Source organism: Polyodon spathula, chromosome 4, assembly GCF_017654505.1.
Source record: "Polyodon spathula isolate WHYD16114869_AA chromosome 4, ASM1765450v1, whole genome shotgun sequence".
NCBI classification, from domain to species: Eukaryota; Metazoa; Chordata; class Actinopteri; order Acipenseriformes; family Polyodontidae; genus Polyodon; species Polyodon spathula.
Window position 1 is genome coordinate 28419529 of NC_054537.1, and position 144179 is coordinate 28563707.

General features: G+C 36.0%; 1 protein-coding gene across 1 annotated transcript; it reads right to left on the reverse strand.

Annotated features, from left to right (window-relative positions):
- Positions 1–5458: 5458 nt before the first annotated feature.
- rb1cc1 (RB1-inducible coiled-coil 1) lies at positions 5459–83918 on the reverse strand. Its single transcript, XM_041247559.1, has 23 exons — positions 83691–83918; positions 75274–75403; positions 72459–72585; positions 71197–71367; positions 70475–70677; positions 59432–59849; positions 56791–56961; positions 54615–54799; positions 46559–46745; positions 46394–46475; positions 45548–45612; positions 45010–45113; positions 44462–44588; positions 42350–44280; positions 32206–32386; positions 30471–30579; positions 27156–27417; positions 25147–25201; positions 24778–24825; positions 21794–21852; positions 15166–15293; positions 14285–14355; positions 5459–5734 (listed from the first exon to the last, which is right to left on the reverse strand). Exons 2-23 carry the CDS (start codon positions 75342–75344, stop codon positions 5657–5659), a joined length of 4833 nt encoding a protein of 1610 aa, XP_041103493.1. The 5' UTR covers positions 75345–75403; positions 83691–83918; the 3' UTR covers positions 5459–5656.
- Positions 83919–144179: the final 60261 nt, after the last annotated feature.

The window sequence follows — 144179 nt, forward strand, 5'->3', positions numbered from 1 at the left end:
TAGGATATTTGAATAATTGCCTCATTAGATCACTTCCTTGTATGATATACAATTCACAGATAAACTTATCTGGGCATTGCTGTCACAATCCAGTTGCAATCCTAAAACTGCGCTCCTGATTTCAAAATGTCAGAATTAGACTTGGAGCTAGACTACGAAGATAACTTGCTATCACAGGAAACAAACAACGGCCCAGGATCTGTCCAGAAATTAGATTCTCCTCCCAAAAGAAAAAAGGACGAACATCTAGCTTTAAGCAGACCTGCCCAGCAAGTACACGATTCTCCTGTCGTTCTCCAGCCGACCACAAGTGAAGAGACTCCAACTTCATTAGAAAACATCATGGCTCCACGAAGAAGTGAAAGCATTAAAAAAATGCCACATCTTAAAGGAAAGAAACCCCTTCTTTATAAAGATTGGTCGACTCCGAAATTACTAAAATTCCTTTGTGAAAATAAGGCCCCAATTCCCAGTAGTTCAAGAAGAAAAGTATTGTTTGATTCACTTTGTAAATTCCTAACTGCTCAGCCTTCAGTCACCAACAGGAACAACAATCAGCCTCAACTGAGTCCTGCACAATCGATCAATGAAAGCAATCAAACAAGCATCATCCAACAGCAGTTTCTTTATCAGTTTTAATTGAAGGAATCACCATTCAATCAGAAGTACTTAACCACACCACACCTGCCACAACTGACCTTAGTAACCTTGGAGTTCCTACTCCTGCCAACACAGATGCTATCCTTGTTCAAATGAATTCTTCTTTTTTCAGCATTTTAACAATCAATTTCAACTTTAACAAATAGAATTTCTGCCGTTGAATCCTCATAGTTAACATACTACTGGTGAAAAAATTTCCAAGGGCTTCATGATTGGTTCTATTAAAAATCCTCCTTTTCCAGTGTACCGTATAAGTCGCATCGGTGTGGCCATACGTAATTAAATGTGAAAGAATCTAATCATCTGCTCCTCAGACATTCTGCACAGCCAAGTATAAATAGCCTTATCCCTTCTGAACAATATTCTTTACAGTACGCAACTATCGATCATGCAACAAAGTTCATTAAAGAAGCTGGCAGGAGGGCCTAGCTTTCAAACGGCAATATAAGGGATGCCTTTAAAGTGATGCTAATCCACCCCTTGTTCGGAGTTTCACAGAAATCTAATTTCTATTTTTATGTTCAGCTTACTTTCGGGTGTAAAAGTAGCCCCTTCCTGTTCAACACACTTTCAGAAGCCCTTTGCTGGATTCTGTTAAACAGCTCCCTTTTTAGTATATCTATCTGATCGTTTTTCCATCTTCACCTACAGCGCAACAATTAACAACTCTGATTCGGTTTTTAGAAAACTTGGCGTTCCCCTATCAGAAGAGAAAACTCTACGTTTCTTCTACTTCCATAGAATTTTTTGGCATCATCTTGCATACCTTACCTTTCGAAGCATGGCTTCCAGATGAGCAACTAACTAGGATACAGGAATACATCAAGCAGTTTCTAAAACTAAAATCATGTACAAAACTGCAGCTACTCAGTCTACTTGGGAATTTTAATTATGCTATGAGGATTATACCACAATGCCAATCCTTCATTTAATTTATTCTTGATCTAGCCTAATCTGTTAAAGATCTACTTCACCACATCACCATAACAGCCATTTGTCGATTCCACCTTGCCTACTGGTCCAACCTCCGAGACAATTGAATGAATTGTCTTTCTTCTATGAAGATCATCTTACTGATCCTAATGCTATCCAGCTTTTTAGTGACATTTCCCCTTCCTTTGATTTCGGAGGATACTTGGCTGTCCAGTGGTTCTACAGAGCTTGGTATTCTGAATTTGACCACATGCCCATGCCAGAATGCTCTAGAGCCCTATATGAAATATACCCCATCAGTATAACAATAAGACTATGGGGTCCATCTTGGAAATCCAAATCATTCTTGTTCAACTGTGATAAGAAGCCACCGTTTCAATCACAAATAAAGGCCGCTCAATGTCTCTTGAAATTATGAAATTCATGAGGCGAATAACTTGGAATTGCATTCTCAACAATATCACAATCCGTGCCTCACACATACAGTGGCTCTCAAAAGTATTCTCCCCCCTTGGACTTTTCCACATTTTATTGTGTTACAACATGGAATCTAAATGGATTTAATTAGGAATTTTTGCACCTGATCAACACAAAAAAGTCCATAATGTCAAAGTGAAAAATAAAATCTACAAATTGTTCTAAATTAATTACAAATACAAAACAGAAAATAATTGATTGCATAAGTATTCACCCCCTTGAGTCAATACTTGGTAGAGGCACCTTTGGCAGCAATTACAGCGATGAGTCTATTTGGATAAGTCTCTACCAGCTTTGCACTGCAATATTTGCCCATTCTTTGCAAAATTGCTCAAGCTCCGTCAAGTTGGATGGGGACCTTTGGTGAACAGCAGTTTTCAACTCTTTCCATATATTCTCAATTGGATTGAGGTCTGGGCTTTGACTGGGCCACTCCAGGATATTCACCTTTTTGTTTTTAAGCCACTCCATTGTGGCTTTGGCTGTATGTTTGGGGTCATTGTCCTGCTGGAAGATGAATCTTTTCCCAAGTCCCAGGTCTGTTGCAGATTTTAGCAGGTTTTCCTCCAGAATTTCTCTGTAATTTGCTGCATCCATTTAGCCCTCTATCTTCATGAACTTTCCAGGCTCTGACGCAGAGAAGCATCCCCATAGCATGATGCCGCCACCACCATGCTTCATGGTAGAGATGGTGTTCTCAGGATGATGTGCGGTGTTAGGCTTGCGCCAAACATAGTGCTTAGCGTTGAGGCCATAAAGCTCTATTTTGGTCTCATCAGACCATAGAATCTTCTTCCACTTGGTCTCAGTCTCCCACATGGAATTTATATTTTAGAGGCATACTTGTGATTGTTCAACTGCTTTCCTTGGAAGCCAATTTCATTGACTGACAGTAACTTAAATTTAAGCAATTTGTTGCCACTGTGAGAAGCTCATTTTAACAGAATAATGCCAATTGCAATTTTGATTAATAATGTGTTGGAGTAGAATGGTGCAATTTGGTAGAATAAAGCACATTAAAAGAAAACAGTGATGAGAATTGCAACTCTGATTAACTCAAGTTGATTTAGCTGGCAGAACATACAATGTTTGTGTTGATTGTGGTGTTGCTTATCTCATATGATTTGCTTTGCGAATGTCTATTGTAAACAATCAATATGCCAGCCACTCCTAAGGCTATAAAACTGGCAGTTATGGACCTCTTTTTGGCCCCACACTAGAACTATCAACTTGCAATACAAGCTCTAGCACTGTAATTCATGTATACCACAGCATTCAACCTGAAGGGGCACATGAGCAAGTTCCTTCTCAATGTTGGATCAGTTTGATTTCCCAGCAAGCTCACATCATATGCGATGAAGACAGCAACTGAGCTCTGTGATACCCTACAGCCCCTTGAAGAAACCACTGACTCTGTCCAGGGGGAGGAAGTTGTCACCTCCATTATGGTAATCATTAGTATTAGGTGGCTGTGTCGACAACAGTCTTTGGGATACCTACAACTATAAGCTTGTTGCCACGCTGCAGGTTGCTGTGGAAATGAAGTTTGCACCTTGAGTCCCTGAAGAACTTCAGACTTACCGCTACCCTACATCCTCTCTTCATGTTAGACTGAGGTGCACTGAGGAAGAGATTCTTGGTGTAAGGGACCTTCTGAGCAGCAAAGCATCAGCTCTTCTATGCCCTCCAGTGAGTCGTCACCTCCATCTCCACCTGCAAAGTGACTGAAGCTGACCGAATTCACGAGTAGCAGGAAGTTAGCCCCAGTTTCAACACTGACTCCTACCACTCTCCACCCAGACGTTCACGACTACCTCACACAGGCAACTGACTCTTGAGGATGACTCTAAACCACACACTTTCTAGAAGGATAAGATGCAGGTACAGTACTGTTGCTAAGTTTGCCTGCAAGTACCTGGCAATACCTGCTTCATCAGCACCTGTTGAGAGGCTTTTAAGAAAACAGTAAGTTGTAACATGTTGAATTCATAAGATACATTTCTCTTTTATTGACCATGTAATCAAAGAAACATGGTATCACAAAGTCTACCGGAAGCCATAATAGTAGTACTAGTATTTGTTAGATTTTTCAATTTGTCAGTTTTTCGTTAAGTACATGGGGAAACTACAAAACGGTATTCAGCAGGTTTCATTCAACTTTATGAAGTTAAATGAGTTAATTCTATAAAGTCTTCCAAAACTTTTAGCCACATCTGTACATGTGTTTGACAAGGTGTATATATGTTTGATCAGTAAAGCATGCCGTAAAAGGAACTGGAACAGGAATCGATTAAAAAGGGACCGGGAATTGGAAAGGAAAAACCCAACCACTGTCCAATATACACAAATTACATTGGCTGAATGTATTCCCTAAGGGTAAAACACTCAAGACATATCTGAGTCCAATCCTACTATACTCTTACCAATGGCCTAATCTCACCCCATTTCATAGTAAAAACCACTAGATAAGTCTGTCCTATATACACTCTTTTTTACTTGGCATTCACAAATCTAGATCTGATCTAGAACATTACAATCAATGTCGTAAGTTTTCCCTGAAAGCCAACAATATTTTCTTGCAGGTATCAAACCGTGTTTTACTCTGTTGTCTTAAAGACTGAACACTTCTATACTTTTTAGTAAAAAAATAAACAAGTGGAATAAGTGTAACAATGACACAACAAAAACAAAGTATCACAATCTGGGTTCAAACCTTTATTGTTTCAAAATTCTAAATGTATTTTACAGTATAGTAATTTGTTGTTATTTATGACTTTTTATGGTTAATGTAGAATCACATTTTAACCTAATAATGAGACACAAGATCACCAATATGAAAGTCTTTTATACATATGCATGTTTAAATGATATCGGGAAGCTTCTGTACTGAATTATATTGTAAACAGTGCCTTTTCTTCAGTTTCTGAATCAACGAGAACATTTTTATTTGCTAAAAGTGCATTTAAAAGATTGCAATGATGACTGATTCGTCAGTCTGTCAAAATATACATTTCTGTAACAACAGAGGGCCATTATACTGGGTTGTTGTGAACAACAAACTGTATTTATCTAGAATATCAACTAGAACTTTCATCTAGAGTAGCAAACTAAAGAAAATATATTAATATGCATGCCATGAACATTCCTCCATAAAACTTTATATTTTCTGAATATTACACAGAAAGTATGCTGACAATTATATTTTTCACAAAAGGACAAATGCTGGTAAATATAAGAACTAATATGTAACATTCAAATATTTATTTAATTTTACAGACAAATAGTCTGGCTATTAGCCACTATATACAGGGCATGCCCTTAAAAAAAATATTTGGTCCACATTTCTAAGTCTTTTGGGTAAAAAAAAACAAACAGACAACAATGCAAATTAGTAAATCACATTTATTTTTTATTTTCAAATTTTCAAATCAAGAACTTACTGCAAAAGGGCGCCCAAGAATTGATCATGTTTATACTGCCTGCCACTGTGAACTATGATAAAGAGGGTACATATGAGTAAAATGAGATAAGTAAGAAAAATGACAAAACAATCAATGATCTGATGATAGTTCTTTTTGTCTTGAAGTTATACTTTCTTGTTCCAGGGTACAGCTTTCACTCTGTAGAACTTTGTGCCCAATGGAACTTTAAATCGGTTTTGAGCCTAGAAGACATAAAATATAAAATATTTAGTGGGTTAGTTATGTAAAGTGTTATGCTACCAATAATGACACGTAATGCACTATTATAGGGTTTAAACAGAATGTATTTTTAAAGTAAATGTAAAGCAACACATTTTAACTTCCAAAGCTGAGACCCTAAAAAAACAAACAAAAAAAAAAAAAAAAACACACAGGTTCTAAACTTCGTTGAACACACATCTGACTAAAATACAAAATTAAATAACTCCCTCTCTATATAGTGAAGCAAAAATGAAACTTTCCGTGAATTAACTATGTTTAAAGCACCATGTAATCAACACTATATTTTTAACAACAACAACAAAAAAAAAAAAAAGTAACCCCACTCGTGGATCATTTAAATTAACAGTTTTAAACTATGAATAGCCTGTCTAAACGGTGGTCGGGAGTTCAGTTCGAAGTGACAGACAAACAAACTAAGTGCGAGAAGGAGAGCGGGTCGGGAGAGGAGAAGAGGGAATCGGCTCGCCCCAGGATCGGCTGCCGGGGCGGGGCTGAACTGAAGCTGAAGCATCTTGTCTGCCGGAGAAAGCCGCAGCTCCTCTCGCAGCAAAAAAAAGTCAACACATTAGGAAAGATAATCACGTAATAGGCCTAATATTTATTTAGTTATAAAACAAATACTGAATAAGATGTCTGTGTTATAAAGCGCCAGCACAGCTTTTCTTCAGTTCAGATACAGAAGTTAGACTGAGAAGTTACTTACAGTTTGAACACCGCCAGTACTGTATTTACTGTCGAAATATTGCATGAATCACTAGTATAGGAAATTGGAGGACATGCTGTAGGAGCGTTACATACCAGGCCCATTATAACCGAGAGCCTTATAGTGAGGGAGCACTGTATATAAATAAAAGGGAGTGCAGCAGTCATAAAATTATTGCATAGACTGGATGTGTTGTGAAAGCCAAGTGCTTCCAACCACTCAAAGTGAAGCAATTTTATAACTACTGCAGATTCTGAAGTGTGTTAACGCACTTATAAAATAAAGACAACAAAACACTAGCTTTTAAAATTTAAATAATTGTTTAATTGAATGTATCCTTCCACAAGTGTAAAGTAATCCCTATAGTTTGCTGTAAAGACTACAAATCGTCTTGAAGAATCTATCATAGCTGAATTAACTGTTCATTTATTTTTGTAGATATCCACATTTTCTATTTATTTATTTACTTTTATACTGAAGCTTGAACATTTTGTTTTTGTTGTGTAAAGTAAAACTACTTCAAAAGAAACTGCTGATGTTTTGTCATGGCTGACCAGTTTGAGATTGAGACATCCAATGAAACCAATTAACAAAATCTAAATTCTAAAACAAAATTCTAAAATCTAGGTGTATTGTCCACGAGAAAAACTGAATAAAACATGACATTTTGTCTTGAATGATGCAGAGAACACCAACACGCAGTGACTGTAAAACATTTTACAGTCAGACAAATCGGCTTCCACAGGAATCCCTTGTTAACTGGCTTCTGCCAACTTTCCAAGCCATTCGTGGGTGTATACTGATTTGGGCATGCTTTTGATGGCACAAATGCACAGTCACAGCATTACATTTGTCAGTGCCTTAGGTTTAAATGGCAATCAATTGTAAATCCACAGGAAACATGTTGAATCTATGCCTTGCCCTTTTGCAGTAGTATTTTATTCAAAAGGGGGGTCTAAAGAGACAATTGCTGTCTTTATTCTTCACTGTAGTACAGTATACAATTTAACCAAAGGTCTCACTAAATAGTTTCTACAATTACACTACTGATCCTTGTAACTGAAGCAGCCATAATGGATAGTGACCCATTGTCATTGTTTAAAATCTTAGAATTAACTTTCAAAATTGTTGAGTTGACTCACATTATACAGTAATTATTAATATCCACTAAACATACTAGATCCTTGACAATTATAATATTAATAAAATCACTGGCCCTCCACTGTACCACAGAGATCAATTGCATCCATGACTAAGCACAGATTATACCAGTGAAAATGTTGCCCCATTTTTCTGACAGGAAAAAAACAACAACACTGATGTTAACTTAGAAAGAATCAACTTAGCTTTAGGTTGGAACATTTCTTTCTTTTTTTTTTTTAATTATTTGCAGCTTTGCAACACTTATTATCTTAATAAATTCCAAAAAAAGGTGCAAAGTAAACATTCTTTTCCAAAACTGTTAAAGAGTTTACAATATTATCATCTGTAGATCATGAAATAATTGTAAATGCTGGTTATAAGAAGTAATGACTTTTAGATTTGATGTCTTCTTCGACTGATCTCATCACACTTTACTGTGCACTATAAACAAGCTCCTCTGCATCACAATAAACACATGGAATCCCCATATTACTAGTAAATAAATAATAATAAATTGTGCACAATAGCAACTAGTGACACACGGACTTTAAAGCAATCAAAATCCATGGTAAATAAATGGTTAAAAACGGGTCATTTTCTCAGTTAAAATCTGAGTACAAGGAATGAGTTGTCTACAGCACGGGTTCCCAAACTGTGGTCTGTGGGTCGCGACAAGAGTCCCGGGTGGGTAGCAGGAGCAATGATATTCTATGTATTTTTTTTTTTTATTAATAGCAAAAAGCAGGCGCCAGTGACAGCTGTAACTAGAAAAATAAAGTGTAGCAAGAAAGTACTGGCAGACTGTCAATCAAAGCAGAAATTAACAAATCAGAGCTAACAGAAAATAGTGCAGTGTTAAGGTATGTGATCGCTCTGCTGGCATATGTAAAAAGTGTGTTCAGTATTAATAAAGTTACAATATGTCAAATTCGCTACCAAAGTATAAGTTTTGCCAAAGTATAAAGAACAAAAAAGGCAGTTGCAGGAGTTTGAATGCATTTGTACCGCAGGCTGAGTTTTGAGGTGCTTGAATGGGTTTTCTTTTGTAATGTTTTCATACTAACTTGATAACTCTCATGTAAAAATTAAATTGATGGCTATGATAGATACATGTTTGTGACTAATTAGCTATTAATATTTAAAATATTGAGTACTTTGATATATTTTTCAATATTAGCTAAATCAAGTTATCAATCAAACTGATAAATCTTGTTAGACCGGTAACACTAAATAACACAATTTTTGTTTCTGGGTAGTAAGTGTTATTTCCTAATTGCTTATGCCTCAAAAGTATAGAAAATGATTATTATTCCTTACAAACTTTGCTTTTGTGACCAGGACAGTGATATTTTGAAATTTACCTATTTCCATTGAGAAAACGGGCAAATTTGTCCAAATTAACATGTATTTATACTAAAGTAATACAAAAATGACTACAAAGATTTAGAAAGGAGTAGTTTTTTGGAGATTTACGATTATACTGTAAATCACTTTCACGAATCAGCCCTCAAATGTAGTCTCCCATCATGTTCTTGTTATACTGTCCTTGGTAGCGGCATTCAAAGTCCAGTATATCCTGGTGGAAGCGCTCGCCTTGCTCCTCCGAGTACGCTCCCATGTTCTCCTTGAATTTATCAAGATGAGCATCAAAGATATGGACTTTGAGGGACATCCTACAGCCCATTGTGCCGTAGTTCTTCACCAGAGTCTCAACCAGCTCCACATAGTTTTCGGCCTTGTGATTGCCCAGGAAGCCCCAAACCACTGCGACAAAGCTGTTCCAAGCCGCTAGAATGCTTCTTGGGGAATTCATTGCACTCCAGGATCTTCTTTATCTGTGGTCCGACAAAGACGCAGGCTTTGATCTTTGCCTCAGATAGCTTAGGGAAGAAGTCTTGAAGGTACTTGAAGGCTGCCGACTCCTTATCTAGAGCTCTGACAAATTGTTTCATAAGACCCAATTTGATGTGCAGTGGTGGCATCAGCACCTTCCGGGGGTCCACCAGTGGCTCCTACTTGACGTTGTTCCTCCACACAGAGAACTCGGTCCGCTTTGGCCAGTCACGCCTGTGGTAGTGCGCCTTGGTGTCCCTGTTGTCCCAAACGCAAAGATAGAAGGGAAACTTGGTAAAACCGCCTTGGAGACCCATCAGGAATGCCACCATTTTGAAGTCTCCTATGACCTCCCAGCCATACTCATCATACTTCAAGGCGTCCAGGTGGTCTTGATGCTGTTGTAATCCTCTTTGAGGTGCACCGAGTGAGCCAGGGGAAGAGACAGGTACTTGTTACCATTATGGAGCAACATGGCTTTGAGGCTCCTGCATGAGCTGTCAATGAAGAGGCGCCACTCGTTCTGGTTACAGGCGATTCCGATTGCCTTCAACAGACTGGTCACATTGTGGCAGAAGCAGAGCCCATCTTGACGGGTGAAGAAGCTGGAAAAAGGTTGGTGACGCATCCTCTGATCTGTGACTTGCACACTTTCATCCAACAAGTTCCACTGCTTAAGCCTAGACGTCAAAAGCTCGGCATTGGACTTGGTGAGACCAAGATCTCTAATCAAGCCGTTGAGGTCTTTTTGGTTGGGGTAGTATGGGTTTCTTCTCAGCTACAACGTTTCCTCGCTCTCTGACTTACTGCTCTCTTCTAAAGACGGCTGCTCTCTCTCCGGAGGAGTGGGTATGGGGAGTTCATGGCAGTGTGGCACCGGGGCGATGGATGAAGCAAGGTCCGGATACGTGATAGCAGGTGCATTCTTGCCAGTTCGACGTTTGGAAGGGTCCACCATGCAGAAGTAGCAGTTGCTTGAGTGGTCAGTGGGCTCCCGCCAAATTCTTGGAATAGCGAACTTCATGGCTCTCTTTTCCCCTCTGTACCATCCTACAAAAATACATTTATTTCACCCATGACTAATGTGTAAGAGATTCTTGCAACATTTTTCATATATGATATATTTTTTCAATAACATTGAAAATTGTAAAATATTTTAAAATTAAAAACTTTTACAATTTTAAAAATTTTAACAAATTTTATAACATAAAATTCCGAGCAACAATTGTCCATCTTACCTTCCAGAGTTTTTTTGCAGTGCTCGCAGGTGAAATGAGGTGCCTAGGGTTTGTCTTGATCCCAGACAGGCATGCCGAAATATGCCTTGTAGGCCTCACACATCTTAGCAGATGCTTCCACTGAGTACTTTTTTGCTCTTGTCTTGATAAATTGGCCGCAGACATAGCAAAATGTGTCTGCTGGATGCTTGCAGCCTCTTGATGCCATCTCAGAAAAATGCAGATATGTATCCATTTAGGCAGCTGGAACTAAACTGAACTGGTGAGCTTAAGGCCCCTGTATTAATACTACTATTTATATTACTGGAAAGTTCTAGAAGTTACTCCAAGTTTACTCAGCACTGAATCTATCTGGAATGTTCTGGAAAATAGGTAAATTTCAAAATATCACTGTCCTGGTCACAAAAACAAAGTTTGTGGGGAATAATAGCCATTTTCTATACTTTTGAGGCATAAGCAATTAGCAAATAACACTTACTACCTAGGAACCAAAAAAAAAAAAAAAAAAAAAATTGTTACACGGTGTAATCGATTTATTAAAATGTTTGGATATACTGCCATTTTATTGACTACTGGCTCATTCAAAGTTGTCTTAAAATAACACTAGAATGTTTTGTTGGAAAATAATAATTAAAAAAAAAAAGTTTTTTGAGCGATTCAAATTTTGCTGCAGACAGATTTATTTTCATAAGTTTTCTTTTGGTTAAATGGTGGGGGGGGGGGGATATTGCAAGCTAACTAAATGTGATTTAGCAAGTTGTTTTTGGTTGTACAAAGTAGTGGCGAAAAAAGTAACTTCTGCAAGGCTCTCGTTTCCCTCTGTATTGTGTGCATTCGTCTTTTTTGTGCAGGACAGTTCAGTGTGAGAGGTAACGGCTGGACGTTTTGGTCACAGTGTTCAGAAATTAGGATTTAAGACATGTTTTTGTGCATGTTGTACTGGTTTTACTCAAAAGTGATTCCTGTTCAGGTATTTGTAAATGGGAATAATAACAGACATGCACTTATTTTACCAAGAAAAATGTAACTGCATTTGTTAAATGTTCAATTATACAAAAGTGCCTAATTTAAAGGTTTGATAAAAGTTTTTTTAGTTTTTGCAATTTATTTTAATTACTAAAATTAAAGTGTTTCAATGTTTTTAATTTCACTCAGTGAATACTGTATGTGACCTCCACCTTTCACAATATTTATTCAAATGAAAAGGACCGTTCAGATTAGGTTTATTTATAATGTTACAGGTTTAAACATATAAAAAGTTTTCAATTTAACATTTTCCCAAGGAGTGCTAATAGTGGGCCCTAGTGGCTAATGCAGCTGAACAGGTGGGCCTCAGGTAAAAGAAAGTTTGGGAACTCTTGCTCTACAGTACACACCCCTCAATGAAGCTATCAATGGCTATGTTTATAACAGCTTTTGGCAGAATCTAGAATTTAGACTTCATCATAGTCACGTACTACATTTGTGTACATTTTGGAAATGTGTGTTCCAAGCTGTAGGCGGTAGGCCAGTGTCAGTTTTGTATGACTGACTTTGTTCCATGGGTCAAAATGCATCAAAAACTAAAGAATCATTATCATACTGAGAATGAAATGCTACTATATCTACTATAATCCAGTTGCAAGTTTTGTGTTAGCAATGCTAAATCGCAAAACTTCAGAACAAATAACTCTTAGCCAATAAAACTCAGTACAAAAAATAAAATTAAAAAAATAAGCAAACCAAGGAAATGGCATAAAGTTGCTTCACCACAATTGTCAAAAGTACAAACCTCCAGACTGTTGCTGATAAAAACACTTAAATGTCAGTCCAAGCACAACTCTCAGTGTCACTTAGTAAAAATGTGCTTACGGTCCCCAAGATCATAGCACCAATTCCTATTGTTGCAAAAAATTTTAATACAAAGGTACTTCTCTGACTATAATTATAGTGGTTACAACCTCTCTTTGAATGGATTTGAAATCTTTTACCAGACATATTTTTTTTTTTATTTTAAGCTGTAAAAAATTTGACCAAGGTGTTATTCAAATTACAGTAAAGTTGTTGATATTGATGATTGCATTGCTGACAAGGGATAAAGGCATGGGTCACATATAACACAGTACATAGTTTAATAAAAAAAAAAAAAAGAAAAAACCTTCAATACAATTGGTAGTAATTCAAACATTCAGAAAATAAGTACATTAAACTATCCTAGGCTAAAAGTACAATCCTGGATGGACCTGGATGGCCACAATTAGGTTAGTAAAATTAGGGTGCAAAATGTTAGAATTATATTACAGAAACAAAGTTGTTATAAACCCCTTTATTAATATAATGCACAATTAATTTACAGGATGGTTCTTTTTATGATTGACACCCCAAATATTAGCATAGCCCCTCCTTAATTACCATAAAATGACACCAATTGGCACAGTATTTAGAAGTTTGTTGGAAACACATAAAAAGGACAGGGTCAAGTAAAAAAAAAAAAAAAAAAAAAAAAAAATTATAATAATAGCGCTACTATCACAGCATGCTATTTTTATTGTAAATGTAGCCAATAATATTCACATCATAATAGATATAGTCGTCACTCACATATCCAACCCTATAATATTGTGACTTCAGTGATGGTTAAACGCGTGACGCATATCTCATTATTTCATTTGGCCTGTTCCAGCCCTTGTCCGTTTTTTCAGGGCACTCAAAAAAGATGGAATATCAAAAATAAATAGCTAAAAGAATGTTGTTTTAAAATAAGTAGGCTTCCATTTAAATGTACTGTAGTTGGTTTTGTTGGTACAGTACTATATTTTCAACAGTAGTAGTATTTTAATTCAGAATGATATGATTCTGAAAATATCACTTGCCAAAAGAGACGACACGTGGACTGTAACACAGTGCATACTTTTAAATCTGTTACGTATTATAGCAGTATGTAAAGTTCCCCATTAACGACTCAATAGCAACATTTTATTAAAATGTTACCCATGCACAGAACTGCATAAAATGTAAAAGGCAATGTAATTTAGCAAAAGAGTAAAAAAAAAAAAAAAAAAACAGGTTTCCAGAATTAAAACAGTATCCAAAGTCAGTACTCAAAGTTGTAGAATATAGTGCTCGATAAGGCCACAGTTCACTTGTCACCTGGTACAGTTCACAGTTGCAAATGAAAATGCACAAAAGCAACTAAAGATCACAGATTTAAAAACAATGCATCACAGTATCTAAAACTGTTTAATGATGAACTGTTTTACACTACCACATCGCTTTGTTTTTTGCTGCATTTTGTCATGTGAAACTGTAGGAAGCGCTGTGTAACTGCACAATAAAGACAGACTGATTTGGCATGTGAGAAAAGAAAAAAAATGCAGGCTATGACAGATAAACAAATAAACTGTAACACTGAAGAGATGGGTTTTCTATCAGAAAACTGGTGACGGAGTCGGAAATTGCGTGTGATAGGTAAGTGCATTCATTTGTTACGTATATATATAATGGGAATTGATTTGTTTCTTAGTATAAGGGCAGTAAAACGTGACTGATGTGTACCTGAGTGTCGTATATCCGAGTGCTAGCTGTATATAAATATTGTTTCAAGACGTTCTTACCTTCTTTGCTTGACAATATTCCTTTTCCATAACTTTTCCAAGAACCCAAGGCCTTCGTGGCGTACCTGATGCTTAACAGACAATAGTAATAGGTTATAATTCAATATACAATATTATGATATAGAATAAAGTCTGTCAAAAGACGTAACCAAGAAATATATATCTATATCGATAATATATATATATATATATATATATATATATTATATATATATAATATATTATATAGATATAATATATATCTATATATATATATATATTATATATATATTAATATACTAACTAACCAACTCGTTCCAAGTTCGACAGACATATAACTTACCTATCCCTGTCAAACCTTCTAAGCCTGTATAAGCCACCTTTCGTGACACGGAGGCCTCACAGAATTTAAACCAAGTATTTTTTTCAGAATTTAACAGTTTTACTATCCTGCATTTAGAATCATGCCTTTTTCAATATTTCCAGAACTCCTGACTGCCAACTTAAGATGTTTGTATCCTGGAAAAATGTTCTGAAATTATGTCATCATCTCAAATCAAAGCAGTAATTAACTTCAAAAGGACATTCGTCAAAGCAAGATCAGTTCACAAATACAGTGAAACCAGCTCTCCAAAAAATGAAGTGTATTTATATAATGTATTCAACAAGGTGGCTTTGTAAAGCAATGCCAATAAATATGAACATAAATTCAATTATCAGGACGTAACTACTTTACATGAATGGCAGAACTACATTTAAAGTATCAGTGTATTCATCAAAACATAGTTATGTTCTTTATTTTCTAATTGGTTCTTATTTACTCATATTTGTTACAGACAACAAAAACAATGCAAATATGACAATACAAAATAACAATATGACCAATAATGTACCGCACTCACCTGGTTTGAGATCCAATGCTGCAAGAGACTCGGAGTGCAGAAAGTATAAGGTTGGGCCAACAGTAAACAGGACATAATTATCATGCCGTTCATCCAGGATAATAAGAACCAAATCTCCAACCTGAAAACTGAAACAAAATGTCAATCAATATCCATGACCAATTCTGAGAACAAAGAAAACAAAACGTTTATAAAAAGGCTAGCTTGATATGAATGTAATCATTAAGTAATAGCTGGCACTCAAGTCTATAACTGGCAGACCCAAAGTTCAGTAAAGATTTTTGTTTGGATACTGACACAGGAAACTTCTATTTTGTGACGATGTCAATTGAAACTGCAGTCATGCTACATTTAAGACTCCCATGATGGGGAACCTGTAGATGAGACCCAGAGCAGGCATTCCCTCAGTGCATAACTCAGGAGTCGTAGAAGTTTAATTCTGTGAGGGAGGTGTCAAAGCTGTTACCCCACATACATTTGGAGACATTTCATGGATCACTAACCAAAAGGACTTCAACCTAAGAAGTCCTCAACGCAAAGTTGTGTCATTTTGAACAAATCCACCAAATATTTGTCCTAAAGCAGAAAAAGTGTTGTCCTGGCCTGTTTAGTTCTATTGTGTTGTAAGCAATATCGAAAGGATGGCATTATTGGCTATGTACAAGTACATTAAGGACAAAGAAAAGGAAGAAACAATCCTATAAAGGAAGTCCCAAGATCTGCAACCCTCCAACATGTAGACACCCCTGCAGGAACCAGACAACTCAAACATGTGAGGGAAATAGCAGCTGATACACCATGATTGAACCAGCTCCATGTTTAACTGTAGGTACAAGGTTTTCTTCATGCAGGCTTTGTCTTTTTTAATCCAAACATCCTATGGTCCATTTTTGGGAGATAGTTATACAGTATCTACCTCTTACACCATACAGGCTTATTTCGGCCCGCTGTTTATATATGACAGATAGCGTTTGCCGTTCCCATTGATTTCAATAACAAAGGCATTGTTTACACAGTGCTAAGCACGCGTATATTTCGGGGAAACTCAAGTGTCACAAACTAGGTAGCTACATATAAACTGCTGTTTTTTAAAACAATCATTACACCAGTTTGGGAGTAAAACTGATGAAGCGGTCAAACTTAAGAACATACAAAAGAAACAAAACAAAAAAAAAAGAAAAACACACGTCTCTAATACCACTTTAACACACACAAATGCCACTACTGAGCCGTTTAAAAAATTCTTTAAAATACCCATTCACACAGCACAAAATTGTGCAATCTATGCCGGTATAATACTGTCATAACCCTTTCACACAGCCAAAGTGATCACGCGAGTACAACTTTCAAACCTGTCAGTCAACAGATCGTTTTCATGGCAACGGAAACAAAATAAATAAATAAACTCTTAATTAATCGTCTTATTAAACTCAATACTGTAATAATATATATATATATATATATATATATATATATATATATATATATATATATATATATATATATATATATATATATATATATATATATATATATATATATATATATATATTTTGTTTGTTTAATGAATGGCACTGGAGAACTGTAGTGTACTGTAAACTTCCTTGTGCTCGCTTTGTCCTCTCTGTTAATAATATACACGTATAATATGAAAAACTAAAATAAAAAGAAACGAAAAGACCCAACACATCCGGTATACAAGTCATGTGGGATGTTAACTACAGCGCTTCAGTGCTGGCATAGCCTTTCACAAGGGGGTGGTTCAGAGACGGCACAAAATATGACAGCTCTGCGACGGTACTGGCAATTCACACAGACCAAAATGCCACATCAGTGCCGGTTTTGTCTGTGTGAAAGGGGTATATGGTGTTGGGAAACTGATGCAGACCTAACCTAATATTGCTGCCTTAAATTGTATGTAAAAGTTCAACTACACAACAGAATATGACCATTGTATCAATCAAATGCAGGAGTATTAACAAAGTAAAGTTACAGTACCTATACAAATGTACACTCTTGTTCAGAATCAAAATGGAAAGCAAAGCCATTCAGCTGCAAATCTCCATTATCTGACATGACTTTCTATGCAGTGTCATTCAAAGAGCGGGACACATTAGATTTTATTGTGCATCCTTCTTACTCAGCATTATCTTCAACAATGACCACACCGTGACAGGAAATAACATTAGCTTCTCAACAATTGCATGGCGCTGTTTTGCTTTTGCAACACGGAATGATGCTAAAGAATGTAGTTTGGGTTTTTTTTTTTTTTTTTTGGTTATTGGGAAATTGAGCAAAATAGTCTTTTAACATTACCACCACAATGACTACTAAACAAATGGCCTACAGTTAAATTAGCAAGACCTTTTTGGAAGATATTTCTGCTAGGTTGAGTCCACTGCATAGGGAGAAAGTTACAAGGCATTCAGAATGTATGTGAAAGTGATTGGCTTGTGACCTTGGATGTTTCATCTGTATATAATATTCTCTATTCCCAATTTTGAAGGAATGGAAGCTGTGTCTTCCTATTTAGATAAATGACAAGTATGTCAACCTCCCACTGAAAACTTATTTCCTTTTTGATAAAAAAATATTATTTACAGATACATGGAACAGAAATGGGGGCTCCATTAGCACCAAATTATGAAAATTTATTTATGGGAAAATTTGAGGATGATTATATTTATAAAAACAATCCCTACAAAGGTTTTGTAAAATATTGGGTACTTGGTACATTGATGATATCATTATGATTTGGTCCGATACTGAAGTTAATTTAAATGGTTTTGTTAACTACATCAACACAAGAGTCGAATCAATCACTTTCACTGTAGAAAAAAGTTTAAATCAGATACGTTGTTTGGATGTTTACTTATATAAGAGCATAAATCGTTTGAGTACCACTGTATATAGAAAACCAACTGATAAAAATACTTTGTTATCAGCTAACAGTTATCATCCTATCTCCTTAAAGAGAAGACTTCCAATTAGCCAATTATATAGATTGTGCAGGATTTGTGATACCGAGGAGGATTTTGAGAGACAGTCTAAACACCTGTTGGACTGTTTTTGGTCACGGGGATATAAAGAAAAATTAAGGATGCATTTTAAAAAGTCAAAAGTGTCAAGCGTGACTGTTTATTTGTTAAAAGATCAATCAAAACAACAAAAACAATTTTCAGTTAATTACGCATTAACATTCAACTCTCTTGGTAAGATCAAAATCAATAGTGACTAAACATTGGCATATTTTGTCCTGGGTTCTGGTTTTCAAATTACGCATTAACATTCCTCCTCAAAATCAATAGTGACTAAACATTGGCATATTTTGTCCTGGGTTCTGGTTTTCAAACTCCCCCTCTTTTTACTTACAAAAAAGCACCTAATCTTAAAACTATGTTGGTGAAAGCAGATGCACATAAATCAAAAAGTAAAAGAGCGTTTATAATGGGATGTTTTCTGTGTCGCAACTGTGTCTCTTATAAGAATCTTATAAAGTCTAGTTTTTTTTTTTAATTGTCTTACAACTGGTAAAAAAAAAAAAAAAAAAAATGTGGGTAAAAAACTAAATCTTGTATAACATGTAGTGTATCTACTGACTTGTCCATGTGGAAAGGGGTATGTGGGTAAAACCACTTGTCAATTAAAAACTAGACTTGGCAAACATAGAAGCTCCATTCAGAGACAGATATAACTTCACCAGCTGCGAAACATTTTTTGGAAGAAAACCATGACATCGATACTTTAAGGTATATTGGAATAGAGAAAGTAAGTCAAAATAGGAGGGGTGGCAATCTTAATAATAAACAAATTCTTTCTAAAGAAAGATCGATTGATCTTTTTAGTCTTTTGTGAACTAGCAAAGAAAAAAAAAAAATTTAAATTGTTGTATTTACTATACCCTTTTTGAATTCAGTATTATTTTTTTCTTCAACACGCATTAACAACATAAATATGTCTGATTGATATGGGACAAGTTTCTGGGTGGAATTACCTTTAAGTTCAAAAGAATAAGTCGTCAGTGTTTTGTGCGTGACGTTCACTCACGTTTGTATGAAATTTGAAAAACAAAAATTAAACTTTCGGGTCTGAATAACCTTAAGACGGTTAAAGGGTCCATCCGATGTTCGACAGGGGTGGTAAAGAGGGTCGATGGTAAACGTCATATCATCCTCCCTGGGCATTAACTGGTGACTCTTCCATGCCCTTGGTTGCTTCATGTTATCCCCCTAACTATTATACGTATGAGTTCTAAAATTGTTTTAACGATACGAATAAGAAAATGTGTAATGTAAATTTATCGTACGCGTAATTCAATTTTCTTTCAAAAAACACCAAGTATGCAGCTTATCTGGAGTAGCTGACTAACAGGACTGGAGACTTAAACTAGCAAATCCCCTGGCACAGACATACCCAAGAATACTTAAAGAAACAAATGAGGTCATCGTCAAGCTGCTGGCAAAGATTTACCACAAATCTATCAAGACAGGGGATGTCCCAGTTGACTGGCGCGTTAACAATGTAATCAATGTATTTTAAATGGGAGATAAGGCAAGACCAGGAAACTACTGATCCATCAGTCTCACCTCCACATGTAAAATCATGGAATCAATTTTAAGAGGTAAACTAGAGGAGTATAAAGGAGTTCCAATAACTAATCAAGTCAGTGCCAAAAATGAAAGTTATTTAATGACAGAGATTTTACATATAATTGCAAACATTTAAAGATTATTGTGAAGTCTATTTCACCAATTCTCTATTTAAGATGGATTGGGAATGCTTTATGTAACTGCATAAACATTGGAATATGTGAATCTAATGTAATGTACATGTTTCAAATGAGCCTGGAAAAGGATTAATTTGGTCTTAGCTTTCAGACTTAAAAAAAAAAAAAAAAAAAAAAAAAACAAAAACCCATAATTAAGAATGATATTACAAAGAAAGTTAATATTTTAACTACAACATTGTGGCCACCTGGGTTTACAAAACATGTCATTTAATCATTGAACTTGTAATCCTTGTTTTTATTTATTTATCTCTGAAAACGGTTATAGAGTTGAATGAATTATCAGTTACTTTAACAAATGTATTGTTGAGATTCACGGTTTCATTGTTTGCTTCAATTATCACATCCTGAGGACTTTTAAAACACCACCATGACCAACCTCTAACTGCAACTGGCACATGGTTACACAATTTTTATTTTTGTTGTGACTTGTTTGTGTTCATTTAAAAACTGCCTGCACTTAAGTTTTGTTTTAGCCCTATGTATTTTGAAATGTTTTGAACTGAGATGATGAGCATAGCTCAACACAGGAAATATTACTACTTCATTTCAAAACAATAAACAAACTGGTTTAAGTGAAAACCTGCTCACATTATATTTCTATTTATTGATTTATTTTTTGGTATATAGCTAAACAACACTGGGTAGTGGCATTAACCTATATATAAAACACCTGTATTTGAAAAGTGGCTGTAGTTTGTGTGTAAAAGTTCCTTCCACTTATTTCGCTCTACTGTATGCAAGGGTGTTTATTGTATACACAGTTTTAAATCAGTGATAAGAATTTCATTGATATGCTTAGAATATAAGACACTATTGGTCAGTTGCTGAATACCCATTAATAAATCATGTTAAAACACACTGAACAAGTATGTTGCCTTTTATTTGTATTTTACCAACAAATTGTACCAAAGCATTCACATTGCTGAGAATCATAAATACTGTGATTTATTTCTTAAACATCAGTGGCCTGATTTTTACCAACCGATTTTCTCCTGGTTTCTGATTGTAAAAATAAAACACAGAAAAATTCCCCGGAAATTCTGAAAAAAATAAAAGCCAAAAACAAAAAAAAAAAAAAACAAACACTAGAAATACCATACAGAAGGAATCAAATACACACATCCACTAGGGGCAGTGTTACAGGGGGACAGTTTAATAGTTCATCTAGGACCAAGGCCATGAACACAGTGTAGGGCTCAGGATTTTTTTGACAACTTTCACAAGCATGTGCTGTTTACTGCCAACAGCCTTGAAAATAAAATGAAAGAAGAAATGTGACATAAAAGGGTATATTGTATCAGGCTGAATGATTTGGAAGCTTAAAGTAATAAGGAAATGTGAAAAAAGATCTGCCCAGATGTTAAAAACAATTTAGCAGTGAAAAGGTTATTTCCTACTGGACACCACCTGAAATATAACTTGATTGAGAACATCACAGAATTAAGCTGGTGAAGTCTCTGTCTGAAGGCAAGTGGCCTACATCAATAATATGGGTAAAGCTGACTGTTAGATTTTGCCCAAGGAGTTTCCATAACACTGGAAATTTGAAGTTGCCAGCATTAAGCATGAGTTTTGAGATATTATCAGAAGCAGGTTCACTAACGTCAAGAATGTTATTGTCTCTTACCAGTGTGGTAAGAATGGTCATACCTATATATATATATTATAATATATATATAGATATATATATATCTATATATATATATATATATATATATATATATGTATAGATATCCTATAGATAAGATTTTCTAAAATGCCATTTTGTATGAAACTTTTTGAGACTTCTGATCACAGTGTCAGTATAAATTTAGATCTTAAAGAACATACACCACTTACTCTCTAATGGCAATTTTTTCAGAATGTCTTGATGATACTGAAGACATGCTCTGAGACATCTGTAAAACAAATGTAGACTGGGTAAAAATGAAGTCATGGTAAAAAACCAACCCACCATGCGCCCATGATTTCAGATTTGAAACTAATAAATCAGATTCACAGATAGAAAAAAAAAATTTTAACACAAAATTAAAGCAATTAGTATCTTCACCATGACCTACATCTACCATGATATATACAGCTATTGCCAAAAGTTTTGCGTCATCTAAAATTTTTGGATTGAGACATAATAAAAAATAAATATAGTATATTAACATAATTTAGATCCTCTATTTAACATTGTGTAATCAAAGAAACTACCAGAAGCCATAACAGCAGTATAGTAAGCCATGTTAGATTTTGAAATATCGCATTTTTCAATTTGTCAGTTTTTCATATATGGAATGCTACAAAGCGGTATGTAATTCAATATGTTAACGTAACATTATTCAGCAGGTTTCATTTTATGAAGTAAAATTTGTTAATTCTATAGGATGATGCAAAACTTTTGTCCATAGCTCTCGTAGGACAAATCACTCAAATATAGTATTGCTGTTACAAAAACTAAAATGGAAATCAAACTACCGTGATATCTTGGATGTCAAACATAAGAACATGCACATTCGTTCCATTATATAGTCATCGACTCTAATACTCACAATAACTTGTGCTAAAGAACGTCTTAAACAAGTTTGATCACAATAAGGAGTTAAACTCTAAAATGTGACATCTGTACAGCCTTCGCTACAGTGTATAAATATATAAATCAAATAATCAGAATTCAAGTAACTTATTAAATAAGAGTGCTGATGTGCCTTGTGATAAAGGCATTTGTTTTCAAACACCACAAGATTTTATAACATTAGGGGGCATTTCATGTTGTGCAATAATCTTAAATTCTGGTAATATTCAATATCTTACAAGTATTTTAAGCAAGGTTTATTAATGTTTTGTACTTTTCAAGAATCAGTAAGGCAGAAACTGGATTATACAAGCGATATTATACCAAGAACAAAAGGCGTGTTATTCTTCCTATACACTATTGCGAAGGGGCATTACCAACAAAACCAAAAAAAGGAGAAAAATGAAACAATAATGTACAATTCTGGCCTCCCGAGTGGCACATCTAGTAAAGATGCGCCTTACAGTTTGGAGATCGCCAGTTTGAATCCAAGCGATGCTACTTCCGACCGTGGACAGGAGTTCTCAGGTGGCATCGCACAATTGGCCAAGCGCTGCCCAGGCGGAGCAGGGTTTCGATCAGCTGGGAAGTCCCTGGCTCACCGTGCACCAGCGACCCCTGTTGCTGGCCAGGCGCTTGCAGTATGAAATTCAGAACTGCGTGGGCCCCCGACGCCGTAAGTTCTGGATATGGCTGCACAACGGGCTTGCAGAGTGAAAAAAAGCAGACGGCTGACTGCAGTAGTTTGAGGACGTGAATGCTTGTCTTCGTCTTTCCCGAGTTAGTTCGGGGGTGGCAGTGGTGAATAATAATTGGACATTCCAAAATCGGGGAGGAAAATTAATAAAAAATAATTGTAAAAAAATAATGTAAGTTTTTTATTAAAATGCCATCTATTTCAATGGAGATTAACCATGTGCCACTTTTCACTCCTTATGAATGAAATCTACCCTTGCATTGGACTAATAATATTAATAATATGGGAACTGCCATATCAGATGAAGCAGAATGTGGCAGTAAAATGGCAGTGGCAGTGAAAGGGATATTTTTTGCTGGACAATCCCAGTAACGGAATTTAACTAATAAAATCAAACAACAGTTATTTACCACACATTAAGTCAATGGGCCATATAAACAAAACTTTAAGGACTATTTTCTGGTAAGGTTTGAAACAGCTTACTTAGGTCAAAAAGTTATTTTGTGTAACACAGAAAGGCACATTTTTGATAAACTCTGTTAGCTTAAAAAAAAACCTAATCAGCACTCACGTGTCCAACATTGTGATTTCAATGACAGTTAAACGAGTGTCACGCATATCTGATTACACTATGTAACACAATTTTTGTTCCTGGGTAATAAGTGTTATTTCCTAATTGAGCTGAAGCGAGTAGTTTTTCGAGATTTACGATTATACTGTAAATACAGTATAATCGTAAATCTCGAAAAACTACTCACTTCTAAATCTTTTGTAGTCATTTTTGTATGACTTTAGTATAAATACATGTTAATTTGGATTCATATGTTGTTTTTTTCTGACTTTATGTGAACGAAAAGACACACATTTGCCTGTTTTCCCATTGGAAATAGTGATATTTTGAAATATCACTGTCCTGGTCACAAAAGCAAAGTTTGTGGGGAATAATAGCCATTTTCTATACTTTTGAGGCATCAGCAATTAGGAAATAACACTTACTACCCAGGAACAAAAAAAAAAAAAAAAAATTGTTACACGGTGTTATTTCATCTGATTTGACGTGTATGTGGGTGAGCACGTTGTAAACTGCCAACTACCACCCAAACAACCCCCTGCCCTGCACACACACACACACACTTCATACGGAAAGAAAAAATATGACTTGGGTTTGAGGAACTACACAGGGAGAAGTGTATTGTAGCGTGTATTTGTCTTTTCTTTGACAATGCTGCCTTTTTCTTTCTTATTTTTTTCTTCTATCTGACATATCACAAGGTGTTCATGGAAGATTTGGTTCAGCAGAGTCAAATCAGGATATTTACAGCAATCTGCCTCGAATGTTTAACTATTTGAAGACGGCCCTTCAGTTAGTTCAGTTTTTCATCCAGAGGGGATACATACATCCACTGTGTTATAAAACAATTAGTGATAACAAAAAAAAAAAAAAAAAAAAAAGAACAATGTAATAATGAATAATGCAATAAAATACTGGTATGCTAAGATTTGTTTGCAAGTTTGGCTGTATGCGATACAACATTTTATTACAATATAAAACAATACAAAACTCACCAGCCGTTGATTTAGACGCTTGTTCTCTTCTTCCTTTATGTGTAAAGTCTGTAAAACATAACAAAAATGCATAATAGTTAGACAGTTACAAATAAACACTGTAATAGATAGTTACAAATAAATACTGCACTGTATCCAGAAAATATTCATATTTGATTCTATATTGGTGTCATATGTTGATGACATCATCTTACCGCATGAGAAATAATTAAAAGACATCACTCAGCAGAACCATGCACCTATTGTTTTTTTTTTTTTTTTTTTTTTTTTTAAACACTACTTAACTGTAATATATATTACTATGGATACTGAAACTTAATGTAACAAAGTAATTATTACAATTATTAAAAACAAAAGAACAATACCCACCCTTTCTAATAAAATGATCCTTTGTTTTTCCTCAGATATGACAGGTATATTTTCACTGAATGGGGAGAATAATGAAAATGATCACATAATAGTAATTTTAAGGGAATTAATCTTGAATATATATAACACAATATTTACACACACACACACACACACACACACACACACACACACAGTATATATAGAAATTACTAAAAACACTGTATAACTATGTATGCTTAATGCTGCAAATATAAATAGTATATAAATATACAAATAAGTTAAACTTACTTTTCCTCTTGTCTGTCTTCCTTTCTGTCCAGCAGACATCTCAGTATCCTGCCTTAATTTTTATAGTCTAGTTAAACACTTTCCTCCTGTCTTCTTCTTTGTTCAAATTGTATCTGCCTACTACTTACACTCTTTTTAACACTATTATATTATTATTTCAATTTACATTAAATGTAAAAAATGAACACATATATATATATATATATATATATATATATATATATATATATATATATATATATATATATGCATGTCTAGACATGTTGCATTTTTTACTAGTCTGTACAGACATGTTGCCATTTTGAGACTACGGAAATGAAAAAATTTACTACACTAAGTTCAAAAAAGGTACTGCTTCAATGCAGCAGCACCAGTGCATCTGAAACCAGAGTAGCTTCCTCTATAATCACTGTTTCTATGTCATTACTGAGTCTCTAATCTCTAGCTGCCTTTTGAACTGACCCAATGAACTACAGCAGCCATACTATACAATAACCATGTCCATATCCCCCAATATTCTGATACTCAACTTTCTAAACAGCTGAATAAGCTACTCTTTGGATATACTGTTCCAGCTGCCAGGAATATACATTTCAAGCAGGGGATACTATTGTGATACTCACAAATCTGTTCTACAAAGTTAGTTTCATAAATATCAGATTGTATTTAATCCACTGAAACAGAATTCTTCAAACTTCTAACTCACAAGCTTTATGAATGAGGTCGTTAGACTGTACCTCCTTTATTGAGCCTCTCAGTCCAGAATCATTTTTAAGGAACAGACTGACAGCTCATTAAAAATCTCAACAAGGCATTTATACTCCTGACAGAGATCTTTACTAAACTTAAATTACCCTTGCGACCTCAGAAAATAGTGCGCAAAAATTTTATTACCTAGCCCAATCATCAGGGATCAATTACTTCTGCCAAATACATTTGGCCAGCAAAGTATAACATCCAATCTTTTTTCCCCATCAAGCACTGGACATCTGACAGTTCCCTGTCCTTCTGCTATTGCAAGTTTTAGGCTACATACTGTATTACACAATACAGGGCATTGAGGCCTACATTTTCAGAGGAAACTTTTTTCACTGTTTTAAATTATTATTTATAATTTATAACTATTATTTATAATATTAATAATAACAAATAAAAAACACACACATACATTTAAATATCTTGATCTGTTGCTAAAACATCATTTGATTTTATTTGTATTTCTAAAATATTAGTTTTCTTTTTATAATGGCTGAACAAAACATTTGTTGGGAGTTTTACTTTTACTGAAAACTCCAGGATTAGCCAAGACAGTCATAATAAGTAGTTTTTATTGCCAGGATTAGCTTAAAATGTCACATTATTTAGGATATTCAGACTCACACTTTAATAGAATTTCATATTTTTTTTAAACTTCTTCAGCTCCAGACTGTATTCACAAAATATTACTACCTAACTATATTTTTACGCAATTTACATTATTTCGAAAGGCCTCCTAAATCAGTATTTAAAAAAAAAAAAAATTATATATAAGAACAACCTGGGTGACAAGTAAGTTAATCTATTTGAATTGCCTGCTGGGAGTACATGGGTAGTTTTTGCCTCTATAAAGTAGCTGGTGCCCATGAGTACTAGTTATTGTAGGAAGAGATACACAAAGAAAAGTGATAAAGAAAATAAGATTAAATGAGCTTTTTACTATGGTGCTGTTTTACTTCATTGTTTTTATAACGTATGCTTACTGTACAGCCATCATGCTGGCTTCCACTGCAGAATCTATTCTCCCATCTTCCCCAATGGCAGCAACTGAGGTCAGCCTCTCAGACTCAACAGGGGGTTCTACTGCGCACGCTCCCGCCAAATCAGCCCCAGCCGGATGATTAGCAGAAGAAAAGAATGCTGAGGAAACCAATGAACTGCTGCGGACCTTGTTAAGTTCTTCTTCTAGCTGCTTCTTTTCTTGGAGCAAATTTGCTCTGTCCTCTGAGAGAGTTTCAATCAAATCTAAAATTAAGCAGAGCAATACCATTAACTCATTCAAATTCGTGTTATAGTATGGGTTCAGAGTGTGCAAATGTTAAAGTAAGTTGGCTACTATTAATTGATATTTAAATCGAGATTGTGTGTATTAAAGTAAGAAGGACCACCACACCAACAGTCTGAACAGGTATCTGCAACAAATTAAATGTTTGGAAGCACACTCGTAAATGCAGCGTGGTATAAAATATAGCTGCTTCTTGGCTAGAATATTCAGAAAAAAACATCATGATGTTTTGTTGGGCATGCTGTTTTAGTGTAATTTACACAGCAAAAATTAAAGAGCACTCAAAACTGAAGCTGAATGTGCATCATCCAAATGTGAAATATTACACGTGAATTTGAAAAGTAGATCGGTCAAATATAATTTTAGATTTATATAAAAAGGATAACGTTTGTAAACAGTTTTTATTTTACTTAAGTGACAGCGTACGCAGTATGGCTTGCCTACTTGAAATAGCCTACCGTTTTATTGATATAATGTGTGGGGGCGTTTTTTTTAATTGGGATTATTTATTTATTTTTTTCAGGGGGTTGGGGGGGGTGGGGGTGGGGGGGGGGGGGGGCCCACAGGGGGTGGGGGGGGTGTGGGGGTATCCTACAGCCCCCATAGTAGCCCTACAGCCCCCATCTAGGGCCTTTAGTGTTTCCTGTTGTATCCAGCACAACCAGCCAGTTGTTTCACAAATTAATTGAATTGCAGGAATAAATTAAATATTTTTTCGAGTAATCAATACTTATCACTTATTTTGAATAATGATTTTATTTTGAGTACTTAACTATTCAAGTACTCTAACTCACCCTTGCAACCAATGCTTGGCACTGTAAGGTCATTGAATAGATTGTAAACTTGATGTAAAACTGTTATGTGAAAAAAAACAGTGTTCTTAACAGTTTCTAAAATATATTGAGAGGTTGAAACCAACGCAGCCACAAAATTATACCAATATTCAAATGTGACGGATAGAATCGGAAAAATAGACCAGAAGAATCTGAGAACGATCTAAAAAACACAAAACACAAAGCACTGCTTTTTGCCGCCCTCTTAAATAATAAATAATCATGTCAGATGGCTTTCATCCGTCTGCACATAAACACAAATATATATATATATATATATATATATATATATATATATATATATATATATATATATATATATATATATATATATATATATATATACTATTTACTACTACTACTACTAATAATAATACTAATAATAATAATAATAATAATAATAATAATAATAATAATAATAATAACAACAACAACAACAACAACAAATGAATACCTACATAAATAATAAAATGCACACAAGGTGCGGGCACCCCATCACACACTTTCACTGAAAATGGAGGTAAAGATCATACTTGCAGTACCTAACTTCCCTGATCTATAATAATAATAAGCCATTTTCTATTGCGTTTGTTAGTAATCATACTTTCTGAAAGATCTGGATCTGGATTTCCAGCTGTCGTCGTTTCTGTGATCACTTCTGGTGTGCACTGTGTTTTCGCAGCTAATCTGTCACATCGCCCCAGTAAAAATCGTGTCACGTCTGGTGTGTAAGGGCCTTAACATTGTAGCAGCTGTTTCCACCACAGTGCTATCAATGAATATACATATTAGGATTTCTAATCTTGACATTTTCATATATCATGCGATCTACAATCGACTAATCACATCTGTTTGCTAGTGGTATGAAATTGTATTGAAAGACAAATAAAGGTTAGCTGAAGAGAAATGTAATTTATTGAGTGCTTTTTTATTTTAGTTATTTTTTAAGTTACATTTCTGATACCGTTTGAAAGAAATAGGTTGAATAAAAAGAAAAAAACAGCTTACTGCCGTGAAAGGAAAGCACCGATGAGCAAATGTTGCAAGTTGCAGTCTTTTTTGAGGGGATTGTGGAGAGGGATTAAATATATATGACAACTTTTTCAGCATTTAGACACATTTACACATTGAGATAATAATTCAAAAGACATTTTTAAAAAGGTTTTGCTTTAAAAGGGTTATCACTCTACTTTCACTCTCCCACCCCAGTCAAGTCTTTATGCTTAAATTATTATTTTGAACAACACGAAGTATATATATGTAAGTTCGAGCAGTTACAGCAGTAATAAGGAGACCATTTATATAAAAAGGAGCCTCCAGGCTCCATAAATAAACTGCTTACTTTGAGCACTGCGCATGAATACTATTTGTATGCAACAGCTTTACAAAACGTCATGAATGTCTAACAGAGTAACCCTCAATTTGCTGTATCTGCTGACAGTAATTCATATGGAAAAGCTAACATTTCAGGTATAATACTGTTTTAATGGGTTTTTTTTTTTTGTGTGTGTGTTTAGTTATAATTTTTCTATGGCCAAGGCTTGTTAATTCCAAATACTGGTTTGTTGAACTTTTCACAGTATCACTGATGTACAAATTGCCTCACCAATACAGCTTTTAGAAAGTGTCCAAAGTGACACTGTACAGACACAGCTTTTTAAAGAAAGTTTCTGTTTTATACAAATCTAAATCATATTTTTCAGCAGCACTACAGTATATTGTTTATTTTAATTAGCTTGAAATACAACCCCTCGCCCCCATTTGCACCATCGTCAAAATAACTCAAAGTTAACATGTAAATAAGGCCATACCCCAAAAGTCATCTCCACCACTAGTGTTAATGGAAAAAGATGGGGGAAAGTATGTTACCTAAATCACATTACAGGGCAAAGAATGTTTTCTTTTTTTTCCAATCAAAATCTGGGGACACACACTGTCATAAAAATTGGGCCTTATGTGACAGGGGCTTGAAAATTCACACGACCATAATATGACTGCCTGAACTGGTCACAGGTCGAATGAGCTTTCTTAATATTATCTGCCATTACTGAAATGAGCAATAACAAATTATTATTTCTAGACATACCCAAATAATCAATAAGACGAATGCATAGATTTAAAAAAATACAAACAGCAGGTAACAAATAAAAAGCATACAAAGATCATACTTAAAAACCTACCTTTGTCCCTTTCCTGCTGCTGTGCTGTCTTCTTCAGCTTATCATTTAACTCGTTTATTATTTGTTCCTTCTTCAGTTTTTCTCTTGTAACAACAGTATTGAAATTCATCTGCCATAACAAAACAAAACAAAAAAGTTTTCAACACATATCAACACAGGAACTAGTATTTCCTGTTCTCATGTGATGGAGAACATGGTTCATAGGTAGATGTTGTGTGCACACAACAGAAGAGCAATGCAACACATACCTGACATGGGGACAATGTTTGAGCCTGCACAAGTCACATTCTGGTGGCTTATGGTCTCATTTCTCTCCATGTGAAGTTAGTCAAATACTGATAATAAAATTGTAAAGCTTGTTTCAAGGGATTTCCACAAAACAGAATTAACTGACGTTAGTCAACGATCAACCCCCGCAATGGTCTACTTGAGCTAGAATGACCCTTTTGACACATAGGCCTGCATTTTTGAGGCTTTAAAGCTGATCAAAAGATAATCTTTTAGATACACATCTTTTTAGGAATATGTAACTAGGAAGAAGAGGCTTTCACACAGTGAAACTTTTCCTGTAGTGAAATAATGGGAACATTCAACATTTTTCAAATATGTATCAACTGCTTTGAAAGTCATAGTAAAGCATAACAATATTCTGCTTTGATTGTAGCTAGACTGCTGAAGTGTGTCTGAACTACAACACATGAGGTAATTAGGTACCATGAATCAGCAGCATCTTTTCATCTGCAATGTGGTCTTTAAAATACATGCATCCAAAGTAAAATTTTAAATGAAGTCTGCCAACTTTAAAACATGTAAATGCCTCAAGTTTAGTTTACTACTAATAACATATTTATAAACATCCATAAACTATAAACAAATGGCTGACAAGTCTGTATTACTTGTTCCAGATATATTTTTTGTAAATTGCAGTAGCATTCTGGTTCATTATTAAACAATTCATGTCTTTGTCTCGCAAAGACTCGCTGTAGATGTATTTTTTTTTATACTCGCATGCCTGCACCAGCATACAATAGCCTGTTAAGAAACTACAGGCTCTACAATGCACTTGACCAGACATCTTCCTGCCAAATAAATACTGAGTGTAGAGTCTAAATTACCTGTATAGTATTATCATTTAAATTATATTTTTCCCCCCTCTCTAGTTAAGCTAGGTTCAAATGACAATATATAACCAACTTCTGATGTGATTGCTAATAATATTATATTTCAGTAACACATAAACACTCCCACATGAATCATTATGAAACATCTGTATGACCTCCTACTAAGGTAACAAACCTCACAAGGGACAGACTGGAAGACAAGCAGCCAATTTCCACAGAACCTTTGCTAACCATCTAGCTGATTTATTTTCATTCCAGTTCTTGCTGGATTTGTTAAAAAAGAAAGTAAAAAACACTCATATCCTCTGCCATAGCTATAAATAAAAAAAGAGCTATCAGAATCATGAAAAAAAACATTATGACCTACATTTACAGTATGTACATATGCAAAAAAATAAATAAAAATACAAATAAATGTGGGAAGCATGTCACCAAGATCTGTATTCACAGTATCCAGACAGAGAATCATAAAACACAGCTAGTACCAAAGTGTTACCTCAAAGTATTTGGTTGCCGTCTATTACCAAAAAATAAAATAGTGGAGAGACTAGGATTATAGGATTTAGATTAGAGGTAGATTGGTGAAGAAGGTTAAACAGCACTGTTAACTTTACCTGCTGCTCTGCTATCAATGATGTTTTAAGGGTCTGCATTTCTTCGTTCTTTGTTTTTTCAAGCCGTTCAAGTTGCCCCAGTAAAGAGGCCCTTTCTTCGTGGAACTTTTCCTGAAGATCTGCATTACTAGTTAGCGGTTTCCCAGCAAGTGCCTCAGTATGACTAGACGACAAAACCTCTCTGCATAACAAAAATAAAAACACAACAGCACATACATAAATAAGCAAAATAATATTCTTACTGTTGAGTAATCTTGATGAGGTATAAAGCTGGAAAAAAGACTAGTATGAAAAATGTTATACAAACCCACAGGTGATTTGCCCAAACCAAGCATAAAGAGTACATATTTTTGTTTCAATTTTATACCTGTTATACGTTCATGTATCGTCTTTTTGTCACTCCATGAGAAAATACCCAAAATATGTTGGATACAAAAATTCTGATAATTATAATATTGGGGGCTCCCAAGTGGCACACCCAGCAAAAGTGCTCTACGTGGATATGCCCTATAGCCTGGGGATTGCAGGCTCGAGTCCAGGCTATTTCATAGCCGACCATGACCGGGAGCTCCTAGGGGACGCAGCATAATTAGCCGAGCGCTGCCCAGGTAGGGAGGGCTTAGGTCGGCAGGGAAATTCACGGCTCACTGCTCCTCAGCGACCCCTGTGGCAGACAGGGCACCTGTGGTTCTGCAGTGGAGCTTAAAGATCTGTGTTGTCCTCCGGCACTATATGTCTGGTGGCCTCGCTGTGGATCCGCAGTGCGAAAAATTACAGATTGGTAGGAGCACATTTTGGAGGACGAGTGCTCCAGCCTCCGTTCCCCGAGTCAGCGGGGGGTGTTGTGAGTGGTGAGCCGAGGATACAGATAATAATTGGACACACTAAATTGGAGAGAAAACCTGGGTAAAAAATTGGAGACGACTAAATTAAAAAAATAATAATAATAATTATTATTTAAGACTGGAGTGTTCGACTGCCCCTACTCCCCATCCAAAAAGCAAAACAAGACCTCTTAGTTAATGCAGACTGCTGGGTCATTACATTATTAAGCTTCCAAGCTGGCTTGGGAAGCCTATTGCCAGTGAAAATATTTTTTTAAGTTTCTAAGCTGGCTTGGGAAGATTATTGCTATTGTAAAGCGTTTTTATTTCTTTATTTTTTTATTATTGTCATTTTTCCTCCCAAAACTTTAAACTGCTACTGTTCGCACACGGTGTAACCAATCAACATGAAACTTGGCAGGTATCATTTCGTGTAGATTATAGTTCAGATGCAAAAAAGACTGCACTCCTGTGTCAGCCAAGATGGCAGCCTGATGCATTTTTTGGAACAAACTTTCAAAATCTTCTTCCTGAGAAACCGGTGAAGTAATTGACCTGAAACTTCGCACATGTCATTTAACCAACTTAACTTAACTTGGCAGGCATCATCCTGCGGACATTGGAATTTAAATATGGCAAAATGGTGTTCTTTTGTAAAACAAGATTGTCACCAGACCCAAGTTTCATTCTTACATTTAAAACCGCTTCAGTTTATCATGGTTTAACACGATTAACTCCAAAGATGACAAGCATCATCCCTGTGTCAATACAGCCGACTTTTTCAAAAATGGTGTTTGTGTGTAAACCAAGACGGCCGCCTGACACATTTCTTTAAAAATGTTTTCAAAATCTTATTGGGAACTGGTGAACTGATTGTTCTGAAACATTGCCTATGTTATCAACAAACAAACCTGCTTCAAGTTGCAAAGCATAAGTTGCAGCAATACATTTTAATATCAAAATGGCTGCCAGAAAATTCACTGAAACGTGCCCCAAACATCAAACTGCTTCTGTTTGAAAACTGTTTAACCAACTAACTCTGAACTTGCTAGGCATCATCCTGGAGACAATGGAATTCAAATACGGAAAAATTGTGTTTGTGAGTAAACAAATATGGCCTCATGACACATTTCTTTAAAAACATTTCAAAATCTTCGGTCAAATGTAAAAATAACCCCTTACAAAGTGGAGATAGGTTAATGGTTACCATGGAACACAGATAGGAACCAATATATACTCGATCTAAAAAAATCACCTTGCCTGTGACCTTTGACCTCTCTAAGGTCAAATGTAAAACTAGCTTATAACTCCTTTCAGTGTACGTAGGGTTATGGTTACTATACAACACATTTAGGAACCCATATATGCTCTGTTAAAAAAAAACTATCATGACCTTTGACCTCTCCTTGAGGTTAAATGTAAAATTAGACAAATATTAAATCAGGAAAGCTTGTTAAAACGTCAAATTCCCCCAAAATATGAGTTAAACAAATAAATGTATATAAGATAAATGTTGGTAAAACCACTAGCTGTTTTTATTTTCTTACCAAAAATATTTAGAAATACTCTCTAGCAGAGGCGGATTAAGACTTCTTGGGGACCCTGGGGCACAAAGAACATTGGGGAATTCCTTCCCCCCATTAAAACAGCAGTAAAATGCATGAATAGGCCAGTAGAACGTTTACCTGCTGCATTAATATAAAGCAAATCATATAACAATATACTACACAAAAATAAATCTGCTTGGTTTTGTCACATACAAAAAACTAAATAAAATACCTGTATCTGCTTTCCGAAAAACATAAATGATTACATATCAATATGTTAGCCCACTGCCCTACACAAAAAACACTCTACACCGGCCTCCTGACCAAAACTTAAATAACAATCACTGCGCTAAACAATCATTCATTCTATTTACAGAACCATAATAGCTCCAAACAATGTGTATCATTACTAAAGGAGGCAACCTCAGCAACCTTCCTTAATGGAATATTTTACCAGAAAACATTCGACCCGCTGCAGAATAAAGTTGTTCAGAAGGAAAAAAAAAAAAGTGATAAAATAAGATACATGTATATAACACGATATAATACATGACGTGTGAAACGATTAAAAAAATTTAACGGAATGTGTAGTTTATTAAAAAATGAAATACAGTTACATACATTTCAAGTTTTACATTAGGATGTGTTTCGTGTGTGAACTAGTGAATAACACAATGTTCTTTAAATACTGGGACAGCAGCGCTACTGCTTCAAATATTTAATAAATTCCAACAGTTTATAATCTCAGTAAATACTTACATCTATGACTCAAGTCAATTATATTTTAAAGAAACTTAGCAAGTATATGTATTTTTTAGCGAGTTCACACAGGTAGCCATTTACAACAAGAACACGCGCACTCTTATCATCTGACCAATCACACATGACTTATTTGCATATTAGAGGCCCTAGGGGTGGGTGTGTAGTTTGTACTAAACAGACATAGTACTGTATTTGATCTGATAGTGGAGAGATCTTTCAGTGACAAAATTATGGTATACTTACAAACACCTGGACATTGTATTCATCCATTATTTCATTATATTAAAGAATATTTTTTACTATATTTATTTGCTGTTATATTTTGATCCACTGGTTACAGTGGGGGGCCCTTAAGTGGCTGGGGCCCCACTTGCCTGTGTGATAATCCACCCCTGCTCTCTAGTTTGCATAGTTTTTATACTTGCTGCCTGTCCCGTCTCCATTTCGCTCTGAATGGCTGGGGGTCTGTCAGTCATCACAGTGGTCCGCTAGTACTGTAGTTTCACCCTGTTCTGACAGATTTCGTTGATTGAAGCAGTGCTATAATGCTCTAATTTATTAAAATGACTGTCAATCATCAAGACCTGCACTTTCACTTGCCAGCTACAGCGCCTGTCATTCAAAGCGCCTACTTTGAAATTAGCGGGTTAAGGTGTACGTATGCTTTTGCTTTAGGTATACGGTGACAGATACTAGTTTGATTTGAAAATGGGCCGTAAGAGAAAAATACTTAATGTATATTGTGCACAATGCCCGGGCCCGTCTGCCTTACCTTCCAGTGACTCTGAGTCCAGCTGTGCTGAAGCAGGAGAGGGGGAGCTCACTCTGAATAGTAAGTGCAAGTTAGTTCTGTTCAACTATCTGATATTTTGTTCTGTGTATATTATTTTTACTTGTAAATGTATGCTATAAAAGTCTGTGTAATACACTTTTACATGCTGCATTTTCCTCAGTTTATTTGAGACAATTTTTAAATTTGTGTAGGATATTTATATTTACAAGGTATAGCTCTGCTGTGACCAAATGTTATTTCAATTATAATGTTGGTAACCATGGTTTTGTTGCATGCTGAATATGATAAAGGGATTTTGCTAAGTGAGATGTTTTTCAATGGCATAAAGAAGTCTGTTGTTTTTAAAGCATGAAGGTCGATTTTAACCATCCGCTGCTTGAGTTGAAAAATAAGTATGAAAAAAATGCAAATTCTTTCTAAAATAAACGTCAATATTAACGTTGATTTGGCAAAAAAGAAAAAAAAATCGAATAGTAGCAAATCTACTTATAACTCCTTAGAGTGTGTAGATAGTAGTGATGAGCGATTAATCTAAAATACGATTAATTTCCGATTATTAAACACCTAAAACGACTTTGAACGATGAATAAACTGCACAATTTCAAACAATTATTATACTATAAAACTTCACGCCTTTATGGTTACTCATCATAAAAGTTACTTCCGCATCTCACCCACTGAGATTTCAGCAGTTCGCATCAGGCAACCACTGAAGCTACTCTCACTCTGGGATCTGTAGTCAAGGGAACCTCAAGACCCACCCTCCTGTAAAGCTTCAGTAATGCATATAAAACAACATCAAAAACAAAAACATACAAGGAGCGTAATAAATACTTGTCAGTGAAAGAAGGTGAGCGAGTGTTTAAAAACTGTAAGTTCATAAATATAAACTATTTTTTATATTCTTTACACACTTATCAATCACCTTACTAATTACATTTCGCTCCACAAGGGAAAAGTGGCAGATGTTAAATTATTAATAACTAAATTATTATGAAATTATTAATTATATAATTATATAACTACAGGGTCAGTCCATGTGAGATCAATCACTGTCAAAACCAAAGTGAAAGTTCATGGATGTTGACATAATATATACTGTATTACTTCAATTTGGCGACGCGACGTTTATTTTAAATTGATCAAAATGACATCGGCCCTTAAACGAGGGTGGCCTTTATTAATAATACTATGCTTTACAAATGCTGTAATATTTTATTACATGATTTAAGGCATTTTAGAAGTGGCACGTGAGAGGCTCTGATCTGCAGCACTATACTCCTGTGTGTTTTTGGGGCTTGAATGTAGTACATTTACTGACAGTTACCGAGAGCCTATTAGGTGGAAATTGGGAGGTCAGGGGAGTACTGTACCAGCGAATCAGGAGTGTGTATTGGTTGTAAAGGGGCGGGACAATGCTGGTGTCGCATTTCAGTCCAAGAATGTGAAATGTATGTTTTTCTGTACCAAAAATTACCTCATCAGCTTGATATATCCTCAATATATCCTACTCGGTTATTTTTTTTTCTTACTGTAACTTGCTTGTTTGTAATTTCTCTGAAAGAGAAATTGAAACTTAATCTTATCATAGATAGTAAACACATTGTTTATATTTGTAGGGGATTGAGTATGGGAATTAAAATTTAACTGAAAACAAAACAACAAAACCTCCCATAACTTCAGAAGGACCGCTGTTCTGTACGTAGTTTATCTTGGATTTTCTTTTAGAACTGTACCATAAAATAAAATGTGCTTACTATGGGTGTGTACATTAGTTTGTAATTGACTTACTATATTGAGGCTCCTGTCTCTTCGGGGACGTTACATGTACATAGTCAGTGTTGCGCGTCTATTTGTTTACTGTGTGTGTGTTTTTAGTAGGGTGGAGAAAAAAAATACTTTAATGTTTTTTTTATTGATAGCAGCATTTATTCGAGGGCAGCCTCTATTATAAAGCTGATATATGACTGCGGCATCAATATGAGGGCGGCGCCAAATTGAAGTAATACGGTATTTATAATTTAGCTAATTTAGCTAAGTTATTTTATTGTTTTACTGGGACTTTCACTTGTATGTATCTTATTGTTGACTCGGTTTCTCATTTTACTTTAGTCAGTGAAGGCAGGTTAAGAAATTACTGTTTTTTTTTTTTTTTTTTTAATAATAAACAAAAATGTTTCAAATTACTATTTCCTGTATTACGTTTAATTTAATATTATTACATGAAACGTAATACAAAAACAAAAAAAAAAAACAGCAACCAGAAACAAAAGATTACAAAAATAATTGTAATTATTAATTATTAACAATTATTTTTATAACACTTCAGATTGCCATTTTTTATTGTATAACGTTATATATAATGAGTTAATAAACTTCCAGCCATGTATTATTATTATTAAAATTATGTTCTGTTATGCAGCATTATCAACCCTAGAGAGTTAGGGATTCAAAAGCGCTTAGGGGAAGATTTCAAGCAGATAAGAACAAGAGAGTGCTTTGTCAGATTGTGTGTGCTTTTCTTCCTTATTTAAAAATGATTTCTGTAGTGGTATTGTTTATCTATGGGTTATGCTGCTTTAGTAGTGACTTCAATATAATGCATACTGTATGTTTTGCAAGTTTGAAACTGCTGTTGAAAAAACGTTATTGAAGTTTTATTGTAGTTTTTAAATTAGAAATAAAATGTCTAATTAAAAATTATTAGAATAATCGATAATCGTAAATCAGGATTATTTTCAAATATTGAATCGATAATCGAATCGACTTGTAAAAGTGATAATCACTCATCACTAGTAGATAGGGTCATGGTTATTATGGTGTTTAAAGTTATAAAGCATCATGAGATCATTAACTAAAGCAGTATTTTGAATTGAAACTGCTCCACAAAACTAATCTGTTGCTGACACTTGTGCTGCAATGCTACAGCTTGCCAAAATATCCAACAGGTACTGAGTTTGGAAGCCGTAAAAGTGCCTTGCAGTTCTAATTATTATTATTAGTATTATTATTATTATTAAAATGTACTTCAAAACGGCCTTTTGTAATTTCTGTTTATCTTGCTTAATCTGCATCGGTTTCTGGTTTTGAAGCAGAAATTGATTATTGTGCATCTTTTGTTAAGTAACAAATTCAAGTTTTCAAGTTTGACTTAATTTTGTAAACAGAAATGTAATATTTTTATGACATCAGCCTATTTTCTAGGTATTTTTAGGGGTTTCTAAAAAGGGGAGAGCAACTTATACACCGGTGACCTATAGGCTTTTACCTTAAATTGTCTCAAGTGAAGAATTTAAGTTGTGCTGCATTTAACAGAATTTAACAAACATTGTTGTAGTTGTGTAGGCAAAATTTTTCTTTTCTACTGTACAGTATAGGTAGAAGTTATAATAAGCAATGTTTGACAGCAAGTGGCTATAAAAGTTAATGTCACATTACACTATTTTTTTTTTCTACAGAAGTGTTTTTACTAGTACAAATGCAAAATGTTTTTTTGTGTGACTGTTTTAAAACAAATTTATAAAATGCTGTCAAGCACACAATATAATACTATGTTATTCTTTATATTCATTTTCGGAAATAAATGCAACAAGTAAACAATACCTGTTCATTTCTGTCATAAATACAGCAAGTAAACAATACCCGTTCATGTTTTGCCATTTATAATTACACAACAGTTTAAATATAGGCCTTATGCCTTTTTCTAGTAGTTTACAATCGGTGCACCCCTAATTAGAGTGAGAGAGAGAGAGCGAGAGAGAGTTAGAAATTTTGCGAAAACAAATAATTATAGGAAAAATCTTTTTAGCAAAAGTTTTGCTTTTGTGAATGTGGAAAAAAGTTACAAGAAATAGATGTCTACAATTAATTATTTCAGCAATTTCTTTTTTCAAAACTCCAAAAATTTTAATTCAAAAGTATTCATACCAACAAGATAAATGAAATTAATAGCTAGTTGAGGCACTTTTGGCAATAATAACCTTTTTTTTAAACAATTATGATATTTGTCAATGAGCAACACTGTTCCAGTTCATTAAAATTCCGAGGACTTTTGTGCACAACCTTCCTCAACTCATACCAAAGATTATCAATTGAATTTAGATGGGACTTTGATTAGGTCATTCCAGAACCTTGACTTTGTTCTTCTTTAACCATTCTGAAGTAGATTTTGATGTGTGCTTTGGATTGTTGTTGTGTTGGAGCGTCCAGTTGCGCTTTAAACCAAGTTCTGTAGCAGAGGGTTTCAGCTGACTGGCCAATATCTTTTGGTATGCTATGGAATCCATTTTATCAAGTATTGGAACTAGATTTCCTGTGCCATTAGAGGAAAAACAGCACCATAGAAGAATATTACCACATCCATGCTTGACAGTAGGTATGGTGTTCTTTTCTTTGCATGCCTCACAAGGCTTTCTCCAAACGTAAGCAATGGTGCCGGAGCCTTTCTTAAAGTGAGTGGGCCAAGGTCGGGGGTGGGGGGGTGGGGGGTGAAGATAAATTAATCCAATTTAACAATTATGTAAAATATTGAAGCAGGTTATATACTGGTTACTTAAAGTTTGCAACAACAATACTACTACACTATCACAATGACTGCAACTACAAATAATAAAGAGCTTGTTATCTGAATGTTGGGTAGTGAGTGGTATCCAACAAACATTGTTTAATTTACTTAAAAATAAATTAAATGTTTGTTTTGTAAAACAACAAAAAACAAAAAGTTTATTTTTATTTTGTTTTTTTTAAGTTCTGGTTATTTACCGATTCGGACAAAAAATTACATGAAATCATTTTCTGCCTAAGTTCTTCAGATAGCGCTTTACTTTTTCCCATATTGACTTATTGGTAATGACAGTAATCACCCTATGCCTAATCCTTTTATACTCTCTAAGAATGTTTACTTACAATCCAGCATTTTCCAGACTTTTCTAGAATTAGGTTCTGCATTATCATATTGAAATTTCTAGCACCTTGTAGACAATACTATTACAGCATCAATGGGTATGAATACTTTTGAGAATTAGCACTTTTGGAGTTTTGTTAAAAAATTGCTGAAATAATGTATTACTTGTAAAAATCTTCAACAAAAAAGCAAAACTTTTGCTACAAAAGATTTTTCCTAAAATTCTTTGTTTTTTATCAATTTCCATTGGGTTGTGTATACCTGACTACAATACTGGTGTGTGTGTGTGTGTGTGTGTGTGTGTGTGTGTGTGTGGTGTGTGTATCTATCTATCTACTATATATATAACACAGTATATATATATATATATATAGACACACACACACACACACACACACACACAACATTTAATCCCTCTCCACAATCCCCTCACGGTGTCATTTTGTTTATTTTTGTATCTTTGTTTTTTCACTTACAACACAGCCTTGGCTGTCTCTTGTTGTCTACATGCCCCACTGTAGCACAACATAGCTCCTAATTCATGTTGAAATTGGGTTCAATTTCAGATGGAGAATGTCCATATCCCTAGCAATAGACTAAATTACGTCCCAACCTGAGTTCCTGTATCCACAAATCCTTGAAGTTCTTAGTTTACATTTAGCAGCACGACTTAAAGAGCAAGTAGCAGGGTTCTGAAAAATATAGCGTTCTATGTCCCCACGTGTTGCTACAACTGTTAAATACCTGGTAATAACATACCTGTAATTTCTCTTTTCAAGTGCTCTGGCTTTTCTGTTCAGTACCACATCATTGATTGTTATTGGTGTGTTACCTGTTTGACAATGTGGGCTATCAGTGTACTAAAGAACCCTGCTACTTATTCTTTAAGGTTAGGTGGGATTTTGTAAATATTTATGAAAATCACGTTTCAGTAAGAAAAGTGTTCAAAATTTCTTTAGATTGACTGAACTGTTTTAAAACTATTTATATATCTCTTATGTTTCCTTCTTATCTTACTGTTAGTCATTACCTTTATTATCAATTTACCTGCTCAACAGTTACTGCACAAAAAACTCCATTAATAATTAAAGTTCTTAAAGATTTATAACAGCAAGAACACACTTGAAAGGGGGTGTTGTTCAGCACTCCAAATCCTGTAATATCCTATTCAAACCAAATTAGGTAGCATAGTATGGAAACTGTAACTCCTGCTGACCCGAATTTCAAATGGAAAGCATGAAAACGATGACTAGGTTGTCAACAATATGGTTTCTTGCTAATTTATGGTACATTCCTGAGTTCTTAACTCTGTTACCTTTCTGTACAGCTTTTTTCTTTCAACTGATTCTCAAGCTGTTTGATCTTTTCTAACAGTTTTTCTTCAGTAGCCTTCTTCTGGTGTTCAAAGTCTTTAAAGGCATCTGCCAGGGCAGCTTTGACGGCCTCCTCCTTTTCCTTGTTCAAAATCTGCATATTAGTCTGCTTCTCCTGCTGCAGATTGCTTGACAGAAGTTTGTTTTCTTCCTGAAGACCACATATAACATTATTACAATGTTGTTGCTGCTCCTGAAAAACCCTTTCCTTTTCTTCTTTTTCTTTCTCTTGAGCATTAATCTGATTATCACAGTCATTCTGAAGCTGCCTAATTTGTTCTTTAAGGTCCCTTTCAACATCCATGGCTTTTTTCTGTAAAGACGTTAGCTCAGAGCGGAGAAGATTGGTCTCTTTTTCATGACTGTCAACTAACTCAGAGATACAATGGTCTTTTTCAATTCTCATTAGAGCTCTCAGCTCTGCAAGTCCAACTTCATTCTCGTCATTCATAGCCTGAAGTTGATGTTTTAGATCATTAATCTCTCTTCTCAAAGCCTCAGTTTCCTTTTCAACCTCAACCCTCACAGTCTCTTGCTGCTGAGATCTGGTTTCCTCCAAAAGCAGTCTTATTTCTTCTGTCTCTGCTTCCTTCAGGGCTATTTCGACCTCCAACTTACACCTCATATCAGATAGCTCAGAAACTTTGACTTCAAGTTCCTTCAGTTGATTTTCACATGCTTGAAGTTCTGATGCATGGAGTTCCTGCATTTGATGCAGCTTTTCTTGGTTTTCTTTTACTATGTTTTCTTGGTTTTCAAGGTTTTCCCTTTCCAGTTCATGCAGTTCTTTGGCATGCCTGATCTGTAGCCTTTCCTCCAGTTCCTTTAGGTGACTCTTTTCAAGGTTCTCAAATTCAAGCTTTAGTTTTTGCTTGTTATTGTCAATCTCAAGATATAATTTAGCTAAATCGCCTTTCAGTGACTCTCTAGATTGCAATAGCTCTTGCATTTCACTATTTTGGTCTCGCATTTTTTGCTCCAAGTCAAGCAGTTTTTGATCTTTGCTATTTTCTGACTCTAGAAACATGTCTTTCTCATTTTTTAACAAAGAAATTTCATTTTCTTTATTTTCGATGCCCTCTTCAAGCTCTAACAACACCTTCTTTAATTCCTCCAGGTTTCTCTGGTTCAAATTGGATTCTTCCCTTAACCTCTGTGTTTCATCTTCATAATCCCTTTGAATGATTTGTTGTTCATGTTGATGTATTTCCTTTAAGTTCTCATTGTGGGAATACTTAATATTATCAATTATGTTTCTTACTTCTCCCGATACAGATTTTAAAGCAAAGCTAAAATCTCTCTGCTCCTTTTGAACCAGTCCTCTAAAATGACAAAGATCCTCCTTGATGCTCTTTAAACTGCCCTGTGATTCCTCAGCAGCTGACCTGTATTTTTCTATGCATACTTTCAACATTGCAACTTTGGTGTTCTCCTTTTCCAAAGTGGTTGTATCTTGGATGCGCTTGTTGTCGATTGCATTAATGACAGAGGAATAAAGAGATTCTACCATCATCTCAGGGCTTTGTGGATCACTGATTGCATTAGGGGAAGTCAAGTTTTCCTCAATGACAAACTCATTAACAGCAGACATGAAGTCTGACTCAGGGCTTTCTGCTAAGGAGTCCAAGTCTAGAGATCCTTGTTTTAAAAGTGTATCCATGTTTGGATGGCCAATGGTCTCAAAGTCAAATGTATGGGCATCAATGCTATCTGGAGATAAATCTTCTAACAGGCCCTGGAGACTCAGAGGTTGACATATGCCACCCTGAAGGTCGAGTGAGGGTGGAGTTTTGGAAGAGGTAGATGCGGCTCCTGTTGTGCTTTCCGATATTGGTACCATAGTGGACTTTGGAGTTGGCTGACTACTGGATGCCTATAGGGAACATAAAACAAATATTATCGAACAATAGTCTAACAAATATTCTAACAAATAACATTCCCATTTATCAATCAGATAGAAATGTATCTATTCATGTATTCAAATCTTTTCATTCAATAAAAGCTAAAAACAACGAAAATGTGTAGCATTCAGTGACAATAATTATGCCAGGTACCTTTTGCTCACTCAGAAGGTCTGTTATGGTTTGTGACATTTCATCCACGCTCTGAGCAGCTTTAACCAGTTGGTGAAGGACCTGTACATGCTGGTGTAAAGGCTCAAAGTCACACAGTGTTGGAACCCTGAAAAGTTAAATCACGATTAAAATAAAGAACAAGTAAAATACATAAATATATTTGAATTCATTTAATTTTAACTGCTGTATTTTCAAAAAAAAAAAGATAATTTTGATCAAACCTTATACACTTAAAATAGCTAGAGATATTCGGCTAAAAAAATGTGTTTGTATAATTGTTCATGCTGCATTTGACTTTAAAGTAGAATATATAATTTAAGGCACACAATGTTAAAGAACAAAAATAAAATATTATGATTTTTAGTTTCTTATTAATTAAAGAGTGATAAGGTGTATATTTAGTAATTCCATAATTTATAGGGGAATCAAATATGAATTGTCCTAAATGTTTTATGTTTTATTTTTATTATTTATATAAATCAGTCAGATTGACCAAAGTAAGCAAATCTAATGAAATGTCTTTATACCTGAGAAAAGACTGAACCTCTGGAGGACAGCAAGACTGCAAAAACTGCAGATCACATAAATATATTTCAGGAAGCTCAAAGTCAAACTTGCGAGGCTTATGTGTCTGCATAAAAGTAAAATACATACGTTAGTAATAAATAAAACCCCCAAAAAACACAGGCATATACTAAATGTAACCTATGCACTATTTAACCATTGCCAGAGATAATGCATCATCTGCCAGGAAAATAAAACATTTTATAAAATGACAAATAAGCAATGAAATATTTATATTATATGGTTATCCTCTGTTACCCACAGTTCTGACTTGTAATTCATGGTTGTAATCAAAAGTGTGAATTACGACGCCAGTGGAACGTGCAGCCAATATGTCTGTTTTATTATACGAAACTATAAAACAAAGCAAGATGACCAGACCACTCAGAAATCCCTTTTATAGTCCATCAAGTCAGAAGCTACCTTGATGTGACTAATAATTCCAACTTGTGTTATTTATTCTCTCCCCATATATATTTGCTTAAAAACATATTTACTTACGCAAAATGAAGTGGGAGGCCAAGAATCAAGTCCTCTAAACAAGCGATTTCTGAGAAAAGATTTTCCTGGGAAAAAAATAAAGAACAATAAGAGAGTCTCTATCTCTCTCTGTAAATAAAGTGTTGGGGTTATGTGTTTTGGGTGGTGGTTGGCAGGGATGGGGTTAATTCCTGTAAAACATGTGTTTAGTCTAGGTCTCCAAATAGAGATAGGCTTTTGTTTAACCTAAACTAATCCTGTTTTAAATACCATTATACACAGCTGTAACAATTACTATATTCACACAATTATTGTTTTGAAATTCAGCTTTTATTAGGGAGCTCCACTAAATCCCTTGTTTAGAAAGATACAGGGTATTAATGCTTGTGAAGAGTAGCCGTCTGTCATTAGGGTGGGTGCGTGCATTCACTGCTGAATGACAGGCAGGAGATCAAGATGGAAGTTGACATCCCACAGGCAACCTGGATTTATTTACATAGCAAGACACTGAACAACTCATGTGACACTACCAGCAATGGCAGTACGGAGCACATACAAAACGGTGTACGAAAACTGGTAGGATAGCTACAATATCTGAACTAATCTTCTCTGTTCAATAAACGTTGCTAAAGAGGTTGATCATGGCAGATAAACGGTTAGGGTGGATATGTGATGGGCGGACATGCAATGGATTACTGTATGTATATATATTTTACACACTACTGGCTGTAGTTTTGTGCAGAATACTGCTGCTTGTGGTTTTGTGAAGGAGAAAAATAGAAAGATTATATAAAGTGATTAATATTTATAACAAAGTACACTGGCATAGAAATATGCTTGTTTCAGGAATGGAAATACTGTACTTACTGAACAACTTCCCAAATGAATCTCTTTTAGCTTTTTCTGCTTCATAGAGCTGTTTTCCATCCTTTACTAAAGCATTGGCCCACTGCAAAGAAAACAAAGTAAATATACAAACACATAACACAGAAGTTTTATTAGAGACTTATTGTAAAGCATCAAACTGCATACTTCTCTGTAGTGTTTTATAAAAATCTTCCGCCTCACAACCTCCACAACAGCCAAGCAATACATCTGAGGAACAGTGCCAAGAGCCTCAACCACCCGGACTCTCTCAAACAGCTCAGTTAAAAGACGAAGCAAGGCCTGCAGTTTCTCCCCATCCTGATCTGCATGAAGCATCACATAACAACACCACCTGTAAAAATGCACATTAAAATCTGGTTACATTTCTTTCTTTCATAGCATTAAATGGGGGAAAAAAAATGGAAATGGCTTTTTCACAGCACTGAATTAGGTGGAATGATGTGCAAGCTCTGCCAAAAACAAAACAAAATCAAAAATCTTCAGGGGGAAATGGCATAGCTTGTGTAAGAATAAGAGTGGACAATATTGAGGATCATGCAAAATCGGAGGTACACAAATTATATATATAGGCTACACGTGCTGATAGTTAGGGATGATAATTAAGGTCATTAGAATAGTCAGTGCCTCAGTTGGCCAACACCTGTAGCCAGTGCAATTAAAAAGTCTCTCAGCCCAGCCATACAAAATGCTGAGCATTCACTAGATGGGGGACTGTGACAGTTTTGGAAAACTACTCCTGTGCAAGGTCTTTGTGTTTTTTTTTGTTTGGTGTCCTCATATCAGAAAAGACCCAAATTAAAACTCACAGTTCGACCAAAGCTATGTTCGCCTCTGTGACTGATTTCACCACTAAAAAGTGGTGCCTGCATCCAGTCCTACATTTACGGTATTTGTCTTTTAAAAAACAAAATTCAGGTTAAATCGATAAAATAACTTGAGTTTTAATTGAAATTGCTGGCACAAAATCAAATTCCACTAGCAATACATACTTTATATATTGCAACAGGTCGCCAACGTTTTATGGGTGCAATTCAGGAAAAAAATTGGTCGCAAATAATTACAGCTTCACAGTATTTTGTCACAGCACTGTAAAAGACACTCCAAGTACTGTCGCTGCTTTCATAATCCACCGAACATGGCTCAAACTCTTCACCGCTCCAGTTCTCATAATACGCTTGCATATTTTGTTTACAATCAAATACCAATATAAAATAAAGGTAAACAAGCAAAACTGCAAAAATAATAAAACGAAACACTATGTATGTGTGTGTGTATGTGTGATATATATATATATATATATATATATATATATATATATATATATATATATATATATATATATATATATATATATATATTGATTGCTTGTTACGGTATCCCTAACTCTTCTCAATGTCTTCACAGACAGATAGGGATTTCTGGACGGCGTGCAATTGGATAATAGTCATCTGATTATTTCGATCTCTCCTTCCCGACAAAACACATATCACATTACTAACGCTGCCTTAGGGCATGTATACAAAGAGATCCGATTGAAGAAAAAAAAACACCACATTTGGAGAATAGACGGCAAACCTTGACGTACGCAGGTATGGCACGGTACTGCAAATGCTCTTTCATTTGACGTACATGCGTACGTCTTAGAGCTAAAAGGTACTGTTGTCTTGCCTGGTTTGCAAGACAACAGTACCTTTTAGTTCAGGAAACGAAAACCTGTTTTGAATGTATTCCTAGAGCGCTTGTGAGTACTTTCCAAAACATCTGCATCTATAGTTACCACGGTTATCGTGCCGTGCAGCTTCAAGTCTAAAAGCAATACTTTTCTTCCAGTGCCAGAGACACCTTGAAAATTTAATGGGCTGTTTTAACATCTTTCCTTAAGATGATTTCTCCTTAGCATTTGTTTAATACTCCCCTTCCTCTGTTGGGTACTGTAATAACAGAGGTAGGCTACTGTATTTTTAAAATAGATGTGTTGATCGACAATGAGACTAAATTTAAAGCTGTTACTTTTTTCGAAAATATATATATATATATATATATATATATAAAAAAAAATAAAAACATGTCTGCTGCCTGTATTAAATGCTATTTTAATTTAAATGTTGTTCACATGTTTGTTTCTATTTTAACATCTATTTATGTTTTTACAGTATTGTGTTTGACGATTTACTGGCAGTGAAAATAGAATGTGTTTTTAAAAGGCGGACATAAAAAACAAAAACATTCTACAATTCAGCATATGTTTTTCATGTAAACATTTAAATATTTAGGGTCATATCTTAAACTGAGTGCGGTAGCGTTAACTTCGACTGTAAAAATGGCCCTTATTTACTCCTACAACATGTAATGAATCCCTTGCAGCTTCCGATTGTTGTAGTCAATGTATACAAAATGGCGCTAACATGTAGAAGCGATTTTTCGAAATGTAAAAACAGTAGTGGTTCTGTTTAACACAAAGCATCTTAAGCACACACCAAATACCGGTTAAATTTCACTTTTAATCAGACATTCTCCAAATCTACAGGTAACTTCCACATGCAAAGGAATACAAATAAACTCAAATATTATTTTGCCAATAAAACTGTTTTAGATTTACAAAAAATTTGCTTTTTTTTGTTATTGGTGAGCGTATCGGACATTGGTTATCTTCATTTGATACAAAAACTATGAATTTAACTTTGCCTAACTTTTTCCCATACAGTCTCTTGTTCCACATTGAGAGGAAAACATTTTAAAATGTTGACACTGCATCATAAGAAACTAGTAAGGCAATTTAGACACATGCCAGCTTCTAAAATTCGCTTGGCAGGAAGTTGAGTCTGGTCAGATTCGTTGTGGACTCTGTAGTTACTTGCAAGTGCTTGTATACCAGTACTGACACACAAGTGTGTGTGCATATGAAACAATACTTACCTGCTGCTTAACGCTAGTTTATAGTTTAGCGATTTTATAAACGTTTATTCCTTGCAGATTGTACAGAGCTGTCTGCACATTTAAAGGTGTCAGCCTCACTAAGGTTTACTTTTTAACTTGAAAAAAACTTCTTTGCTTCAGCCCCGCTCCGGCAGCTGAACCTGTCCAGACTCGCTCTCCTTCTTGCTCTTGGTTTGCTTGTCTGGCACTTCGAACTGAACTCCCAACAGCCATTTAGCTAGACTATTCATAGTTTAAAAACTGCTAATTAAAAACGATCCACAAGTGGGAATGTTACCTTTTTTTTTTCTGCAAAAATATAGCGTTGATTACATGCTTTATGCATGGTTAACTCAAGGAAAGTTACATTTTTGCTTCACTATACGTGCATTATAGATATGGAGTTATTTTTTGTATTTTAGTAGGATGTGTGTTGTTATGTGTCCCATGGCGTCCCCCACCTCTCCCCCGTTTATAACGCTCTTCAGATATAACACTCACACTGTGTGTCCCCAGAGTACTGGATTATAGCGAGGGAGAACTGGAATTGGGTTTTAGTGTAATTGATCATATTGTTCAACCTGTCTTTCCAAGCCAAAGAGGCTGGTTTTTAAAGTAAAGTACTCTCATTTTGAAAAAAAGTAAAAATTACAAAACTATAAACAAACACAGCAGGCATTTCAATTTATACCTAGATGGCTTGTTTTTTTTTTTTTTTTTTTTTTTTTTTTTTTAACTTTAGGGGCCCCATATTTGCCCCATTAGTTTGATGAAAGAACTCAGTGCAAACTGCCTTTGCCCTGTCATGCAATTTTGCCCTGTTGTTTTCTGTTCTGCGTTAGTGCTCATGGTCGGCATAACTTTTGCACTGTGGCCTCATTTGCATTTTAGCTTTGAGCAATTTCGATGATGGTGCAGGTGGGGGTGACTGCATCTCAAACTAACCAGGTAAGGGGAGATTTAGTTGAAATGCAGGCTCTGTTGTTCTTATTACAAAAAGGGAACATTAACAATGTATGCAGTGCACAAAGTTATGTATTTATTGTCCCCAGTGTTGTCTTACAGACAACATTGTATGCAGTTGGCAAATGGGGGAACCCTGGTTAGATGCTGCTGCCATTTTGTAAAAATATCCTAAATAAATAACAGCCGCAATTTTTAAATAAAGACTCCAACCTTTCAAATGATGTATTGGATTTGTAAATAACTGAATTTATGATGTATGAAGTATACAAAGTTATGGTTGATTTTACTCTGTGTAGGATATGCAGTAGATATGGTCCTGCTGAATGACACAAGCTAACAGGGGTGTAGTGGGGCCGGAGGAGATTGGGACATTTTTGGGGGGTGAGGCGCTGCCACTTATTTAATACCTAAATTCCACATTTTATTTTGGTATTTGTATTTTACTTTCATGGATTTCAGTAGCAACTCACATTCATCAAGGATTAATTACCTGTACTACTGTCACTCACTATCACACAAGTCACTGTGCCAATGCCTCACTAACACAGCACTGGCTAGCAGGCAAGTTTTATTTATTTATTTATTTATTTTCTATATATCACACATAGAAATCGCCAGGCTGTGAAACGACTTAAATCATCTTTGTCATTTGTTTTTTGTTTTCCAGCGGTAAGAAATATTTACCCTTTCAATTTTCACCTTATTTATACTGTAGCTTATCACTGCTTGTGACCCATTATGCTGATATGTATTGTTAATACAGACTTTCTACAAATATAGGTGTACATAAAGCACTTTATTTAATATATATTTAAAAAATTTTTTAAAAAAACACTGCATTTTTCAGGTTATGCTATATTGAGAGCATTTGTATTTTACACCAGGAAGAAGTCTACTAGTAGTAGTAGTAGTAGTAACTGATTTAACTGTCCCACTTCAGTTAGTGTACATTTTTGTATACATCAGTTAGTACGTGTATTTTTACAATGTACCATTATTAACTTTTAGGAAAGCTCCAGTACTTTGTTTTAGCAATGCACTCTGGCTTCATAAACTTTAGTGCTGATCTAAAATATTAAAGGTTTAAAACAAATTTAAACAGTTTTCTTAAAATAATATAAAGCCTGGTCAGTGCAAACGGAATTCCGCCTGCGCCCACCTCAAACTCACAAGGGGACAGCGCAATCTAGCGCAAGCGTAAAGCACTTTGCCTTTACATTTATGTTTTACCGTGTTTCCTTAAAATCAGGCCCTAGATCTTTACCATGGCAGACATTCTAGTTCATAGGTTAAAGTGAACAGTGTCTTTAGATTATGCCAGAGGAGTTTTCATTTTTTCATTTTGTGATTTACAAAATGTGTTTCCAGTTGCTAGCAAATTGCTTGTTGAGATATTAGTAGTACATGAGCCATCGGGTTTGCTTAAAAATCTACTGACAAAATAATAACCTTATTTTCCTAAAGACATCTATCTTGGATATGATGTCAGCATATACTAATAATAATGATTGTGAGAACTGTACTGTGTGTACCATGCTATGTACACAGTTCTAGACTGTTCATCTTGACAGGTTACACCCACAGTTTCTACAACCCTGCAAATATGAAGCCTGTTTCTAAGACATTAAGTGCTAAGTGCGGTGGTTAAAAATGTGGAGCTGCCATGACAAACATAAAAGCACCCCTTACTTGGGCACCTTTTTCAGGAGTGTTGAGAATAACAATGGCTAATAAAACAGGGCGATTACATTTAAGAACATAAGAACATAAGAAAGTTTACAAACGAGAGGAGGCCATTCGGCCCATCTTGCTCGTTTGGTTGTTAGTAGCTTATTGATCCCAAAATCTCATCAAGCAGCTTCTTGAAGGATCCCAGGGTGTCAGCTTCAACAACATTACTGGGGAGTTGATTCCAGACCCTCCCAATTCTCTGTGTAAAAAAGTGTCTCCTATTTTCTGTTCTGAATGCCCCTTTTTCTAAACTCCATTTGTGACCCCTGGTCCTTGTTTCTTTTTTCAGGCTGAAAAAGTCCCTTGCGTCGACACTGTCAATACCTTTTAGAATTTTGAATGCTTGAATTAGGTCGCCACGTAGTCTTCTTTGTTCAAGACTGAACAGATTCAATTCTTTTAGCCTGTCTGCATATGACATGCCTTTTAAGCCCGGAATAATTCTGGTCGCTCTTCTTTGCACTCTTTCTAGAGCAGCAATATCTTTTTTATAGCGAGGTGACCAGAACTGCACACAATATTCAAGATGAGGTCTTACAAGTGCATTGTACAGTTTTAACATTACTTCCCTTGATTTAAATTCAACACTTTTCACAATGTATCCGAGTATCTTGTTAGCCTTTTTTATAGCTTCCCCACATTGCCTAGATGAAGACATTTCTGAGTCAACAAAAACTCCTAGGTCTTTTTCATAGATTCCTTCTCCAATTTCAATATCTCCCATATGATATTTATAATGTACATTTTTATTTCCTGTGTGCAGTACCTTACACTTTTCTCTATTAAATGTCATTTGCCATGTGTCTGCCCAGTTCTGAATCTTGTCTAGATCATTTTGAATGACCTTTGCTGCTGCAACAGTGTTTGCCACTCCTCCTACTTTTGTGTCGTCTGCAAATTTAACAAGTTTGCTTACTATACCAGAATCTAAATCATTAATGTAGATTAGGAATAGCAGAGGACCTAATACTGATCCCTGTGGTACACCGCTGGTTACCACACTCCATTCTGAGGTTTTTCCTCTAATCAGTACTTTCTGTTTTCTACATGTTAACCACTCCCTAATCCATGTACATGTGTTTCCTTGAATCCCAACTGCGTTCAGTTTGAGAATTAATCTTTTGTGCGGGACTTTGTCAAAAGCTTTCTGGAAATCTAAATAAACCATGTCATATGCTTTGCAATTATCCATTATCGATGTTGCATCCTCAAAAAAATCAAGCAAGTTAGTTAGGCACGATCTCCCTTTCCTAAAACCATGTTGACTGTCTCCCAGTACCCTGTTACCATATAGGTAATTTTCCATTTTGGCTCTTATTATAGTTTCCATAAGTTTGCATATAATAGAAGTCAGGCTTACTGGTCTGTAGTTACCTGGTTCAGTTTTGTTTCCCTTTTTGTGGATCGGTATTACGTTTGCAATTTTCCAGTCTGTCGGTACCACCCCTGTGTCAAGAGACTGCTGCATGATCTTGGTTAGCGCTTTGTAAATAACTTCTTTCATTTCTTTGAGTACTATTGGGAGGATCTCATCCGGCCCAGGGGATTTGTTTATTTTAAGAGCTCCTAGTCCCTTTAACACTTCTGCCTCAGTTATGCTAAAGTTATTTAAAACTGGATAGGAACTGGATGACATGTGGGGCATGTTGTCCGTATCTTCCTTTGTAAAAACTTGTGAAAAGTAATCATTTAACATATTTGCTATTTTTTTTTCTTCCTCTACGATTTTGCCATTTGTATCTCTTAAACATTTAATCTCCTCTTTGAATGTTCTCTTGCTGTTGTAATATTGGAAAAACATTTTGGAATTGGTTTTAGCTCCCTTAGCAATGTTCATTTCTATTTCTCTCTTGGCCTTTCTAACTTCCTTTTTGACTTGCATTTGCAGTTCTGTGTACTCTTTCTGTGTACTTTCTTTTTGGTCCTTTTTTAATGCTCTGTAAAGTGCCTTTTTTCGCTGAATATTTTTTTTAATTGATCTATTAAACCATTTTGGCAATTTAGTTTTACATTTAGATTTGTCTACTTTAGGGATATAATTGTTTTGCGCCTCTAGTACTACGTTTTTGAAGAACAACCATCCTTCTTCTGTGGGTGTTTTCTCTATTTTACTCCAATCTACTTCTGTTAGTCTCTGTTTCATGCCTTCATAGTTTGCTTTTCTAAAATTGTAAACCTTAGCTTTAGTCTTTACTTTTGGGGATTTAAAAAACACTTCAAATGTTTGCCAGTGGTTCTCTGACCTCTGTTTTAGTTATTCTATCTTCGTTATTTGAAAAGATTAAATCAAGGCATGCCTCCCCTCTAGTTTACTTGAGAACATATGAATAAAACAGGATGACCTTTTCAGATTGTTCTTTGTTATAATTTTTTTGTTTTGTTTTAGCCAAATACCTGGTGCTCTGCCTTTTTGTTGGGTCAAGCATCTCTGCATCTGAACTTTATTATTGTCACTATGCAGCTTTTCCCCCCAAGCAATAACTGTTTCATGACTATTGTGATCTACTGTTCGTAACTGACTGACTGTTATAGGACTGCCCTAAAAATAAGTTTTACATTATACAGTGTAAACATACTTATGACTTACTTTAGTCTGACTTGTAGATTGTTTGCAAGCTCCTGTTTGGCAGTGGTGCACTTCTGTTTAATATCCAATAGTTTCCGGTGATTGGTTAACATGATCATCAGCTGGTTTGCATGGCTCAGACACAAGTCAGGTAGAACAGAAGTGTCTTTCAGATTTTCAGCTCTTTTTTGATTGGCTAAAAATCCCTTTGAACAGAAAAGGTGGAGATTATTAGTTAACATAAATTCAAAGACAGTAATATGAAATACACTGATAAAAGCTTGTATAATAATATGGTATGTTCCAAGGGGCAATTGTTGTTTTAGCAACAATAAAAATAAGCATACAACCAAAAAGAGCCACAGAGAAATGTAATACCTGTAAAGCAAAGCAGAGATTCACAAGAGATTCGGGTATTTATGAAGCGAGCTACACTACACTCTTAGTGATCTAAATTGGAGCAGATCTATAGCTATGGCTAAACATTTTTCATCACCCAAACACATTTTGCTTCATAAAGTCGAATGAAACCTGCTGAATAATTTGAATAGGTTAGAAAACACTGATAGTGATGTTTCAATCACCATTTCAGTGTTTGGAGTGTTTGCTTTCTTTTGTAGTATGTTTGTAATTCCTTTTCTCTTAAGTCACAAAATCTGTGTTCAGCCATTTTCTCTTGTGAAGAGTGCAGGGGAGAAAGGCTTTCCTTTGAAAAGGGTCGGGACTGACAGTGATGTGAACCAATCACACAACAGACAGAAACTATTGACCAGTGATGTAAGGATGTTAGAGCAATAGTTCAATCTATCCCTGTGATGAGGTTTTAACCAATCACAGGCAAGGATTTCCAATCACTGACAAATTCTAGGTAATGCTTAACTTTTGGCCATATCTGTGTATATGTTAACCTGAAAAACTTAAGAACAATGTGTCCATGTAATTTGGTTTCATTCAATCAATATGTAACTAAAGTCTAATTCCCTGGATATGATAGACCATCAGATATGACCAGGCTGATTAATGCCTATCAATGTATAAGTGAACACAGCTGGACATCTGAGAAATCTACAAATAGGCTTGTTTGAGCTTAATTAAATCAATATTTATGAACATGAATGACATTCCCAAAGATACAAATTTTAGCCATAACCAGATGTTCCAATGTACATGGCTCTTTAAGCCTTAAGCCTAAAATTATCATAATATTATGTAGTAGAACAAAAAAGCAATTTTGGCAGTTTTTAATATGTATTTATTGTGTACCCCAAGTATCTTAAGGCTTTTTTTTTTTTTTTTTTTTTTTTTTTTTTACAGTACAATATTACACATGCTAAAAATGTTAATCCACTCTCTTAAATAATGCAATTGCATTAATGTAATTTATATTCATAACTCAGAAATTGTAACGTGATGAAATACAAACATGATTAGGACTTTGTGCTGTTGAAAACACTTCCTCTTGAACACACAGAAACGGTTCACTCCAAAATGGTATTCTATCAAGCAGTGCCACCTGCTGGTATCAATTATACACTTTTTTTTTCCCCTTCTTAATATAAAATACATTTTAGACCCACATACAAACCTAGAGAGGTTTTTACCTCCCTACTGTGCGTCACGGTTAATTATTTGCGTATATTCATATATCTTCAAAATGCTGGTGTACAAGTACAGTTACTGTACAGAATTTTGTACTAAAACAAATTAAAAAACCACCCACTGACTTACACTAGATCTGAGTATTCTCATTTGCCAGCACAAACACCCTTTTAGTTTAAATTGAATTTATCACTTAAACATTCACATACATGCTACATTAGTACTGCCCACTTTTTCAGGTGCTGCATTCCACAGTAATTTTCTACAGTAAATCTGACTTGCTACTACTCCTTTGCCTTTGATAATCCCAACTGTCAGCAGAGGAAGGTGTTGAATACAGGAAATTATGTTGAAACAAGCTTGATGTCTTTTACTACAAGAGTAAGCTTTGTCATTGTTTATTGCTTCTCCCTAAAAAGAACAGTTGTATGAGTTTAGGCATCATCTAGTAAGTTCCTCTTCAATGTCTAGCGAATTTATTTATATTTTTTTACAATATGCAGAATAACTTTTTTGACAATGCATCTACTGTAAATAAGGCCAATCTGTTGTAAAATATTGCATTATTGGTTAATGGTTATTTTCCAGTTAAACTTACCTGAGCTAGTTCCTTCTGTTCATTTACCAGCTTTTTACAGCTGGCTATCATCTGGTCTAGTGCATATAGCCTGTCTTCAAGTCCTTTAATAGCCTTCATGTTCTGATTATCAAGTTTGGCAATAGTATCCCGACATTCTGCCAAAAAGGGTTGAATGATTCTTGGATCAAGCTGAAACGTAAAATATGGCAATATAAATATGAGCTTCCAACATTTTATAACTTAAATGTACGACGATAAAAAAATACACTAACAATGTTTTATTAACTACATCCAGATGCCTCTTTCCCCAAGACATGTGCAATTATTTCCTTTGTTACTAGTTGTCCTACCCTCTATACTGATCAATTTATATAAGCAGTAAGGACAGTAAAGTAAGCAGAATAAATGTCAACTAAAACACTTCCAGGAAACTATTTCACTTAAAAAATGGATAGGCAGGTAGGTATATATATATATATATATATATATATATATATATATATATATATATATATATATATATATATATATATATATATATAATATGGAATATAACAATAATTTTACTAAACTCTTAAGAGCTTTAACCTGGTCAGGTTATGTTTATTTTTTAAACCTCATTCTTCAAAATCATATAAAATACAAATGCAGTAAAAAAAAAAAAAATAGAAAAAGTAAGATTTAAAATATATCTTTATATATAAACAAAAAATGTAGCCTACCAGTTTGAAATTAAATGAGTCAAGACTGTGACTCTTTCAGTCTTAACTAGATCTAACATTTGCTTCAGCAAACACTGTTTCTCGGTAAAACATACTACGCTCCTCCAGTTTTGCCTACATTCAACTCAATCGCCACCAGTCAGGAATGAGTGCATTTTGCTACTGTGTAAATTACCCGACACTAATATAAGTGTATACAGCACTATAGCAGTGCAGGAGCCCTGCTCATGAAGAGGGGGGTTTGTGTAAATGTATATAGTAAATAGTGTGTATTCATTGTAATTAATTAATGAAGCACCTGACGCTCCTGGGAGAGCCTGCCTGCTGTGAGTGATTACCAGGTGTGGAACCTAATCAGCATGTAGGTGTGTTACAGCAGGGCATCATGTATAAAAAAGATTCAATTTATTTACCTCAGGGCTGTTGCAAAACCAAAGCCAACTGGGCTAAAGAAGCTGAAATTCGCTGAAGTGTGTGTGTGTGTGTGAGAGAACCAAGGTTGGGTACTGAAGAGTGAGCAATCAAGTCAGAACTGCCGACAGCTGGAGTTCATTTATTATTGAACAGAAAAGATTTAAAGTTTCCTTATATTATGTTGTATGTACTCCGTGTGCTACCATTGCTGGTAGTGTCACGTGAGCTGTTCAGTGTGTTGATATGTAAATAAATCCTGTTCGCCTGCGGGGTGTATCAACTTCAACCTCCGTCTCGATCTCCTGCCTGTCACTCAGCAGCGAGTGCATGCACCCACATGACAGACGGCTACCCTGTCACAAACATTAATACCATGTATCTTTCTAAACAAGGGATTTAGGGAAGCTCCCTAATAAAAGTTGAATTTCAAAACAGTAATTGTGTGAATATAGTAATATAGTAAGTATTTAAAACAAGATGACTTTTTTACGATTTGCAAAACAGAGAATATGAAACCAGCAAAGAACGAAGCTCAAAAGAGACAAGCAGAAGAGCTTTTTGCTCTTTGCTGGTTTGATATTTTCCATTTCTCAATTTGATCAAAATAATTTACTCAGACCAAAATAACCTTTCATTTTGTCCTTTGATAATTTGTAAATGATCAAATCGCAAAAAGGTAATTATTTTCAGTGACTGCCCGAATCCTGACTATGAGTGTAACATCTAGACCTTTATCGATATCAATAGATAGATACATACATACAATTTGAGAATACAGGTGTGTACTTATTTTGAAGTTTTGAATATCTCAAAGCAAGTCTCCTTCAATCATAAACCAAAGTGAGCAACACTGGGTCAGAGTTCAAGGATAAATCTTGTAATCCTGAATATATCGAGATGTCAGAAAGACATCGAAGGTCATATAATTGACATCAACCCATTATTTTTTTGGTTATTTAATTAATACCAATTATACAATTAGACAGAAATAATTCTATATGTACCAAAAAGCAAAAAGTTCTGAAAGTGTGGTCATAGCCTCCAAATTTAAGGTCTGTATCTCATATGGTTTTTGAGATATTTGTTGTTGGAAGTGAGATCGCAATTACCTGAAATGTGCCGTTTGTAAATGTGCACATATAGTATTCAATAACAACTTGGGAAACAAGGGTATTCCAGACAAAAATAAGGAGTGTCTGACTGGAGTCAGACAAACAAAAGAACGTTACCACAATTGGATGAGCAGTTCAAACATTACAGTTTAGGATTTACTGTTTTTCAGGTAAGTATTTCAATATTTAGGAACATTTGTTGTATAATGAATCTGGAGAAAATTGTCAATTTTAAATGTGACAACGCTATTTCTTCTGCTTTGATACATATGTTTAAATTGTGAAATATCTTGAAATACCTAATACAGCCCTAATAATAATAATAATAATAATAATAATAATAATAATAATAATAATAATAATAATAATAATAAAAAAAAACTGACAGAAAAAAAAAAAAAAAAAACTTACTCTGTTTATGGAGTCAAAGCACTTTCTGACAACAGATTCAACGTCATTTGGTCTATCTTGTACATTTATCCAGTCTAATAACGAGACATTAAATAACGGCAAGTCACTCTTCTCTTGCGGATCACAGTCTTGCAGCACAGCATCTTGACTTTTACTGTTTGTCTCTTTGTCTTCTTGTGTTGCACAGTCCTGAGTTGGATGTTCCACCGATATGGAAAATGAAGCTGATGATTTATGACTAGCTCTAGGTTCTCCAGAGTGTAGCACGGATTTAGTAGATTTTTCCTCATCAGTTTCTTCCTCTGCTCCTTCCTTCTCAGCAGGTGAGCTCAGTCTTTCCAAACTTTCTTTATAGCTGTGCCTGGTTAGACACTCCAGGAGTGGAATCTTAGCCATAACAGATACAGCATTCCCTAGACTTTAAAAAGGCAACAGACATCATTAATGTGCTAATATTTACTTTTACAGAGTATTAAATGAAACTAACAGCATATAGAAATGTAATATAAACAGCAACAGCATATTGTAGATTTACTAGCAGTATTTTGAAAATATACTGTGTACTAAACATTTAGATTAGATCATTTATATATCATTAACCAAAAGTGATGGTATTTTATCTCCGTTCGTAGTCTATTAGGATCAGAATCACTGAAGCTAGGTTTCTGTAGGAAAACTTGTATATATTACATTTGTACGTGTAGAATATGTTTATAATAAATATATGCAGTCAAAAAATGGTTTAGCAAATAATACACAAATAGTGCACATGACTTTCTAATGTAATGTTGGTATTTTTTTTATTTATTTTTTTTGTATTAGTGTAACACTATTTTTGTTTTGTTTCCCTTGCTTTTTTATTATATTTTTTGGTAGCCAAATGAGACAGGCTGCACTTGCGGTTCTTCAACACAAGTTAAAAACTTTGTGAAAACCCAGTTTAAGAAAACTGCACGACTGTCAATAGTCAAGTAAGGCCAAATTGAAACTCGGACAGAAATATTTAAATATACACTCCCGTATTTTAATATTAAATTAGGTTATTTGTATTTAGGAGTTTCTCTCCATAAAAGAAAACTACAGACCAACAAATTACTACCAAACCCAAAGGTACTACCAAAATAGAATTTTTTTTTTTTGTTGTTATTTTTCCATGGAGAGCCCACAACTGACTGCACTAGTCCAATAGTACCATAAATGAGCAATGATTAAAAAAAAAAAAAAAAAAAAAAAAAAAAAAAAAAAAAAAAATTTATAATAAGCTATTTCTGTAATTTCAAAATAACCCCCTTTTTCACCCCCACCCAAGGGGTGTTTAAATCATCAGTATATATTGGCTATTTTAAGGAAAATTACAAAAAAAGTAAATTAAGCCATAGACTGAACAGCAAAAATTAGGTTGCCTTGGCTTCACAAAGACGTTTTCTTTCAGGCTTTTTTAATAGCACTCAAAAACACAGTTTAAATATAACACTTACTGATACAGCAATAAGTAGTTATGTTTGAACCCTTTGCGGTCCTATGTCGGACCAGGTCCGACACTACAATTTTCTCTTTCCAGTCCACATCAAAAGACGTAAAGCACAAGTCTTTTCTCTGGAAAAAGCTGAGAAAACCTCCAATGGCCGAGTGAGACCGACAGGAGCCGAATGAAGCCGAAAAAAAAAGGGGGGGGGCGTATCCAATAGCCCCATGCACCACAGAGATAACACGGACACAGACAAAGGAGATAGCTGCTTCCGCATCCAGCGCTCAAAGACTATCACAGACATTTGCAGAGCTTTTTGAGATGTTATAGTAATAAAATAATGACCTGGATCGCATTATTGAGGAATTTGGTGATAAAACAAGTGATCAGGAGAGGATTTATCAGTATGCACGTCTATAAAGAGGTATGTGAAAAATACAGCGAACAAGGGGTGGGGCTTGGCTGGAGATGCAGTACTGATGTCCTTTTGCCATACACTGCCTTTTAAGCCTGTTTTACTCTGAAAATAAAATATCTGGCACGCCTGACAAGCACTGAATAAATGGACCACTAAAGGTTAAAAAGCAGTTCATAATGACCCAGCACAGCAAGGTCCAAGATATCTTATAGGTACTGTTACAACTTACACGGACATGATACTGGCTCTTTAATTCACAAATGGACAAAAAAAATAAAGGATCACATTTATCTTAAGGAAAGCCATCATTCACTGGATAACAATGTAAAAACAGCAGAACTCCCACAGAGATACTTAACACCTACTGGTTACTGCTGTCCTTTCATTAAGATTCAGGGTTGCAGACACATTCCTGACATGTATTACTGGAATAATGTAAACAATCGCTGTTTCTATGCCCCCATCATCTGCTTTCTGTGACGTATTCCCTGCTATATGCCAGAGAGCAGCATCCAATGGTCTTTATACATAAAAAGGTTTGGAACTTCCTAAAACAAAGATTTAGGAATGGAGCCATGCATTAAACAGATCTCCCAAAAGAATACACTTTGTCTTACGTATAGTTTTAAATTGTACTTTTTAGCACAAAAAGTTGAGAAAACATCTTAATGTGCAAATACAAATAAAACAGATTAAAATAAAACACATTCAATCCCTTTCCTGCAAGTACTTGTTGGGCCTTATTTCTTTTTACACCTTAATGTATTTGATCTTTTGTTACTGGATTTAATGATGTGTGCACAATTATATAATAATAATAGATGGGCTTCAGTGAGTTACAGGAAAATAATTACACCTAGGGTTTAACTAAACCGTTTAAACACTTTTTATTCCTTCACCATCCTATGTGCATTGCACTTAAGCAAAAACAAACAAACAAATACCGCCCACAAATAAGATTTACAAAAAAAATTCTCCAAAGTGGTTATCTACGTCTTGTTTACTATTCAAATGACAACAAAGTTTTAATCAGCCTATCAGTGCGTCTGTACTGCTTTTCTGGCACCTATACTGTGCAGTAGATGGTGGGACAAAGTTAATGCTGCATTGTTTTGATTTTGGTTGCAAAAATCTAGTTTTCAGCACTGGAGGTAAAATAGTAGAAATGGACGACAAAGCAAAAAAAGATAAGTATATTTCGGTGATTGATCATATCATGACATTTCCCAAAGAAACTGTACATGCGGATGGAGGTAATTGTTTTGAATATCTTAATGTGTCTTTGGAGAAAATACGATTGATTGCTATTTAGCTTCAGAATCACACGTTAAACAAAAGGCTACTACAGAGGCTGCTGAACAGAACGTAAAATAAGTCAGCGCAGACATAAAGTATTCCTGTCGGCAAGTTAAATCATTACTACAACGATCTAGCACAGCCACCTCGCCTCAACCTGCTGCTTACTTTTTCGTAGTTGGAATTTTAGACATGTTTTCTTTGTTTTGACCCGGTACTAATAAAATAAATTGTCAGATGGGACAAATAACATGACAACGAACCTGCAGCATATATTGCCTTTATTAAAGTATGCCAGATGCCCTTGGGTAAACAAGTCTTTGGGCTGTTTCTAATCGCTTTCCACATTTGTATAACTTGGCAAAGCTTTGCCTTAACTTTGAACCAATTTAGTTGATGCAGAACTTGCAGTCTCAATGTTTGGGCAAGCCAACTGCAGGGGGATGCTGCATGCTTGCCTTTAACAAATGACAGCACTCTGTTTTAGTAAGGAAGCAAGTACCCCTATTTTTAGGCTTTATAGTGTTCTAAAATACTGTCTACTTAGGTTTATTTAATGTTTAAACAGATCCGCGAAATCCTAATTTTATTCCGCAACCTACCCGTGAAAAATACGTACACTTACCGCAATTTAAGTAGACCCCTACTCATAAGGACATGTCAGAAAACTAACTTTCCTGGTAACCTGGGGTCCATCCAGACCCCAGCAATAAAACAACACATACAGTACAGTAACTAACAACTGGAGTAAATGAATGAATGAAAATGTGTACATGAACACTTTATATTGCTTTTCCTTTACTTCTACCCATCATTTATGTGTTGTTCATGCTATGCAACATGGATAAGATGTCCAATGTGCACAGCTGTCTCCTAGCAAGTGAAGGCACCAATGTATTCTGGATGCTGTAGTTCATACTGGGAACACATCTCCTCTTTCATTTGGTATATTGTGTTCCTAGATCTTTGTTTTTGAGTTGCAGGCACTTGAACATACCTACCAAGGGAGTTGTAAAAAGTATGCATACGGGCATGCCTGACATCAATTGAAAGCGCAATGCCTGTGCTTTTAAATGAAGCTGAAGCCTGAAAGCTATCTGTTGAAGCAACCAAGTAATAGACAACAAATGAAACTTAGGAGCCGACTTATGTCACATGACTCAAGCCTTAGTTTTGGTTTGCTGTAGTTTCGCTTAGGACCGTCTGTTCAGGATATACGATAGCTCTCATTCTGTACTTTCAAACAAGCTAAGAAGCTAGCTATTATGGTGCCTGAGATATTCACGCGAGAAGATCAGGCCCACCGATCACAACACCTGGGGTCCATATAGCCTCCAAACCTAAAACAATTTGGGAACTTCAACCAGGCTACCTGGACTAGAATTATAATTTGCATAGTGTAACATGGTGGTTGCCTGACATCTACTAAAAAGAAACAAAATCAAGTCACTAGATCCACATAAAAACTGATACTAAAGCAACGGTTACCTTATGAGGGTTAATGCTCTCTCAGCAGGGTCACATTAAACACATTGTCACGCACAACAACTGGTTTTCTTCTAACTCTTACAACTGCATCAGCTTCTGTATCCAAGTCACAAGCCTGAGGCATTATTTTGGAGTCATGCCGTTAAGGTCCCTGAGAAAATATTGCCAGATTAAGGAGGAGTTCCATTGTTGATGAGACTGAATAATTGCACTGACACATAGCTTGGAACGCTTGTAAGGTAAGCAAATGTTTAACTGGCTCATGTTAAATGTGGCTTTACTTAAAATAATTATTGTTGTTATTTATGGCGTCTCGTTATCCTCATGCAGACCTCCTTGTGAAAACTGACATTAATGATTGCTGTATTTTGAAGGGACAATTATATTATTTTTTCTGTTTGCATAAAGTCCAAGAAACAACCAAACATGTCAGAAACTAAAGTATACTTTATGCAGTACAACATATTACTTGTGCTAACCTCCTTCAATATTCATATATTCATTATTGTGCTATATATATTATATGGATATATCCCTATATATATATATATATATATATATATATATATATATATATATATATATATATATATATATATATATATATATATATATATAGATATATATATAGAGAGAGAGAGAGAGAGAGAGAGAGAGAGAGAGAGAGAGAGAGAGAGAGAGAGAGAGAGAGAGAGAGAGAGAGAGACACACACTTCAAAAGTTTACAAATGTATGGGGATGCCTGTAAATATTAGAAGATCTTTAATGTTAAATTAATTTTAAAAATTTCTTTTAGAAAACATCGTTTGCTTTTGTGGGTGACCCCCAAAAAAGTTTTTTTCAAGAGATTTCTCTACAGATGTTGGTAGACTTTGGGAGATGATGTTGATGTCTACCACTACTACAAAACTTGGTTTAAAGCGCAACTGGACATTCCAACACAATAACTGTCCAAAGCACACTTCAAAATCTACTTCAGCATGTTTAAAGAAGACTAAAATCAAGGTTCTGGAATGGCCTAGTCAAAGTCCCGATCTAAATCTGATTGAGAATCTTTGGTATGAGTTGAAGAAGGCTGTGCACAAGAGAAGTCCTTGGAATTTGAATGAACTGGAACAATTCTGCGTTGAAGAATGGTCACTAAAGAATCATGCCAAAAGCTCACTGACAAATGTCCTAATAGTTTAAAATAGGTTATTATTGCTAAAGATGACTCAACTAGCTATTTATTTCAATTTCTTTGTCAGGATATAAATACTTTTGAATAAGCATTTTTTGAATTTTGCAAAGTAATTGCTGAAATAAAATACTGTGGCCATCTATTTCTTGTAACTTTTGTTCCTCATTCACGAAAGCAAAATTTTTACTACAAAACATTGTTCCTATGGTTATTTGTTTTCAAGAAATTTCTAGAAATTATAAATTTCCACTGGTGTATGTAAACTTTTGACTGCAGCTACACACACACACACACACACACTGTCATATATATATATATATATATATATATATATATATATATATATATATATATATATATATATATATATATATATATATATAGACCACTGCAAAATTATCAGTTTCTATGGTTTTACTATTTATAGGTATGTGTTCTGGAAGACAGCTTGCTTCCTTCGGCTCTGACAATGTTCCCCAACTCTGAAGATTGGTTTTTCCAGCAGGACAATGCTCCATGCCACACAGCCAGGCCAATCAAGGTGTGGATGGAGGACCACCAGATCAAGACCCTGTCATGGCCAGCCCAATCTCCAGACCTGAACCCCACTGAATACCTCTGGAATGTGATCAAGAGGAAGATGGATGGTCACAAGCCATCAAACAAAGCCAAGCTGCTTGAATTTTTGCGCCAGGAGTGGCATAAAGTCACCCAACATCAATGTGAAAGACTGGTGGAGAGCATGCCAAGACGCATGAAAGCTGTGCTTGAAAATCAGGGTTATTCCACCAAATATCGATTTCTGAACTCTTCCTAAGTTAAAACATTAGTATTGTGTTGTTTAAAAATGAATCTGAACTTATTTTCTTTGCATTATTCGAGGTCTGACAACACTGAATCTTTTTTGTTATTTTGACCAGTTGTAATTTTTTGCAAATAAATGCTCTAAATGACAATATTTTTATTTGGAATTTGGGAGAAATGTTGTCAGTAGTTTATAGAATAAAACAAAAATGTTCATTTTACCCAAACACATACCTATAAATAGTAAAACCATAGAGACTGATAATTTTGCAGTGGTCTCAATTTTTTCCAGAGCTGTCTGTGTGTGTGTGTGTATGTGTGTGTGTATGTGTGTGTGTGTGTATATATATATATATATATATATATATATATATATATATATATATATATATATATATATACACACACACACACACACACACACACACACACACACACACACACACACACAGTACTGTGCAAAAGTTTTAGGCAGGTGTGAAAAAATGCTGTAAAGTAAGAATGCTTTCAAAAATAGACATGTTAATAGTTTATATTTATCAATTAACAAAATGCAAAGTGAGTGAACAGAAGAAAAATCTACATCAAATCAATATTTGGTGTGACCACCCTTTGCCTTCAAAACAGCATCAATTCTTCTAGGTACACTTGCACACAGTTTTTGAAGGAACTCGGCAGGTAGGTTGGCCCAAACATCTTGGAGAACTAACCACAGCTCTTCTGTGGATTTAGGCAGCCTCAGTTGCTTCTCTCTCTTCATGTAATCCCAGACAGACTCGATGTTGAGATCAGGGCTCTGTGGGGGCCATACCATCACTTCCAGGACTCCTTGTTCTTCTTTACGCTGAAGATAGTTCTTAATGACTTTCGCTGTATGTTTGGGGTTGTTGTCATGCTGCAGAATAAATTTGGGGCCAATCAGATGCCTCCCTGATGGTATTGCATGATGGATAAGTATCTGCCTGTACTTCTCAGCATTGAGGAGACCATTAATTCTGACCAAATCCCCAACTCCATTTGCAGAAATGCAGCCCCAAACTTGCAAGGAACCTCCACCATGCTTCACTGTTGCCTGCAGACACTCATTCGTGTACCACTCTCCAGCCCTTCGGCGAACAAACTGCCTTCTGCTACAGCCAAATATTTCAAATTTTGACTCATCAGTCCAGAGCACCTGCTGCCATTTTTCTGCACCCCAGTTCCTGTGTTTTTGTGCATAGTTGAGTCGCTTGGCCTTGTTTCCACGTCGGAGGTATGGCTTTTTGGCCGCAAGTCTTCCATGAAGGCCACTTCTGACCAGACTTCTCCAGACAGTAGATGGGTGTACCAGGGTCCCACTGTTTTCTGCCAATTCTGAGCTGATGGCATTGCTGGACATCTTCCGATTGCGAAGGGAAGTAAGCATGATGTGTCTTTCATCTGCTGCAGTAAGTTTCCTTGGCTGACCACTGCGTCTACGGTCCTCAACGTTGCCCGTTTCTTTGTGCTTCTTCAAAAGAGCTTGGACAGCACATCTGGAAACCCCTGTCTGCCTTGAAATTTCTGCCTGGGAGAGACCTTGCTGATGCAGTATAACTACCTTGTGTCTTGTTGCTGTGCTCAGTCTTGCCATGGTGTATGACTTTTGACAGTAAACTGTCTTCAGCAACCTCACCTTGTTAGCTGAGTTTGGCTGTTCCTCACTCAGTTTTATTCCTCCTACACAGCTGTTTCTGTTGCAGTTAATGATTGTGTTTCAACCTACATATTGAATTGATGATCATTAGCACCTGTTTGGTATAATTGTTTAATCATACACCCGACTATATGCCTACAAAATCCCTGACTTTGTGCAAGTGTACCCAGAAGCTGTTTTGAAGGCAAGGGGTGGTCACACCAAATATTGATTTGATGTAGATTTTTCTTCTGTTCACTCACTTTGCATTTTATTAATTGATAAATATAAACTATTAACATGTCTATTTTTGAAAGCATTCTTACTTGATCAATATAAACTATTAACATGTCTATTTTTGAAAGCATTCTTACTTTACAGCATTTTTTCACACCTGCCTAAAACTTTTGCACAGTACTGTGTGTGTGTGTGTGTGTGTGTGTGTGTGTGTGTGTGTGTGTATATATATCTATACACACACACACACACACACACACACACACACACACACAGTGGTTTGCACAACAGTTCACCCCCAATTTTGGTGGCACCTGAGCATACTACACGATGCTTTCAAATTAGACTTTACATGTAGAATCTGCACAAACTACTCCACATTGATAAAGTTTAAAAATGCATATAGACTGTAAATAAGTAAGATTTACAAGAAAAACTGACTAATCTCAGTTGCATAAGTATTCAACCCCTTTGCTTCTGCAGCACTACATCAGCTCAGGTGCAAATTATTTATTTGAAAGGTCACAAAATTAGTGAAATGGTTTCAGCCTGTGTGTATTCAAAGTGGTTTAACTTATAGATAATTTCCCTCAGGTATATAAAGACTTTCAAGCTGCAACTCACATAGTGATCTAACAAAGCAACCGTGAAGATCAAGGAGCTTTCGAAACAAGTCAGGGATAAAGTAGCAGAGATTGCACTTTATTGCCAAAGGCGTCGATCCCTCTCAGTACAGTGAAGTCAATCTTTAAGAAGTGGAAGATGCATCATACACCCAGACACTAACAAGATCAAGTCACCCTCCCAAACTGAGCAGCCGGGCAAGCAGGAAACTGGTTCGGGATGTCACTCTGAAGCCAACAATGACCTTGAGAGGTTTGTGTCTGAGATGTGAGTCAGTGTTCACACATCAACAATAAGCCGGTCCCTACACAAAACTGGCCTGTATGGACAAGTGTCAAGATAGAAGCCATTACTCAAAAAGCCTCATCTGAAAGCATGTATGGAGTTTGCGAGAAAGCAAGCAGATGATACTGCAGACATGAGGAAAAAGGTATTATGGTCAGACGAGACAAAAAAGGAACTTTTCAGTGTAAATGCCAAGCGTTACGTCTGGCGCAAGCACCAGATGCCCAACACTGCCCAACACTGCATATCACCCAGTCAACACCATCCCAACTATTAAGCATGGTGGTGGCAGCATCATGTTATCGGGATGCTTCTCTTCAGCAGGGATTGGGAAGCTTGTCAGGATAGAGGGGAGAATGAATGGTGCAAAGTACAGGCGAATCCTTGAGGAAAACCTGTTTGAGTCAGCCAATATTACATTTCAACAGGACAATGACCCTAAGCACAAAGCTAAAGCCACACTGGAGTGGTTGAAGAAGAAGAGAATTAATGTTCTTGAGTTTCCCATTCAAAGTTCTGACTTGAATCCAATCGAAAATTTATGGCAAGACCTGAAGATTGCAGTCCATCTACAATCCCTACAAACTTATCAGAACTGGAGCAATTGTCCCATGAGGAATGAGCAAAAATGTCACCATCCTACTGCGCAAAGCTAGTAGAGACTTATCCAAAAAGACTCATAGCAGTAATTGCTGCAGAAGGTGCTTCTACCAAGTACTGACTTAAAGGACTGAATACTTATGCAACCAGTAAATTTCATTTTCTTTGCAAGTTTTGCTGACATTTAACCTCCTCCTCATATAACAGTGCTCAGTTTAACCACTACAGCTTTGAATAAAAACAGTTTGTTTGAAAAACTGTGCATACATTATTTGTAGTTCAACAAAATGTGAAACCTTTGCAGGGGGTGAATACTTCTGCAAACCACTGTGTGTGTGTGTGTGTATACCAAATCAGTCTTTAGAAATTATGCCATGTGATTGCTTAAAACCTCACCATATGACCAAAAACAGATAAAACTATTGCCCTGCAATCTTGATTTCAGTCAAAAATTTGTTTTTCCCTCCCACAAATTACATCATCACGCTGAGTGTCCTCATCTCCGCACACAACAAAGAAAAATGATGCACCTGGATGTTAATTTTGTGACATAATAGAAAATGAATTACAAAATATAGTATTCAACAAAGATGCTGAAAACACTAAAATCATCATAAAAACTTTGCTTTCAATGTTTTCTGACTTTCTAAAATCCAACTCGATGTAAATAAATATGACGCAATGAGAAAGGCAGACAGATAGTTCTATGCCAAAAAATCTATTAATGCACCATTTAAAACTAAAGGCTTATTAATTATTGTAATTTACTTGACTGACTCATAATACAAATATGGACTACAGACCTGGGCTCATAGTGGGAAACTAAGGGCTCCTCAGAAGAACTATAGTTACCTCCAGGGGACAGCCTGCGGCTTCGGGCATTATAGTACCCTGTTGGTAACTATAGTTCTTCCCTCGTGGGATATAGTTTCCCACTATGAGCCTATAACATTATATTATGAATACAATATATATGGAAAGAAGCCTACCTGGCAAGTTTCTGCTTAATGTCCTCGATGCTCTGTTGATAATTGTTATAGGCAGTTTCAAATTTACAAAGCAGCTTCTGATAAGAGAGTGTACAGTCATCCAGGTTAGCCATTATGGCAGCCCAGCCTTGGTGTTGAAGGTGTTCATCATGGACTAGCCGTTCACAAAATGAACAAAGCTTCTTGGCAACTTCAAACATTTCCTTCAAAATAAATAAATACAATCACTCAGTATGTCATGTCAGTTGTCACTGATATTGCCATTATATTGCCATTATTATTTCATGTTTTCTGTAATAATTCCAAGTAGTTATGTTGCTCCAATATTGAGTTATAACATTTTCATAAGTCTGTCTTTGAGCTACTTTGTGCTTGTCTATAGACTCATAAGTGCAGGCACTGAACAGCCTTCCTTATTCCATTCAAACAACACCACAGAGTAACTTTTTAACTCTGCCAGCAACACCTACTCTACAATTATTCAGACAGGTAGAGTACAGGTGGGGCTGGCATTTGCCTATTCCTATAATTTAATGGAAATATGTTTTGGTTTTGGTTTTGGATAATCTAGGAAATTATCAAGGTTGTTCATCTATCTCAACTATACTCCCAGCTTCGACAAAATAGAATTGTTTGCTTCAAGATGGGCACAGGAGTAGTATGGTAAAATATATTAGGATACCTAATCATAATCAGATACATAGAAAACAAAATCTAATTACCACAGCTAGTTGTGTTCTTGAAGCAACAGTGTGAAAAACAGCTGGCATCATTAGAGATTCTTCCACCTTCAGCTCCATTTCATTTTCCACTGAAAAAGTTGTTTTAGGAATCGCTGGGGGGCGATCACACAAAATCATCTCTTTGTTGAACAGAAAAATTGGATTTGTATCCTATAAGGGCAAGGATAAAGTATAGAAATTGGACTGTTCATATTCAGATTTAGACTAGACTAAAGCAAAAGCAGCAGTTAATTCCTTACATGTTCTTGTGAAATCCCACAAAGTATTCACTAATCTTTGGGCATGAATCTTTGGTATGGATGGACGGGATGGAAAGGATGTGGGGTGGGGGTTACCATAAAGGAATTTGATTATTTTGTTTCAGCCTGATTTCCAGAATACTATGTGACCAGCTTTAAAACTATTTTAATAAGGGGTGCAAATCAGTTTTGATCAGTTCAGTATATTGTCATACCAAATACTGAAATGAAAGTAAAAAACAGAAAAAATGAAAAAGAGAATGCATCAGAAAATATGATAATGGGAACTCTGATTAAAATCATTTTCTTACCACATGTAGTGTCTGTGTTAACCACCAGTCCTAAGCTTTCTCATCTGATTTGAAATGTGATCACCCATCTGTCACTGACTGTCTGCCTGCCTCAACACAGGAAGTATGTGGGAATGTGTATTTATGAAGTCACTGGGTATGCCGGCTTTCAGCTGATTCTCTGGCACTGTGCTAAATGACTGCTAAGAATATAGAATATGTGTTCTGACAGCACATTTGTGATAATCAGATAAAATGTTCCTCATCTTTAGATATAGTTATGTAACTAATAAAAACAGGGTCATTCACACCAAATGGACTACATTTGGGGATCTTTCCCACCTCATCTTCTGATTATTTTAATGTTGCTTAAGCAAGCACATTGATTTGGGAAGAATCCCAAAATATTCTAAACTCTAAACCATTATTTTTGAAGTTATAGTCCTTTAATGGAAGGGGGTGCCTGTGATGGATGAAAACGAGCACTGAAGTTATGAGAATTATAAAATGTACCCTTCTACTTAAATATGATATATTTTTTTGTACTTCTGATAATTGAGTGAGTAACAATAATGTATAGTGGGAAAGGAAGTAGAAATAGAGCTGCGTATTGTACAGGAATTGGTAGACACGACAAATCATGTCTGAAGTGTATCAAACGGGAAATTCAGGATGCTAACAAGATGCACAATGATTTTTACTTTATACTTACCGTGCCAGCGCTATAACTGCAAACACGCCTATCCGCAACCATGCATTCCCCACCATTGACGACAAGAACTTGGTGCTGGGTAGCAATCTTATATTTGACCTGGATAGCATGTTTAAGGTCTGCAACACTAAAAACACAAATCATAAACAGAAAGAAAAATGTTTTACAAAATTATCTTTTTAACAAATGTCAGTCAAGATGACAACAGCATTTAAACAGACATATCACATTTTAATCCCAAATTTAAAAAAGCTAAACAACGTAAAAGGCACAAGGCAATTGGGGACAAGGGTGAGCATGCAAGACTTGATATATCTCTTTGCCCCACTTCTGCATTTCCCAGTAATGTATTATTTTTTTTTCAATTCATGATGCTGACACAGTTGCTGAGCTTTTTTGAGTGTTACCAAAATATACAGTACATGGTACTGCTGCTCTGTACACTACCTATGAAAGCAACTTAAAGAGTAAGATGCGGGGTTCCGAAAAATAATTATACGTCCCCACATGATACTACAACTATTTAAATAACATACCTGTAATTTCTTTCGGTTACCATCCTGACAATTTTGTACACTTATAAATGTAAACTCTCTCTCAAAGGTCTTTCAAGATGTATGCTTTGCGCATGGGTTTGAGATCAGAGGTGTGTCCTCTTTCTGATCACTGTCAGTAAAGGTGGTAATAAATAGCTACATTGAATGCCTCTGCTTTTAAAAGCAATTATCAAACCATCTGATTTATTTATTTATGCATTAATATTGTATGAAACTGAAGACGATCTTGTATGAAGAGAAATGAAAGCTGTCTCACTGTACTGTATTTCGTATGTTCATCCACAACTTTAAATATTGAATTATAAATTTTACATAAAACTATAAAACAAATAGACCATGTTTATTTAGTTTTCATCCTATATGTAGACTAGTTGGAATTGTTCTCCAGGGTAGCTCCAATTGTGTCAAACTATATGAATGGAGAGAAAGAGACAGCGAGAGAGAGAGAGAGTGTGTAACAAGTAATTTTTTCCCTGATTGAGGGTGAGGTTCTTCACGATTCCTGTCTGCAACATGGTCCATAGTACAGTTAAAATTACCAGCTAATAAAATAACAATTTCGGGGTTACAATTTGATAGAGCTTGGGCTAGTGTTTTAAAAAAGGCAATACATTAATTCCCTAAATTAGGGGCATATATGTTACAAAAAATAAAAAGAACACTGTCTATATTTGCCTCCACTCTTAAAAGACAACCCTGTACAATTTCTTGTATACAACTTAATTTTCTCTTAACCTTGGAGAAAACAGCAACCCAGCACTAACATTAGAGCCACTGCTTCTCCCTTCCAGTCTCTTAACCAGTGTGTTTGATTCTCTGCATCTGTCTGCATTTCTTGTAAGAAAACAACACCGCCCTGCTTCTGTGCAATAAACTCAAACAGTAAGGATCTTTTCTGCAGTCTCTGCTGCCATTTATATTCAGGGATCCTATTTGAAAAAATGCCATAGAAGCTAAAAAGAGTTTAAAACAAAACAGGCTAAACCCAATGGGCGCTGAAAGGGCACTGGAATGAAATTGAAGTGAGCCATAGTAAGCTTAATTGACATCCAACACCACTAACAAACTTTTTTTAAACAACCGTTTTTTTCTGGTCAAACTCGGCAATTGTAGATTACCTTAGTACTATGTTGCAGGAACGCAGAAATAATTTTAAATTAGAGAAGTAATGCTTCACTTCTATCCCCCTTTGTCCTTTGGTGATGTCTAGAAAATCAGTGATTTGTTTCTGTGTGAAGCTTGGGTCTAACCTGCTTACTAGCCGAGATGTCAGAGAACAGCAAGCTGTCAGAGAGAGCCCCATCTTCTTCGCCGTCTCCATCATATTCGGATATCTCTGATTCTTCATTGATTCCTGTTCAATTTCCTCAGCATCAAGTGATTCCCGCTTTAGCTGGGAGCCAGACAAGGAAGAATCCCTGAGCCATAGAGGTGTCGTGACTCTCAGACTCAGAGCTCTGTCTCATCGCTGCACTGGGCTGAGACCCAGAGTTGTCGTGAGAAATCTTCACAGCTTTTAGTAACAGCTGGGGGTCTATTTTTTTAAGCCTTTGCTTTTTTACAACTGCTGTAAACAAGTGATTGCTGGTGTCTTTCTCTACCTCACTGACAGGGTCCACTGGGTCAGACTGCTCAGCAGACAGCACCTGGCTCTCAGTCTCGATAATAGGTCTCTTTTTTTGGGAAGCTGGCTCTGGTCTCTCCTGCCCAGGCTCCTTACTCTCCAACTCTTCCACCTGCGTTCCCTGAGCAATCTGATAACCTTGTCTGCACTGTCAGCTGGTTGTTTATTTTGGTGGCAGACCTGCTTGAGATGTCCATGCTCTCCGCATTTACAATATCTCAGTTTCAGAACTAATAAAAATAATATAGTCCTTACTGTCTACAGTGATCTTTACTGAAAAGTCCAGTACACTACCCACAATCCTTTGCTCTGAGAGAGAGAGCACAAGCTAGAGAGAAAGGAAGAAAGAGAGAAACGACACCACCGTCACTGTCCAAGTTTTATTGGGGCCTGTCTCTTCAGGAATACTAGTAGGAAAAAAAATATTCGCCTCTTGTCAGTGATCAGAGAGAGGGCACACCACTGATCTCAAACTCGAGTGCACGAAGCAGACATCTTGAAAATACCTTTGACAGAGAGTTTAAATTTATAAGTGTAAAACATATTAAAGTATGTTTACTGGAACCCCGCTACTTACTGTTTAACTTGCTGTCAATATACTGCTGAATAAGTTTATTTAAATATGAACTCTTACGTTTGTACAGCAAGTTCAGTATCAAAAGTCAGGGTACTTCCATTGTTGACCTGAAACACATATAACTTCATGTTGATTTCTCCAGCGTCCTTTACGTTTCCCTTCGATTTTCATTTAGTATTTTAGAATCCTAGACCAAAAGAATACAACAAAACAGAACAAGTATTAGGAGCCAGCACTTTAGTAACATTCAATCCCTGCCATCTGTAAAAAAAAAAAAAAAAGTAGATGCTCATGACCTATATCATCTGATGCAGAAGCACACATATTCTTTTCAGTTGTAAAAACTCAAGTCCTTTGTATTTCGTTTTTGATAATCGGAAGTGTTCTAATTTGAACAGTGTTCTGTTTTTTTTTTATTTTTAACTATTATGCACAAGTGTTTTTAGTTATTGGATCTTCTGTTAAAAAAAAAAAAAAAACAAACAAAACGAATGCCTGTTATTTATTTTGAAAAATAAAACGTCAATGCATCAATTATCATTGATAAATGTCTATAAGATATCACAACACAAATTATACAACCTGTAACAAATTATTTCTTTTTGGGCTGCTGTGCACTATATTCTCCATTTTCCAGGAAGCCAATACATTTTCAAAAATAAATCACACAATAGAAAAGCTTAAACCTTGGTTGGATCTGAGCAGAATAATTTCGTGGTAAAAGCACCCCAATGCCTACAAGGCCACTACCAAATAAAAATGTCATTCAAACGCTATGTATACAGTAGCCACCTGGATACCTGTATTTCCTAAAAACCCTTCATCCATTTTCCACCTTAACATTCTTCATTCGGATTCATCACAGAAGTAGCCACTTTGCTGAGAACAGCTGAACTCAGTAGGCCTACTTCCTGACTATTTCATCCCACAGATCTCCTTTATGGTAACTGCATTTAGAAGAATGTATTGGAACAGAACAGTGTCTTTTTACTGAAATGTCTTTATTATAGTAAGCTGCACGGATAATAAACCATGCAGATGAATTATATTGAAGTTTGAATGACTCCTGTTTTTGTTCTTTGTTTTTTTTCCCTGCAGATTAGACTTGGAGAAATTCTAACTATCTAACCCAAATGGTATTAAAATATTTTGTGTGCTACATGAGATGCTGCAAAATATATATTTGGGCATGAATATCATGTGTATAAATGACATTTTCCAGCACAAAATTCACACAAAACTTCTACAGTTCACATCAGGGTGCAATTTGATGGGGGAGGGTCTCTGGCTCTGCTTTTTTGATCCCAGCCTCTGCATTTTCATTTTCATCACTGGCAGGGAAATGTCATTTATACAGATGCCCAAATACAGCTCATGCAGCACACTGCCTCGCTTGGTCTCAGCATCTCTATGGACTTTTTTTCTAGATACTGCATATAATTGTGTTTCTCTAAGCACATTTAACCATACAGACACCAGAGGGATAACAGTGAATATACCATTGACATGGTTTAGGAGTGTCAGCCAATACGACTCAACAGAACACAAGTTTTTAAAACATCAATGCGCTGATATCGCTGTCGTTTGAAAGCTCAAAAAGCTTTGCTATAGATTTTAAAAATAGTAAAGTTGAAAAGAAGAGAAGAACAACTGTAGGACAGAAAATAAATAATTTGTGTTGGTTCAGCATTTCCACTACAATAAACTGCTGCCTGTCACACACAAAACGTCGTCATTCATTTGACACCTGTCCACTATTAAAGTGATACACGTAGTTATGGAGACAAAAAATAGGTCTATGTGAAAATGTAAAAAAAAAAAAAAAAAAAAAAAAGAATTCCTTTCACTTAGCAGACTTTTTTCTTTCTTTTTTTTAAAAATGAAAGAATATAGTTTTAAACAATTTGTTTTCAGAAGTTGTGGAATTTTTCACATTCAAATATTTTGCACAATAGTTCTTAGCGTAACTGAAAACTACAGGTATAACATCAGCATGAATTAAAGCATTTTGTACTGAATAGATGTACAGTACTACATTTAAATGGGTAAAGTGTAAGATATGAGTATTGTAATTGGTATATTGCCTTGCCCAAATGAGGCAACCTCACAGTCATTTCAAAATCATCCTAATAATTCATATTGACATGTTAATGGTAAATACATATAGTTTTAGAATATATGGCTTATTTAATAAATAAGTCAATGGTATGACAAATACACGAAACTGAGTGCTACCATATAATGTCCTGAAATCTGAGACCTTTTTAATTCTTTCCAAAAACATTTTATAAAAATTTCTTGTAGATGTTCTAAGGCAGTGGTTCCCAAACTTTGTGTTTGGTTTTTACCCACAGATCACTTCCCATGGATTTTTTCACAACAGCATTTTGAAACTAATTTGTATACATGTAGCCTATATGTAAAGGTACATGTAGAAAGCAAAATATTTGTTAACGTACCAAACTTAATGAGATTCCAGTGCTTGAATCTTCGCTACCAGTTCATCAAGGAATGTTGTAATTTTACACATTGAAAGTAGCTGTTTTTGTTTAAAAAGGTTATTACTTTCACATTCTAAATGCTTTGTAGATAAATTGCATTTCAATTTTTCAGGATTAAGAGTTCTGTTTGACAAAACTTCCTGATAAATAATGCACTAGGGCTTGGGTCATCCTCGGATCCAATAAATGTAAAGACCAGTGCTGGTCCCCGCAACCGTTATCTCGTGTAGCAAATTAATCTATTTTTAATGCACTTAATGCACTCACTCAATGTACATTTAAAAAACACACCAGAATACAAAGATAAGGTGGGTGGGAAGCAATTTGAAAAATGTAAAAATGATTGTACAGGATGTTACATACCACACCTGGCAGGCTGCGATGTGTAAATTAAATGGGATTGGTGGTGCACAGTCAATAAGATTTAAAGCACTTTGATTACATGGAGCTGAAATCTATCATTCACACTACGGTACAGTTCTCAAGTCAAGTTACAAATATAGCCTCTTTTTGTTTCACGTTAACTTCTGTTACTATATGCAACTAACCTCTTCAAAAAAAGAATAACATAGGAATAGTAGGGATATTCCTATATCCCTGGCAACACGGTAGCACATATTTTATACTGTTGAAAATTAAAAGTACTAAAACTATGGTTTTAATGGTTCTTCTTTGTTTGTTTTAATTTAGTCATTCCACTGAATTAGAAATATTCAATGTCGTGCAAAAAGGATGGGACAGCCAGAATAGTTTTTTAGTTTTTTTTTTTTTTTTTTATCTCCTGAACAGTGAACGCAAGTAGCAAAATGAATGCTAGAGACTTTTTGTTTTCAAATAATGCTGGCTATAAAAAAAAAAAAAAAAAAAAAGTAATCTGTAATTTTGATAAGACGAATGTGTCTTCATAATGTGTAATAGTTACTTAATTAGTAGTAGTTAGTAGTAGTTAGTAGTTAGTTTTTGTTTTGCTGTAGTTGACTCTCTTCCTATAAAAGTTCACTACAAATCTATTTTTTTACAGCAGCATCCAGAAATTGGTGGCCTTTTTTTCAGGGCACTTTGGGGAGCATTATAAATAGGGGTTCCGGTTAAAAACGATTTTTGCCAATAAATACCTGCCGAATTTAATGTTCAAGTTACAGCCTTATAAAACTGATAAAAACAGAATCTCCACTGTTTTTATTCAGAACTCCCATTTCCCAACATCCCCTGCTGTTGCTGTTACACACACTCCTTACATTTTCTATAACGTCCAGAACGATCCTCAATGTCTGCATTTACTACAATCAAAGCAGACTACATTGATCTTAAAAATGTGATGGTGAAAAGGGAGTTTGATGTTTTTAAGCTGGAACTTTCTTTTTTAAGTTGACAAACTGACTGTGTAGTGCAGCATTTGTTTTCCATGATTTCTTCATTTGGCCTGGTTTGGTTTCAGGGGAGGACAGACTGCTCTATGAATGGAAGAACATTGTGAAGAAAAGCTCGCTCCCAGTTCTAGTTCACGCATGCAATAATTTTAAATCTGATGATTACTGAACTTTGTGATGTGTGGTTATTATAACAGTTGTTAACCGACTTTAAAAATGATTAAGAACCTTTCCTTTTTGCGTAGTTATACTTGTCAAAAGAAATGAGATTTTTTTGTTCTATTCCCATAGGAGTAGAGTTCTAGTGATACCGGAAGTTGTTAACCCCTCAAGTTTCTTAAGTTTACCATGGTAATCTATTTTTTGTGTTTTCTATCAGTTAGTAATGCACCTAAGTGAGGATTTGGTAGTTTCCAATGTGTCACTGTAACAAAGAAATCTAAGTTTTACACGCATGTTCACAACCCCTCAGCTCCAAGCTAGTGCCCCTGGAAACACACCCTGTCACTTTTTACTCTAGATCTAACCATGGACAATACAAAATTGAAGATTAATGCCAGTTCGTTTAAGACTATGTGGTACCTTAGCTTCACCAAAGTGGCGAGAAGTAATGCACGAAAGCATGACAAAATGCAACTTAAAAAAGTCGCCAAAAATCGATGTTTTACTTGATTCTTGTAGATCTCATAAACATCTAAAATTTCAGAGGGTTAATGACCAGTGGGGGGGATTTGAAACCATAAGTGCCCCCCAAACTTGGAAGAGTGGTCCCTAAAGTTCTCATAGCCTGTAGCAGAGTGGTAAGAAAGCCCTGCTTAAATGTATTGTTTGATTATTTTTAGAACAGGGTCTCCCCCTCCGCCCCTGTGTTATTTATGTATTATAATTTATTTATTGTATTTGTTATTGTAATGATGGTGTAGCTGTGCATTTTTATTTTGTTATTGTTTTTTATTTTTTAAATGTGTTCTGGCAAAGGTGAGGGGAGTAACTCGTCCTCTACCAGGAATGATTAAAAACCTTGTGGTAATGTGTGGCTGTCGGCGTTGTTAAACTAACCAGCAGTCACACAATTAATAAACTCGTGCAGATTGTGGCCGAGGGGTAATAGAATAATTACAAACTAGTTAAACCCCTCGGCCACGGTATTTAAATCTGCAGCTCTCCCTGCTCTGGGTGGGAGTTCAGAGACGGAGTGAGAGTGAAAGCAAGGAGCAAGAGAGAAATTTAGAATACTAAGGATCGGTGAAGGCAGTTGCCCAGCCTGACTTTAGTTTTACTGATCATATTTTGTGTTCCTGTTTTGTTTAAACCTTTTATTTTTCTGCTCTGTGAGCAGTGTCTTTTTGTTTAAATATTTTATTAATTTGTTGTTCTAAATAAAACGGCGCACGCTGCGTCTTTTTGAACTGCAGTACCTGCCTGTGTGTTTTCACTTCAGACTTCTAGCCAGACGTCACCGCTCAGCCATTGCCTGTCACACAGCCATACTAGCATTTTAGGACCCACATCCCCTACAGGGTAAAGGGTTGGGCTGAAGTTCGAATAAACTTGTCACTTAGCCCTCATCTGGCAACTTGCCAAAAGTGAGTGAGGTGCTCCTCACTCGAAAGCCATGATTAGTCGAACGAGGTGCTACACACAATGGTAGCGTCTAAGTTGAGCTCTGGATGATTTTTCTGGTCAGGTTGACTTTTGCCACGTCACAGCTCAAAGGGGAAATTCTCACCACAGAACAGTTTACTAATGGGGCCATGCATTTTCCTTTACTTTTAAACATGAAATCATATTTTTTTGGCAACAAATACTGACGGTGTAGATATTAAATGCTCACTGAAATGCTTACCATGGGTTAATAAAATGCTTGTAATCTGAAAAAAGAAATTAAATTGGGAAAAAATGAGACAAGGGACTTAAGTAAAATTAAAGGCTACAACTGGCCTTACTTGACATTAGCAGGGTTTAGGCCAATTGCTCCAAGTGCAGAATAAAATTAATATAGGCAATATTACTGAAATTATAAGATTAGTAATGATATTTAAAAAAATATAGATTTTTTGAATGATAGTGAAACCCAAATTGCACCGAAGCAAAACAGCTGCTAAACTGGGACTGTCATTTATAACTACATCATATTGTATGATGTTGATGTGATACAACTATCTGAATTTAATCAGATGAGTTGGGTAAATTGCTGATTTATTTACAATATAAACAGAAAAGTGTGGAAGTGTGTGGAGATAGTTTCAAAAGGTGTTAAATTTCTTGCACTAAGGTAAATGTATCACTGATGTAAAGACTTCAGTGCACAACAATTCTTCCACCTATTGCATAAGCTTAAGTGAACAGCACTACACTAATTGCTTGTTTTGGACTTTAGGCAACAATACATTTACAGATGATGTCAACACAGCTGAGCAGTCACAAAACCACAGGAAAACCAGACAAGCCTTTATGCACAATAGCAGGTAGTAAGATGAGTAATAGAGAAAAAATATGCAAATATAAGAGCAACAGAAATTGTTCCAAATGATTGCAAAACTCTAGGAAAGTTTACTAACGTTGTGGGATAATATTCTAAATGATCCTTATATACTCCTAGGATATATCCCTATATATATAGAATATATATATATATATATATATATATATATATATTATTATATGTATATATATATAAGTACTGTTGACCTCGACAACTGGAGCTACAGTAAATGTACGCTTTTTTAAAAAAAAACAAAATCTTCAAATTTTAAAGAATCATCAGAAATTCAACTGATACCTGTCCTGTATGCAAAACACCTGGTCGGTATATTGTAAAGTGCTGGGTTACAAATAGTTTTACATTAAAAGAAAATAGAGCCTAAGATGTTTAGGGTCATAAACCATTACTGATGGTAAGCTCTTTTCATTTACTGACTCCCATTCAAGACAAAATGACATGTTGCTGCTGTAGATATTATACTGTACACTACCCAAAACAACATCTTGTATATTTTTACACAATTATTCAGCTATCTAATGTTTTTTTTTTTTTTTTTTTTTTTTTTTTATAAATCTGTTCTTCAAAAAAATAGGAATTTGCTATAATATAAAATGTTTGTGCTTAATTGTAAAAACACAGTATAAAACAGAGACAAACTTTAGTCATTGGAACAGTACAGGACATTAGACAAAAAGTAAAGTTATACTTGCATAAAGGTGCTACATTACTAAGAGAACATAGATGAATAAAATGACTTTGCAAAATGACAACATCAAGATAACATATTTCTCTTAATTTAAAAAAAAAAATTATGTACAAAAATGTTACTGAGCTAACATTTTAGATCTTTGCTTTTTTCTTTGGGGGCAGTGTATATTAATAGTTTATATCAAATTACTGTCAAAAGTTCAATAAGGACTTAAATTTTACAAGCACATTTAGTTACTAATGCAATGTAAATCATTCATAAAATCTTATGTAACCTGTATAGCTATTAACTAAATGACTGAAATTTCAAAGATTAAGCCCTTCTATCTAAAGCACAAAAAATATGTATTGAAACATTAACAATATGCAGCTAAATCGCATAGGAGCCAGTGTGTAAATTAAACAAATTGTTCTCACAGTATCAGATATGTGCAGGTATTTTGTTTTGTACTAGTGTCAAACCTGATTACAGTACTTCAAGGACAGAAATATGCTTCTTATCTCTTGTTAATACTGTCAATTATAAACCAAGAGCAATGGTGAATTCACTGTCTATCGGAGAATCGTCCACTGTATTGAATTGGTCGACGGGGTTACATCACCATTACGCAAGTTCACTGTACTTTCTCCATAAACAACAGCCTACACATCTTTGAATGATGATAGTGACCAACTTTACGGTTTTAAGTTTTAATGATTTACTTGACTTCATTAACATAACAGGTACATGTAGGCCCCAATTTCATATCATTCCGTAACAATCTACACACGTTTCCACTGTGGACGCTAAATGTTTAACTTTTTGTTCCACTGCTTGTCAGAACAAATCCAGGCGGAGTCATCTCCCGTACACACTGTCACATTCAATAGAACAATACAGAACTAACAACTATTTTACTTTTACAAAGTGTGAAATGTTATCAGTATTTAAAACTCAAATGATCGCTGTGATACTCAATGGATGAAGTCGCACCAGTCGCACAGTAAAATACATCTCTACTCCAAGGCCTAACCTACCTTTTCTAAACGGTAACTAAAACAGAAACTGAAAATGGCTTACTAAGCTGATGTTCTTTATGCGTGATTTTAATTTTCTAAATGTGTTTCACAACCTTTTGATATTAGATTAGCCCTGTCTAACGTTCATTGTGCTTTGTTTTCGACCAGGCCCACTGCATGCTGGTCAGCCTCAGCACAAACAGCTGTCACTGCATAGACATCTGTCAAGCTGTTCGGGAGTAACTTGCTACATTTATTAAAATAACTGTAGTTATTATTATTGTTTAAAGAACATACTCGCCATACCATATCGGCTAACAATTTATTCAGTTACATTACTAAATGTACCATCTCACATTGCAGCAACAAAACTGATTATGTTAATAACAAAAACAACAGTGGTAGACTTACCTATCCGCATGTATCACATCCTCCAGAAAACTGCTCTGGGATTTCTAGCACTTAATTTACATGCGGCAACATGTGTATTGACCAATATCAATATATTTCGTGCTCAAACAATAATGTGTTTTTGGTTATATTTTAGTCGGTTCTGTACGCCTAAGATTGTGTAATGTTTATATCAAGCAACACCCCGTTTCTTGTCTGCTGCTGTGTTTTGTTACTGTCGTCACTGTGCAGCGCGGTGCACACTGGGAGTGAGGCAAAGTAAGAAAGACATTGAAGGAAGGCAAAAGGGTGACCTCCATCCAGGGACCGTGAAACAGCATGTCGTTAAAAGTGAAAAATTAATACATGCATAAATAAGTAATATTGTAAGTAGATCTACTGAATGATTAAACATATTAACAAAGTGTTATGTTGAAAGTATTTAGGATAACTCTCAAACAAATAATTGTGCGCTAATTATCTATCCAAAACATTTTACATGTTCAAAGATGTACAGGGCTTGAGAGTAATATATATATATATATATATATATATATATTATATATATATATATATATATATATATATATATATATATATATATATATATAGCATGCAATAGTTGGAAGAATTGTTGTGCACTGAAGTCTTTATATCAGTGATACATTTACCTTAGTGGAAGAAATTTAACACCTTTTTAAACTAGCCCTACACAGTTTTCTGTTTATATTGTAAATAAATCAGCAAAGGATACAGATTATCGGGTGCTATATTTGTTAATATTTAAAATAAGTAGGCCTATTTAACAGTATAGTAGTGTTCAGTGTCATAATTTTAACCTATCTGATAAATTCAGATAGTTGTATCACATCAACATCATACAATATGATGTAGTTATAAATGACAGTACCAGTCAAAAGTTTGAGTACACCTGCTTGAAACCAGGTTTTTCATGTTTAACTGTATAAACACTTAATATTTCATTATATGATACATGTACTTACTGGCAACAAGGGAAATACCTTGTGACAGCATGGAGAGACAGCTGACAGGAGGAAAGAGACCCCATTGGGGCTGGCAAGGGTTAGCTACCCTGGTCGGCAGTATCCAGCTGTATGTTTTCAAAGGTAAACAGGATGCTGCAGACACCCGCCCAAGGCTTCTAAGAAATGAAAGAGAAAAATACCCCTAGAGTCTGCGAGAGCGGGGGCGGAAGATGACTCAACATTGGATAACATGGTTAACGACTTAAGAACGGAAACGGATATGAGAATGGAGAGTACTTCACAAAAGACTAGTTCAAGATCTGCAGTTAGCAAAGACATGGAACTCCAGGTTTGTGTCTGCGGCTGGAGCATGGCGACAACGGTCAGGGGTTGGAAAATTCATCAAGGGAGAATGAAATGCTTGAGGGAGAAGGGACAAGGGCTTCGCATTCAGTCAAGTCAGTCGAATGAAATCCAGCGACAGGAAGCAAACCACAGTTCACAGGATATCAGCACCCCTGTCATAGAAGTGAGGAGGACTTGCGTGGATACAACTAGTTATGAACCTAATGATCCTTGCGAACCCGGTCAGACGAACCAGCGTAAGAGAGAAAAGAACTTCAACGGGCACAAGCCTGGAGTTAAATGGCCAAGAGCTTCTGAAAAAACCGCATGGAACACAGTAAACACAGGTCTCTGTTTTACTTTGGAAAGGTTAAATGGAACAGTTGAAAAGAAACTGGATAATCTACGCATATGGAAGCGAGAGGTTTGGAATTGAAAAAAGAAAGGAAAAAGTACAAACTATTCCTGGAAAGTCTAGACGGCAGCAGGAGATTGAATGCTTAGTTAGAAAAAGGAGGCAGTTGAAGCAATGAAAAAAAGCAGAACAGACGGAAGGAGGCACTCAATCTGTTACAAAGGGTCATAAAAGCTTGCACTATTGCGTAGAGCTGAGCACTTACGGAAACGTTAAAAAAAGAAAGAGTGTGCAAGAACTAACTTTTATAAAGATCCATTCAAATTTGTAAAGAAGATATTCACCAGCGAGAAAAAAGGCACACTAAAATAATCTAAGTTTGAACTAGAGAGATATTTGGAGGAAACACATACAGATTCAAAAAGGCAGGCACCTATGTCAATTCCTTCAGATATCCCACCTATCAATCCACCCGAATACCAAATGGAAGACTGTGCACCTAAGTGGAAAGAAGTAGAGCAAGCTATGAAAAAAGCAAGGGCATCATCATCTCCAGGGCCTAATGGAGTTCCATACAGAGTGTACAAGAGAGCTTCAGGAGTTCTACGAATCCTGTGGAAATTGATGAAAATGGCATGCGAAAAACAGGTTGCACCAAGAGCATGGCGCCAAGCATGAGTCTTTATACCAAAAGAAAAGGATTCTACAAGCTTCGATCAGTTTCATACTATTTCCCTATTAAACGTTAGCAGGCAAGATTTTCTTCAGCATTATTGCTCAGAGATTTTCAACCTACCTATTAAAGAACTGCTTCATTGACACTTCAGTACAAAAAGCAGGCATTCCAGGTTTCCCAGGATGCTTAGAACACATCAGCGTAATCTGGCAACAAATTCAATCAGCAAAAAAGGAGAGGAAGGAGCACCATGTGATATTCCTGGATCTGGCTAATGCATATGGTTCAGTGCCACATGAACTTCTTTGGGCCGCATTTGATTTTATCAGCGTACTGATGACAATAACAAATTTAGTGAAAGCCTACTTTGGGATTTACAATTTAGTTTTTCAACTTCAGAATTCAACAAGGAACATCTCTATAATTAAAGGTTCTACATTAATGGTGAGGCAATACCAACAGTGTCCGAGAAGCCAGTGAAAAGTCTAGGGAGATGGTACGACGGGATCTAAAGGACACAGTTCATGTGGGAGAAGTTAGACAGCAAGCAGTGGAAGGGTTGAAGAGCACAGATAGCAGCGCTTTACCAGGCAAACTGAAACTCTGGCGCTTTCAGTTTGGTCTACAGCCAAGACTTCTGTGGCCACTGACTGTGTATGAGGTTTCCTTGACAACAGTTGAGAAGCTGGAAGCTTTAATCAGTTCATACTTAGGAAATGGTTGGAAGTTCCACGCTGCCTCAGCAGAGTTGGACTTTATGGTAAAGGAATACTGCAGCTACCAATCTCTGCTCTAACCGAGGAGTTTAAGTGCGCCAAAGTCCGACTGGAAATGACATTAGTAAATTCACGTGACAGATGTGTAAGGGAGGCAGCACCTGTGTTGAAAACTGGAAGAAAATGGACGGCAAAGAAAGCTGTGGAAGATGGGGCAAGTTCAGCGTGGAAAAGGAGGTTTTGGTTTCAGTTCAACTCCTCCTACATGGCACAAGGCAACCCCAGCTCAACGGAGGAAGCTGGTAGTCAATGAGGTGCAAAAGCAGGAGGAGAGGATCAGGTGTGTAAAGGCCATTTACCAGGCCAAGCAGGGAGAATGAATGAGATGGGAGTGTGGAACAACGCAAGATTGGCTGGCAAGACCTATGGACAAACCTAACAGAGCAGGATCAGTTTCCTCATCAGATCAGCATATGATGTTCTCCCATCACCACAGAACCTAAATCTCTGGGTGGGTGAGGATCCCTCATGTCCTTTGTGTTCATTACCTGCAACATTAAGGCACATTTTGACATGATGTAAGGTGGGTCTTAGCCAAGGACGGTTTACTTGGCGCCATGACCAGGTCCTGCGATGCTTGGCCTTAGCATTGGAAGACAAGTGTAAACTGACCAATAAGTTGCCACCAGTTCCATCAAAGCGTTATACACAAAATACAATATTCCTCTATCCAGGAGAGCAACAACCAAGAAAAGATGTTAAAATCAAGCCTCGCTCAGGACAACTGGAAGCTGCTAGAGACAGGAAGATGCTGGCAGATGTTGGTCAACGGTTTATTTTTCCACCTGAGATTGCCACTACTAACCTTCGACCAGAAATTGTCTTGTGGTCTGGATCAGCATGCCTTGTTCATCTGGTAGAGTTAACAGTGCCATGGGAAGATGCTGTGGATGAGGCGTATGAGAGGAAGAAACTTCAGTATGCTCAACTAGCTGCTGAAGCAGAACAGCAAGGATGGAGAGTTCGAGTTTACATAGTGGAGGTGGGTTGTCGAGGATTTGTGGCACACTCTACAACCCAGTTTCTCAGAGACATCGGGTTCAGTGGCCAAGAGTTGTGTCGCACAGTGAAGAACTTATCTGAAGCAGCAGAAAGGAGCAGCAACTGGCTGTGGTTGAGACGGAAAGATTCTGGATGGGGATCTCAAGCACAATAGAAAGAAAGCAATGCTGATGTACAGATAAGTAGGCTGGGCTGAGCTGAGTGGGGGATAGAGGGGGATGATGCTGAGATGCCAGAATCACTGTTGAGTCCTCTTGAGGTGTCGTGGACTAGTCAACGAAACACCGAGGATGGATGGTGCCCACTTGAAGACCCCGGAGATGTACCCTACTTAGCTCAGTCCAGATGGTTGTCATGCTGATGCGCTGGGGAGACCACACTGGGTTGATCCCCGGAGCCAGCATCGCAGCCGTTGTGAATGAGCAGATTCCTGGAACCAGCCATTCACTTCAGCAATCAACACCAGACAGAAGGATATCTACATCATCAGATGGAAAACAACACAAATGGATGGATCACATTAGTTTACTGCAAAGCAACATCTTAGTTGGTGCTTATCTTGGTGAGAGCAGAATTCAAATCAACATGAAGTTCAACATCTACTCCCATGTAAAGGTGATCATAAGCTGATAGTCATAAGTGAATTGCATTCAAAAATTTAATTTTCAATGAAATGGTCACCCAGCAAGGAGATTTCAGTCTGAAGCCCTAGTTAGTTCAACGTCTGAAATGTGTATAATACGGTGTTAGAACACTGGCCCAAGTACAAAAGTGTCTTTGTTAGATGTTCTCTGAGTTAACTAGCATGTTACCTAATTAACCTTTTGTCACCAATTATTGTTAGCAGGTGAGGGTCCATGATTACTATAAATATAGGTAGCATAGGCACAAGTTTGTCATTCTTGAATGTAAGGGACCAGAAAATGGCAAATTATGCTCAGTTAAGCAAAGAAAAAAGGCTTTAAGACAAATCCCAAGAACTTTGCAAGTGTCTGTAACTGCTGTTGCCAAGACAATCAAACGATTTGAAGAAACTGGCACCCATGAGGACCGAACAAGGTCTGGCAGGCCAAGGGTGACCTCAGAATCAGAGAACAAGTTCATTCGAGTCACAAGTCTGCGAAACCGGCGATTAATTGCCCCTGAAATACAAGCTCAGCCTAATGCTACTAGAAGTACAGATGTTTCAACATCAACTGTTCAGAGGAGATTGTGTAAAGCTGGCCTAACTGGAAGAATTGCTGCAAAGAAACCATTGTTAAGAGTGCAGAATAAGAGGAAGAGACTTGCCAGGGCCAAAAAACACAGAAACTGGATGTTTGAGGAGTGGAAGTCGGTCTTATGGACCGATGAGTCAAAATTTGAAATATTTGGGTCCAACCGCCAAGTATTTGTAAGACGCAGAGACGGTGAGCGCACGAGTTCTGTCTGTGTGGTTCCCACTGTCAAGCATGGAGGAGGCAGTGTCATGGTCTGGGGTTACTTTGCTGGTGACAGAGTTGGTGATCTTTACCAAGGCATGGCAAGCTCAACCACAATGGCTATCATACCATACTTCAGAGGCATGCCATTCCATCAGCATTATGGCTAGTTGGGCAGTCCTTCATTCTTTAGCAAGATAATGACCCAAAACACACCTCAAAGTTGTGCAAGAACTATCTGGTGAAGAAGGAAAGTGAAGGACAACTCAATCTAATGACCTGGCCTGCCCAGTCTCCAGACCTCAATCCCATAGAACTTGTATGGGACGAACTGGACAGAAGAGTCAAAGCAAAGCTATCCACAAGTGCCCTACATCTCCAGGAATTGCTGGGAAGACATGTCGGGTGATTTCCTGCTGAAACTTGTTAACCGAATGCCTTGTGTTTGTGAAGCTGTTATTGAGGCAAAGGGTGGCTATTTTGAGGAATCCAAGATTTAGAGACAATTTTCAATTTTCTTGAACATTGCTTTGATACTCCTTATGTTTTGTTTTGTATATTGTAACATTTGTTTTCATTTTCAAGTATTTACAGAAACGTATACGACGTAAAACATTGTCAATTATGAAATAAACCTAGCTTCCAGCAAGTGTACTCAAACTTTTGACTGGTACTGTGTGTGTGTATATATATATATAAGCCAGCTGCCCGGCATTTCAATATGTTGTACATATCTTTCTCAACATGGCACAATTGGGATTGACTCTCTCTATGTGCTCACAAGTTCAAAAAACAAGGTCTAACAAAAGTCCTAATCAGGTACTAGTTTAAATTGTTGTACTGTATCATCTTTATAATATTGTAACAACCCTAGCGATTGAGAGATAACAATTATTAACAAATGTATTATACTTGATAATAAACAAGGTCCCAGTCCGGGCCAGGACCACGCCACGTAAAATAACAAATGCCAAACCTCAATGAAACGGCTGTATTCAGAAAATGTATGCTTGCAGCGCAGAGGAAAATCTCTCGTGCTATATTTGCAATATTCCTTATTTTAAATTGATGTCTTCTTGTCTAAATGATACACTAAAGGTTATTGGCTACTGCCCCACTTACGGTGTGCTTAAGAAGTGATTACAAGTGAATATGTTGTCATGACATGCCACTAATGTGAAATGACTATCCACCAACGTAGGAAAAACAAAGCCTGTGTCATTTTTTTTAGAACACGCACCAATTCAAATTGGTACACGTAGTCATTTCTATGCTCTCATTGGTCCAAATGAGAATGTGTAGTGAATATTTGAAACGTGTACTACACAGTGCGTTTTTGACCCATATGGCCTTCGATATAAGGGACACACTGTTAGAGTGTGTGCTTGTGTATGGTGGGCGGGGCGAGGAGGAGAACACGTGCAGGCTACGACTTGAGTGGTTGCTGTGAGATTATGTAACCGTAAAGCAGTCAGAAGAATCCAGGAGTCTGTCTGTGGAGTGAAAGAGAGGTAGAAGGAGAGTGTCTGAGGGAAAAGATGATAGCAGAGAGTGTGGGAAAGTGACAGGACGATTGTGAAGAAAAGTGAATAGAGGAGTTTATTATTTTGGCGTGAACCCCGGCCCAGACAGGGATTCAGTGTTCCACCAGTTGCTTGATTAAAATAAACTGTTCAAGTTTGGAATCCCGCCTGGTCTCCCCGAGTGTTGTTTCACTCAAAGACCCAAAGAACGTTACAATATTTTTTGTAACTCATTTTGAGAGTTCGATCACAAATTTAAAAGGTCCTTTTTTGGCTCTGTTTTATTGTTTTTTTTTTTTTAGGGTGACCATATGGTTCCATGTTCACAGACAGTTATGTATGTATGTATTTATTTGTATTTGCTTTATCACTTTCTTGTAATGTTTTGCACGACTACCATTCCTGGTATGTGCCTAAGAAAAAAAAAAGCTGGTTAAAGTGGAGTCATATGGTCATCATAATGTAATATTTTCAATACAGTGTTTGTTAAAGTGGGCGTCTGGCTTCTGAAACTGCATTTTGAATGCTGCATCTTTGAGTAGCGTGTAAAGGCGATGTGCTTGCACGTTTGGGAGACTTGTGTAAATCAGGTTTGTGGCCGAAAAAAAACTGCCAAAGAGAGGGATAGGGTAAATCTCATTTACTCGTGTAAATGATGAAAAACACGGGAAAATCCACGCCCAGTTTCGCATGGAAACCCGCATTTTACGTGTAAATGTTAGTGAGCTTGTTTATCCTTAAGTGACATCACTATAAACATTGCAAGGGGGCAGGTCAGTTGTTACTACGGATTCCAAGACGGCAGAAAGTAAGTGGGCGGTTTTATGGTTAGCAGTGGTGTTGTTCACCTTAATGATAATGCAGGCAGCTTTTTTTATTATTGTTTTTTGCTGTATGTCTGTCCTGTCGTGCTGTATATCTCAAGTGGGTTTGCAGTTCTGTATAAAACCACTTACAAATATACCATGAACTGCGGTGTACACTTGTTATAATATTAACCCTTTGTGGTCCTATGTCGGACCAGGTCCGTCATTACAATTTTCCGTTTCCAGTTCGAAGAGACTTCAAGCACAGCACAGTAGCCAATTGAAGCTGAAAAAAAGGGGTGTATCTGAGCAATACACAAAGCCCCTGCACCACAGAGTTACATGGACACAAACAAAGGAGATAGCTGCTTCCGGATCCAGCGCTCAAAGAATATCACAGACATTTGCAGAGCTTTTTGAGATGTTATAGTAATAAAATAATGACTTGGATTGCATTATTGAGGAGTTTGGTGATAAAAAGAATGATCAGAAGAGGATTTATCAGTATGTGCGTCTATAAAGAGGTATGTGAAAAAACAGAAAACAAGGGGTAGGGCTTAGCTGGAGATGCAGTACTGATGTCCTTTTGCTGTGCAGGGCCTTTTAAACCTGTTTTACTTTGAAAAATAAAATTTAAACAATGCGTGTAAAATAAAAAGTGCGTGTGAAAATAAATTGGACCAGACACGCCTGACAAGCGCTGAATAAATGGATTGCTAAGGGTTAAAGCAGCTGTTTGAAAATACACTTGCTATAAAAACTATGCTAATGTTAAACGTGAAGAGCAAGTGAGCTGCTTAAATGTCTGTAACTGATTTAATTCCTGTGCTTTTTTTTTTATCCCAGCTATGTCCGAAGACAATGAATGACCGCCTTCCACGTTAATAAATACAGTTTTGAAGAAATAAAATTGCAAATGAATGTATTAATTGTGTTTTATTTATTTGCATTATTTATATAAATCCAACACAACTTAAAAGAAAGGAGAGAATCTCTGACAGCACAAGTCTCCTCAGATCGCTTCTGTCCAGCTGAAACTGGTGGCTGAGGTAACCTTCTCCCTGACTGTCTCACAGGCAGCCACTGATTCCTGAACACCTAATTTTGTTGTTGACAGAGTTTGTGCAGGATACAGGAGGCAGTGACAATTTTGGGAACAAACTCATGCTGCACTTCAGTCTGTTTCATCAGTATCTGCACCCCCCCCCCCCTTCAAGTGTCAATACCGTACTTGCCCAAGCGTGGTGTTGAATGCTTCAGCAGCTGTCAGCTGTCCTGACGAGTAGGGTTTCAACCATGGGGATCTGCAACCTGTGTTGGTCAGTTTCATATACCTCCCAGTTCATTTTTAATGAATGAGTCGTAAGATAAATGAGTTGAAACCAGATTCAAAACTAATCACATGCAACCCCACTAATGACATTTGAAAAACAATTTGGACAAGAGCAGTAAAACACATTATTAACTAACCAGGCACGAGGTATTTTGTTTTATTACAGCAGCTTAGATTCACTCGTGTACCAGTTCTCTGCGCATAGAAACCACATTTTTACAAAATGTCACTAGTAATCTTCCAAAACAGCACGAGTACTTTATGCATAGCTAATTTACATATCAACCCCCACCTTTCCCATTCATTTGCATGACGTCGGGTGAAGAGCCTGGTTTACTCAAATAAAATAAACTAAGCGAATGGGAACCCAAAAAAGCATTTTACGTGAGACATTTTTCTCGCGCAAATGTCTTGAGCTATAAAAAAAAAAAACACGAATGGAAACTCCATGATTGATGTGCCCCTAAATGTTTTATAAACAATGTCACATTTGATTTACTTGCTTGATTTGAATGCTCTATTTGTGCCCCTAGTGGCCATGGTGGGATAAACATTAAAAACTATGACAGTTTCATGGCAGGCTTCTTTGTGTTTTAGGTTTGAAAACAGTAGGATGAACAAGAGCATGCTTTTTACCAAAGGCAGGTGATTATCACTTATGCAATTGACACCTAACCACCTGCTGCACATTCAGTTTCATGGAGGCAAGCAGGGAAGTCTAACCTCCCAGCCCTGCCATCCAGCACACACATTGTTTTTACAGAAGTTACACCATTTTTTTTTTACAAAACTATACTTCTTCTTCTTCTTCTTCGTAATAATAATAATAATAATAATAATAATAATAATAATAATAATAATAATAATAATAAATAGAACGTTGAAGTATCGCTGTTGGCTAGCTAAAGCAACTGGCCAGTAAACGTTTCCCATTCAGTACATAAAGACAGAGGGTTAAATTTAAAAAAAGGTTGCAAATTATGGATTGCCCCATTTGTGATAATGAATTGCCATAACTGGGATGACTGCTGCTGATTGAATTGCTAGGAATACCCACAAAAAAACTCCATAACGTCAAAGTGAAAAATAAAATCTACAAATTGTTTTAAACAGGACATTGACCTTTTTGTCTTTAAGCCACTTCAGTGTGGCTTTGGCTGTATGTTTGTCCTGCTGGAAGATTAATCTTCTCCCAAGTCCCAGGTCTCTTGCAGACTCCAACAGGTTTTCCTCGAGGATTTCTCTGTACTTTGCTTTGTACTGTAATTTGCTGTATCCATTTTGCCCTCTATCTTCACCAGCTTTCCAGGCCCTGACGCAGAAAAGCATTCCCATAGCATGATGCTGCCACCACCATGCTTCACAGTAGGGATGGTGTTCTCAGGATGATGTGGTGTTAGGCTTGCACCAAACATAGCGCTTAGCATTGAAGCCAAAAAGTTCTATTTTGGTCTCATGAGAACATAGAATTTTATTTCACTTGGTCTCAGAGTCTCCCACATGCCTTCTGGCAAACTCTGGTGGACTCATACAACAAATAATAATATCGGACAGCTTTAGTCCGACCGCACACAAACATTATATATATATATATATATATATATATATATATATATATATATATATATATATATATATATATATATAAACAGCAGTGAAAGTGAAAAGTGTTAGATTTAAATCAAGGGAAGTAATGCTAAAACTTTACAATGCATTAGTAAGACCTCATCTAGAATATTGTGAATATTGTGTTCAGTTCTGGTCACCTCACTACAAACAGGATATTGCTTTTAAAAAGCACCAAAAAAAAATAAAAAATGACCAGAATTATTCCTGATTTAAAAGGCATGTCATAGGCAGACATGCTAAAATAATTTTGTCTACTCAGTCCTGAACAAAGAAGTCTACACAGTGATCTGTTTCAAGCATTGAAAATTCTAAAAGGTATTGACAATGTCGACCCAAAGGACTTTTTCGACCTGAAAAAAGAAACAAGGACCAGGGGTCACAAATGAAGATTAGATAAACGGGCATTCAGAATAGAAAATAGGAAGCACTTTTTTACATAGAGAACTGTGGGAGTCTGTAACCAACTCCCTAGTATGTTGATGATCCTTCAAGAAGCTGTTAGATGAGATTCTGGGATCAATAAGCTACTAACACCCAAATGAGTCAGATGGGCTGAATGGCCTCCTCTCGTTACCTTTCTTATGTTCTTAACTGTAGACCCTTTGAAGTAATGAACAATTCCACTAGGTGGTAGCATATACCAGCATTGATGCTGAATCATATTTCCACAAGCAGAATGATCTTTCCTGTAAATTACATTTCTGGAAGAAATAATATTGTTTATTTGTCAGTTTGTTACTCTTAAATCTAACACCGATTTACTGAAATGACAATGTTTTTATTTATTTTTTGATAAGTTTGCATTAAGGTGCTTTGCCTTATATTTGTTGTGCAGTAGTTGTATGACTGCCCTAGACATATGAAATATAAGATCAATCCACCAAAGCTATGAACAAAAATAGATTTAATGTAAAAAAAGCTAATGGCAAATTTTGAAAATGAAACAAACAAAAAAAGTAATTTCATGAAGAAATACTCAAACATATATATATATATATATATATATATATATATATATATATATATATATATATATATATATATATATATATATATATATATATATTGCCCATTGACTGTGTGGAATTGTGAGTTAAATAGTGATACACTTTAATCATGCAATAGGAGGCATATATGCCTAGCAGTACCAAAAGCAGTTGATCTTTTTTCATGTGTAACTATACAATCATAGGATGCAGTTACATGCTAGAGCACCCTTAGCAGCTAAGTAAGGCATAAAGTTTTTAGCCATATAAAGATGTAAAAATCACAGCTTTATGTGGCTAAATACTTTATACCTTACTTAGCTCTATTTGTACATGTGAAATGTTTTTAAACAGACATTGTTTTATTTTTTAATAATCACTTATGTAATAAATAAATATATACAAAATTATATTCAAATGTTAGAAAAGAATGCTCAAAGTGGTAAGGATACAACATTGATCTTATCAGAACTATAGTTTAGCAGAGATCTGCACACATTTATTGTTCAGTAACAAAATAAATACTTCATACAAAGCAAAAATATTCTTCTTTTTTAAACAAAGAAAAGTGCCTCGGTCAGTCAAAATATAAACTAGTGTTTTATTTATGTGCAACAGACTGAACTTTTCCAGAAAACAGGTTTTCAGTTCTGATTATTAACTATTCCCTAAATTAAATGTTCTTTCTGGTTTGGTAACATTATTGAGTGTGTTTTAACTTGTAAAGAAAATAAGTTCATGACAATTTGGAGTAAATTGCTTTGAGAATCTAACCCTTATTTGTTAAATCCAATGTAAAGGAATCATGTTTCTCTTGTGAGCTGTTAATCATTATTGAAGAACTATCCCTTGTTTTTATGTGTGTGTTGTACTGTCCATGTTTTGCCATTCATTTCAAAACTATAGTAAGAAAATGTAGTTAATATTTTATTTAGGGTTTTAAAAAATCATTGCAATTGTATCTTGTTTTCAGCAATATGAAACAACTGGGGTTCTTGGGTATTGTTGGTATAAGATGAAGCTCTTTAAAGTGCACTACAATGAAGTGGTTCCACATACAGAGTTTGCATTGACACCTGTAAATTATACATGTGCCATGTATGACTAGCTGAAATTATGTTGTTTAGTAGGGCTATAAATCCACATGAGCAATGGCAAATAAGGAAATTTAAAACTGGTCCATTGTGGCATTTGTATGTGCATATAATGGTTAAACCACCTACAGCTACAGCTATGGCCAAGTTTTGCATCACCTAGAATTGTAGGATTGATATAAATTAGATATTTTATTTAACATCATTTAATCAAATAAACTACAAAATGCTATTGCAAATATCTACTGGAAGCCGTAATAGTAGTACAGTATTTCATGTTAGATTTTGAAATGTCACATTTTTCAATTTTGTCAGTTCATTTCATTAAGTATATGGAAAACTAAAAAGCTGTATACAATTCAATATGATAATGTAACATTATTCAACAAGTTTCATTCGACTGTATGAAGCAAAACTAGTTAACCAGTTTCTTGTTGATTACAGCTGCGCTTTTTTCTGTTTATTTAATGATTTTTCTAAAAAAAAAAGGCTTAAAGCTCCTAACACATAAAGTGAATGACAAACTATACTGACTACTACAATTATATTAATAACATTTGACTTAAAATCTGTACATGTATTCCCATGTTACACGGCTCTATGTTTGCTCTGTTTAGTTACAAGCTTCATTTTAATTGTAGTTTACAAGTCTTCTAAAGCTTTGTGAACCACTATTCATCTGAAAGGGTTGCTTTGCACTATTATGTGTCATTAGGAATGGTATCCTTTCAATTGATTGGAAGACATAACATTTTGTGACATTTTACTATATGAGAAAACAATAGAACCTGGAACAGTTTGAGAGCAGAGTGGCCTTAGCCTTCTGGGAAATTGTCGATGCTTTCAGCAGAATAGTATTGGACAAGACAAGTACAGAAAAAAAAAAGTTATCTTTCTGATGAAGAATGAGAGTTGATAGCCTTTTGTTGGACCATTGAAAGTTTCTGCTGGAGCTTCTTTAACTGGTTATATCTCCTAAACCATTCCAAATGCCAATATCATGTTTTCAGTGTCATAAAAACTCCTCAGGAAAAAAATGAAAAAATATAGGTAATGATAAAAACTGCATTTAGATATTGGCTTAATATTCAACACACAACTATGCTTCTAGGGTCATGTTTGAACTTGGGTAATTCAAATTAACTTTAACTCTGTTGCTCCAGTAATTTGACATTGCTGCCAGTGCTGCATTGTATTTTTAATAGCTAACAATAAGATATTGAGACCGATTTAGCAACAAAGGCACAGGAAAAGGCAATTCTCTTTAAAAAATAGATCAATATTAAGCAGTGTTTGGGAGTAACACATTACATGTAATGCATTACTGTAAACAATTACATTTTTCAGTTTCTTGTAACTGTAAAGGTTCCTTTTTCAGACAGGTAACTAATCGTGGCAACACATTATATAACATAGTTATTTTTAGTTACATAAAAAAACGACTACAGTTAATGCATAACATAGAAATCAGAAAGCGATTCAACAGTGCAAGTCAAACCTTACATGTGACAAATACACTTTTTATCATCTTGCTTGAAAATTAAGGGAATTAAAAGTAATTTCCCCAACACTGCTAGTATGGAATTGTTCAGCAGGCTTTTTATTTACATTTAAAGCAGGAGGCTAGAAATCCTAAGTAGAAGCAAGGGGGTAGGGGGGACCATACACATAAGTTATATGTGTCGATGAAAAGTAATTACAAAATAATTTATTTATATTACAATTTTAAAACCACAAACTTGTCTTAGCACACAGTCCGCTTCAAAGCAAGTAAAGTCCACATATTTAAGCAAACTGTTTGGTTTTGCAAAAATTTATTACACAGAAAAAAGTGGTGAAAGAAAGACAAAACCATACACCAATGAAACAGAGAAATTATATTTCAGGCACAAAAGTAAAGAGTGTGACATTGGTACCATAATACCAAGTAAGTCAGAAGAGAAAAATGTGAAGCAATTTCAAAATTAAAGCCATAAGATAAGAAGCAGTATTAATTGGTAGTAAATTTCAATACAGAAAGAGTAACCCATACGCTGTGTTTTGTTTTTTATTTTTTTATGTATTCCATTTTTTCTTTTGCATTTTATACAAAAAAAAAAAAAACTAAACAAAAACAAGACCAATTTTAAGTTTGTAAAAATATTAATAGAACCAACCAGTCCTTAGTCTTTCAAGATTCTGAGTATATATACATATGAGTATACATTTCCATGGCGCTGTCATGAATGAACCTAAAACCCATCTTCCCTTGTACAAGGGGTGATCACCTTTTTTGAGTGAAAGGTGTATACAGCAGAGATAGATGTCTCTTTGATAGAAACAGCTTAATTTAAGTCTTCCCACTGATGATGGGAATGGGACTGTGAGATGGAAACCCTGCTAACAAGATTTAAGTTTTTGCAGGTATCAGGCTTTTAAAGACACACCTGTGGTAGCTTTGACAGACTCACTGTGAGCAGAAACTGATCCAAGACTGTGACAGCTGCTGGAAGAAAGCTGATCTTTGGGATAAAAATTGAACATTTGTGGAACTGCATGTGTGTTAAAATGTTAGAATAACTGTATTGTGTTTTAAAGAATACAAAGCCAGCAGAAATATTAAACAAATTGTTAAAACACACTGTTCATACATAAAGTTATAATTTGCTCTGTATTAACCTATAGTTATGTTAGAACATTCTATATTCCTGTTTATTCTGTTATAACAGTGACAAATATTATTGTATCTTTGTAAGTCTGAGTAAAAAGGAAGTTGGGTTGGGGTCATGCTGACCAAAAAACACCTGTGAAATGAGCTAAGCTTGTCTGTGTCTGAACTACTGGTGCCAAAGTTTATAACCTTGAGCAGAAAGGCAGAAATGAGACTCTCATTTAATTAATTGAAATGTTCAGTCAAGACTCTTATTTAAAAAAGTAAGCTTGATCTGAAAGTAGACTTTAAGATAAACACAGGTATTCTAGAATAATTCAAACATAATATAAATGTGAATGTTTTATTTTAACAGAAGAAATGCAAGAGTTTGAAACTAAGAGAATATTGTGCAAAATTAACTTAAAGTAAAAACCTCAGTCAAAGCATAATAGTACCAGTCTGTGTCAGGCATATAGTAGAATCTGTGCTTGTCTTTGCTTGAAACGTAACGGTACCAGGCAGGGGGTAATTGAAGGAAATAACTTTTTGGCAACTAATGCAAGTTTTAATGTTTGGGGGGTTTGAAATCCAAGGTTTCTATAATGAGTGATCTTTTACATAATAAGAAATACCTCCTGCTACAGGAAAGGGGAGTCAGTGGTGAACTACATATGGCTTCATTAAATCATAGAAATTAATGAAGACCTGGTAAAAAACAGAGGGGGTTGGGGCAATAGCACAGAACAATGTTATGCCATACATCTAAGAAAATGCTTACAGAAGACTCTTCTATTAACGATGGATGACCTCGACAGAGAAGCAAGTGGTTCGGAACTTGCCCTGAACATGATTTTTGTAAAAAGCAGGGAGAGATCAAGTTTAGTTTAAAGCACTGAATAGCTAAAATGGGACTGTTATATTTTGACTATGTTCTTGATAAACTGGAGTTAAGTGAGAATAATTGGAGGCTTCAAGTTTGCTATGAGCCTTTTACCAGCTCCTATCCAATATGTTTTATTTAATTGTTAAACCACATCTATACATGTAATAAAGCCAACGTATTAAGGAGGATGTATTTTGATGTTAAAAGTGAAATCTATTTTTAACCCAGGATTGAAATAATTAAACCAAAGGTACATATTAAACACATCTTTCTATATGTATTCCTCATATATTTGCACTGTATTCACTTGCATGCTGTGTTAAAGAACTCCCTTGTACCAAAAAAGAATAACATCATTTCAAAAGTTCACCTTACACATTTTGGAGATGTAGGAGAGGTGGGCTAGGGGATGATGGCTAATTAGTCTTATAGAAGGAGTTACCGGGTGTTTTGAAAATGTTATTCACTTGAAGGACAGGAGCTGTCAAAGCATATTAACGTTTAAGGTTTCATAATGACTTCTGACGTAAAAAACGAGGCAAAAACCAAGGTAAAATCCTAGTGAAGTATCACTCAACTTGTTAACTACAAGCTGATGTGATCCATGCTCTGAAGGCTGATTGCTGTTGGTTTCATATTTAGAAGTATTTGCCTTTGAAGACAGTTACTGTCCTTACATTATATTCTACATTTCCATAGATATTTTGGAAGTTAAGAACTATTTTGAACCTATATCTCTTTTATATTGATGCATTGATATAAAAGGTATAGTGGATATAGATGTGGTATATATATATATATATATATATATATATATATATATAATATATATAGATTCTCCATTATATAGGAGATATATATATATATAAGTCTACCCCCCCTTGAACTTTTTTCACATTTTTTTGTGTCAGTACCTCAGTGTTTCATGCATCTAAATGAGGATACAGATAATAATTGGGCACACTAAATTGGGGAGAAAACCGGGGTAAAAAAATTGGAGACACTAAATTTATAAAAAAGAAAAAAAAAGATATCTAAAAATGCATTTTAGATACCCCATTTAATGCTCCATTTAAAGATATGTGTAAATCATTTTGAGATATCTCTAAAAGAATTTTAGATATCTTACAAAGATTTAGAGATATCTGGAAATGATTTAGAGATATCTTCAAATATTTAGAGACATCTATAAATCAATTCGAGATATCTCTAAATGATAATTTGGCTTACCATATATTCCCTGCCTTCTAGCCAGAACAGTCAATATTACCAAACGACAATTCGCCAACCCATGCTCTCAGCTCACAATTCACATAATCAGGTAGGGTTTTTTTTTTTGATCTGCACGTCTTTTTATTTTATACACCTGGACTAATTAAGAATTCACACTGCAGTTGTTATGGAAACCCACAGCCATGGGGCAATTTAAAGGGACGGTATCAAAATATCAAAACTTTAAAGAAACAAGCTTAAACCACATTTTAGTCAGTAAAGTGAATATATAAAATTCAAAACAAAAGTTACACACCGAAAAGAAACACTACATTTCACACCCATTACAGTATCTGTAAAGTATCGCGATGCATCGATACACATGAATCGTCTCACCTCTATATATATATGTGTGTGTGTTTCCAAACCAGTGGTCCAAAAATGTAAGCTTCAAGGAACCAATGAGTATAATTCCAGTTGCATTTTCTTTTATGAAACTAAATTAATTAATTGTAACACATTCACATAGAATTGAGCTGTTAATTATTCAGTTTGTACACTTTGCGTGTGAAATAGCTTTTAGTGAAAATTGATGTAGCAATTCTAAATAATCTATCTCATGTTGTTGTATGAAGAATTTCTTTAAAAGTAAACTTGCCATATACTTAATCTATATACCATTAATAAGCTTGACGTGATATATTCTAAGATTGTCTGTATCCTCTCAGTTGAGGCTGTGTGCTTGGATGTGTGTGTGTGTGTGTGTGTGTGTGTGTGTGTGTGCGAGAGAGCAAGCTACTATGTCTTAGCCTGCTTGCTTGCTTGCTGTTGAAGCTGCTGCTTGTGTATGAGGAGACCGTTCACAGTTGAGGTTTTAGGGGGCCTAAGTGTGTTCACATCTGTGGCTGAAAAGGAAGCCTAAATTGCGGCAAAGTGCTTGTCGGGAATGTAAACAGTGACGCAAACCCAGCATTCCCGGAAGACAACATAAGAGATTGAGCTGGGAAATTTGCAGACGTAAATATGACCATCTTATTTTTTGCAACACTGTTGGTACTGTACTTACTGCATAAGATACGATAAACGCATGTGTTGACAGTGCAGTCGGTTACTGTGGAAAGAAGCGATCGTGTTGGATCATGTGTAAATGCAGCAAACAAGGACGTGTACATTACATTAGTCAATTAACGGGCTGGAGATCGCTGTAGGTTCCATAAAATCCAAGATCCGTAGTGGATTTATTTCTGGCCTGTTGCTCTGTATTTCCGAGAGTTCTCGGACAAACTTGCAGATATAAAGGAGATAGTGGTTTCACACATGAGATAAGGCAGCCCTGGGCCGGCCTAAACTGCAAGTGTAAACGGGGTGTAAGACATTTACTTTCTGACTTTTCTAATGAATGTATATTATTTGTGTACTTAATAAAATACTACTATTGATTAACCATTCCTTGTGTCTGCACGTGAATGTGTGTTCATAGTAAATCCTTGATCTGCGTAACACGTCAATTTAAATATTGTTACAATTATTGAATTGTTCCTACAATCCAATTGAAAATTTATGGCGAGACTTGAAGATTGCAGTCCATCGACAAGCTCCAACAAACTTATTAGAAATGGAGCAATTTTCCCAAGAAGAATGGGCAAAAATGTCACCATCCTACTGTGCAAAGCTAGTAGAGACCTATCCAGAAAGACTTATAGTGTAATTGCTGCAAAAGGTGCTTCTACCAAGTACTGACTTAAGGGGCTGAATACTTGCAACCAATAAATTTCATTGTGTACATCTTTGCAAGTTTTGCTGACATTTAACCCCCTCCTCATATACCAGTGTTCAGTTTAACCACTACAGCTTCGAAGAAAATAAAGTTTTAATTCAACATAATGTGACATTATTGGTAGGGGGTGCAAACCACTGTGTGTGTGTGTGTGTGTGTGTCTCTCTCTCTCTCTCTCTCTCTCTCTCTCTCTCTCTCTCTCTCTCTCTCTCTCTCTATATATATATATATATATATATATATATATATATATATATACATATATATATATACACACACACACACACAGTGGCTTGCAAAAGTATTCAGACCCCTGACCAATTCTTTCATATTACTGAATTACAAATGGTACATCGAAATTTCGTTCTATTTGATATTTTATTTTTAAACACTGAAACTCAGAATCAATTATTGTAAGGTGACATTGGTTTTATGTATTTAAAATAATTAAAAAAAATGAAATATCTTGCTTGCATAAGTATTCAACCACTGTGCTGTGGAAGCTCCCAGTTTGCACCAATGAAAGAAATTTCAACGAGCACACAATTACCTTACCATTGGCCTCTATCTGTGAACCTTTAAAGTTGCTGTCACATTTTCTGGATAAAAACCCCACTGTTGAAGGATCATTGGTAAGGCTGTGAATCTGAAGGAAAACGAAGACCAAAGAGCATTCTGCAGAAGTTAGAGATAAAGTAATACAAATGCATAGATTAGGGAAAGGGTACAAAATAATATCCAAGTGTTTGGATATCCCAGTGAGCACAGTTGGATCAATAATCAGGAAGTGGAAGCTGCATCACACAACCTAGGCACTGCCAAGAAAAGGCCGTTCCTCAAAACTCAGCGCTCAAACAAGAAGGAGACTTGTGAGAGAAGCCACAGAGAGGCCAACAATCACTTTGAAGGAGCTACAGAGTTCAATGGCTGGGAGTGGAGTAATGGTGCACTAGTCAACCATATCAAGAGCTCTGCATAACACTGGGAGGGTGGCAAGAAAGAAGCCGTTACTCAAAAAGTACCATCTGACAGTATGTATGGAGTTTGCCAGAAAACATGAGAGTGACCCAGCTGCGATGTGGGAAAAGGGTTTGTGATCAGATGAGACCAAGATGGAGCTTTTTGGCCAAAACAAAGCGCTATGTGTGGTGCAAACCTAACACTGCCCATGCCTCAAGACACACCATCCCTACAGTGAAGTATGGTGGTGGCATCATCATGCTGTGGGGATGCTTCTCATCAGCAGGGACTGGGCATCTTGTTACAATTGAAGGAAGAATGGATGGAGCAAAATACAGGAAAATACTGCAAGAGAATCTGCTTCAGTCCGCTAAAAAATTGAAGCTTATGAGGAAATTCACCTTTCAGCAGGACAATGATCCCAAGCACAAGGCCAAAGCAACATTGGAATTGCTCAAGAACAAAAAGGTAAATGTCCTACAGTGGCCCTGTCAAAGGCCTGATCTCAATTCCATTGAGAATCTGTGGCACTATTTGAAAATTGCGGTCCACAAGCGTCATCCAACCAACCTGAACAACCTGGAGCAAATCTGCCAAGAAGAATGAGCCAAAATCACTCCGACACTGTGTGCATAGTTGCGTGTTAGTTAGGTTCCTGTTGGTGTTTAGTGAGAGCCCCAAAAACAGAGTTAGGTTTTTCTTTCTGTTTTGTTTATTTGTGTTCATTAAAAGTACGCATCAGCGCTATTTTTCTTTCAATCTAGTGTGTGTCGTTTGTGATTTTTGAAGGGAAAAGAACCCAAGTGAGCCTGTTTGGTGAGCCTGCCATCACACAGCTATATTGGATTGAAAAAAAAAATGTTGTCAATGTAAAAATTTGTCTTTTGACTTTTGAAAGTTGGTATAGTTGTTGAGGGATAATCCATGATTAACTGATGTTCGTAAGAAGCTGATAGGTTTTAATGGTATGGAGGTCATGCTGCATGACGTCAAAATCGCACGGTACAAGTGTCATAATCACAAACTACAAAGACCTTCTCCCAAACCTCTAGTTCGATTGAAACAAACCCAATGGCACATACGATCGTAGTGTGATTGTCTTTTAAAGGGAAGCAGCTACAATAAAAAACATGGAGGCCACGTTGGATGACCTCATCAACATACAAAACTGGCTACAAAAACCTTATAGAGTGCAGATAGGGACATGGTTTCCATGGAACACATATAGTAACCCATGTATGCTCTATCAAAAAATGTCATTGTAAAACTAGTTTATAACTCATAATAGAGTGCACACAGGGTCATGGTTACTGTGCAAAAATGCCATTCTGCACTATCCTGAAGTGTTTGCTACTGGGACTGGTACTGCATTCTGCACTATTTGCTGAAGTATTTGGTACTGGTACTGCATTCTGCATTATTTGCTACAGTGTTTGGTACTGGTACTGGTCCTGGAAGCCGTAAAGTTGCTGGCAACTCTAGTTATAATTATAACCTGTATCCATTTATTATATTCATAACTTCAAAACACAGTCATTGATTGAATATTCACTAAATGATAGAAAAAAATGAAAAAAGTAGCTACTTTTTTCAGATATCCAATTTAAAAACTTTTGTATTTGTTTTCTTCAACAATTCCTGAGTTACTTAGCCGTATGCTTTGGGCTATTGTCATTATGGAAGATAAACTGTCACTAATCAGCCTACGAGAAGATGGTACCATTGTACTTTGTAGAATGTTTTGATACATGGCTGCATTCATTCAATCTTCAATAACATTAATGTCTCCAGTCGTTGAACTACTCAGGTCACAGGCCAAAAACTAGTGCTGAAACGGCGACGCTTCTCATCGCCGAACAACTAACCCACATGTCGACCGAAGTACAGACGTGGGTTTCACCCAGAAGCTTAATACCGACGTGGAGGCAGTACAACTTGCAGAGGCTTACCTAGAGGCAGAACCCAATCCCGACCACAAGGACAATAGGGGAAAACCAAGCAGAGCTAGATTCTTCAATTACACCCTTCTCCAACATATCAATGATATACTCTTGAACCACTTTCTGCTTTGCAATAGACAAGCAATAAAGCTGTTGTTTAATAGCAGCTGCATTAGTTGTACAGATTTGATGTTTAACAAAGGATGTCTTGCCAATTTTAACTTCACAGACTTTTGTGTTATTGCACAATAATTGACGCAAGTTGTACTGCCTCCACGTCAGTATTAGGCATCAGTTCCCAACAGGTTGGCATTTTCTACTACATGGTTGATGACATCTCCAAGAGAAGGAGACTCGGTCTTTTGAGTCCCAGAAAAAATACCCCCATAAGGTGAAATAGTAGTGTACTATGAGGTACACGCTCATAATCCATCATCAACTTCAGAGACAGGAAGCCAACTTACTAGAGACACCCCTCCTGACTGGAAAGAGAATATTTGCTTCTTCTTATCATAGGGGAAGCTATATGTCCAACTTCTCACATCAATCACGTCCTGTAAGGGTAACAAAATCCAATCCAAGTACAATAGCATATGCCAATTGTGATTCAGATAAAACTAAAGTCCATTTGAACCCCTGCATTTGATATGTAAGGTTTGTATAACCCAACGGTAGGCTTTCTTCATCATTGGTTAAAAACAAGGTCACTTTACATTGAGTCTGCAACATACTGTACTATGTTTATATGGGGAGTTAGAACAATGACTGTTTAATGTCCTGCAAAGGCCTTATAAGTCACTGGAAAAAAATACATTTGAAAAAGTAAATCAGCAAAGAATCTTTATACTGTATTTAACAAGAGCAACATATGTTTCACCACTCAACCCAGCAAAATCTGCAGGGTTTGGGGAAACATTGTGAAAAAAAAGCTATGATTACCCAAGGTAACATAACAGGTGTAATAAGACAATAATATGGCTTTTTCAAGACAATGTCTACTGAGGATATGTGGAATTAAAAAATCTTCAGGGTAACCAGTCAGCCATTTATCAATATAATGTTTTTTCTCAAGCACACTGAAAACTAAAGCAATAATACAGAATCTGTACTCAGCTGTTAAATTTTATTTTAGTTTATGAGAATATGACTGCACTATAACTCCTTCTAATAACTCCTCCTAAATTAAATGTTTCCCCTGTGACGACTTTGTAAACAACATTTCTTTGTTTGTTTTCCGGTGATGTTACTGTTAATGTACAGGGTGTGTTGATATGGCAAAGTTTCTTTTTAATCACCCTGTATATGTCATTGTGGCAATGTTGCCCCACCCCTGTGTCTATTTTGGTGTTGTATGTTACGTGTAGTGTGTTAATGTTGGTGTATAGTCATTGGTACATGGGATATAAATGGGTCTGTGTAACACGAGTGTTTTAAAATGTATATTTGTATTCACTTGCAGGTAAAATGTAATAATATGCGAGCATGGGGAATTGCACTTTATTAATTCACATGCAGTTGTACCGCGACTCCAACTGAATGATTGATTAGCAATCGAGTCTTGGTACAGCTGGATAAAAACAGCATGTTTTCACTCACTTGGGATTGTGTGTTCGGTGAGTGGAGAACCGGATTGAAGAAGGAGGTTATAATAATCAAAGTAAATAATAGCTGCTCACCGTGTTTGTCTGTGTAGTCCATTTTGTTTGTATCTTTGTTTTGGCTGCCAGTGTCGTGTCTTGTGTTTTGTTTGTCTTTACAACCTTTTATATTCTGTCTGTTCAAGTATTAAATGCTGAGCGAAAACAATCGCTCAGCTTCACCAAACTCCACCTCTCTGTTGTTTATTTGTTGGTTCCTGGATCTGGTCTGACGTCACCCACTACAACCGTCTTTGTGACAGTCATACTGAAGGTTTATGTTAGTGGCCAGGATATTCAGTGATTAACTGATTATTTATAATAGCCAATTAATCGCAGTTAGAGCTAGGGAATATGTGGGATTTTGAGGATATCGTAAGTGAAGAGAAAAGCAAAGAGGAGACACTTTCACTTATTGCACTCGAGACAACTTTGACATTGGCCACTAGTTGATGATATAGTCCCTTACAAAACAGATTTGATTGCAGAAATATATCTTAAACCTTGCTGCATTATTGCAGCAAACCAAAAGAGTTGCATTAATTGAAATTACCTAGGTAGCAGTAGGTTGTACGTAACTGCAACCTTGCTGTGATCCAATCCAGTTAGCAGAAAGATTGCAAAGAAGATTCGGGTTTTAATGTTAGCAGGACGGTAGCAGAAACATGCCTGGGTCCTAGAAAAACATATTAACATAGATTTACTATTGTCTTTTGGCCCTAGCACTATTTATATTTTCATTTCACACTGCCAAGCCACTAGCCCCTTTCTCTATTCCTGTCAGTATTATTCTCAGATTACTATGACTTATATTAAATAAATGAATAAATAAATGAATGAAAAAATTAAATAATTTCAATACAAACCTCAGTCTCTTGACAAGCTGATTTGAATGCACAGGTTTTCTTTAGCCTGCATCACTTAGACAAACAATGATTTTCATGTCACTGGGGTTTGTTTTCCAACTTTTTAAATAATTTCTTTATGATTGTGTTACTAGGACTTTGTATTTAAGACATTACAACTTAAAGAAAAATTAGCCTATGTATCCTACATTTCACTGCAAATTTGACTTACTTTGAATCACATTATAATCCCTTCTTTGAGTGTAAGGGAATTTCATGTTTTTCTAAAAGATTTTCTTTCCTTTACATATACAAAAATACAAAACAATCTTTTTATACTTTTACAAATTTGTTTAAACTTGACAAGACAAATCCTCACAATTAATTTCAATTTAAAGCAGCTATATGCCTAAGAATGATTGTCACATGTTGGGTCGATCATATGAAGCCCAGGTTTACTTTATTGTTTCAATGTTTCCTGTGTTGAAAATTGCTTTAAGCAAGGGTATCAAACCTTTATGATTAGTTTTCTCTAAAAGTTTCTCTTTGTGGTTATCAGGATGACTCTAGTGAATGAGTCACACTGACACCTTGATCTGTGTTACTTTTATTAGAAGTGTGTACATTGCCAGGAAACAATTCAGTCCTTTGGAGATATTTCAATTATATATTGCCTTTGTTTCAAAAAGATTTTTAAGGAGTTGTTCAAGGAGAATTGGATAAGGGAAACAAGACAATTGTAATACATTGTGGTAGAGTAGGGGAATTAAAAAAAAAAGAAAATGTAGTCCTGGGTTTAATGGGTAGCAGGACTACATTCCCCAGATTACCGTGGGGGCTGATTGGCTAGTAAGCCAATAATAAGATGCACCTGCCTGTCATCAAGCAGGCAGGTGTATATGAAAGCCGGTCTAATATGTTTGTGATGGTCTGCCTCTGTGTAAGGCCTGGAGGAAGCCTGTGGGAACAGACCACAAAACATATAAAAGGTATCCTTTCCTGCTGTGCCAACAACTTGGATGAAAATTACTTTCGGAAAACATGAAGACAAGAAAGCTACATGTCAATGGAAATTATTGTGTGATGCTTTCATTAAGCCAGGCGATGCTACAGCAGCAATACAAAGATGTCTTTGCTATAGTTTCTGAAAGATGGAAACCGAGTCTATATGAATTTGGGTTGCTCTCCTGGGATTTTGAAATGCAATTAGCTACACGTTTAGCCAGTGTCAATGCATCAATGTTAATGAAATACCTTGGTATACTCGTTGCTTAAGGTACCCTACACCCAAAACTCTGCAGGACTAGGATCAAGGAATCGGCCCCACCCACTCTCATATATATATATATATATATATATATATATATATATATATATATATATATATATATATATATATGTGTGTGTGTGTGTGTGTGTATATATATATATATATATATATATATATATATATATATATATATATATATATATATGTATATGTGTATATATAGGGGTCTATTCATAAAGGGTTAATGCCTGTCGAAATGAGAAAACAGGAGTAGATGATCAGATTTCGTCCATAGCCACCTATTTAACGGCAGTTGCTATTCATAAGAGATAATTCAGATGTGTCGTTAAGCCCCAACGATTTTCGTCTATGAAGGCATGTTTTAAATGAATTGAGATAAAGATTAACGATTACCTCATTAGCATAAAGTTTTCATCGGTCCTGAGCGTCAACCTGCTATTCATCAAAATACTGACGACAACTTTATTGAACATTACTGAATGCTGGGTGTGGTGGAGTCTAAACTAAAGACAGCATCAAAATGACATTGTCAAATAAGTTATCTGACTGTATTTAACAAATCCCTCCCCCCAATAAATAAAGAATAAAACAATAAAAAACAAACATTGTTACAGCCTTTTTTTTGTTATTATTAAACTGAGTTTGTATAAAAGTTGATACACCTGTGATTAACATTGCCTATTTTTTTTTTTTAAATAATACTGTATCTGTGTTTATCTGAAATAATAATTGACATAACTGATTTACAAGTGTTTTTCATTTAATTGCATATGTCCTGCAAAGCAAAGGAACATTATCTATTATTAATTCATTATAACTTATTTGGGTTATTGTTTTGGTAGTTGGCCTCATTATTGCAACTTAAGGATAGCTGCGAAGTATAAAAGAAGAGCAGTCAGTCTGCTCAGGGCTGCTGCTGAGTGAAGAGCCTAGCCATCTTGTGAGTTAGTCAGGGACCTGTACATGTGTAAGTGCTCGGAAGAGTTAGGTGCTTATTTTTTATTTTTTTTTTGTACCATTAAAAGTGCCCATAAAAGCGCTACAACTCCAGTCAGTGTTTTGGGTCATGTTTTTTAAAAAAGGCAAAACAAACCAGTGTGGGCCTGTGTGACCAGCACCTTTGTTACAATATATACAATTCTTGTCAAAAGTTTACATGGTGATGTTGTGTGTTGGAATGCACAGTTCTGCTTTAAACCAAGTTTTGTGGTGGAGTGTTTCAGATGATTGGCCAATATTATATGGTATGCTATGGAATCCATTTTACTATGTATAGGAACTAAATTTCCTGTGCCATTAGAGGAAAACCAGCCCCATAGAAGAATATTACCACCTCCATGCTTGCCAATAGGTATGGTGTTCTTTTCTATGTACACCTCACCAGACTTGCTCAGAATGTAATGACCATCTGTGTGACCGAATAGCTCGATTTTTGTTTCATCACTCCACAAAACCTTTGACTCATATCAGTCATTGAATTGCCATTTTGCAAACTTTAAGCGATTGTCCTTGTGATGTTTTCTTTTTTCCTTGGCCTGTGACCATTGAGACCTTCACCACGCAATACTCGCCCTGTGGTTGAAATAGAAACCCCAGTCCCACTTGCAGACAATTCACTTTGAATATCTTTGGCAGTCAATCTCAGATTGTTATTAACCTTCCTCACAATTCTTCTACTTGTTCTTCGTGAAAGAACCTCCTTTCTTCCAGACTGAGGGAGCATTGTGACAGTACCATGCCATGATTCTTATACTTCTTAATAATAGAAACAATAGTTAAAATTGGGATACTCAAATGCTTAAAGTTACAATAATGTGAGTCTCAACCAATCAGCACCCACTGATCTATGTACAACTAACAACAATGTAACAGATTATACCATTCCTTACCTAATCAGAGTCCTGTACAGCTGCATGGGGTTCACGTGAACAGCACCTGGTGAGCCCCAGGCAGACTGCCTGATCCAGCGACCTGCCACATGGTGCAAGGAATATATATATATATATATATATATATATATATATATATATACACACACACACACACACACACACACACACATAGTTTATTTGGAATTGTTTAAATAATAACAGAAATGTGAATACCAGAAAACAGAATTTGTATTAAAGAAAGAAAAAGCAAATATATAAAAATTACATCCCTTAGGAGTCTGTGTTTATAAGAAATGACCAGTATAAAGGGCAGAGTTAGTTTTCCACAACATGCTGGTAGTGTCAATGGTCTTTTCTAGGGCTGTATTACAATTAATGCTTTTCTAATTCTTTTGAATGGGTTTTTAGCTCATTCTTTTTAAAAACATGAATTTAAAATCCTCCACTCGTTGAAGTATTTATCGTAATATTATATTTCTTTTGTCTTATCTGTCAGGTAAGAACCTGTATATCCCTGATCTCTTACTCCTTTCCTGAGCTGTGAGAGAACCGCCCTCCCAAAGTAAATTGCTGTGATGTGGAGGTCTACTGCACATGCAGGAGACCATGCAGGATTGCACTGGAGCTGATGGTGGAATGTGGGAGGTGTGGCGAATGGTTCCATGGTCAGTGCCAAGATCTATGGCCTGGTGACCTCATAAGTATGGCGGAGTATATGTACTCCATTTCCAGAGTTACACATGGGTAAGTATGGTAAGTAAAGGTGTAAGAGATTTATTATTTTGTTTTTTACTGTATATTTTTTTTGTAAAATTGTATACTGAGCATTCTAACTTGATATACTGTACTAATAGTAAAATCTGGTAATACCTTTCAAGCAACATTACCATAATTTACATATGTACAGTATATACATATTACATTATCTTCACAAACTACTTATTTTCAAGATTTATTTTTTTCAGCAGACCCTGATTCTGCATTGAGATCTGTTTATTTGGAGAAATATTGTAGATGCTTTAGCACTTTCATTTTTAATTGGTAAGGTAGTCTTAGTTTCTGAACTTCTGAATTACTGCCTGACTTGAGTATTTCTGGGGCAGAGATATCAAAAGTAAATTGGATGTCAGTTATAACACCCACCTTGTTTAATGTAGTTATTGTGAACCAGCTGGGGAGGTGCTGATTCACTGTATTTAAGTGAAATTGTGCCAAATAAGGTGGGTGTAACATGATATAAAAGTACAGTAGATGTAATTCTGAAGTAATAAACAGCTTGACATTTTACATGTACATGTTTCAGACAGTATATGTGATGCTTCAATTTCAAATTCGATTTCCATTCCTATTAATTGATATTAGACAATTACATACTATAAAAGTTAAGAGTATGAAATGTCCATATGATTTACTGATAACATATGTGACTATAAATTGGTAATGTCATTTTTAGACAGGCAGTCTCTTTAAAGTCCTTCTTTTTTGTGGGTTATGTGAGAAGGCATTTTAAAGTTGTGTTAAACCTACTAACACCCCACTTCATAGGTGCGGACATTGTCGTGGTGAGTGGGCTTTTTACCAAAGCGATGTTTTTTCTGACTTGCCCGTCAGGACTAACTTGGTTGGATATGACATTATCTCTACCTCATGTGTCACAGTACGAGAGAGACCTTACCGAGAGATCCTAAAAAGTCGACAAAGTGGTGTTTGCAAAGAGGTATGGGACGTGCTCAAACTTGGGACGATTGACTTCCGGAAGGTAAACGCTATTGCCAAGTTCGATGCGTACCCTATGGCTTGGGTCAAGGAACTTCTAGATAGACTGGGAAAGGTTATCTCAACTCTGGACCTGACAAAGGGATACTGGCAAAACCCACAGTTCTAGAGAGAAAACTGCATTTTCAACACCTGAAGGGCTGTTTATTAAGCGAATACTCTGCCAAGCCCCCTATTCTAATCACATTTGATTTCACCAAGAAATTCATCCTCCACATCGATGCGTCGGATGTGGGTTTGGGTGTGGTCTTGTCCCAAAAGGTTGACGGAGTATATCAGTAAAAATATGCTCCCTCGGGAGTGCAACTACTCCATGGTCGAAAAGGAGTGTTTGGCCATTAAATGGGCTCACTCTTTACGATACTACTTGCTGGGAAATTCATTTGATCTTGTCACAGACCACGGCCCACTCAAGTGGTTAAGCACAATGGTTAAATGAAGCGTTATACTGACCATTTTGTTATTGCTATTAATAAAACCTACATTGCCATAGATAAAACACACCTTGTCCTTGTTTTTCTGGCGATTAACAGTTATATCAAGACGCATAACCATAGACAGGTATATGCCACCTTCTGTATTTTTCTGCTATTAAATGTATATTTTGTCAGCAATGACCGTCTCAAGAAGACAGTTGAACAAGGTGCAATTGTGCAATACACAGGCATCATATTTGTCCATGGAAAATGTCTGCGTGACCTCAAATATTATAAATATGTTCTGTCAAACAATGCATTTAAATGCTCCTGTCTGCTCGAATCCTCTGTCTAACACTTTTACCTGGAATCACTAAGGGCCTTATTTACTAACCCTGCGTGCCTTATTTCTACAGGCAAGGTAGTATTCACTCAGGTGAATGGTCCTTTTTAAGGAGTATACTGTGGAATTCATTAGCATACCATAGTGCATACCTTATCTGATAAGGCACACCTTAAAGACTAAGTAGCGGGGTTCTGAATGTGCTGCTACAACTGTTTAAATAACGTACCTGTAATTTTTATTTTCACTGTTAACAACAAGACAACTGTTTACACTTACAACTTTAAAGTCTGTTTCAAAGCTCTTTTCAAACTGGCCATTCAGTGCACTGATAATGTAAGGATTATTGCCCACATTGTCAAACAGCTAACACAGCAATAATGATCCATGATGTGGTAAGGAACAGAAAAGCCAGAACACTGACTTTTTTTTTTTTTTTTAATTGCTCTTCCTGCAGTGATTTAGAGGACAGATCCAGTGCACTATAATAATATTCTTTATTTTTATATAGCGCCTTTCATAGTTGACCACCATCACAAAGCGCTTTACAAGATATACGACTAGAGTGTGTGAACTATGAATCAGCTGCAGAGTCACTTACAACAGTGTCTCACCTGAAAGACAGAGCACAAGGAGTTTAAGTGACTTGCTCAGGGTCACACAGTGAGCTGAGCTTGGATTTGAACCGAGGACCTCCTGAATTCTTTGTTTATTTTACTGATTGTCAGTTATACAGTGTCAGTGGTGCTATGCAGCTCTTATAAAAGCTTTAGGAATGCTACATAGTGACAAACTCAAATAAAGCTCTATTAAAATAAGTGTGGTGTCCTGCGTAAGATTTTAATTAATTGTATTACTGTTTTTGCATAACTGACTGGTTTGCTTTCTTGAAAAGTGGTTCAAACTTGCACCAGAAAGAAAGCTGTTTCAAATGACTTCTCAATTTCTCAATTCACCCACTGTCAGATTTTTTTTTTTTATTTGACCGAGAAGCTCTTATTGGTTTCACAAGCTACACTGCCGTTGATTTCCACAGTAAATGACTTACTCACTGAGACCAAGGGCTCATTTTCAGTGAGGCCTTGGGGCAAGAGGCAAAATTATAAGTGAAGCAACAAGATATTAAATACATAAAACAAACAAAGAAACACAATTACAATAATATAGATAGAGACCAACAATAACCTTTACTGCAGACACTTGAAAGTAATATAAAATACTGTTTATTATATTTTTCATAACATTTTATATTTGTATAAAAGAGAGAAGTTATGGTTAACACTTATTTAATCATATCAATGAGATGATTGTGCTATTGTGCTATTGCTGTTAAGCCTGGGGATAACTGTCTTTAGAGAATTTATATTGTTTTGATTAAAAAAAAAGATCTATTGTAGCTCAAACACCACAATTATCAGCAGATGTAGCTAATTTTGTCCTTACTTTTATGTCCACCAGGGGGAGATCAAAGCTAATGAATAGGTATTTACTTTTGTCCACCTTCTACCAACTTCGCCATGTAGTTAGATATTTACATACTAACGGTAAAACTTATGAGAAACATGTCAAGTACACATGTTTCAGCTAGTTTAGAAGGTGGCACTTGCCACAGTGTTTGTCAATTTAACTTCTTAAAGAAGTTTTATCTTCTGTTTTTGCATTGCCAAATATAACATTCTCAACAGTTACAATTATCATAATCCGCGCTCCAGATAAGGCTTTGGGTTAAGTAATTTGCTCTCAGATTTAGACACAATGGGCCTCATGTTTGAAAGGGCACTAAATGTAGCTGTAAAGTGCACATTAAGTAGTGGGCCTAACTTGCACCATAAATCAAAATTCACTGTCCCATTTACTAACAGAGAATGCATTCTTTTAAGTACACACTATTTGGCTAATTTAAATACCATAGCGTGCACACTACATGTATTGTGAGCATCAATTTAATGTGCACGATAATGTCCAAGACTTACCTGTGACCACTTTGATATATGGTATATTGTGAAAGGTGGAGGTGGCTTACATTGGCCGAAAATGAACGATCAACAGGGGACAGGCAGAGGCAATGCAAACTAAAACTGCATGCAGAGGATTTAGAAATTCTAGTGGAGGATGTTGTTTTAAATTATAAAACCTTGTTTGGCCAAGTGTTTTATTTAAGCACTCAATTGTAAGGTGTTATCACCCCCATTGGGGTAAAAGAGGAAACAGGATTGTGAGTCTGAGGTACTTATTTTGTTGGGAACTGCCAATTGCACCTTGACAAGTGGGGGTCCCATTGATGTTTTCCACAGGTTTATTTTGGGGTTATGATAGAGGTAAGATGACTCTCGTGTGGGCAGGATAAGGGATACAGTGTGGCAGCTTTCTGGTACGCTGTTAGGGGGGCTGGTATGGTGTAAGAGTTTAAGGGCAGTAAATCCTTCTTTGTACCTGAGCAATGTGGTCCGGAGGCTCCACCGATGCGGAACCGTACACTATAAAATAAAATCTAAGACATTATAACGTTCATTCACTTAATATAACCTGTTATTTAAAGGTCATTTTCACTACTTTCTATGAAAACAAACAATATGGCCATGGAGTAAATAAACATAGAAAGCAATTTTCTCCCCCCAAAAATATTGGCATTATATAGATTTACCTTCTCCCCCTAAAAAACAAAACAAACAAACAAAAACAAAAAAACAGTACAGTTGTGGCATAGATAAATTGGTAGGTTAGGTCGATGGGGACAAAAAAAGTGCAGACAAATCCAGAATCCAAAATCAAGAATCCAGTCACTTATTCACCAATCACAAACACCCATTGCAAGTGAGTGGAATCAAATGGAAGGGTTTTTTCTTTCTTTCTTTTTTTTAAATTTTAATGAAAGATAGAGTAATTGGTCAAGCAGGCTACAACCTACCATATGCCATGTCTTTAACCATTAAGACATCAGGAACCAACAAAGTACAAGAAGTTAATAACATGAGACTCAAGTTATGCATTAAATTTAAATATCACGCGCAATTCATATTTTTTCAATGCATAAAACACCCCTTATGCAGCTTATCTGGAGGGCTGGTTATAATAAACAAAACTCTATCAAATAAAGCAAACTTGAAGAATAAAATATCATTACATGTACTTTTCCACCAAAAAAAAAAAAAAAAAAAAGTGAATATATTATAAAATGCAGCAAATCCACATTAGAACCAAAAGAAGGCAGAAAATTGATACTAGTTGACCTCCTTACTGATTTAACCACTATTTTTTAACTATAATCTGTGGTAGCATGTTGACAGGGTGCAAGATTGCTAGACATGCAAACAAGGTTGGAGACGTTGAATTGCAATAAATCAAAGGTTTTCATTGTCACAAAAACAAAAGTAACAACAAAACAAAGCAAAAACCCTACTCCTTTGGAGTGCTAACTAAACTTTTGTAGTTGTTCCCTCACTACCGGACAGTACAGCTAAGCTGTTTGACTGTCATGCATTTCAGTGTTTATTACCACTAAATGTACAGAACATACTCAGAGCACACAGTTGCAAATTTCCACACAGTACACATTTTCTAAACACAGTTTTTCTCTTTCCAAACATGGCACACTCCTCTCCATCCCTAGTACACCTTTCACTACCCCCCACACTGAATACAGGGCTTTCCATGCTTTTAAGCAGGTGTTAATTACCAGCAATTAACAATCATCATGTCATTAATTACACCATCATTCTCACACTCAGTACTGGTGTGTATCCTGGTGTTCTGTTTCTGTAACCCAATACTAACCCCCTGGTGGTCAATCCATTGTTATTGCCGTTGCATGGAAACAGCCCTTTTCATCCTTAAGCTTACATGGCAGGGGGGTCTTGCATCCTGTCAGCCATGCTTACACAGATTATAGTTAAGATACATAAAAATAATGGTTATTTCAGTAAAGAGGTCAGCTATTGTTAATTTTCTGCCCTCTTTTGGTTCTAATGTGGATGTAACTGCCACAATTCTAAGATTGCTGCTTGACTGGAAAACACTGAAGCATCCATGTATTGTTAAAGACTTCTGCTTACACATTGGCAACACACGAGGCAGCAAAGGACTAATAATAATTATGAAGACATATACAGGATTAAGGTCCACTGTATTATGTCTGTTTTTCAAGGGATGATAATATGCTTTTATTACATGAATCATATGTAAATCATATGTAAATACAATACTGAAGTCCATTTAGCCATTTAATGTGGTTATGTATGGAATAAGCCGTACAGGCCGTCCATATACATTGAATATACGTACGCCTCGGGGCGTTGTGAGGCACAAGATGAAGTGCCACCAAACCCCAAGAAGTCTCTATATTCAACGAATACGGATGCCCTGAAGAGCCTTATTGCATTTATAATCGAGGTCAAACAGTGGATTTGAAGAAGAAAAAAAAAATAAATCATGTTAAGGGCAAAAAGTTATTAGGTTTTTTTTTAATTTATTTTTTACTAAATATCCTCAGGCCAATAAAGTAGTCCCATGTATAACTTTGAACTACACACTAAGTTAAACTGAGTAAATACATTTTATTGGAACATGCAAAAGAAAGTGCATCTGTATTTTTGATATTGTGGACATTGCCATTGAAACAATACACCAGGAGGCGGAGTTGAGGTAGCACAGAGTTATTTTTTTCCCTGTCACTGACAGTGCAGACGCACTGTTTGAGCAGAACAGACCAGTGAATAAAAATAAATGCAGCAATGTCTCAGATTCCAACAATTTTTCAAGGTATGTGTCAGAGGGGTGGATAATGTGCAGAAGTGTATTTTTGTTTTTTCCTGTAGTGTTTACAACACTAAAAATACATTATTTTAAGTGACAAAGTCGGGTGACTGGGTATAAAGACAGCATTTCTTTTTGTATACTTTTGTTGTTGTTGTTGCTATCTTCCAGTTCATTTAATTGTTTTTCATCCAAATCAGCATGTCTACTTACTACTTTGGGATTTTTCATATCTTCTGTAACTATAAAAGCAAGAGGGCTACCATCCAATTCTTTAAATTCTGTGAGGCAGTGCGGTGATTTTGAATATGTGACAAGGCTCCAACTGTCCGTATCCATCCAAAATACAGACAGCTGGAACCTTGCTTGGCCAATCACATCGCTTGTTTCACATTCCATTGTCAGCCCTGGATTATAAATTTTAATATATAACATACTGTCAGTGTGTCTTTATCGGGACACCTCAGGAGAAGGAAAAATAACCAATTCCAATTAAAAGAGAAGCGGTTGAGATGACCTTAGTCACACTTTTTTTTTCTTTATGAAAAGAAAAATAATTATTAAATACATAATTCAATGTTTTTTTTTTTATTCCTAAACCAAATTAATTGAGAGAACGGTAGTTCCTCGTGCCGAGTTATCAGCGAGAATTGCCAGACTCTCTATAGAGCAAGGCTAGTTCACATGTTTTCAGGGTATTGGCTCAGGAAAAGTAAATCAGCCAAAAGCACCATTTCACTTTTAATTTGTACACTCTTAGATGAAATGTAGAAAAAAGTCAATATCTGTCATACAGTAACAGAAATAAGTCACCAAAGTAAGGTAAACATGTCATTGTCCTTCTTTTTCTCCCTTTTCTTTGCAGATTTTTGCAGACCCCAGGCATTTTTATCCACGCATATGAATATTACCAGACATCCAAGTTTAATGACAATTAAATAGTTTTGTCAACATGGAACTATACTAGGGAATGCATTTATTATCGAATTATTTATTTCTGTTTTAAAATTTAACATTTGCATAAATATAAAAGGTCTGGCATGTGTGGGATTTAATGAAACTGTAACCTTCAGTTTGCAAGAATATATATTTGGTAAAATAAAACAGAAATAAATAAATACATTAATAAATATTTAAATAAATGAATACATCAATCAAGCATAGGCATTTCTTTCTTAATTTATAATGTTATAAAATGGAATGGCAAACTTTATGGCATGAAAGCTGCATTGGAAGCATGTCTTGGGTTCAATTCCCACACAGGGTTTATATTGCAAACTTAAAAAAAATAAAATAAATACATGTATTTTTTTTTTATGTGTAACAAACATGTTTTTATGTGATAAAAACTGAGTTGATATGAATGACACTTTCATTGAATATGCATACTTTTGCACACATAGCTATATATAAAAGGCAGGATTTGAACTCCAACTAGTCATACTTACATTACACAGATTCACATCTTAACCCTTTCAACAGACTAGGCTACTATTTACATTTACCAGATCCAAGTGGCAATATATTGCCTCAATATAGGTTGAACAATTTTGCTATTCCCGTAATATGTATGTGTGTTGTTATCCCTTAACTGAAAAAATAAGTGATATCTGAAACAAAAACACATTGGCCAAATGTGAAAAAACGGCAAGTTATCAAAAGCGCCCAGCCATTTAAAGTGGAGATATTAAAAACACAAGCCAAGTTTCAAGAAACCATTGGAGCAACCTTGCCCAGCACAAAGCAAATAGGCACAACTGTACAACTGATGGGGTCCAAGGTTGCCCCAGTTGTTTTTACTAACTTGGTTTGTGTTTCTCAGGCACAATAAAAGTGAATTGAACTTGCATCAAAAACACAAGCTAAGTTACTAGAAACAATTGGGGCAACTTTGGTCCCCATCGGTTGTACAGTTGTGCCTATTTGCTTTGTGCTTGGCAAAGTTGCCAATGGTTTCTTGAAACTTGGCTTGTATTTTTAATATCTCCGCTTTAATTGCACCTGCAATGTTGACACACCAACTTGATTTGCAACAGCAGCTTGAGAAACCACAGGAAACTCCAGCTTCTTAAAGAGTTCAGCATGGTTTATGCAATTTACACAAGTCACAGCGTAATCACGTACTCACTGCACTCTGCTATGTGACCCTGTCTTGCTTTGAAAAGCGGTCTCCATTCATCGTTTGAAAATACTGTATCCAAATTCAAATAAGTGATGTCCCAATTAAACAACATAAATGGCATTGGGAAAAACCGTCTCCCAAAGTTGTATCCCATTTAATCAGCAATCCCGATTATCAATATCCCGATTAGGCAGCTCCTACTGTATTATCATTTGTAGTGTACTGTGTAACACAATGTGCTAATGATTGTGGACTGGTGCCAATAAAAGTTTCTACCTGAATAGTTACCTGTTCCACAAAATAAACTTAAACATTTTAAGAGGACAATGATCACAAGTTCCAGTATGAAAAGTAGTACCTAGTATATAAATATATAGGATTTATTACTGCTACATCATAAAACAAAGACTGTAGAAATTTGTCTTGAAACTGGACAACTTGGAATTGATTGGGACTGGCAGTTCTGCCTCCAGAGTTAAAATCATCTGTGATTCATTATAAAACTATAAATTGTAAATGAACACCTACACTTTATAGTGGTCTGGCTGCAGAACAATTTACTGCATAGTCTGTAAATCTTAATATTGATTTGAATCAGGCTGTGACTGTTTTAACACTACTGCTTTCTTTTAATAAAGTGGTCATGAATGCCAAGATGTTAATATTGCTGACATAATTACGCAGTTTTGCTGTGATGGCTGAATGTCTCATATCCCTGAAGTGCAATGTCAGCCTAATAAACTCCTTGAAATCTCTTATTATTTATTTATTTGTTCATTTATTACAAAGGTGCTTGTTATAAATGACATCATTTAAATACATATATGCAAGGTGGTTATGGTATTTGGCAGAGTTTATCATTGTTACTGTAGTTAATACAGGATTCTATAATTTATAGAAATAATTTGCTGAAAGTATATTTTTGGAATTGCTGTATTTAAATAAAACGACCTCAGCTAAAAATGCAAATATAAAAATAAAATAAAAAAATCATCAAAAAGTTTTGCATTGTCTTTGAATTTGATGTGAAGATATACTATCTTTAAGCCTGACCTGTTTGAACCACATGGATATCTGCCACTTTTTTTGTTAAACCATGCTACCTATATAAAAAATATCTATGACTGAAACATATCAATGTATTGTTTTCTATTGTCATTGTTTTGCTAAAAAGGTTTACTTAAGTTCATCTTCATCTTGCCACTCTAAGGCCACTATCCTGGACAGGATGAATTCAGAACCATGGCTAACCCTACATGCGTCTGAGTAAGTGTATTGTGCTGATGTTCTGTAAAATAATATCTAGATTCCTACCCCAATGTATATCACAGGGACAGACTAATGAGGTGTGACCTACTATACAAACTATAGAAAACCTTTTCGAAGATATTCTTCATCTTGTCCAGCCCTAGGTCATGATCCTGTTACAATTCCTTTTCATTTGTTATGCTTTTTATACTCCTTGTACTGCCTAATGCTATGGTATTAGCTTGTTTTGATATTTTCCACAATATTCTTGTTTAAAGTTTCCTCTTTTCTACTGATGTCAACAACACTGCACCACACTCTCCATTGCTGTTTTGAGTTTATGTAGACTCAGTTTTCTTTGAAAGGAATTTTAAAAATTGTCAATTTAATAGAGTGCAGGTTGAAGACCTGTTTCTGTGGTATAGTGACATATTACTCATTTCCCAGATGAGTTCCACTTAGATACGACTTGTTCTATTTTTCCCTGTGGTCAATAAGCTATAATACAATGTAGACATATGTATCTACCTTGATGTGTGGATTGACGTCCAAAAGACCAATTGGTCGCACACTCAAAATCAGGAGTCTGTAGTCTTCTAAAAAATATTTCTTCATGTTATTAGTTCAAACATATTTTTACTAAACCGAGCAAACAAACAAAAAAAAACTATGTCGACACAAACACACAGTATATATATATATATATATATATATATATATATATATATATATATATATATATATATATATACCATATGATATTAATATTTCGTGTAGATTTTACACCTGTATAGTGCAGAAGGAATCACAAAAAGGTGGGTAGGTGTTCCACATTCACATTACTGTAATTTTATGCAATTTGACTCACAAACGTTGGGTTTTATTGTTGTTTTACATTACTGTATTTAAACACATTTAAATTGAAACCTGACTTGAGTTGAGACATATACTACTTATAAAGATCTCATGCTTGCACTGTATTTTTTTGTAAAAGTAAAAACAACTGTCTGTTAATGTTAGAAAACAAGTACGAACAATACAATTGTGTATAAATGTCCTTGGATGCTGTGTTATTTATTTACAGTTCATAACATTTATTATAAAAAAAATATATACAATTTAACGAAGAGTGGTGTAAACTTTAAACTGGTGGAATAGCCGTTTCTATTATACTGTACACTGTATAGTGTAACAACCTGGGATTTATACTGTTACACGACTGGTCTATGGACCCTGTGTGTGTGTGTGTGTAAGCAGGGAAGCGGCAAGCTTGCCTCAGCTGGGATTGATTGACTTCCGGTAGATGGGGATATGAAAGCTTGCATCAACGCAGATAGAGCTGACAGCAATGTGCAAGACTATTTGTTTTTGGTGTGACCCAGTCTGACAGGGGCCAAGAATAATTGTCCCAATAAACCTGGATTCGTTACCTGCAAATTGTGTGTGTCTCCTTCCTTCATTTTCCATCGTACACTACAATATTAATTTGGCCAGTGGGCATTGTAAATCACTTCGGGGAAAAAAAATGTCAATATTCGTTATAAGGCAAACACAAATAACGTGGTCTCCAATTAGAGACCTTTACAACCGCTTTATAACAGGGTAGCACAGAAACATTTAAAAGAAGAAACAAGTTGTTGACAGTAATCTAACTTATTTTTTTCTGTTTTGAGCAAGATTAACAAATAGTGGCATCCACAATGTACATCCTTTGCAGATGTAAAATATGTGCGAGTACTAAATTAGATTTGGCAGCATGTAGCTTCATAAGTGTATTTTAATTATAACAAAAAGAGATTCATGTCTCTCTTAATGAAGATGTTTTTAAGCCTATTTCTTGAGTAGATATGTTCATACAGCTTTTTGCAGTTATTGGAAATGCACCCTACAGCAAACTAAAAGCAAAGGGCCAGTTTACCATGCAGTAAGCCTGTTACTGTGTGCTTTGTACACCTACAATATTCACTAACTAGTGGCAAATGACTTTTGCATGCGAAATGAATCGCATGGAAAAAGACACCATGTGCGAGTCATTTACATACAATTAATAATGGTAATCCATAGAAATGTATTCAAATTCTCTTCCTTAATACTGCAAGGGAGGGACTTGATATAAATACCATACTTACTTAAAGGTATTAACTTTCCTAAGTGTCTCAGAGCGTGTTATGTTTACCGCTTATTGAAACCAGGCTGTGTCTGTCAAAATCACAATATAAATAGAGCAGACCACAAGTAGTGCTGTGTGGGGAACATGATAAACTATGGCAAGCCGTTTTAACATTTAATCAATTGTTGATATCAAGAATGGCATTATTGATATCAGGAATTGCATTTTGTGGAAGGTGTTGTAATACTGTACATAATGATATGATTCTAAAATTGCAACTTACCAAAAGATGACCGCACATGAACTGTATTACGTAATCATTTCCTTTATTCCAATACCAAATGTGTAGCTTTCTCAGTGGAAGATGTATTGTAGGAATAAACAGTGCTGTATAACATTTTTCCATTATGACGTTGTATTGCTGAAACAACCAAGAGACAGTTGTTCTTTTAATACATGAATTACATTGAATTATTTTGGCCCTGAAAACATTAACATTTTTGCCATGGAAAAGACAACAGTGAGTACTGCATACATTGTGACTAGCCTGTGCAGCACGTCGAAATCACCGGATAAGGAGCTGGAAGGTAAAAAAAGAGAAAGAAACGACACACTTGCAATCCTTTTAAAAGCAAAACATTTATATTTAGCCAAAGTTTCGGTACCAGAGTACCTTCAAAATAAACAGGAGGGGATAGAGGTGAACAAACAGTAATTGTTTTCAGTTAATTATTTTCTGTTTCTCAGCTTTGACTGTCTCAAAGCAAGACATTCCCAATGTTACGCAGAATTCTGTATCCCCGCATGATTCCACACCTGTGCAGATGCAGGGGATATAGAATTGTATGGGGACACAGAAATCTGCATGACACTGGTCCGCCTCCCCTCATCCTACGGAGACCCACTGAAGATGTAGCCAGTGCCAGCTGCTGCCTCCTTGGACGCTGTCATTCTTACAAAGTGAGAGCTGGACTACCTGTCCTTTGAAGTGCCCATATACTAACATAAATGGTGTGTAACACGTGCAGCATTTCGTGTGCTATGACACTGGCAAATAAATCACTTAGCTTGTCTTATTCGTGCATATTATTATATTAGTGAATAGAGCAGTCACGCCTTCCTTTTTGCGCGCAATATGGGTTTCTCTTACCATACATTTCAGGTAATTTAACACTTTTTAGTGCATGAGGCCCAAAATCTTTTCTGCACTGTTATAGCTATTTCAAAAGCTCCCTTCGTCTCAAGTTCCCATGGAGCTTTAGTATGTCTATGATGACCAAAAATGAATCAGTCTTCTTCAGGTAAGTTCAGTCAGAAGTTTTATTCAAGAACAAAGCAAAACAATACTGTAATAAAATTTTTCAGGTCTCAGCAGATGGAATCTTGAGCAACAAAGCTACAGGTAAACTTACAGGACTTGACAGGTTCCACCAAAAAAAAGGTGTAATTTAGTCATTCTTACCAATAGCAAAGCCGACCGCCCCCAATGTTCAGACACAGACTTTCAATGATTTCTCACTTCTTTACCATTTAAAGGGGCACCTGAAATTATTATAATTAATATAAAACCTTACAATCCCCACTTTGAACCTTTAACAAACAAACAATTTTAGAGTAGCAGCGTGACAGGCCTGTCTTAGGTTGTCAGATTTTCACCTACATTCTGCTCAATCGACCAAAAGTGTCTTCTTAGATAGCCGTTATCCTAACCCTTCTGTTTAATCTGACACTTTCGGTTACAGAACATAAGTAATCAGTGTCAGAACTGACACATACTCATACATACTCCTTCCCTGAATACCTAATCCAGATAGGTGTTGATTACCTATCTTCATGTCAGATCCATCCAGGTAGTTTTCAACTTCATGAACATATATATATATATATATATATTTTTTTTTTTCCTTCTTGTCCATAAATGTATATTAAGTTGTTTCTTTATGTCCTCAATCTCAGGTAGATATGCCAAATCATATTTAATGCATAACCATCTTCTCCTTCTCCAGTTATTTTTTCAGTGGGATCCAAATAATTTTCTGATCATCCAGAAACATTGTATGTTTTATCCTTGTGCAAAAAAAATAATAATTTAACTTTATCTTATATTTAATCTTGATCATTAGTAACTTATTTATTTAACTACGTTCTATTATGCATATCAGAATTTTTTAAAAACTAGAACTATAACTACAAAAATTATCACTAAATGTTGAACAGGTATTAAAATTGTATGTGCGTGACTAATCATCTGCTTGTAACACATTGGGAGGCAGATATTCCTTTTATCCTTATACAGTTACATGAACGTTAGATTACTTACCGTAGCCCTGGTTCCCTGAAAGAGAAGACAACCACCAAAACATTACATGGGGGATATGCCTGCCTATTGGTAGGTATTCACTGAGCTCTATATACCAGAGCTGCCGAAAGGCCCCTTCCTGGATGACATCCTCGGTCCCGCCTACCGAGGGGTTAAAACCCATTCCATTTCTCTTTTTGCATTGAACCCGTGAGGACGACTGATGCAACCTCACTGTTGGTGACTGTCTTCTCTTTCAGGGAACCAGGGTTACAGTAAGTAACCTAATGTTCCCTTTCAATTCCGAGACGACCACCAACGTATGGGAAATGTGTACCAGAGCCGTTGCGAGGGAGAAGCAATGGCAGCCATACGAGGGATGCATCAGAACCACCCAACCCAAGGTTAGTGGATCTGAGTGTGCAACCTCAAGGACCCTTGTGCCTAATGAAGGCAAGTCTATCATGTTAATACGATAGTACCTGGAATACGTATGTGGTGTAGCCCAGCTAGCTGCATTACATATATTAGACAACAAGGCCCCTTTAAAGAGGACCCAAGATTTAGCCAACCCTCTAGTGGAACGTGCAGCTACCCTCCCAGGTGGTGTAAGCCAGCACCATCATACGTAGTCCAGACTGTGTCCGCAATCCAATGCGACAGTTGCTGCTTCAAGAGGGGCTGTCCTAGGGTCTGTATCCCATGACAGACAACTGGTCAGAATGACGCAGTGCTCTTATACATGTAGCATCTCAATGCCTGCACAGGGCAGAGAAAATTCAACATGTTAGCCTTCTCTGAAGAAAATGGGGGTGGATGGAATGACTCCAGTTCCACAGATTGATTCATGTGGAAGGCTGTAAATCACCTTGGGTTTCCTACTGCCATCGTCCCAATTACGCACCAGGAGCTGTACACTGACAGTGCCTGCAGCTCACGGACCCGCTTAGCAGAGGTGATAGCCAAGAGGAATTCTGTCTTCAGACAGATACTTCAACTCTATGGAGTATATGGGCTCAAACAGGGCCTTTGTGTGAACCATAAATTGGTTCTTGCAGAAACTGTAAGATAACTGGTATGGGGCAAGAGACTGGGTCATGACTTCTAGTCAGACACCAATTCTGAAAATACTTCCACTTGTAGGCATACAACGACCTAGTGGAATCCGCCCTAGCATTCTGCAACGTACCCACAACCACATCTGATAGCCCTAGGGCTGACCAGTAGTCCCGTTCAGGGGCCAGACCCATAGCTGGAACCTCTCGTCTGGCTGAGGAGATCCAGGCGAAGCTGGATCTGGCACAAGAGCTGGCACATGGTCGAGAACCAAATTCTCCTGGGCCACTAGGAGAACTGTCACCTTCTCTAACTGGACCTTTTCCAGAAAGGCCGGGAGCAACAGTATCAGTGGGAACGCATATAGGAGTGCTCTGGGCAGCTCGTGGGCTAGGACGTCAAAGTCAACAGGACCGCCTAAGCGGCAAACACAGTGCACGCTTAGTGTAATAAGCACCGCCTGCAACAAGTATGTACTGTGCTGCCTCACACTGAGCGCTGCATGCAGCGAGCGTCAAGTGTACCGTAGGCGTCTGTACCTAGGGCACTATGTGCACTGAGGCGCTAATGTTGTGTGCACTGCACACCGATTTCACCCGGACCACAATGTGGTCCATCTCTCTTTCACTTTCCAATTTTTCTTCTTGGAATGCATACCCTCATGATGCAGCTTATAACAGAAAAGGATCACTTGCTGCTTAACTCAATGATCCATTTGCAAGATCACTGTTGAGGAAGTGTGAGTTCTTAACCATAAACAGCAATCCCTGAACACATCACCTAGACTCAAAAAATAAACTTCAAGTTGCTGAAAGTTTTTTTTTTCTTTGAAAAACCATGTTACAAAAAAAAAAAAAAAAAACACAACATGTGACCCACTGTATACTCACTGAAACGAAGACAGGCTCTACATTCCTTGAAGATTCAGTACAATTATAAATTTAAAACATAAAAAAAACCCAGAAAAGACTAAACTCCTTATCTTTCCTTTTTGGCAAGAAGCCCAGAGCACATAAAAATGAAAGCCATGAAAGTTTAAAAGAAAAATTATTCAAAGTACTGTCCCCTCTTATTTTAATTTTAAAAAATCTCTGGTCGAGCTTTTCTCCTTAAATCGGCACACCCTGCACTTAAAGCACATATGTACTCTCAGTGCATTAATTTACTCATTCAAAGCATTTCCCCTTCTTATCCCCTTGTCTGCTGATGCTCTTTTAATGCTCTGTGCTAGAAGAATTTTGTGATTTGGGAGTCAGCTGTTTTACACCAAAATTACCATGTGTTCCATTTAAGATACCCCAGGTAAACTATATATTTATTTATTTGTCAGTGTGAACCTTTCATTGGTGACAAGTTTTTGTGGATTTTTATTTGTGACCACAAAAATACAGCTATTATTGTATGCAAAATGCAACTTTGTCCTTAGTCCCTAAATCCTTATGCTTGATTTAAGACTTTAGAGACTTTTAAGTTGCTTGATTTGCCTATGTCTTTGTATAAATTGTTTTATTCGTTATGGGGGTATTACATGCTCCAGGCTGCCACCAGGCCACTTTGACTTTTCCCACTTTAAATTATGCAGCCCATGGTGTATATTACCCACCTCAATTTCACGTACTCAGTACAATGAGATACCTAGGCAAAAGTATATATTTTCTGAATCTGTACAATATGGATTTTAGAAATAGGTAACTGCCATCGGCCGTGACTGGGTTAGGCTTCCATGAACGATGACCAAAAACAGCAGCATCTTTAGAATGTGAATAAACAATGTATTCCTTTTACAGAAAAAAACAAATAAACTGGAATTACCCTCATATAACAAGAAGACATTTTGTCCAGAGGTTCCCCTCAGATGCGAACCTGTCTCCACACACCCATCATTTTGAAAATGTCCTCTCCTTTTATAGGTAGCAATCCTTCCCATAATGCACCAGTTCTTAAAGGGATGATCCCTTGTTTAATTTATTTTCCCCTGACAAACCCCGTTAAAGCCTTTCTTGGTCTGCCAGACCCACCTATAGGAAGCCATTTTGAAAAGATGGAGACCAAGACCAAATCAAACACACAACAAAACATCAAGTTTGTTTTCAATATGCAAAGATGCTGCAGCAAAGTAAATGTAACAGGTCCTTCCGCTCAACTTGCATTGGCCCCTGTGTACACTTGCTTAGCTGACCACTGGCACATAAATCCCAATGTGGCTCGACTGGAAGGAAAATCAGTATGCCAACACACAAGTCAATTTTGCAAGGCTTTATTTCACACAAATCAACAAGAACACCCATAAACAATCCTGATGCCTGGGCTGTACAAAGCACCCCCTACCCCCAACTGGTTCGACACAGTGCAACACTGTAAAAATCCCTCCTTATAATAAATATTTAAAACCCTAATCAATACCCCCCTTACACCATGCAATACATAATGTGTCAATTCACTTTTACACAGCTAAAATATGCATGCTCTGGTTACAGGAATAAATGCATGATAGAATAAATAGGCAGCATTAAATAGGAATATCAAACAGCACGAAGCCCAACCAGACCCTTTGCACTAAAGCCACCAATACAATTTCCCATTAGTTCACTCCAGAATGTCACCCCACCTCCCCAAACCTAGCCTAACAGTGTGCAATATTCAACTCAGCTGGTATGTGGCCATTCTATTCTTGGTTCCAGGCTCCACTCTCCCTGCCACGTTACAGTCCCGCACAAATTCATCTTTTTTTCCCTCTTCATAGCCTAACATCTCCTTTAGTCTATGGTGGCTCCTCCTAGCGTTGCAGCCCGACCTGGCTGATTCAGCTCCCCCTTGTGCTGCCGCCCCACTGCAAAGGAATGGGAAGCAGGTAGACCCAGCACGGTATAATACTGGTATAGATGTTATTTACTCGTTGCACCTCTATTTGGCCAAAGCCTGTTAAAGTGCCTTTCCAGCAGGCCACTAATACTTAGCTTTGAGGCGTTTAGCCCAGAGCAGCCCATCACTCCTCCCCCGTGCTGTCCTCCCTCGTAGGGCTGGTTTACTCCCCCATCTTAGCAGCGCAAGCAAGGAGGAGCTGAAAACAAACAAAAACAAAACCCTGTGCAAATGCATGGCGTACATTTGTGTATATTACAATAATGGCCAAATTGGTTGCCCATCTGTTACTTATCAACCCTTGATATTTCGAAAATAAGTCCCAAATACTATAATCAGTGCAATGCTCTCCGCCACACCGACTGCTCTCCCTCTAGCTGTCTCTCATGCCGTGACGTTGGCTCCCACATTGCTCGCTCCAGTTTGCCAGCCAGTTTTGCTCCCACCTTGCCCTTCACAACTATGCTGGTTAGGTTTAGTTTTATTCCAATCCATCCTGTTCACCAATCCTCTTGCTTGGTTGGTTGGTTGCTAGCTGCTGGATTCTCGCTCTGGTTCTGGCTCTGGCCATCTCAATTGCATCCCTCCACTCCTGTCTTTTCACTCACTCAACTGCCTCTTACAGTGCTCTTAACTAACACTAACAGTATATTGCTTAATTTAATGCAACTGGGGGAGATGAACTCTATATGAACAGGGAAACTGCATTAGAATACCACATCTTACATACAGGTAAGTAACTCTTTTATATCACATTCACCCACTTTTAATAAGAAAATAAAGAACAAAAAGATCCCAGAGGAAGAGACTTTATCTACACACACTAGTAATGAACACAATAATAATAATAATAATAATAATAATAATAATAATAATAATAATAATAATAATAACAACAACAACCCTCCCTGTCACATTAACATAGCATCTCCTGTCAATGGTTTGTTACACGTAATCCTTCTGGAGTCCGAGGTAATGTTGCCACATTAAATAAAAACAAGTGTTTTTTTACTAACTTAGGTGACGTTGGTTTGTTTTAAAGGTTTATTTAGTCCTTCCTGTACTCATGTACTGTGTGGTACTTTTCAAAACACTCCTCCAAACAGAAGCCTAGCAGGCAGGGGCAACGTGGACAGTAGAACTGTGTATCCCTCCGTATGTCCTTGCAGGAACAAATACGGCACATTTTTTTGAGTACAATACAATGTTGCATATCCGACCCCTGAAGACTGGGGTAGGCATATATGTGAAAAAGTCGGGCTTGCGAACATCTTTAGAAAAAGCATTTACCCATCCATAAATAGATTAGTGAACAAAAACAACATGCAAACTGCTTTAAACATGGGAATTGTTTTGCTTTAAAAGTAAGCAAATGTAAATTAGATTAATTAAGCTACAAATACGGTGTTGCTATGTGGTTTGCTATAATCATCTCCACGCAAAGCTTTAAAAAAACAAAAACAAATACAAACCAAACAGTAAATGTACAGTAACCTGGCTGTGACTGATGGCTTCTTTCTTAACTCTGCCTCCCTGGTTCTGCTTTCTTAATATCTCTGTCACAGTACTTTATGCTCTTTCTTGATATTGCCAGCAGCCGATAAGCAGCTCAGTTTGAATATTGCTTTGGCTATTATTTAATTCAAATACATTTAAAAGCTACAACAATATCTTCAAGCACGCACTCCATCATATAAACACATTGCCCTAAAAAGGATTTCTCGACTGGTGTATTAAAACGTCACTGCTACACGAAGCTGACTGACACACGCCAACAGCCTACCTCTCAAAGGGGAATACACCAAAAGGCTGATTGCTATGACACTTTTTTCCTGTTGCCATCGCAGAAGCAGTATTTGCTGCCAATGCCATTACTTTTCTAGCCTATTTTTAATATTTATTTATTTATTTATTTAGCATACAGTAAATTGATCAGGGTGGTTGAGTGACGGTCAGTTATGCAATAAAATGCCATTCACTAAGCCTTGCCGGTTTCTGATCTTTCAGTCTCTGGTACTCCTTGTGTATCGAACAAAAGGCCAGAGATCACAGAGGTCTGAAATTCAAGAAACGTGAGCCGAGGTTCTTGTGCAGTACTTGGGTACGCTATGTAGGCATGTACAATGAAATCTGGACCATATACATGCCAAGCTTCTTATGCCATGCCATGGTCTTCCTTGCAACATTCTAGAACTCCAGCATCTGGTCTGACCTATCCACGCCTCCCATGTATTTGTTGTATTTTCAGGAGAACACAAAAATGCAATGAAACCAGCAACTAAAATTTATTATTTAATTTTTTTGTCTTTTTTGAGGGGGGGGGGATTTCCTGAAAGGTTTTAGAGGGGTGGGGGAGAGGAGAAAGGAAAAGGAAAAAAAAAAATCAATTCTTTCCTTTTTAAATTGCCCCCCCCCCCAAATGTAGAAAAATCAGATGCATTTTGAGTAAAATTGTCAAGCTTGGTGCATAGCCACTGTTAATTAGCTATAGAATTGTTTAACAGCTTGATTCTTTAATGCAGAAGGTGAACCGCATGACTGATTACTGCAGGGCAATGTGCAAACCACACTTAAGAATAACACCTTTACCAGCTTGGCACTTGTCTGTATAAACCAAAACCCACATAGAATCAGCATGATTTTCAGAAGGTGCAAAAGAAAAAAATGTAAGTAGCAATACATTTTGTTTCCAAAATTATGCACATTTATTATCAGAAGTAGTAGTTTTTATCGACTCCTATTTAAAACTAAATCAATTAAAAAGGCAATGGATTTTCAAATGCCTTAAAAGCAAATTAGTCCTATACTACAATTGAGAAAAAGGTCTGGAGCCTTAGCTAAATGCAAAATATGTATGGATGGCAAATCCATATTTCAATAAAAAGTCCCATGAAAGGAGTGCAGAAGAAAACGTAGATATAATAAAACACTAATGCATATAATATTACTTAAATTTTTTTTTTTTAAAAACTAAGAAAATGAAAATCACACCCATTATGATGTACAGTCGATATTTCATGCCTACATTTAATGATTGTAATACAAATCACATTAATAAATCATGACATTGTAATATTTATTTAATGTTGATACAAATCGCAATTGAAAGATGATGATTAGGAGAGATTAGTTGTTGTTACAGGCATGTTCATTTAACAATATACAATATGCTTTATAGCATTTCCTTGCAAAAAATGTGTATTTCTTTATATAAATGGCTTATATTGAGGTTGTAGCTTTCTAAATGCACCTTTATTTGATTCCTCGCCCTGACTACATCGGTTGATCACTGCTACCTCCCTCGGACCTGAGAGAAGAGAACGGGGCAAAGGGGCCGTCAGGAACTGACACACAGTTAAGTAAACTATACCCTCCAGGTTCTGGTCACTTCCCTTTGATTGGTCTTTCTCCCTGCGTTTCTCTCCTCTTTCTCTTCTCCGGCCATGCTCCCCGGACCTCGCCCCGATTCCATCTGCCGCCACCGGACCCATCCTGGAAGCTGGACTCCAGACATGAAGGCAAGGTAAATAAACTACTGGAGGCCTCAAGCACACTCTGACGGGGATACAGGGGGCCAGCCAATAAAGGTAAGTAATACAGACAAAACAGTTGGCATGAACTTAATGATTGAATGTGCTCTCCCCTCTTCCAGAGATTAAGGAAAACGATCCAATCCTCTATCAAGGATCCGTGGGGGCCGAAACAGTTACACCCATCCCTTGCTCCGCCAAGGAAAACCAGGCAAAACAAAAAAAGGAAAAACACAAGTGTGCAAAAACAAAATCACTATTTATTGTACATCCAAAAAAAATGTGTTTGTGAAGCTCTTAAATAGTGAAGCTACTGTTACCCACCAATGGTAGTGTACAATAGCCACCCAGAATAAAGAAATACAAGAAAAACAAGTCAATATGATGATCAATATGATATTTGATACAAACAGGTCTGTGACAAAGTGCCCTCCCCTGTGTATATTATCTGTTGTTATGTTGCGTGTGGTTTGTTAAATGTTGGTGTATAGTCATTGGTACACGGGATATAAACGGGTCTGTAACACAAGTGTTTAAAAGGTATATTTGTATTTAGGCACGGGATTGTACATCACTTCACATACATTTAAAGTAGTTAAAATGTGAGCACGAGGTTGCACATAATTAATTAATGTGCTGGGATTCAAGTGAATAATTAATTAGTAATTGAATCCCAGCACAACAGTATATATAGAGGCACGTTTTCACATAATGGGGGTTGGGTGTTCGAGGAGAATGGGAGAGAGAGGAAGAGAAAATAATTTGTCAACAATTGCTATTGCTTGTTTGTTTAAACTCATCGTATTTTTGTTTAGTATTAGTCCGTTTTTGTTTGTATATTTATTTTGGTGTAAAGTACCGTGTTTCTGTTTCTGTTTGTTTGTTCAACCCTTTTATTTTACAATAAACCAGTGTAAGCAGGCGCCATCATCATTTCATTTCATCCGTCCTGTTCTGTGTATTCATTTCCTGGTTCTGACGCCGCCCACTTCAGCAGTCTCTGTGACAGAGACTCTGAGACCAAATGGAAGAATATTCTATGGTCTGATGAGAACAATATAGAGCATTTTTGGCCTCAACGTTAAGCGCTATGTTTGGTGCAAGCCTAATACCTCACATCATCCTGAGAACACCATCCCTACCTTGAAGCACGGTGTGGCAGCATCATGCTACGGGGATGCTTCTCTGTGTTAGGGCCTGGAAAGCTTGAAGATAGAGGGCAAAATGGATGCAGCAAAGTACAGAGAAACCCTGGAGGAAAACCTGCTGAAGTCTGCAACAGACCTGGGACTTGGGAGAAGATTCATCTTCCAGCAGGACAATGACCCCAAACATACAGCCAAAACCACACTGGACTGGCTTAAAAACAAAAAGGTCAATGTCCTGGTGTGGCCCAGTCAAAGCCCGGACCTCAATTCAGTTGAATATGAATATGTATGAAGAGTTGAAAATTACTGTTCACAAAAGATCCAACTTAACGGTGCTTGAGCAATTTTGCAAAGAAGAATGGGCAAAAATTGTAGTGTCCAGATGTGCAAAGCTGGTAGAGACTTATCCAAATAGACTCATGGCTGTAATTGCTGCCAAAGGTGCCTTTACCAAATATTACAAATTTGTAATTTAGAACAATTTGTAGATTTTATTTTTTACTTTGACATTATGGACTTTTTTTGTGTTAATCAGTGGCAAAAATAAAAGCTAATTAAATCCATTTTGATTCCAAGTCCAAGGGGTTGAATACTTTTGAGAGTCACGGTATGTGTGTGTGTGTGTGTGTGTGTGTGTGTGTGTGTGTGTGTAATTATATATATGTTTGTATATATATATATATATATATATATATATATATATATATATATATATATATATATATATATATACACACACACACACACACACACACACACACACACACACACACACACACACACACACACAGCATTTTAAATGCCGAAACAGTATCAGAATAAAAATCCAAAATATTGATGTTGAGGCACTCCAGCCTGTGACAATAGATTCTTTATGTACAGTTGTCCATCTTGTATCTGACTGTGGTGGGACCAGAGTAAGGGCGGAAATGTAAAACGTCAGATAAATTAATCCTGTTTTAAAGATTAAATATTGGGGTTCCGAAATATAGAACGCTATATATCCTCACGTGTTGCTACAACTGTTTCAATAACATACCTGTAATTTTTCTTTTCATTGTTAACATCCTGACAACTTTTTACACTTATAACTTAAAAATCTGTTTCAAAGCTCTTTTCAAAATAGCCTCATTGAAGGAGATGGGTTCGGTTCAGAATCAATTTAGAAGTTTAAGCATTTATTAAAAATACAACTTCACTTGCAGTTACAGTGATGAAACATTTATAAGTGTAAATCCAATAAATATAACATGTTGTGAATAAGAAACAGCAGTATATTTTGATTCCATCGCATAACTGACCTTTATAGACACTATACTACTGTATCTGGGAATAATGTGCTTCCCAGAGCCTGCATTGACAGTCATATTCTGACCAGCCTAGATTGTTTTTGAATTCTAATATGACACTAGATATTGTCTAGACCTGTACCAGTGTGGCACCAAAAGTTCTAGAAGAACAATTAAAGTTGCCACTGGACATTTTCCCCCCCAAAGACAGCACTGAATATTTAGCCATCCAATGCTGATTAGGGGACAATTGCCTTGGACCAATGCTGATCATATATTGTCCCATGTCCGTCTTATTGGCAGTGCAACTGCATTGATTGCACTAACAAAATGTATATCCCAATCGACCAGTGAATTATTAGTTAAAAACAGGCTGACAGATAAATCTTTATTTTCAATCAATTATTGTTAACATCTCTTCACTGTTGACTAAATCAATGTTAAACAGTAAACATTATGAAAAGAACATCTGCACCAGCTATTCATCTCCCGATCAGTGACGAAGGAACTGTCTATTGTGGGCTCCCTCAAGTGCATATTATTTATTGTTCAACACTGATTTACTGTTAATTAATTGAGATTAATCGGTCAGTGGAGATATATAAATGTTTTTAGTGCAGCCTAATTGTAAATAGAGGCAGATATTGGACAGTGTATCATCCACTGCTTGCTCATATCCTCCAGTTCCGCTGGCATTATTAGTATTATTGTTTGTTTATTTAGCAGACGCCTTTATTCAAGTTGACTTATGGAGATACATTTTTGTGAAAATGATTCCTTCAATAATATATTTTATATACAGTATAAAAATAATAATATATTATTATGTCACTATTTTGAAAAAACATAATTCTGGGTTTAAACCATGTGTATCTCTTTCACTCTTATTATGATTACTATTGTTTATTTTTTTTATACAAATAATTTGACCAGAGGCAGAGAAGTTTTTTTTTCTTTTTTTTTTTGACATCTCCATATTAATTATACATTTGAATTGTTGGTTTAAACAGACTGTTTAGCCTTCCCTGTTAACATTTGTTTTATGTGAAATGTAAACCATGTTAAGTAAGACTCTTTTCCGTACCTGGATTATCATGATTAGTTAAAAACAAGGCAGTCTGATGAAGACATGAAATAGAGAGGGAATCAAAAAATATGTGCTAAACTAGAGAAAATATATTTTCCAGGAATAACGGAGAGTAATATGAGAAGTGTATCATTAAAAAACAACAATGCAGCTAAAAAAAACCCACTTTTTTTAAATGAATATCACATTTATCATGTGCCAATTACCTGTAGTCATATATGTCAGTCATATTGAACAGTTTCCTTTTTCTCACATTGCCTTTTCAAAAGAAATTACTTTATTACCAGATGTCAGAGCAGATGGTCATAATCAAACGTGTATGCATTCTAAAAATCTTTGCATGTGTAAACAGATGTCTTATGAACAGTTTTTAAAAGATACTTATTCTAATTCCCATTACCACTTTACATAGTAGCACAGTAAACAAAATAGATTGTGTTAAATATTAAAGACATCCAGGAAACTACACTATTCTGAGACAATGTAACAATGTAATAAGGGTTTTTTCCCCCTCTTTTTGTGCATGGCACATTATCAAACCAGGCTATGAATCCACAAAGTATGTTACTAGCTATCCTACTCACTATTAGACCCAACTCCAGATCTGCCACATCACACATGTAGACAGGAGTTTAGCTGAATGCTTTCATCACTGAAAAAGGCATTAGTCAAACATGTGTCTTCTTTAAGATTTACAGTTCATCCAATAATTGAACATTCTAAAAATTGGGCAGAAATCAGAGGTAAAATATTTCTGGACACTGCAAATTAAAAAAAAAAAGATTATTAAAAAAGAGTTTTCTACACTTTGCATTTTACAGGAAATGTAGATTCCTAATCACGTCCTGTACTGTGGTTAAAAGGCTGTGAAAGAAATGATTGGGTACAAGGACATGGTATTGCTGGAAAGAAAAAAAAAGTTGGTTATTACCCCTTTAAATCAACCAAGGGATGGATTGAAAAATACACCAACAATAGAGATACTGATGTGTGAATATTGTTGGTATTGTAGCATGGTGGTGGTGTAATAATACACAATAAGGCATGAATTCAATTTTAGGCACCTTAAAGATTATTCACGACGTAGGCCTATTATGCCGTCTGCCCAAAACATCGCCCACAGTTCCCCTCTCCATTTGTATAGTGGCTGTGGGTTAGCCAATCAGCATTCTGCCTAATTTCCCATTGACATTAATTGGATCCACGGTACCATACCTACAGTTTATGTCAGAGTATGTTCGATAATTATTCACTGTCACATCCTTTCAAATGAATAGGATCACTCCATAGCTGTATATTATGACATAATACAAAAGTATTTTATTTCACCATTGTATGAAACAGAACAAGTGCAAGCTGAAAACAAATGTTATATCACTATGGCAACCATAGGATACCACAGAAGGTAGCAAAGCAAATAGCAAAAATGTCTATTTAAGTATGAGAGAACAAAATAAGCTTTAAGGTACATGCAAATTATGGTGTATAATAGCAATATTCTTTGTCACGTATTGGAATCTGGAAAGCTTATCTTCTTGTGCACTACATTTAGAAACAAACTGATGGAGCCCTGATCAGATTAAATGAAGTTTTCTGTGTGAAGTAGGGCTTACTTGTGTAGTGCTATTGTCTGATTGTGTCAAATTTGATGGCATTACCGCCAGAGCTGTCTTTGTAGTGTTTAACACGTAAAAAGTTTAAGTCGTAAATGCAAAAGCTCGATATTGGTCACAAATAGACTCTTTTTCGAATTCAATAATAAGTCTACTGGGATTCCAGCTTAATTAAAAAACTTTATTAGAACTGGTATTTACTTCATGCTAATAATATTGGACTCGCTTTTGTCAAGATAAATTAGATTTTCCTATTGGCCTGGTGTTGAAGCTAAACTATAAAGCTGGCTCCAGGAATCAGCCTGTTTGCGGCTTCCCTGGTGCATCCCTTAGCCATCCGTTCCTTTTCATTGATGTAAACCTCAACCAACACCTCTCTCTTGAAGTCCCCAATTGGTTTATTTCCTCCTCAACCAGTCAATTGCTACCTCTCTGCCTCCTAGGATAGAGCATTCAGTATATGTCTCAATTCATGTCCATTAAATCCAACATGTCTGAGAAGCTGTGTCGTGGAGTGCGCAACAAATACTTGACGACCCCTCTCTATTGGATAAACCTTGACTCTCCACCCCCGCAGCGGCTAACTCAGCATAGCAGAGTTTCTTCCTCTCATATGCCTCATACACAGAATCCTCCCACGGCACTGTTAGCTCCATGAGGAGCACAAGACGAACAGCTTCAACGCATGGTGACCACCAGGTTAAAGCAGAATCCAAATTGACAAGGAAAAAGTAATAATTGCCGTAGTAAAATACCCAGAACTTCATGACAAAGATCATTTTGCAAAGTTTGCGATTTCTATCTTGGAACAACTGAGCAAGGAATATGTGATGCATGTTATACTGCTTGGACAAAAGAACAGAAAATACACAAGGGAAATTACTTCATATATTTATCTCGAGTCTCAGCTGAAAATGCTGTTGGAAACTGAAAACATTGGCCCAACATTGATTAATTGCAATACAAGAACAAAAATGGATAAAGACAACATTGAAGATATTTTTTATGGTGAGCGATACAGTGATCTATCAGGCAGTGGGAAGCCACTGAGCAACCCAAATAACCTTTCATTGAGCTTAAATTTTGATGGAATTCCAGTTTTTAAATTCTCAAACTGTACTATGTGGCTTCTCCAGGCTATGGTCAATGAATTACCGTTCAAAATTAGATAAAAAAATATTATGATCTGTGGATTATGGTTTGGGTGCAAAAAGCCTGATGCTAACTTGTTTTTACAGCCTTTTGTTGAGGAATGCAAACGTCTGTTTGACAGTGACTTTGTTTGGAAAAATGTAACAAATGAAAGGGTGCTTTCAAAAATTATCTCAGCTGTAATTGTGTGTGATTCAGTTGCTCGACCTATATTACAAAATATGACTATTCAATGGAAAATATGATTGTGGCTACTGCTTACATCCAGGAAGACAGATACCGAAAGAAAGAGGTACTGTAAGGGTTTACCCATACCAAGTTACTGCAAATAGAGATGACCAATCCACTTTCAGCTTTGCTGAGCAAACCCTTTCTACTGCCAGTACTGTATGTGGCATTAAAGGCCCTAGCATATTGATGAATTTGCCTTCCTTTAACTTTATTGCTGGAGTACCCCCTGATTGCATGCATTCTGTGGTCAGACAGCTAACTTCTTTGTGGTTAGACACACAAAATCATGACTCTCATTGGTATATTGGGCATAGGATGAAAGAGCTGGATAATCTTCTTCTCAAAATCACACCTCCTTGTAGTATTTAAAGAACTCCAAGTTCAGTGGTCCTAAAAGGAAGTTTAGGATTAGCCTACTACCAGCACTGGTTGCTTTTGGTGGAGCTTGTTTACACTTTAACCATGGACAGCATTACGCTCACAGATATTAAACACTCTGAAGAAGTTGCAATTCATTTTGTGGCAAAGTTTGAAGAGCTCTACGGTGATGATAGTGTGACAGTGAATGTACATCTTTGTCTCCACTTAACTGACAGTGTCAGAAACTGGGGGCCTTTGTGGATACATTCTGCTTTCGTGTTTGATTCCTTTGCTGGAGAGATCCTCAAACTTTTTCATGGCACATGGGGTTCCCATACAAATAACGAAAACCTTCACATATATGAGAGCATTGCCTTTATTGTCAGTTAGTTGCATGCAGAAAAGCAGCCCATCTTGTGAAGCACTGTTTTTTAAATTGAATGGCAAGCAAAATGTGAACCATGCAGAAAAAGTTGGGTGCAATCTTGCCATTGGCAGCTTTTTGTTTTTACGTCAGGAAGAAGACCTACTTGCACTACAAGAGAAATGCTTAGTAACAGAAAACACGGGTGTCAAAGTATATGGGAAAATGATTGTAGACGGAAAATACTATCACTCCAAAATGAGCAGCAGAGAAAAAAAGTGCAACAGCTACACTGTATTGCTTCAGTATAGAAGAGTAGTTTGTGTCTCTTGTTTCCTTGTTGTGGAAGGTCCAAATAATCGTTATGCCTTAATTAAAGTGGACAGAAAAGCAACTGTATTATTTACTAGCCAACAATAATCTGACACATGTGAAAGTTTCACATATAATAGCAGTAGAAAAGCAATCATATTCTTGTAAAACAGTGATAGACGTTTCAATACCTTAGCAGAACTGTGTTGTTATTGACCTGCCTATGCAAAAATGCATGTATGTGGGGGTGCCAGCTAACTCCCATGTTGAAGAGTAAAATGTTCTGATCATTTGAAATAGTTCATGTGAAGAATGCTCCTCATGTGATGGAATTGTTTGTTTTCTGTACTGCTGTATACACTATTTGCTGCCACTTGAAAATGTATTTAACTAAAGCAATGGTTTTCACACTAAGTACATTTTAGTTTTTTTCAGTGCAGATTTAAAAAATGCTGTTAAGGCAACTTTTATGTTTTTACAGAAGGCAAAAAAGGATATGTAATTATCACAAAGATGGCTGAGTGGAGACGTCAGAACCAGGAAATGAATACACAGAGACAGGACAGATGAAGTGAAATGATGAAGAGGCTTGCTTGCACTGGTTTATTGAAATTAAAAGGTTTAAACAAACAGAAGACAGGACACGGCACTTTATGCCAAAATAAATAGACAAACAAAAATGGACTAACACTTAACAAACGGTGAACAGATCGGCACACTAACAAACACGGTGAATTTAAATAAACAAGTATTGTGCTGGTCCCACCAGCACGTAATAGCAATTGATATTAAACTCCTCCCTCTCTCGTTCCCTACTCGCCGAACACCCAACCCCGAGTGAGTAAAACGTGCATCTATATATATACTGTTGTGCTGGGATTCAATTACCAATTAATTATTCACTTGAATCCCAGCACGTGAATTAATTATGTGCAACCTCATGCTCACATATTAAATACTTTAAATGCACGTGAAGTGATGTACAATCCCTTGCCTAAATACAATTATACATTTTTAAACACACATGAAACACAGACCTGTTTATATCCCGTGTACCAATGCCTATACACCAACATTTAACACACCACACGCAACATATAACAGAAAATACACACAGGGGCAGGCACTTTCTCACAGTAATACACTGGATTTATGTTGTTACTGTGGTCCCTGTGAAATACTGATCCATTTCAAGATTACTCAAAAATGTTTTGCACCACTGGTTATTAGATGCAGTTAAATTAATTAACTACAGTGAAGTAGAACAATGTTTCAAAAGAAAACCCCCAATTCAAAAGTTGTATACTGTAATGTCTAGATACCAAGAACTGGCTTAGGTTGAATTTCTGGATAACATGAAGTAATGTCTTTGTCTTGACTACAAATATATTTGCTGGCCTTCATTGTAAAGTTTTCTTCCATTAACAATTTAAAAAGTACTGTTTCTATAATTACCTTCAAGTCTTCATTGAAATATTGAATTACACTACTAATAGCTGTCATATTTTTAGTTAAACATTCTGAAACTCTTAAATATTTTGTTGTAGCAAGAATGGTAAATATTAATAATTAAAAGTTGAAAATAAATATTGTCAGTATTAAACCAAAATGTATGCCTTTGTCTTATTTGAATGGTTAAGGATTCCTCAATACATCTGAAACCTACTCTAGAGGGCAGCAGCAAGTGTGACAATATATTATACCATATATTATTGCAATACAAGCTATGTGTCATAGGGGATATATATATATATATATATAATATATATATATAATAATTATATATATATATATATATATATATATATTAAACACATAATTTTGTTTAAACATATTGCTAATTATGTATATATATATATGTATATGTAATTATATAATAATTGATATTGAAAAAATATTTTTGGTTTAAGCTTGTTTATATATTTTGTAATGAGTGTTAAATATATGGTTAGTCTGGTAATATATTTTAAGCTAGAAATATATTTCATTTTCATTCTCCAGTTTATCTGAGATACGAATGTACCAACTTTACAGCTTTTTTTTTTAAATAAATTTTTTTTTTATGTATTCTCATTTTGTTGGTCATTAATGAACATTTCTCTACTGTGGGTGTTGTCGAGTGATTGAAAACCAGACATTTTGTGTTTGAATTGAAAGTGATGGTCTCGAGGAGTCGAATGGGTCAAAGTTAGAGTATACTTTCCTTTATGGGAATTATCTCTTTTTGACATCACTACTGTGGTATTATGTATTAAAAGGTATTACTTACCTTTTTTTTTAGAATGGCTCAGGATGCAAATATAGCCTTCATCTATCTATCTATCTATCTATCTATCTATCTATCTATCTATATATATATATATATATCTATATATATATATATATATATATATATATATATATATATATATATATATATATATATATATATATATTGTA

What these genes read in the sequence shown, in the direction of transcription:
- rb1cc1 (XM_041247559.1), bottom strand. Translation starts at nt 75,344, where the DNA reads ATGAAGTTATATGTGTTTCAGGTCAACAATGGAAGTACCCTGACTTTT. An exon ending in GCTTTGACTCCATAAACAGA is followed by an intron (nt 56,962 to 59,431) that starts GTAAGTTTTTTT and finishes TTTACGTTTCAG; the next exon opens with CTTGATCCAAGAATCATTCA. An exon ending in GAGGTTCAGTCTTTTCTCAG is followed by an intron (nt 44,589 to 45,009) that starts GTATAAAGACAT and finishes TTAACTTTTCAG; the next exon opens with GGTTCCAACACTGTGTGACT.